General features: G+C 39.1%; 10 protein-coding genes across 12 annotated transcripts; 2 read left to right on the top strand and 8 right to left on the bottom strand.

Moving 5' to 3' along the window:
• Window positions 1-430: 430 nt before the first annotated feature.
• On the bottom strand, window positions 431-5,818 carry LOC122643105 (protein transport protein SEC23-like). Of its 3 annotated transcripts, none has more exons than XM_043836738.1 (4): window positions 5,766-5,818; window positions 4,956-5,723; window positions 679-2,362; window positions 431-471 (listed from the first exon to the last, which is right to left on the bottom strand). In XM_043836738.1, the coding sequence occupies exons 2-3, from the start codon at window positions 5,646-5,648 to the stop codon at window positions 704-706; spliced, it is 2,352 nt and encodes a 783-aa protein (XP_043692673.1). In that variant the 5' UTR covers window positions 5,649-5,723; window positions 5,766-5,818; the 3' UTR covers window positions 431-471; window positions 679-703. The 3 variants fall into 3 exon arrangements, with proteins under 3 accessions (XP_043692673.1, XP_043692672.1, XP_043692671.1); XM_043836737.1 differs by having other exon boundaries at window positions 446-486; XM_043836736.1 differs by lacking the exon at window positions 431-471 and having other exon boundaries at window positions 558-2,362.
• A 3,377-nt stretch (window positions 5,819-9,195) lies between these two features.
• Window positions 9,196-11,397, bottom strand: LOC122643109 (phospholipase A1-Igamma2, chloroplastic-like). Its single transcript, XM_043836751.1, has 2 exons — window positions 10,103-11,397; window positions 9,196-9,504 (listed from the first exon to the last, which is right to left on the bottom strand). The coding sequence occupies exons 1-2, from the start codon at window positions 11,395-11,397 to the stop codon at window positions 9,261-9,263; spliced, it is 1,539 nt and encodes a 512-aa protein (XP_043692686.1). The 3' UTR covers window positions 9,196-9,260.
• Window positions 11,398-18,267: 6,870 nt separating this feature from the next.
• Window positions 18,268-18,846, bottom strand: LOC122643742 (miraculin-like). The gene has a single exon (XM_043837331.1). The coding sequence runs from the start codon at window positions 18,844-18,846 to the stop codon at window positions 18,268-18,270; it is 579 nt and encodes a 192-aa protein (XP_043693266.1).
• Window positions 18,847-23,510: 4,664 nt separating this feature from the next.
• LOC122643744 (kunitz trypsin inhibitor 5-like) lies at window positions 23,511-24,252 on the bottom strand. The gene has a single exon (XM_043837332.1). The coding sequence runs from the start codon at window positions 24,249-24,251 to the stop codon at window positions 23,520-23,522; it is 732 nt and encodes a 243-aa protein (XP_043693267.1). The 5' UTR covers window position 24,252; the 3' UTR covers window positions 23,511-23,519.
• Window positions 24,253-25,823: 1,571 nt separating this feature from the next.
• On the top strand, window positions 25,824-31,892 carry LOC122643106 (F-box/LRR-repeat protein 17-like). The gene is made up of 11 exons (XM_043836739.1): window positions 25,824-26,423; window positions 26,817-26,918; window positions 27,672-27,816; window positions 27,938-28,122; window positions 28,352-28,456; window positions 30,384-30,481; window positions 30,585-30,829; window positions 30,918-30,984; window positions 31,080-31,165; window positions 31,423-31,521; window positions 31,601-31,892. Exons 1-11 carry the CDS (start codon window positions 25,843-25,845, stop codon window positions 31,658-31,660), a joined length of 1,773 nt encoding a protein of 590 aa, XP_043692674.1. The 5' UTR covers window positions 25,824-25,842; the 3' UTR covers window positions 31,661-31,892.
• Window positions 31,893-45,435: 13,543 nt separating this feature from the next.
• LOC122643745 (putative uridine kinase C227.14) lies at window positions 45,436-55,263 on the top strand. Its single transcript, XM_043837333.1, has 12 exons — window positions 45,436-45,490; window positions 45,853-45,986; window positions 46,077-46,123; window positions 46,942-47,019; window positions 47,856-48,042; window positions 48,343-48,373; window positions 48,459-48,517; window positions 48,697-48,770; window positions 54,217-54,303; window positions 54,682-54,743; window positions 54,876-54,904; window positions 55,056-55,263. Exons 1-12 carry the CDS (start codon window positions 45,436-45,438, stop codon window positions 55,146-55,148), a joined length of 936 nt encoding a protein of 311 aa, XP_043693268.1. The 3' UTR covers window positions 55,149-55,263.
• Window positions 55,264-58,887: 3,624 nt separating this feature from the next.
• LOC122642395 (disease resistance protein RPV1-like) lies at window positions 58,888-69,720 on the bottom strand. The gene is made up of 6 exons (XM_043835844.1): window positions 69,126-69,720; window positions 61,995-63,102; window positions 60,959-61,237; window positions 60,406-60,872; window positions 59,661-60,369; window positions 58,888-59,574 (listed from the first exon to the last, which is right to left on the bottom strand). Exons 1-6 carry the CDS (start codon window positions 69,641-69,643, stop codon window positions 58,921-58,923), a joined length of 3,735 nt encoding a protein of 1,244 aa, XP_043691779.1. The 5' UTR covers window positions 69,644-69,720; the 3' UTR covers window positions 58,888-58,920.
• A 1,821-nt stretch (window positions 69,721-71,541) lies between these two features.
• Window positions 71,542-80,151, bottom strand: LOC122642396 (disease resistance protein RPV1-like). Its single transcript, XM_043835845.1, has 5 exons — window positions 79,564-80,151; window positions 74,159-75,266; window positions 73,433-73,711; window positions 72,178-73,362; window positions 71,542-72,068 (listed from the first exon to the last, which is right to left on the bottom strand). The coding sequence occupies exons 1-5, from the start codon at window positions 80,076-80,078 to the stop codon at window positions 71,574-71,576; spliced, it is 3,582 nt and encodes a 1,193-aa protein (XP_043691780.1). The 5' UTR covers window positions 80,079-80,151; the 3' UTR covers window positions 71,542-71,573.
• Window positions 80,152-88,841: 8,690 nt separating this feature from the next.
• Window positions 88,842-89,442, bottom strand: LOC122643746 (pathogenesis-related protein PR-4-like). The gene is made up of 2 exons (XM_043837334.1): window positions 89,137-89,442; window positions 88,842-89,033 (listed from the first exon to the last, which is right to left on the bottom strand). Exons 1-2 carry the CDS (start codon window positions 89,401-89,403, stop codon window positions 88,842-88,844), a joined length of 459 nt encoding a protein of 152 aa, XP_043693269.1. The 5' UTR covers window positions 89,404-89,442.
• Window positions 89,443-96,803: 7,361 nt separating this feature from the next.
• LOC122643104 (auxin-responsive protein IAA16-like) lies at window positions 96,804-99,071 on the bottom strand. The gene is made up of 6 exons (XM_043836735.1): window positions 98,708-99,071; window positions 98,356-98,582; window positions 98,042-98,177; window positions 97,702-97,763; window positions 97,057-97,104; window positions 96,804-96,944 (listed from the first exon to the last, which is right to left on the bottom strand). The coding sequence occupies exons 1-5, from the start codon at window positions 99,019-99,021 to the stop codon at window positions 97,067-97,069; spliced, it is 777 nt and encodes a 258-aa protein (XP_043692670.1). The 5' UTR covers window positions 99,022-99,071; the 3' UTR covers window positions 96,804-96,944; window positions 97,057-97,066.
• Window positions 99,072-109,557: the final 10,486 nt, after the last annotated feature.

The raw sequence follows: 109,557 nt of genomic DNA on the forward strand, positions 1-109,557 counted from the left end.
TCCAAATTCTTCCTATGATCAATTCTGAGACAAACCGAACAATATGCGAGAACCTAGATGCTGCTAACCCTACTTGAATGACTTGAAATAGGATCGAGTTTTTCATCACTGACACTGAAGAGAATCTCTTCACTCATTGGCGCTTGGATGTGAATCATGAAATAATTGTAAGTGTAAATCAATAGGGGTGGGAGGGATGACAAGATCAAAGTGGTGGGTGAAGAAAAACTTTCCTCCAATGACGTGTAAGGCCTGCAAATAGGATAACTGAAGTTCATTCAGTGAGGTTCTTTCAAATTCTCATTCCTAAAAATTCACATCCAGAAAGGCTTCACTCCCAAAGCGCAGAGGCTCTACCTGTCCCAAATGCTAGAAGATAAGCCCACTTTGTTGCACTTATGCCCTACAAAATGGCTGACGTTATTAAGTCAGCTGCACATATAGTTAATCCAAATGGTCCACCACATCGGCCTGTCATAACACATCCTAGCAGTGCAGAATTTTGGAGCCCCAGCAATAAGAACTAGAACATTTCCACATTGGAAAAAAAAATTTGCAGTACTGACACACAGCAGTAAACAATAAGAACCAGAAAACTATCATACAAATGAACATCTACAATTTCACTCTCCAAAGCAGTATACAAGGATTTATAATTAAAAAATAAAAAGGGCAGACCTCCATGCAAAATAGACTGTCTTCTTCACCCTTGTACTGCCAAGGCTTGCAAATGATCTATAAATTCCTGCAAGCTTACATCATCTGTAAATATGAACTCCGAGCCAACTGTGTACATGGACTTTTGAGTAACAGAAGGGTTCAACCTGGCAAGCAAAAACCTTGCCTGGCTGCTGTGCTGGTCACACTTTATAAGTTTGGGTACGGGAATGCGCTCAGCTACCAGTTGAGCTGCATCGATCTCTGGAGCTTCTATCAGTTTTCTCAGGTTCACATGGTTTGGGTCCTTGTCATAACCAAGCTTCCTCCACTGTGCTATCTTAGATCCATAGTGAATAACCACAATGAAGTACGAATCAAAAAGCAAAATTACATCTGGAGAAATGGAGCTAACATCAAGGAGGACTGGAACTGGAGGCCCATCAAAGGAGTACTGAAAAAGGGTAGGCTGGATCATTATTAAAGACCCAGTCACCCCTTCCCGGTTAAGCATCAGCCGGAAGAATGCAGTTTCATCAGGACTGCTGTTAAAGACATCAATAAACTGTGACCTCCTTAAATAGTACATGAACTGCGGGTACAAGGAGAAGTTGGAAGCCAATCGGAACGAAGATGGGTCTTCCTGAATGTAGTCCCCAAACTTGGAGGCAAATTGAATCAGTGTCTTATCAAGCCATCTGATAACATCTCGAGCATAAAAACGCTCAGCTCGGTGGATGGCAAGTCTGGCCATGACTGAAGCAGCTGTTTCTTGATCAAACCCAGAGGCAATTTCTGGTGAGCGGGTCTGAACCCATCTTCTGGCTACAGTTGTCACTCGTGAACGAAGTCCCATGCTCCCATCCCGGTACCGAGTTATGAACTGGACGAAGAATGCTGACCCTGGTGGTATTTTCTGCTCATCACCCACTTCAAAGAAAAATGTGATGCATGTCTTGTTTGTAAGTGCGCCCAATTTCCACAAATTGGTATCCCCCTGGCCAATCTCATTCACACTCACTGCACTGTTTTTTCTTCGAAGAGAAACACAGGGACCAAGAGCACCACAGATCATTACCTCTTTTGTGGTTACTATCTCCACTGTTGCATCAAAGCACATCTTTAGATGGCCATCAGCATCACGACTAAAAATGTGTCTTAAGCAATTTCTGAACTGATCTGATTCAAATGACTCCCCCAGCATCATGAACCCACCCGAGTTCTCAACTGGGACTTTTAATTCTGCTGCTCCAACTTGATCGAGAGAACAAGCAAACAAATCGAGGACAATAGATGAGTCACATAACCTCAGAGCTATCTGCTTGTAGAAGTTGCAGGATTTCTCATACAACTTAGCATGACCATTAACAAGATCTCGGTGGGTCCGGATAGCATTGCTCAAATCAGACTCTACTACTACCCCAGGGCCAACAGTCACAGGGCCAGATGTGAAAACCATGACTCGACTGCCTGTCTTGGATAAACATGCTTCTAAGAGTCCAATGGAAGCCGAAATAGCCACTCCAGTGGATCTTAGAGGACGATGGCCAGACAATGCCTGCACTGAAGAATGGATATCTTCAATTATTGTGGTGAGGTTGAACTCACATTCAGAAAGTGGAAGCAGAAAACCCTGCTTTTGGATGGCTGACAACTTTCCATATTGTTCATGTTTCGGACAGGAAACGCCCAATAACTCCTGGATCTGAAAATTTAGAACAGGACAGATTGTGTCTCATGTTAGGTCTGAGAAAACAATTGCAATTGTATATGACAAGAAAATTAAAAGAGGTTCATGGTCCAATGTGGGAAGAGCTAGCCATTTGTGTTGGTAAGACACATAAAATTTTCTTCCTGACCTTCCTAAAGGTGAAAGCAGCATAATTATTTCTCACTAACATCAGGAAATTAACATGATTTTTTTTCTTAGCAACCAAAAATCAAATTAAAAGGTAGCATGGCAGCAACAATAGCAAAATAACACCTAATCCAACAGTGCATGAATGGTCCCAATAGGAACAAACAATTCAAAAACAAAAATTACTCTCGTGTAAGCCCCTATGTAGGTTGATGGTAGGTAAACAAAAGCGACACATGACCAAAGTGATGCAACCATGGGTTTGGAAACCTGAAAATTGGTTCGCTATGGGCCCACTCAAGATCCAATAAGTCAACTATAAGCGGTAATCACAAATTTGTAATTAAATTGAAGTTCAAAACCCAACTTTAAGGAGCGGTGGCAATTCTGTAAAATATTGTGAACAGTGGAAGGTACTATTGGAAGATAAAACAAACTCAGGACTAAATTGGAAGCAATTGTTTAAGTGGGGGTATTTCTGGTAACCAACATTAAGGAAGGATAATAACTAAACAAGGAGAGAACTAGGAGGTATTTATGGACAGTTGGAATAATGGGGGGGTTTTAGTTAATAATGTAAGGAGGTTGTCTTCAACCTCTCCATCCTGAACAGAGGCAGAAAACCAGCACAAGATCAACAACGATAACTTCTTCAATACAAATCCTCTCGAATAGAAATTTCAGGTAAGGGATCGCAACTTGTAACCCTCATGAATGCTTCTAAGATTCACTTAAAAACAGCAGGTGAAGAGGGAGAGTTTAGTGTCTTAAATTAGAACCTGCGTCGAGTTCTGAATAAGCCTAGTTTGCTGGTTCAGTTCTCTAGATGGAAGGGAGTTCCAGGACCATTCTTTGGGGGTTTGAACTGCACAAAGATGTATGACCTTCGCTCAAAATTTTAGGAAGAACAGATAAGGACTGTTAGAGTTCGATTCAGATATCGCAGGTTGCAGGTACCGCCCAGAACAGAATATCATCAGTAACAAACAAGGATAATAGAAAAATACAGGAGGAAAATAAAGAGCAATTAAGAATGGAAGAGAAGATTAAGGGAGAGATTAACCTGGAATAAGGGGAGAAACTGAAAAGAGGAAGTGCAGAACTTGCGCACATGCAGCTCTTGGCAGCAACACCAATGAAACCTTCATTCAATTCTTCAAATCTACTACTTTCTTTCAATGGTTACAATATAAATAAGCAAAGATTCCAATTCTCCTACTAACTGAATATAGAAACTAAAGTAAACAAGGAAACTACAGTAAAATTTCATCTGCATATCCAACTTCTCTAATATAAAAAGATTGCAAAATTAACTAAGTAATCCCAAGCCCCTACGATCGTGTAACTGCATCAGAAAGTGCTAAGAACTTTCCCATATAAGACATTAAAATATGTTCATGACTCAATCGGCTAATGAGCTTTCCATACGGCAAGAAACAGGGAACTCTCTACCTGAACTTCTCTTGATTTCAGGATGCATTCTGTAAAACACATTAAGTTAGGGAAATCCTATAGCCTCTATATTCAACTGAACCAATCACAACTATTCTCAGGCTGTAAAAATTTTAAAAATAGTCCCAATACGCCTCTCACCATTGCAGTTTTTAGGATTGACTAAATCATGCTAGACATAAAAAATTATCTGATGATGGATTCATATACCAAACAAAGATCCAATCAGACGTCAGGATGACGATGAATCAGAAACAAACATAGAGAGACCACCACCTCTAAGCAGCAAGGGTCGCCCATTTCAGTAATAAAAAGATGCTTCACCCACCCCCCCAACTAAGGTTCCAGATGCTTTTCCTTGAGAAAGGATCTGTTCAAAGCAGCCAAGCTGGGTAATGACTGTTATTTTTGACTGAGAAGCTCCTACTACTACCAGATTACTCCTTAGCTTAGGCCGAAGCATAGGGACAATCAAATGGTCTTGGAAGATATCACTTCTTCTCTCTTATATTACTTCACATCTAATGTGTTTTTTTTGCACATAAATCCAACAATCTGGGTAGTTTCAACAAGAGAAGAAACAATAATTATAAATCAGCAAAATGATAAATAAAACAATTCACCAGAACATCCTTGAACAAAATCAACTTTCTACAGAATCTCAAGCCAAGCAGCCGAGAAAGGGCATTAAAAGGTTCTACAACTTCTTGACTTACCACAGTTCACCAAACAAATTGAATTCGATCACTCATAAGAAATGCTCTATGGACAAAACTAGATGATTCTTTAGTATGTTTCGAGAGTCAAAAACTGGTAGAATATTTCTTTTTTGACTACTTTCACAACGGTTATGCTCCACCATATTTTCTGGACCAAAAAAACTACAATATCATTTGTCTAATCATTGTATTCTATGAGAAAGAAAAGATGATGGAAAAGAGAACACTTCAGTAGTTTAATGATGAATTAGAAGCCAAAAGGTACGCACCCGATTAGATGAGAGTTCGCGTTCGCCATGAAACACCACAGCCCTCATGCAGTCAGCAAAGCCAAGGTCATGAACACAAACCATGGAGTCAAAAGTGACCAGCCCAACCACCGCATTCTCTGGCAACTGGGCCACAACATGCGACAGTTCATTCTTGAGCGCCCGAAGTTCCTCTTCTGGAGTGCAAGTGTCGACGACAAACACAAACGCAGGTCCACTTACTCGTGAATCAACACCAGACAACGAAGACGAAGAAAAAGAAGAAACCAAAGAAGACGAGGACGAAAACCCATTCTGAACCCAATTCGCGCTTGAACTGGGAGTTGCTGTGGGACATGGGTTCTTACGAACATGAAGGTACTCGACCGTACTGTAAGTCGGAAAAAGCTCGGCAGGAATACTATTCTCCCCGATTCCAGTATAAGAACGAGGGAATGGAGTCTTTTGATAACAAAACGGGCAAACCCACAAGCGGGACTGGTAATTGACACGGGCGTAAGGGTTCAATACACCACCGCAACGATTGCAGATAAGAGGATCATAAGGGAGAAGAGGAAGCTCGTTGAATTGCATCAATGGAGTACACATGATGCTCAAAGGGATCACCAGAGCCGAAGCTTCGGATCTGGAAGCCGGCCAAGCACTCCATGACCAACGAAGGCCTTCGATCGCCTCTAATTCAACGAAATCCATCGATATTGATCAGTAGATCAAGGGACAAAAAATCTTCCCCCAAAATAAAAATTCATAAGGGGTTCATGGGATTCAGTAAGGGAAGAAGCGTTAACCCTAACAAGATCAAGATATGATCTAGTGGAACTTGTAGAGGAGAAGAATTATATCGAAGTAAAGAAAACAGAAAGAGAGAAAGGGAGAGGACATGAGAAGAAAATAACAATCGCAACAACAATAGATGTGAATCAGAGAAGGGAAGCCCGTGAAAGAGGGTTTCACTTTCTTCTGGAACTCCAATCATCTCTGTCTCTTTCTCTGTCTCTGTCTCGATCGGACTTTGAAGAAAGGAAACAAACGAAAATTATAAAGAACAATACAAGACGCTTTTCTGTTGTCCGAGGATGTCCTTTCCACTCGACGTGATGAGATTCGCCGCGCGTGGTCGGACCGGCATTTGGTTGGTTCGAGGAAGTGGTTAGTGTCCAAATCCTTCCCTCATTGAGTAGTAGTAATTTGTAAATGTTGGAAATGGATAGATCAATTGTAGTATTATATGAGATTTCAGATTCCCAATGGGCTTTATAGGGTGTACCCAAAAAAAAAAGGGGGGAGGGGGGAGTTAGGGACTGTTTAGGTTTAGGTCTCAGAATTTGTAGGAATCTCACTACTTCATATAAGTTACAAGGGAACGTGTTCTATGTCCGGGACAAGGTTCAAAATTCAGGTATCAAAATCGGCATCGATCATTGCTAAAACCTTTTTGGATGAGGATCAGATTGGTACAAATCGATCATGATCGGTCAAAAAACCCTCCAAATCGTTTTTTTATGGATCCGGTCATGTATCGGTCAAAGTTAGTGGATGTTTTGATCTCAGGATCAGATTGGCCGATATTATCCAGATTGGATCGGTCAATATCGGTTGGTATCGGTTAGTATCGGTCTATATAACATAAAAAATAAAAAAAGAAAACTTAAAAACTTTGAAAAAATAAAAAAATATTCAATCGGTCAAGGATCGGATTGAATCGGCCGATCCAAGGAACGATCCAGTCAAACCTTTCTGTATCGATCAAATCTTGTGATCGGCCTCTACCGATACTGCTCCGATCTGAGATTACGAACCATGGTCCGGGAGCATGGCTTTTGCACTAGCATGGAGTCAATAAGATGTGCACGAAAGAATTAACAGGGATGAGATTTCCACTTTCATGGGGGTGGGATGGTCATTTCATCTTATGTTGTGTTTGGATGCCAGAGCCACACTCCCGGACTCAGTTCTTTTTCCTAAGTTATAAAGAAGTAAAATATGGTGAGGGTTCCAAGTAATTCATTAGTCTCTGAAGTTGTAGGGAAAGAATAGTGTATTGTGACCATATTTTAACTCTATTTATCAAAAAGTAAAAATTAAAAATTAAAAAAAAAACATTTTTTACTTCTTTATAACTTATTTGGAGTAGTGAGATTCCTACAACTACTGAGCAAGGTACAATTAAAGAAGACCCACTCATAATCATAGTGTATGATAAAGAAATGGCTAACAAGAAAAATAAATAATTAAGTGAATTATTATTATCACAAATGTCAGTTATTTTTTCAAACGTCACAGCATCTATTTCATCATGTAGACAGATGATATGCCCCAATCTAGTCCATGGATAGAAAGGACATGGTCTAGATTAGCCATGTATCAAATTTCAAAGTTTAATTCGATCAAATACCCCATTTTATATTGGCAAACATCTCATGCATGTCTATGGTCTAGACAATAGTGTGCACTCTCCCAACTCTGAGTTGGATTAAACGGTTTAGATTAAAAAATGGGCAAGTCGCTGCCTTCTCATATAGCCCCTGCACCAACATGGGGGCCAATGAGAGCTCGTGCATGGGCATTAACATAAATGGGATTTTTTATTTCACGCACGGGAGTGAAGGATGGTAAATTCATGTGCTCCTATGTTTGGGCACAGCATCCACACAACAAGACATCATTCTTTTTCCTTCAAAATATATCACAATGAAGAGTGCAACTTGTTGTCAACGAAATAGTGAACTTAGAAGTTGTAACTTTTTTTTAATTGTCCCATCTTATTTCCAAAAGTTTTTTAATGCAGAAAAAATAAATGGTTTTTAAAAGATTGAAAGTTATTTAATACAATACTTATGTAAAATGGTAGGTTTTTGATTTTTATTTTTTTCGGGGAGGGGGGAGGAAATGATGGTTTAATCCTCCTTGAAAACAAATGTGTTATCTTAAAAGAGCAACAAAAAAAAATTACAACTTCTTATAGTTCACCATTTTGGTTACAATTAGATTTTCCAAAAATGAATGACTCAGATTTGTCTTATGATTTTCAGAAATATCACCTTCCATTGTTACATGAATTACTATTCATAAATAAATAACTAAATTCAATGAGTTTCAAAGGACTTAAGGGAAAAAAATCGAGCTAAAAGAAAGTTGAAAAGATTATTTGTGCAAGTCTTCCTGGCTTGACCAAGTATATTTGCTTAGCTTAAACCAAAATTGTGTACATAAATAGACCCTAAGGTCTCCTTTTCTTTGTCAAGTTTCATCCCAATAAGAATTGCCCAAATGGTAGTAAAGTAATACTTTAAAAATCCAAATCTTTGGGAGGAGTTCAAGAAGATGCATATTAATAATGAATAGACAACTAAAAATATATAGTTGCATTGACATACATGGGAGGTATTTGAATGAATTTGAACATCAAAATTGAAACATAACAGTTTTAGATGTCGTCATTTCTATCCAATGGTCAGAATCATCACATCATCCTACCATGTGGTAAAATTCCATGGGCAAACTAAATAAGTTTAATTTGTTAGGTCATAATATAACAATTTCCCGTAAAAAAAAATTTTGATAGAACAGTTTGCCAATGTATTTGAAATTCCTTCCATCTAATCTATAATTGTAGTCATGTGGCAGTTTAGTAATTGCGTTGTAGACTTGTAGGTGACCCTTGTTTAGAGTATTTGTGTCCAACACACACTAATCCCTTGACCACATGGAAAAGGGTCTCAAATGGGCTAAAAACTTTGAGATCGTAACAAAATAATGAAGATACAAATCAATGGATCTAAAATCTATTTCCACAAATTTCATATACCTAAAAACAATTGCTTGTTCAGTTGATTGGTGCCTTGTCGATAAAATACAGACTCCCAAGAGGTCACGGATTTGACTCTCTTATCTTCATCTTGTGTCTTAAGGCACTCACTTCCCCCTCTCTCTTCTAACTTTAGGGAATGAAAAAAATATATTCCATAGACCTCGGCGCTTGATACCGGCTAAGACGCATTTTTATAGGACAATAATTAACCAAGCCATGCATGCACAAAGAACTAACCAAGAGAAGATCAAGTTAACATGGCAAGGCATCTGCACTACCATTTCTATTCCTGATCATGAAAATGCTACAAAGGTTCTTGACAAAAAACTAATAAATTACATTATGATTTCATCTTTTGATACATACATTCTACAGTCGCTTAGCTTTTTATATCAACACTCTTTCTAGTTCAGAGGGGATACACAGACAGATAGACAGACGGCGAGAGAGGGGGAGTATGTTAGCCATGTCTAGCTGTGTTCAATACTCTTCTATCATGAGTCGGAAGTTAGACCCAATTGCTTGATATGATGGTGCATATCAGTTGGATGATCATCGAGTTTTGGTCTTTCAGGTTGAACCCACCGTCCTTCATGGTTCCTCACCATCCCCTTGTTCTCATCTTGCCTCCAAAAGGGAGGCACCAAATGGTGATCTTTCAAGAAATCAGCAGCTTTGTTCACTAGAGCAATGTCCCTTTTACTAGAAAGCATAAATCTCTTTCCTTTTCCATGGTACCTATTACAAAATTTCATAAACAAAACTATGAAACTTCAATTCTATTAAATCCAAGTTATAGAGTAAAGAAGACTTAATTGATCAAATTCAAAACTAAACATGAGATATAAGTAAGTCTACTTGATGCATCTAATCCTCCTAGGTTAAAAGGGCTAGATATTACTAATTTCTTTTAATATAGTTTATACTTCGAACCAATAGCTGTCAAATAATTAGATTGTTGACCAATCAATTTGGCTCTCCTCTAATCGTGGCCGGAGCTGGAGGGTCCAGCCCAGCAAAAACACCCAAAAACAAGGGGGACCCAAGTGGGTCTCCTCTATGAAATGACCATACCCCCCCTCTTGTTTTTGGGTGTTTTTGTTGGACTGGACCCTCCAGTTCCCACCACGGCTGAAGGAGAGCCAGATCCATAACCAATGAATATGATTCTTATGGCATCTTGACTTCGTAGTATTAGTCATGCTTTCCACACGTTTGTTGGTCTAAAGAAGCTCAGCAAGTCAAGGGTCAAACCAGTTCAAAATTTTGACTAATGTGAAAGTACCAAAATATCCCAAGAAACATGAGGGAAAAAGAATGGAAAAGACCGACTTACCCGTCAAGCAAATGCAAGTGAGCCTCCAAGTTATGGAAATTGGTAGGGCCACCAGTGTCTTTCAAGAAAGGAGAGTTCTTGTGATCAAGCTGCAGCTCAATTCCCACGTGCGAATAACACCACGGCAACCCTTCCGCCATCTTTTGGACCAATTTCGGTACTTGTTCATTAAAAAACACGCCAGGAACCTTCGGTACAGTATCGTGAACGTTCACCACCCTCAACACCTTCACACCTAATCCTTCCAACCGTTCTTTGAACCGTACATTTCCGACCCTGGGCCCAGAAAATGAGAATACACAAACCGGTACGGCTCGACCGTCTTGGGTCAAATGCTGACCCGTTTCAACAATGTCATACGCACTCAGTATCGCCAGTGCAGAACCCAAACTGTGCCCCGTAATCGTGATGCTCAGATCTTCGTTCGAGTACTGTTGTATCAATTTCCTGATCTCCGTCAAGATCTGTTCTCTGGCCGAGTATTTACAGAACCGGCAGTTCTCGTCCTTGTCGGTGTAGAGATTGAGGAAACCTGATTCAGCTTTAACCGTTGGATCAGGACAAGGTATGATCTTATCTGATGAGATTGGCCTGAGGAAATCCATCAGATCGACAATCCATTCCAGCCGTGTCACCGTTCCTCTCCAGGCGATGGTAATGTCACGACGACCTAACCGTGCCGAAGTTTCGTCGTCCGACACGGCAACGTAACCTATCCAATTAGCGTTACGAGACCAGACCTTAGGCCACCGTGATTTCTTGAAGAAATTTGGGAGATTAATATTTGAAGTTGCGTAGAGGTAACGAGTCACTTCGTAACCTAAATTCGGCAAGCCAAGGCTATCGAAGAACCTGCGACGAATGAATCTGCAAGTGCCGCAGTACTTGGAGAATGGATCGAAATCGAAAGCATCGTAACAGGCTTGAGCCATCTCGCCGTATCGTATCAGTTCGGAACGTAAGAGAGGATCGATTGGGTCAAGCATTCCAATCCAGTCGTCTTGACCTTGGATCTCACGCCAACAATCTGCTAGTCTTCTCTCATTACTCTCAGTTCCTGTTCTCCTCATCTTCTGTTCTTCGGCTTCTTGTTCTTCTCTGTCGAGGTCGGTGATGGTTGACGCCATGGACTCATTTGTCTTAGACAGAACACTGGTGATTTGTACTGTTTTCACCCCTTGGAATCGGTTTTTCCGGCGAAGGAGGGGAGTTGGAGATGGTTTTTTGGGTGGGAATTCACCACCGTAGCCGTGTCCCGTGAGGGAGAAAACTATCTTGGGAAGTGCAATTGCCATTGGGGCTCTCGGATTGGGGAAACTAATGGATGTGTAAGATAGATGAAGCTGATCAAGACTTGCTAGTTGGTAGCCTAGAATATATCGATGAACGCATGTGTGATTTTTAAAATGTAAATGATTAGTTGTATGGTGTGACCCGTATTCCCATTTTTCCATGGGTGTGGGGACCACATCCCAAGGAAAAAATGGATCCTCAGCACCTACATGTGAGAGGTAACCATTTGTAGGAGAACCATCTCGTTAACACTTCTTAGGTGCACAAATGGAATTAAACTTTGAAATGGATTCCATCTGTGCACCTAAGAAGCATACGAGATGGTTCTTGTATGTGAGCGTGAGTTATTCTCCTCTTCCTCAACTTGTAAATGGCGATGATGGGTCATGTGGTAGCCTCATGTGCATGCACATGCACATATAAGAAGTGAACTCAACCCAAGAATGATGTGAGATCAATTGAGGTGGTTACCTGCAAGGGAGAGGAACCTAATTCCTTACACTACTAGGGATTGAGGATAAAAAATTTCACCTTAAGAAAACTAAGGCAAAAGGTTTTGTGCATGATTGTGTATGTGTTTGATTGTGTTTTCAACTGTTGGATGAGAGATGGAATCATATACCATATAGAATTGTACTCGTCGAACGATCAAGATACAATCATGTACAATACACGACCATGCATATTAAAAAGATCATATAGAATCAATTTAGTGGGAATACAAATGTAATGGTCCTAGCCATCGGGATCGTATTGGACTAAGGTTTTTATAACATAGAAAATAATCCTCTCCAATTCTTAAAAGTGTGTATGTAGTGCGCGCAACAGTGCTAGATGGATATCGATACCTAGCAACTCAGACATCTAATGATGGATATCAATGAGCTTAGACCATTGGATGTCTGAGCTACCAAGTGTCGACATCTCCACCTAGCATTGTTGCACTATATAGAATCGTTATCACCTCCAATTCCTGTCCGCTCCAATTTCCTTCAATTCTTCACATAGGAGTGAAAATGGTCACCCTACACACTGTCCAAGGTGGGGTAGGTTGGTCCTTTATGCTCCTATATGAGGAATTGGAGGGAATAGAAACGGATAGTGAATTGGAGGTGATAAAAAGTCGCAGTACACACTTTTAGGAATTGGATAAAATTAAAATCTTTTATAACATGAACTGCAACCCCATGCCTAGTTTTTCTGGACCAAGGCTTTTATAACATGCACCGCAACTTTTATAATTAAATTAAGGTTTTGGAAAGATCACAGGCAGAGATAACAAATGAATCAGACGGATAATATCATCTAATCTACTCACGTGTGTAATTGACACCACGGGATCAATTATTAATGAGTTTTGATCTTGTAAAAACCTAACACGTGTACAGTTAGTGACACCCACGCATCTTTATACAGCCTCACTTGGTCACTACTAGAGAAATTGACTGACTTAGCTAGAAAATATAATAATATTTAATTATTAATCGCATGTGATTTGACATGCAGGCGCTTTTTTTTTATTACTTTTTAATTTTTAATATAAAAAGGAACCTTTAGAATTTACTTTACTTTTGTTTTTGGTGCCGTTGTCAAGGGTTAATTGGCCATCTAGGTCCATAAGGAAGCAAGAGAAGATTCACAAAAGATCAATATGATACCCACATGGGTTTCATTTTTTAGAAAACAAGTAAATGTGGACGACTTGATGTTGCGAAGAAGACTTGAATCACCGATCAAACTCCTAACGCAGTTCTCCCAAGGGAATAGCAAACCACCAAGGCAAACCCTGGATCGATAGAATAGACTTTATTTACTTGTTTTTGCATCTATCTTTATTGGGAGAAAGAACGTTAATCACGTTGTTTGGGCGCAGATACATGCCTAAGCACAACACCAGTTAGCATTCCATTTCGCCATCATTATTATGTAAGCAGCTTCTTGGAGTCTCCTCAACGACTGGAATTATGAGGGCTACAGGCTTCTGATGGGCCCAGTTGCATAAGAGACTTACATGTAACCCTTGGGACCACCCTTACAAGGTGTCAACTTTCAATTTCATGGTTCTCTTGTGCCTCGGATATTCTCAGTCAACATTGGTTGCGAGGTGTTCTATGGGCCCAACCGCTCAACTTCATTCTTCATTGTCGAAAACATAAAAAAAGTAAAAGGAAAGGGCCAGGCACGCCGCCCAACTACTCAACCATGTATCTGGCTCTCTTCTTCTATTTCCGATGAAATGATGCCTCTGCCCGGCCCATTGTGCACTCTCCATTGGTGCATGCCGTTAGTTTGAGAAAGCGAGCGAAATTTTCATCGCACTTTGACTCATTTTTATAGCCCCACATTTTTGTATTACCTCTTCTTACTGTTGTAACAATATGGTCTACGCTAGCACTCCCATGTGTCTATTTCTCTCTCCTCTTCAAAATAAAAGGGTAAATGTGTCTTTTCATATGGGAGGAGAGAGTTAAACTCATGAGAATGCTAGTGTAAGGCACTTCCAGGACAGTTCTTTTCCCTTGTGTTAATGCACTTCTTAATGATACATAAGCATGGTATTTACTGTTTTTGGTCTTTTATAGAGAAAACGGATCATATTGTATAAAGAAGGAATCATGTAAGGAAGGGGATTCTTATTTGTACAAATGGTACTTTAAACTTAGAACGACCATGAAGAAATTAACGATACTAACTCTATCTTTTGAGTTGTTCTGCTAGATTGGTCGCTCAAGATCCAGACCGACAATTACCTTATCTTTTTAAGGAAAGGGATTCTTATTTTTACAAATGGTACTTTTGGGATCTCTATTTTATGGACCAATCTATGATCGCTAGCAATCTCATGTGTTTATCTCTCTCCTCTTCAAACCAAGGGGCAGAGGTGTATTTTCATATAGGAAGAAGAGAGAGATAGACTCGTGGGAATATGGGATATTAGGGGAGGGTTCTCCAAAAGGTAGTTTGGCTTGCACAAGTGGGGGACAATGGCAGTGCATACTACGGCATCAACAAGACGGTGATCATTACCGTCCTTCATAAGGGATGGGATGATCATTTTGCCCTCTTTTTGTCTAGGCACAGCGATCACGCTGCCTTTTATTACCGTCCTTCACAAGCGTTCTTTTTTCTTTATTAATTTAGTGGTTTTAATACTCAAGGCGTCCTTCGCCAATTTTACTTCATGCGCTGGTTTCTGGTAAGCACCCCCCTTGATTCTATAAACATGACTGCCCACAGTTTTCCAAGTGCATTTCAAACCTTCCTAGTAGATTTGGTTGACTGGGACCGTTCTTCCCAGGGGGGAGAAAGAGTATTTTAGTTGGCGGCAAAAATAGCATAAAAGAACAATTGAAATATTTTATTTTCAAATAGAATTGGAAAAGTAAGTTTTTGATAAATCAAAAAAACACGGGTGTGAAATTCAATATATGTTTTATTTTTTATAAAGAAATTGATGTTGATGAGTTGATCATTGTTTCCAATATTGTGGCCATTTGTTGAAGTAAGAATTCTATGTTGGAAAAATTCCAATCAAATCCGATTTTCAGTTAAAACTTAAATTAATTCGTTATGTATGATTATTAATGGGCTGTGGTTGTGTTTATGTTTTCATTTAAAATTGTACTTAGACTAAGAATCGGATTAGACATCTTGTTTAAATGGTCATCACAAGATATGTTCTTCGAAATAGGAATTTCAAGACACAAGTGTGATGCACATACTGGGTGTGCATATTATAAGATCACACAAGAGTCTTACATGTGTTACTGTCAATTGATGAGGAACAAGATTCTTTTTAGTAGAATTCAATTGGTTCATTGATCTGAGAAGTTTTTATTGTTACAGTTACGCATCATAGATTTTTGACATACCAATGGTTGATGTTTTCCTGACTATATATTTGTGTATTGGATTCATAGTGTTTGATTGTGAATGAAAGAGTCGCTCAACACATAATCCACTACCTTATTGAAAATATCAAGGAGCAAGAATGTTTGCATATGATTACACATAAATCCCGATCCATAAATGGCTTTGTAAAGAGTTTATAAATTATTTTGAAAACTAATTATTTTATTAAATTGTTTGGTTAAATCACTGACACAGAATCTCTGTTGTAGAATCTTCAATGGACTGGGATTTGACAGTAATTAAATTAAATTCTCTATAGTCTATTATGTGATATTGTTTAGTGACAGGCCTAATTTGCTATTAATTGAATTTTTTACTAATGGAGGAGCTAATGTATTTACTTATTTAGTGTATATTATTATAATAATCATTGATTAGATTAATATATATATATATATATATATATATATATATATATATATATATATATTGGTAGAAAGATTAATAGATATTATACGATTTGGATTAGGTATGAAAGCCAATGAGATTCTACCTCTTCCCTCTTTTATTGATAAGAACATTTGTCATTGAATGGATTAACCAAATAAATCAATATTGGGATTAAAAATCCCATAGGGATTGTGAATCCCAGACACTCTCGATCGAATTCTCTCTCTCCTCTCCTTCTCTAGTTGGTGAATTTAGGATTTTTGAAAAGAACTACACTTGCGGTTCAAAGTAACTTAGCTATTTCCTGTCCATTATTTTTTGTACAATAAATCAAAATCACGCATTCAGTAGGACATCATTTCAATCCTCCATTGTGCCAGGTGTCACCCGATTCCCATCGAGCGTTGCCCATCAACATTCTAGAATTGCATTTGATGCCTTGTAGTTATCAAGACTATAATTGGATATACATGTTTGGTAACAACGAATAAAGTCTTTATGGGAAAACCTTAGACACAAGCAAGGGGAATCACATTATAAGGTGGAGAGTGGTGAGTATTTTTCTAGCTTAGTGACAAATTATATGGTTCTCTCATGTGGATGTAGGCATTCATGCCAACTACGTTAAATTCCTCGCATGGTATGCGATTGTTTACTTGGTTTCTTCCTTGTACTTGCACATTCATTACCAATAAGTGGTATTAGAGTAAAATTTGACAAATCATCACAAGTGGTGCATAGAGATCTAAGGAATTGAACGAGTGGTGCACAAGGAGAGGAGAAGAAGGTATAACAATTTGTTAATTTGCACTGAGAAAAAAGTGGGTGTATATCTCACCATTTAAAAAAGAAGAGGGAGAATAAAATAAAGAAGGGGTATGTGTAAGGTGGGAGGAACTAAATAATAGAAAAAAAGGGAAAAGAATGTTGTCCAGGAGTGTGGCCTACGCCAGCACTCCCATGAGTCTATCTCTCGACTCCTCCATGAAAAGACACCTCTACCCCCTTGTTTTGAGGAGAAGAGAGATAAACACATGGGAGTGTTGGTGTAGACCACACTCCCGGACAGAAAACTGCTTCCCTAGAAAAAAAATATGGGTATGTAACCCACACAGGTGTACAGTAAAGGGAGTTGAGAAAAATATGGGTTCTATCAAAGCCAAACTTTTATAAATAGTTCAAGTACTTTCAACCAATTTGTGAAGCTCATACTAATAGCACACATTTAGCATATTAAAACAGTGGATATATTATGCAATTAAGGCCCAACAGTTGAATCTTAACATATTAGAAAGTTGGTCCATCAAGGTATTAAGTTAGGTCCATCAAATTCCATGTGATTTCAAAACCCATCTCCATATGGTTTCGTTTTTCCTCCTCCATTACATTTCTCCTTTTTCTTCTTCTTCTTCTTTTTTTTTTTTTGAGATTTGTTCCTAAAAGAAAAACTCAATCTCTTGAGGATATTATCTCCACACTCTTAAGTTTTGGCTCATCAGTACACCTTGTTCCTTCTCCTTACCCTTCAAGTAACCCCAAAATGCTCATTAATGTAATTCTGTTTTCTTCCCTAAGCTCTTCTCTCTTATGGCTCTTTAAGCTTCAACAAATAAAACTCAAAAGTTAAAATGGGAGGCGTCTACAACGTAATACGCTCTACCCCTCTTTGAAAAAATCAAATCAAACAATTTTCGAAATAGAAATCACCCCATCTTTGGGCTGTGTATTCAAACAACCTTATTTCCCCATTCCAGTTTTCTAGATGCTACTATTCGGCTCAATAGATCTTGGGCATGGCAAAGTTTGCTTAAAAGGAGGTCACTCCTCATGGCTGGCCTTAGAAACAAAATTGGAAATTGGAAAACCATGGATATATACATATATAAAGGGAAAATGTTCTCTGGCTACGGCTAGACACATGGGACATGGGCGAAATGACCACACTGGCCTCCTTAATGGTGAAAATGCCGCCCCCACGTGTCTGGCGCAACCTGTGCTGCCAACGCTAAAAACTGGATCCAGATCTTCTACGGCATAACTGCCCCAACAGCCTGTGCTGCACAGACACAAGGCGGTGTGCTATGACTGCCTTACCCCCACTCGGGTATGGCGCTCAGGCAGGGGTAAGGCAGTCATTATGCACCGCCTTGTGTTTGCACAGCACAGGCCGTTGGGGGCAATCCCAAGTCCCAACCAAACCCAATGGCCGCATCCGACCTATTGCTTCTAGATCCCATCTTGTTTCTAATTTGATTCATCCTTACTCGCATCAGTGGAACTCTCCCCTGATCAGATCTTGCTTTTCTTCTACAGAAACAGAAACCAAAAAAAAAAAAAAAAATTCCCACACAGAAGAATAGACGTTCAGGAAAAAAAACTAAAAAACATACTCAAACGCATCAATCATAATGTATGACAGGAAGAACAATCTCATAAAAAACAAAGACGACTAAGATTCAAAATTGATTGATGCTTATTTGATTGAATGATCCAAATTCTACAATTATTCCCGCTTAAGAGTCGTTACTCTCTCGTTATAGATACTTCTCTTCTCTTGTCTCTGTTCATCCTTACTGGTGTGTCTGGGCTCTGACGAAGACGAAGGGGAACTCATTGTGCTCCGACACCGACAGCCATCGGTTGCCGTTTCTCTTTGTGATCCCAACACTCCCGCAAATCACTTGGCAAGACTCGCACACGTTGGGGCAGTAAACAATGCTATAAATTGGGGTACTCTCGCTCATCCTCTCAATCTTGAACCAGTTCCTCACCGTCGATTCCCCTGGGTGCCCTGGCTTTCCTCCCAATGTCACAAACCTCATCGAATCCCTCGAACTTGATGATTCCTCTTTCCCCTGCTGTTGCACCTGCCACACCCTATTATTCATCCCGGAGAATCTAATATTCATGTCCATCGATTCCTGAATCATCATTTCCCCCTCTTCTCTCTCTCCAAGGAAGGCCAATTCTGGGTGTTGCAAGCATGCTGGAGAGAACATAACTGGGGTACCCATGTTCAAGTCGTAGGCACTCTGTCTCACGGTTGGGGTGTGGGTCGTGTGGCCATGAGAAGTGGAGCTCTCTCTCCTGTCCATGGAGACACCACCACCGCCGCCTCCCCTGATGGCGGAGACGATGTAGTATGGCATCCCTGCTTGGAGTTCATTGCCGTCTGTGTCGAGTACAGCGGAATGGGATTGGGAGTGTGAGGAGTGGTGGTGGTGATGTGAGTGGCTGCGAATGGCGTTGGTGTGGACAAGGGAGGCTAAAATCAATAACCCAGAAAGGAAAACTCTGTTCCACATGATTGATTGTAGTATAGATCAGATGATTGTGGAGGGAGGAGAAATGCTGTTTAGCAAGCAAACTGTGTTGGATGGGCTTGTGTTATGAGATAGAAGGGAAGGTAATGCTTGGGGGGCATTTTATAGGGTCATGAGCAATTTGGTAAACGGGTTTGATTTGATTTGTCCAAGTTTAAAGGATCTGGGGGATAATTGTTGGAAGAAATTTGCCTGGTTAATGCGTGTTTGAGCGAAGTGAATGGGGTTTGGGAAGTGTTCAATTCAATGTCGGAACGAAAACCTCTCTGCTATTAACGAGTGGAAGATCGCTGAGAATTTTTAAGCCTTAAAGCTCGGAATTGTTTTATGCTTTTCTAGCATTTGGGGTGTGCCCCCCCCCCCCCCCCCACACAAGCAAGGCCGAATGTACCGCTTTACCCCTACTCGGTACATTCGGCCTTGCTTGTGTGTGAGGATGCACGGCAGTAGCAGGCAGGGCGAAATAGAGGAGTCGGATCCCATTTGGGACAGGTTGAGCCTCTGATGTTTCGAAGTGAAACCTTCCCGATGTGAATTTTTAGGAATGAAAATTTGAAAGAACCTCACTGAATGAACTTCAGTTATCTTATTTGCAGGCCTTACTAAGTCATTGGGGGAAAGTTTTTCTTCACCCACCGTTTTTTCTTATCATTCCTCCCACCCCTATTGAAATACACATTCCACTACTTCATGAGTCACTTCCAAGCGCCAAACCCATAAGTGAAGAGATTCTCTCTTCATTGTTGGTAATGAAAAACTCGATCCTATTTCAGTTTCTGTCAGATTCTTTTTCGTTTGCATCATGGTTGGGTGAAGAATCGACCACTCTCCCGGCTCACATGCTTAATTCCCATCACCAATGGGAGTTGGAAGCTCACCTAAGTTCCACTCTTCTGGCTGCTTTGAAATACTGTTATTTTTAGGAAGGAAAAGCCTAACCTGTTCAACTAATTTATAAGATCCATGAGTTTACTGTTCTTCCCAATCCTATAGCAAGCTTAGTTACTCAAGTTTCTGAGGTCCTCTTATCCTTCGAAGATTACCAAAGATTGTCTGAAGGGGTAGTGTGCTTGCTTATTTGTGATTGTAAATTTGAGTCAAGTTTGGGTATGGTTGGATACATGGTCGTCTATCTTACTTTGCGATTCTCAACTTGTCATGGCTGCAATGAATTATGGTTTTGTAGGATCGCCACAAGAATCGTAGCTTGTTCGTGGAATGCTTCAAGGGTTACAACGAGCTAAGGAGCATGGGTGGATAGTGTTAACAATATGGATGGACTGTGAGCAAGTAGGAGAACAGCAGCGGGCGGCCTTGGGAGTTGTTTAACAACCTTCTAGATACTTCTTATCTAATGAGATCCTTTCAGAATGTGAATATTGTAAAGAAAACAGGGATATTATATCTATTGCTCATTTATGTAAGTTTCTATTTTATCAAGAAAATGTTCTACTCTTCACGACTTCTTCTTTTTTGAGGAGGCACAGCGGGTAATTTATAACTTCTATATAACATTTAGGTGTGTCAAAAGTTGGCCCGCACCGATAGGTCGATCTGGACTGGATCTAGATTGTCTATGGTGCAGTTGCCCATCCTGCCTATGCTGCGTAGACATAGGGCCGCATGCAAAGACCGCCTTACTCCCACTCGGGCAAGGCGCTTGGGCAGGGGTAAGGCGATCTTTGCACGCGGCCCTGTGTTTGTGCAACACAGGCAGGACGGACAGTTGCGCCATAGACGATCCAAATTGATCTGGACTCTGCTAATGCATTACTCAGTCTGTAAATGGTCAATCATCAACGTAAGACTAACGAACACCTGACGACAACCGACCGGGGCCAGTATCCAAGGGAACCGTTTAAAACAAAATCGATTGCCATGACTATATATGGGATATGGGTCAGTAGTCGGGTCAATAAATCCGATAAATTGATGGGCCTAAATAAGGAGCTCATTAGAAACATTAAAGGACCGAAAACAACACAACCCGATTGGCCTAAAGATGAATAAAACCAATTACACTGTTTGTGGCCCGTTTAGTATGACCCTCATTATTGAACGGTAGCGGTAACCGACCAACTGATTATAAGTAGCCCGTCTGCATGATAACACTTTTATTTATCTATTTCTCTCTTCTTTTTTTTTTAAATAAAATTTGGGGAACAAAAAAATAAGAGAAATCCATTTGTTAATATCGGTTCATTTTTTTGTTCATAAGAATGAACCATGACAAAAAAGTTGCTGAGAAATAGAAAAAATAGAAGCTCCAATTTGAAGCTTCTCTGTCCCATAAATAAAATAAAGAAATAAGGGGGGTTTTGCTTTTTAAAGAGTACATGGTTAATTTGATAAGCAAAACAATAATTTTATGTTCAAAATAAAACACCACCTCCAATGCAACTTCTACCACCACCATCACTGTTGCCGCCGCCACTACCTCCACCACCACCACCTCAACCTCCACCACTACCACTGCCACCGCCACCTCCACATCAATCTCCACCAACCACGCCACCACCTCGATCCACCTCCACCACCACCACCACCACTGCCACCACCTCCACCTCTGCCACCACCAACCACCTCCAACACTACCACCACCGCTATATCTCCACCGCCACCACCTATACCTCCACCTCCACCTCCACCACTACCACTGCCACCGCTACCTCCACATCATCTCCACCAACCACGCCACCACCTCGATCCACCTCCACCACCACCACCACTGCCACCACCTCCACCTCCGCCACCGCTACCAAGACCACCATCGCCACCACCACCTCCACCTCTGCCACCACCAACCACCTCCAACACTGCCACCACCGCTATATCTCCACCTACACCTCTACCTCCACCACTACCACTACCACCGCCACCGCCACCTCCACATCAATCTCCACCAACCATTCCACCACCTCGATCCACCACCACCACCTCCACCTCCGCCACTACCACCAAGACCACCATCGCCACCGGCACCTCCATCGCCAGTACCACTTCCACCTCTGCCACCACCTCCAACACTGCTACCACTGTCACCACCTCCACCTCCACCTCCACCAATTTTTTGTTAATTCAATGGCAATGTTTGAAATTTTATAGAAGTTCTAGAAACAAAAACGATTGTGCACAACAAATGCGTTTATGTTTCTTTTCTAGTCTAGAAATAAAATAATTATGCATTACAAATACACTTTTTTGCTCAGAAATTTGGCCCAGTAACAGAAATACAAAAAATCATTTCTGGAATGGAAATGTGGCCCATAAACTGAAGTGTTATCATGTAGGCCCCAAATGCTACAGTCACGATGTAGGGTCTTAAATTGGTGGGGACACAACCTCTTTGCGAAAGCAGGGGTAAGGTTACATACATTATAACCCTCCCTACACCTCGTAGTGGCGGGAGCCTTGTGCATTGGGTACGTCTATTTTTTTTTCCTGTTCTTTATTAAGCCCAATTGGAACCGATCAAAACAGACTGGTTGACAACCCTAATAGCAGTGATGCACACGTAAGCACTACTTTCTGTTTACCAATAAAATTATAAGCCAAGTGAAGTTTCCCACAAATCACTTTCTTTGCGTTGAATCCATCAACATTTAACGCCCTCCCTAGACTTACAGGCCAATAAAATGGACTTAAGAGTCTCACATTTGTTATTTGTAGACGATTGCTTAATTTTTTCTAGGACAGATACTTCTAGTTGTAGGAGCATTATGGCAATCTTAAACCAATATTGCCAGGTATTAGGGCAAGAGATTAATTTTAGTAAATTGTGCGTTCTCTTTAGCCCTAACACCACCGAGAATTGCAAGGCCAAGATTGTAAATCTGTTTGGTTTTAGGGTCGTTAATGATCTTGGGAAATATCTCGTGTTTCCTACGACTTTTGGCCTATTAAAAAAAGATAGCTTTCCAAACCATTATTGAACGAGTACATACCAAATTATCAAGTTGGAAAGAAAATCTTCTTTAAAATCTGTCTTATACTCTATCATAGTGGACTCTATGTCGAGCACACGGATCATGTCTAGTCACATGGAATCCACTCCTCCTGTGGGTCTCGCAGTGGATTTCATGTGGCTGGCCTTTGAGGGCATTGGACGGTACTTGTACAAGGACACGATACGGCCCCTTCAATGTCTATGTTCCTACTCCCCACCATCATCTGTCACTGTCTTAATAATTTACTTGGACGATTTTGGTGGAAAAAAAATTCCGATGATATGTTTTGTAATAAGTGGAACAAACTATGTTTTAACAAAGAGCATTGGCAGAATGGGTTTTACAGATATCAAATAATGGCACCTCTCTTGAAACGAAGAACAATCTCATAAAAAATAAAAAAAAACAAAAACCAAAATTGATGGATGCTTATTAGATAGAATGATCCAAAAGCAACAACTAATCCAATTCCTTCTAAAATTATTCCCGCTTAGGACTCGTTACTCTCTCGTTATAGATACTTCTCTTCTCTTCTCTTCTCTCTGTTCATCCTTACTGTTGTGTCTGGGCTCTGACGAAGACGAAGGGGAACTCACTGTGCTCCGACACCGACAGCCATCGGTTGCCATTCCTCTTGGTGATCCCAACACTTCCGCAAATCACTTGGCAAGACTCGCACACGTTGGGGCAGTAAACAATCCTATAAATTGGGGTACTCTCGCTCATCCTCTCAATCTTGAACCAGTTCCTCACCGTCGATTCCCCTGGGTACCCTGGCTTTCCTCCCAATGTCACAAACCTCATCGAATCCCTCGAACTTGATGATTCCTCTTTCCCCTGCTGTTCCACCTGCCACACCCTATTATTCATCCCGGAGAATCTAATATTCATGTCCATCGATTCCTGAATCATCATTTCTCCCTCTTCTCTCTCTCCAAGTAAGGCCAATTCTGGATGTTGCGGGGATGCTGGAGAGAACATAACTGGGGTACCCATGTTCAAGTCGTAGGCACTCTGTCTCACGGTTGGGGTGTGGGTCGTGTGGCCGTGAGAGGTGGAGCTCTCTCTCCTGTCCATGGAGAGACCACCGCCGCCGCCTCCCCTGATGGCGGAGACGATGTAGTATGGCATCCCTGCTTGGAGTTCATTGCCGTTTGTGTCGAGCACAGCGGAATGGGATTGGGAGTGGGAGGAGTGGTGGTGATGTGAGTGGCTGGGAATGGCGTTGGTGTGGACAAGGGAGGCTAAAATCAATAACCCAGAAAGGAAGACTCTGTTCCACATGATTGATTGTAGTATAGATCAGATGATTGTGGAAGGAGGAGAAATACTGTTTAGCAAGCAAACTGTGTTTTGAGATGGAAGGGAAGGTAATGCTTGGGGGGCATTTTATAGGGTGATGAGGTAAACGGATTTGATTTGGTTTGTCCAAGTTTAAAGGATCTGGAGACATTTGTTGAAGAAATTGCCCGGTTAATGCGTGTTTGAGCGAAGTGATTGGGATTTGGGATGGGTTCATTATGTAATAACATTCATTTGGACCCATCATGTTTCAATAGGGTTAGCATGCATAAACAAACAACCCCGTTTTCATTAATTTGGATCCTCTATGGCGCGCTGCCCGTCATGCGCCGTGCTGCACAGACACAGGGCGGCTCACAATGACTGCCTTACCCTTGTCCAAGATGGGGTAAGGCGATCATTGCACGCAATCCTGTGTCTGTGCAGTACTGTGCAGGATGGTCAGCGCACCGAGGAGGATCTGAATCCTTGCTTTCATAATGAAATCTATATAAAATAAAATTTAAATGTGTTGGGTTCTATCAAAGAAGCCCAACTTATATAAACAGTCCAAGTACTTTCAATCAATCTGTGAAGCTCATACTAATAGCATATTTAGGCCCAACAGTTGAATCTCATATTAGAAAGTAGGTCCAACCAGTTACTGTGTTAGGTCCATTAAAGCCCATGTGATTTTATAACCCATCTCCATACGAGTGCACCTACGTGGCGCATCGGGTGGTGCACAATACTTGAGAGGGTAAAAATCCAGCACTCTCTTTGTATAGTGCACTGTCCAATGCGCCAGGTAGGTGCACTGGACAGTGCACTGCACTTGAGAGAGGATAAAAATTCCTCCAGCTCCTCACTTTGCTCATGTTTGACCTAAACCATGTAACCAATATGGATCTTTATCCCCTCCAGTTTCCTGCCCGGCCCAGTACCCCAGTTCCTCTAACATGTGGGTGCTGGATTGACCAACCTACCCCTGCCCAAACACTGCCCAGGCGGGGTCCACCACCCCCCTATTAGAGGAACTGGGGAACTGGGCCGGGCAGAGAACGGGAGGATGATAATTTTCCCAGCTTAATACCCTCCCTTGATCCATTAACCCAAGTGGGGTAACCCATGTCGATTAAATCCACAAGCCCATAACTTAAGCCTACTCAATTTAATAAAACCACTTTTGAGATGGGCAATGCCAAGCCCACGAAATTCAAATTGAACCCAATCAACCCATGGGCTATGTAGTTAGCCCAATTACCCAATACAGGTTCAGCCAAGAAATAATACGGGCCTTGACGGTAGATCTGATACCGATTCGAATCTACCGATCTGACCGATATGATACTGACTCCTCGAGCCATGAACCCAGATCAGGTTAGACCAAAACGACGAACCAGGTTGCAGAAACTATAGAGGGCGCGAAAACATTTCTAATCTCCCGCCAGTCCCGCGCCTTTTCGCAGCATTTCATGCTCTTTATGTTGAGAGTCTGCGCTCCTTCACACTCTCTTTGTTTCAGTTCCACAACACTCACAGTCTCCCACTTCCAGCCTCCACTTTGGCTCTCCGCTGCCGATCTGAAGCCAAAATGTATCGCCACGGCGCGCATTTCGCTACTAACTTTCCCGGCGGAACCATCACTACCTCTGACTTGTCCGATCTCAAGCTCGGCAAAAAGCGTGGGAGCTATAATTGTGGCCGCTGTGGTCTCCCCAAGAAAGGTCACTCCTGCCATGGAGACACCACAACATTGACCGCCGACTCTTCCTCCGTCATCGCCACCCCATCTCCTACCTTCCTCACCCCTAAACCACCACGCGAGTCCTCCTCTCACCTCCGCCGCGCTCTTTCATTCGACGATAACGAGGTCAACGTTTCACTGGTATCTGATGATGAGGGTTTCTCCGACGGATGTCCAGAGATGAACGTCGATACCGGTGATGTTCGGCTTCCTTGGAGTTGCCTTTGGGAGGTGCTGCGGAGATTGCCGCCGGAGTCGTTGTTGTCGGCGGCGAATGTTTGTAGGGGGTGGAGGGACTGCACGAGGAAGCTCTGGCGGGCGGCGGAGGAGTTAAGGCTTAGAATCCCTGCGAAAGCTCAACTTGGATTGGTTGGATCGGTGTTGCAGAAGTGTTCGGGGCTCGTCAGGCTCTCTCTTAGGATCGAAAGGTTAGATATTTTATGGTTCCGAGCTAATGGTTTTGCAGATCTGAGGTTTTTCTTGACGGAAGCTGATGAAATCAAACGGCATTGGGACTAGTTAGGAACTGTGGAAACAATTTTTTTTTAGTTCAATGACCAGTTACAAGTTTAAGCAAATGGTGAAGCTGGGAAATAGAAAAGAGGATTAAAGAGAGAAAATTAATAGTAGATATCAGCTTTGATCTGTGATTTCTTCTTCTCTTACGCCTCCCAGATCGATATTTTTCAGTTACTTATTATTTCTTTTAAATGCTTTGATTGGTCTTATTTCTTTTACTCTATTCAATTTTTTCTACTTCCTAGTCGAATCAGGAAAATATCTGGAGCATTTGTATTCATATATTCTCTTTATTGTTTCAGTGATGTGGATGCAACGATGTTGGCTTGCATAGCGTTCTCCTGTCCTAATTTGGAATCCTTGGCGATCCGTACATCCGACTCTGCTACCAATCGGATATCTGGGTATTTATTTTCTTTCTCCATGTTTACTGAGCCTTGGTGTCATGAAAGTTTTTCCTGTTGAAGTTGGGGTTTCTGGTTCATTTACAATTTGACAAGCTACTTTGGGTTATGAGAATGTGTTTCATGGGTGAGCGTGGCTTATTATTGGTACTGTTGTTTTGTATGTTTTCAAACCTTCCATGTTTGTTTGGATTGGTCCCAGTTTCTCTCATTATCATTTGATGGTATGTGGTTGGGTCATTTGCTAGTGTTTTAATGATTGGGTTCATCTGGTTTTATTGGTACGGCCTTCTCATTCTGCTTGCAGTTGCCCATAAACAATGCATCATTAGCTATTAAAGTTAATACTTGCCTTGGCACTTATTCTGCAACACTACTAGGGATTTAACTATCTTTGAGTTTGGCGGATTAACCAATTCAGCCTATTGAGTTAATATATTATGATCACAACCCTAATGATAAGATATGCTGTCTTCTGGTACATTTGATTGTGTGGGATTATTGTAGCTTTTTTACTTGCATAATGATAATGCTTGTGTGTCTCGTGCTAAAGGCTGTGATTATATCATTGTTTTTACTTGGTTGCCTTTTTTCTAGAAGTTCATTCGTTGCATTTTTTTCATAAAGTAGATCATATTCCATCTTTTTGTTAGCATAGCATATTTAGATGATTCTGTGGGTGCAGGAGGACATAGTTATGCGACTGCATGATTTGTGACGACCATTAATTATTCATGTGACTTTGCATTATAGGGATGAGTTGGGTCGTTTTGTTGCTGATAAACGATTTCTTTCAAGCCTCAAGATGGAAGGTTGCTCTAACCTTGGTGGTTTCAGTCTCTGTTCTTCAACTTTGTCTACTCTGTGGCTTTCAGATCTTTTCTCTCTATCTAAGATGGTGATTTCTTGATCTTTTTCTATTTTGTCTTCAGGTGGGATCTTTATCTCCATCTGATCTCTTTCACATGGACTTGTGCATTCAACTAATCTCTTTGGTCGTTCATGCTGGCTTTTGGCAGGTTTTTCACTGCCCAAATTTGAAGGAACTTTCCTTGGATTTTTCTCGCCTGGATAATGATTGTACTGATCTTGCTACCATGGCGGATAGTCTTGGAAGGACCTGCCCAAGGTTGAAAAACATTCACATTGCATCGCTAAGACTCTCTCACGCTGTTGTGCTTGCTCTTACTGCTGCAAACTTGAGGTTAATTGCCATGATTATTTGGATTATATTTTCTTTTATTGGTTTTGTAAAAATGCATATTACAGAACAACATTTGCCAGTATTTTACAGAGAACACTGGAGAAGAATACTTTGTTTGTTCAACTGTTTGACTCAAGTTCTATTATTAATGTCTTTCAATTTTTTGTGTTTTGGATTGAAAAGGAGATAACCATACTTATTAGTTCCATATGGTTGCTTTTCCATTCAGGAATCTACGCATGCTTTCTCTTGTACTTGGTTCAGAAATCACCGATGCCTCTGTAGCTGCCATTGCTTCAAGCTATGAAAATTTCGAATTGCTTGATTTGAGTGGGTACGTTTCACTAACTACTACAGTTATTTCTATTATTTGCTGAAGAAATACTTTTGATCTTCCAAGCTATGTAATAAGGTGACTGGTAGGTCTCGAAACTATGGATCCCTGGAATACAGTTAATTGATATACAAGCAGTAAAAAATCTTACTTCCTTTCATCAGCAAGGACAATATGTTTCCATATCCATGAACTGAAATACAAACTACTTGTCGACCAAATCCAGTCCTTTGATGTGCTCAACTGCAATTTTATAACTGAACATAAGATGGGAAATTGAAGTTGTATATGATAGCTAGATTCAAATTAGGGGCCCGCAACTCTTGAGGGTTCAATAATCGGTGTCTGAATGCTACTTGGGCAACACTGGGATCTCACACAAAAAAAAGACGACAAAACAAATAACTGTACATCTGCAATTTTACAAGAAAATAAGATAGGAAAATGAAGTTGCGTACGATAGCTAGATTTAAATTAGGGGCCTGCAGCTCTTTAGGGTTCAATAATCAGTGTCTGAATGCTACTTGGGCAACACTGGGATCTCACACAAAAAAAGACAACAAAACAAATGCACACAGTTATTGTCATATAGCATGCATAATACCAGGATGTATGAGGGCAGGCCTCAGCGCAACGGTAAGGTTGCTCCATTGTGACCTAGTGGTCACGGGTCGAGTAGGGAAACAGCCTCTCCGCAAAGCGGGCGTAAGGGTGTGTACATTCTGACCCTCCTCGGACCCCAGTGGCGGGAGACTTGTGCACTGGGTATGCCCTTTTATAATACTAGGATGTATGATTTGTTGGGGGAGGAAAAGAAAAGGAAAATGTTAATGACCACATATCACTATGATAGTTTAAATTACTGAAATATTGTTACAAAATAAGGACAAAAATATGCAACATGTGAAGTCCGTTTCATACACTAGGATGCTTCGTATTGAATAGTATGTTCTGTATTTTTTTGATCATTTGCTACTTATGTCCAAAGTTTCTAATGGTGCATTTTGGTCATTGAAACTATCATATTGAGTATTGAGGTCATTTTTAAAAAAAAAAAATTGATGTCCTCTGTCCTGAATCCTAAGATGTTGAAAGTATTTTTTTTTTTTTTGTATCTAAGCATACCAAACTTGTATATTTTGTCTATAATGTCTCTGCTTCTCTCTCTCTCTCTCCTGCCCCCTATTGATTAACTGCCAAAGCGCCCCCTGATTGGTGTGCTCACCTATGCCACTTGCTCAGAGAACCCTCTCCCTTAATATATGTCCTGAAGATATCCTGCAGTACTTTGCTTTCACCAATTTACTTTGAACGAGAATGACAATCTACATTAATATCACCTCAACACCAAAGGTTTATTATTGTCAATGAAATGCTGAAGTTTTACTTGTGCAGCTCTGGGACCTAATAGAAACTCATGGCCTCTGGGTGCATATAGTGCAGGAGACTAATATTACTATGGTAGAATCTGGCCTTCTCTGTGCTAAGGCTGCAGCCCTTTTTTGGATTCAAATGAACAAATTCCAATGAGACTTGGCCAAGTCTGATTATTTATGGGGAGCCTTTTGCTCAAATATTTTTTGTTGTAAAGAGGACTATTACCAACCAAACTTAGATTCATTTGGAGATCTGCGTATTTATTTCAGATCCAACTTGGCAATGTAAAAAACATGTGTTTTAAGATTGGTCAATTGGGTATGGTTTTTATGAAAATAAGTTCAACCATATATTAATTTTCCACTCTGGAGAAAAATAACCCACCTTTTTTTTTGGGGGGGGGGGGTTTGTTTCCTAGTTGATATATGTGGTTTAAAATCTGTTTCAATCATTCTATTACATAAAACGTTAGTCATTACCAAAAAACAAACTGCTTTTGAGTTTCAGTCTTTTGGATTGGGAGTTTGATCCTTATTGATTCTGATCTCAGGTCTAGCATCAGTGACGGTGGCATTGGGATTATCTGCAATGTGTTCCCCGAAACTCTATCTAGACTTCTCCTTGCGTCTTGTCCTAATATTACCTCAAGTAATCTTCTAGCCAAAATCTCAGTCTCCATAGATGCTATGGTTTTGCATTCTTTCAATATTTAGTTTTCTATTGCTCTGATCATCTTGTCCCTGTGTCCCAGGTGGAATCCAATTTGCTGCAGCACAATTGCCCCTTTTGGAACTCATGGACTGTGGGATGACTATATGTGATCCCAATTCCCAATCTCTGAACTCTACAGATGGGTCTGAATATGTTAGCAATGGTTGTGAACCCAATCATCTACAGAAAAAACCCAACAGCAAACTTCACCATATTTACCAGAAGCTGATAATCAAACACGGACGGTTGAAGAAACTCAGCCTTTGGGGTTGTTCTGGTTTAGATGTGAGAGCTTGGTCCAAAGAATTCAAATTTTTTTTTTCTTTTTGTACATTTGGGAGGTAGTTTTCAAATTGTTGGACTTGAATTGCAGGCCTTGTATCTCAACTGCCATGAGCTCATTGACCTGAATCTGAATTCCTGTACAAATCTGCATCCTGGTATGTCATGAGAGGTTCTCTGTAGCTTAAGCACTCTTTAAATGCTGTTTTGCTTCGAGTTTTCATAGGATCTGTTTGTTGTATGTTCTTTGCAGAGAGATTGTTACTTCAGTGCCCGAGTTTGCAAAGTTTACATGCTTTGGGATGCCAAAAGATGCTGATTGGAGCAATTCAGAACCAGGTAACGGTCTTCTCTTTCTATATTTAATATTTTTTTAGCCATTTATATTTAACCAGTCAACTAAGCCTTGGATCGGAAATCAAACCTAATTTGAGAACTCAATTATATATCCTTGTCTGGTTTTATGTAATTAGTCTTCTGATTGGATGTTAACCTGAAGGAACTTTCTCTTTTCTTTTAAACTGGCTATGAACTTAATGAAGTTAAACTCCTTCACAAGCTACATATTTCTTACAAGTTCTCATTATGTCTTGCAGGTGTATAAAGAGTCTGTTAATGCAGAAGACTATTTTCCATTCAAACGCTTGGCAGTTGGTTCGAAGAGGGTCCGAGTTCCACATTTCTTCACCGCACAGGTAGGACTGCATTTATTCGATAAATCATGTATCTTTTGAAAACTAAAACTGTACTAAAAGCATTCTTGTCTTGTTGCAGCTGTCCGATGAGAAGGCAAGGAAGGTTTTGAGACCACGGTGTGCTGTGCTCCTGGACTAACCAGCATAATGTTTCCCCCAATCTCTGCCTTATAATCCCTCTTACCTTCATATCTGCAAAATGTCTACTCTTTTGGGGCTCATGCCCCTGAAATATCTGAATAGCTTGTAACCAATTTACATGCTAATGTCAAAAGTGAAATCTATAAAGAATATTCGTGTTAAAGTTTGGCCTGGATCCATGCCAAAATTTCCTTTTTAGTGAATAAAAATGAAAAATATCTTTTTCATTCTGTTTAAGTTGTTTTTGAGTTTCTGCCTTCTGCTTGAACATTCTATGGTCATTGAATTTTAAACCGGAATGCTGTATTGCTGACTGCCTTAATAAGCTCAGGTTTTGTATGTTTCTTGAATGCAATTGGAATATGTGACCATTTCTTAGCTTCTTAGATTACATTACCAGGACCCTTGGGGCTGGGGTTGCATTACCCTTAAAATGGATATGGAGGCAATGACTCATCTGTGCAATTGCTCTTCATTTTCTGGGTGTCTGCTCCTAGTAGTTTGGATCCACGCCATGGACTTCCTGTCTAGTCATTAGTGAATAGAAAGGGGAAAAACCTTTTTCATTCTGTTTAAGCTGTTTTTGTCTTCTACATGGACAATTGACCTATGGTTACTGACCCTTAAAGCATATGCTTCCACTTTCAAAGCTGTTATGGCACCTGTAGTCTGAAGCCTGCTGCATAAAAATCAGTATCAGGGAAAAGAGTAACTTGTTGGCCAGAAATACTTGACACCGAAGGATCTCCTTCCTTGCTTTCTTGCTCGTCTTCCCCCTCCCTCTCTTGCCTTCTCTTTCTCCAATTCATTATTTCCTCCATCCTCATTTTTGAAACTCTACTGCTCATATACATTCCTTCCCCTCTCCACAAATTTCCTTTGATTTTCTGTCCCCCCTTTTTTCTGCCGGTCATCTCTCTCTTCCCCCTTGTTTATTCTCTGCAACTCCCCTTCTCTAAAGCGATCTACTCAACGGATCCATCTTCTTCATGAATCCCTTATCGCCTAGCTTGAGTTGGGAGCTCTAACTGGTTACCTGTGTTTTCAGGTACTCTCTAAGAGTCCAGCAACTATGATTCCAGCCATCTGTTCCCTCAGCTCAAGTTGTATTACAGTTTTTCAGTTCTTCTGTGAGTCATGCACTCATATCTCCCACCTGAGCTGAACCATACCCTAATTGCTTTAATTCCTAAAAGTGTGAAAACCCTATCCTACCTGAGCATTATCGTCCCCATATCTCTGTAATTCACCATACAAGATATTCTAAAAAAATTTGGCAAAAAGACAAACATCTACTAAATAAATGTGTTTCACCCTGGCAAGTTGCATTTGTGCATGGGAGATCAGTATCTCATAAAATAATTATTGCTGGTGAGATTATTAATTGTATGCAAAGGTGGTTAATCATGCATCTTATGCTTGCCGATGAACTTTTCCACTTTGCAGAAGCTTCAAAAACTGACTGAAGTGATCAGTGTAATCCCCTAATGGTTTTAGAAATTATCAGGTAAAGCTATTACCCTGAACAAGAGTGGCTAACATTTCAGCTCAAACCTATCTTCTTTTTCTTTTTCTTTTTTTTTGGGGGGGGGGGTGGTTTCAAAGTGTGAAGATTTATTATTAGATGAAAGCTTCCTGGGAGAATCTCCTGGAAGACACAAAGTGAGTATTTACAAGTAAAGTTGGTGGACTAACCCACCAAACATTTCTGCTCAAACCTATCTAAATCTATACATTCCATCATCTTGGATTTGTTAGTCATGAAAAAGATAAAACAAAATACCATCTACTTAGGTGCAAATCTTATAATAAAAACTTCAGCTTCTTAATTGATAGAATCCACAGAAGGCTGGATTCTTGGATAGCTAATTTTTTTATTCTATACAGGGGCATCAGTTTTAATCAAATCTGTTCTTAGTTCTTTGTCTTCTTACTGGGTGCCTTCTACATGTCTGTCAATAGGTATTCACACCCAACTTGATAGAATGGGGTTCAGAAAGAGTGAAGACCAGACCAAAGCATTTCTGTTGAGATTAGTTGGAGACTTGTAAATACACCTAACAGGGCAGGCTTTGGGTACAAATCTTCAAGGCTAATTATTTCCCAACCACATCATTCTCTAAACTGATACATGTTACTAGTCCTAAGCTATGCATGTATTTTCTCATTATTTCTCATCTACAACCAATTTAGGTCGACCCTTGCTTTTTTAGCTTCTCCGTACTGGAGGATTCAAAGGTCTTCATTGGACATGACTGTGCCACCTCAAACAAATTTTTGCAACTTATCATTAATTTAAGCTACTCTTCAATTAGCTCTAATTTGTTTATTCATTATTTTATCATTTCTAATTTTATCACTTATCAATCTCAACAATCTCATTTCAACTACACTAAGTTTATTTATATGTTATTTCTTTATTTCCCAACATTAAGTTTCATACATCATTGTTGGTCGTATAACTATCCTAAAAAATGGTGAATGGGATCTCATTCACGGAGAGGTGGGAGATGACGGGAATGGGTATCAAGAGGGTATTTTGGAATATACCAAAACCCTAGGAGGGGTTTGTGAACCCTAGGATGGTGGGTGAACCGTCCTCTATGAGTGTAGGAAAACTTTATCCATAAAGTAAAATCATATACTTTGTTTTTGTTCTACTTATATGGTTGATCTCCATAATTTCAACTTCACATGTAGCCCTGCTTTTGTTTTATTCACCAAGACAATACCATCAACAAAAAGCAACCACGAAAGGATCTGATCTTGATTGTCTCTAATCAGTTCATTCATGATTAGCACAAATAAATACAGGCTTAGAGCTGATTCTTGATGTAATCCAATTGTAATTGGAAAATCACTGTCTCCCCCTCCCCCCACAGTTCTTACATTACTCATTACATCATTATGTTTACGTGTTACTCAACACACTTTTCTTTACTAACAGTTGCCAATTTGTAGTGATTTTATCGTAAGATTTTTCTGAAGTTATTAAAGATCATATAGAGACCCTTCTTATATTCTTTAAATCTTTCCATTAATCTCCTAACCAAATTATTAACTGAAAGTTAATAATTTTTCTAAAGTTATTAAAGATCTTCGTTGAATATGGCCATGCTACCTTAAATGACATTCTCGAAGCTTATCATGTGTCGGAGCTACTCCCAACTCAGCTCTAATATGATCATTCCTTACTTTTTCCCTACTAGTTTTGTCACATCCATCTTAACATCCTTATCTATATGATGCTTTTTTAGCTTTCCAACATTCCGTACTATTCATCATAGCCGGTCGATTGATAGTTCTATAAAATTTTCTTTTAAACTTTAATGGGATACGTCAATCACATAATATTAGGTACGCCTCTCCACTTCATCCATCCTATAAAAGTTTCCTGCCCTTTTTATTCAACAGAAAATGAATCTATATGACATTTGTTGTTATCATTACCACAAAACAGAACCTATTAATAAGTGGAGTCTTTAGCATATATGCTGTTTGGGAAGAGGGAAACAAGGGTGAATTTAAATATGGAAAACCTGATCCAACCCAGATTTTACATTAATTGACTAAGTATTCCCAGACCAATATATTGACCCCTGGTTGAGATAAATACAATGCTACTAACTCTGAGGCAAGGGATTTATGTCTGACTCAACCATTATATGATGGTTTACCAGTTGCTTGATATTGTCAAGATTGTGAAACAGGCAGGTCGGTCAGCCATGGCTACATCTCTCCATCTCTGCAACTCTCTCTCTCTCTCTCTCTCTCTCTCTCTCTCTCCTTTCCATGGTTATAAATATCAGTATGGTATCTTTATTGATCTCGGCCGATATCGATACTGATAATATCATATTGGGCCATATCGTACGATTTGCCCTAATTTTCAATAAAAAAAAAATCATTTTTGGACATATTTGTCCCTAATAAGAATTGTTCCATGAATACCAGATTGGGTAGGTATCGGTATCAGGCATGACTGATATTGATATGGAAAGGTCGATGCACCAGATCCGATACCAATATTTATAACCATGCTCCTCCTTCCCCACCTGTTTCTCTCTCTCTCTCTCTCCCTACCAAGGTTTTAAAATAGGGATTACCCCGAAATTGGTATCAGTTGATTCCAAAGGGAAGGTCATTTTGCCCCCATCATGTGTCAGGACACAGAATCCATGCTCTCAGATAGAGTCCTTTTACGATGTAGTTGTAACCAAATTGATTACAACTCATTTTATAGCCCTTTTTCTACCCATACTTCTTTTAAACAATTTAAAAATAGAAACAAAATGAGTAATTATTTTTTTTTAGTTCAGTTAAGTTTACAATGTAAATTACATATGACTAAAATATATACACATCTCCCTAATCCATGGATCGAAATTGAATTACAAAATGCAAAGATAAGAACAGAATATCCTCCAAAGTAGATCTAATAATTATAGGTGAAGATAGACTTCCCACCTAGATCACATTTTTGTTATCTGATTCAACAACCATCACTTCCTCATAAAGCAATCAACTGGGCAACTTGAGCCACCTTCTTGGCTTTCTCATCAAGGGAATTCAACTTGAGCCAAAAGCCAAATGGATTTAGATCTTTATCCCCTACAGTTCCCTGCTCGGCCCAATTCCCTAAGTGCCTCTAATAAAGGGAGCGCAATGACCACCCTATCCCTACCCGGGTGGGGTCCACCCCCCTTATTATAGGCACTGGGGAATTGGGCCTGGCAAAGGACTGGAGGTGATAATTTTTTAATGGATTTCCGTGTAACACTTTCTAGGTTCATTTTGTCATACTGAATTGGACATCATATGTTGAGGAGAAGAGGAAAAGTTATCACCTCAAGTGCACCAAAAAGGTATATCTGACGGTGTACTTTAAAGTGCTTTTGTTTAAGGTGCACTTGGGGGTGTACTGTACTTGAGGGGATAAAGGTCTAGAGAAGAGACGAAGATATCCAAAAAGGAAGGAAAGGCAAGTAGAAGAAACAGAGATCTTTATCCCCTCAATTTACCTACCCCTCAATTTCCTCAATTCCATCTAATAGGGAAAACAAAAATGACCAACCTACCCCTGCCCGAACATACTGCCCGGATGAGGTCCACTTCCCTCTATTAGAGGGAGTTGAGGAAATTGACGGGCAGATAAATTGAGTTGATAATTTTTCCCCTCCCTGTTTCTTCCTCAACATTGGATGTGCAATCCAGTATGACAAAGTGAACCTGGAAAGTGAAACCTGGAAATCCATATGGCATATGTGCCTTTCGGCTCAAGTTGAGTCTTTTATGAGAAAGCGATTGTTGAATTGGATAACAAAAGTGTGATCTAGTTGAATAGTCTATCTTCACCTCTAAAGACACAAAGTCAGATGTGTATATTTTGATTATTTTCTCGCCATATGTAATTCATGTTGTAAATTTAGTTGAGGACAGGCTATAAAATCGGGAGCATAGTTCCTGTGCCAAGACACATGATGAGGCAAAATGACCTTTCTACCCCATGAAAGGTATAAAATCCCATGCGTCAACAAGTTTTTCGACAATTTAAACTATCGAAAAAACCCGTTAATGGTGAAATGAAACTCTATTCAAGGACGGTCAAAGTAGCCTGATAGATCAACACGGTACAATAGCGCGCTTTCCTAGCTTTTATGGACAAAATCTTAGTATTGTACGTATTCTTTCTTTGCATAGGAATAACTTTAAAAAGGGAGAAAGAACAATACTTGGTCGTGTGCGGGGTGGCCTTTGTGACCAGACACAAGGCCACGTGAAATGACCGTTGTGCCCCCATGGAAAGGTAGAAATCCTACGGTCTTTTTGCGCGACTTTGTGTCTGAGCGCAGGGATCACACAACACACGCAACGAGATAGCATTCTCTATCCAAATTTCTCGAGATCGTTTTGTATTCGAAATTTGAAAATTTTCACAATTGGCAAGCAAGTCTATCATTATAGCAAACAAATATATCAGCCAAAATCAACTGTGTTATTAAATTTGCTTATTTTGTCTCAACCATTGACAGTGAAAATTTGTTATGTGCCTATACAAGTGTGCATGGTTCATGCTTATGTGGCTGGAACGGTTAAGCATTGTATTATTTAAGTGTGATTTGTGTAATTCGTGGGTGGTCAATTATAAGTAGTTTATCAATAGTGGGAAGTGAGTAGTTTATTAGTAGTTGGTAATTGTCGTAATGCAGAAGTTATAAGAGTTATTTTAATGGAAGTGAGTCACCGTAACTATTTGTAATCTATTAAATATGGATAATCTCCTATCTCTGTCTTATTTTATCTCCTATCTTTTCTCTCCTCCCTCTCTTGTGAATGCATCATTTAATATCTGAGCCAGTGAATTACTTACGTTATATGGAGCAAAATTTCAACAAGATTCGTGAGCACAGATGAATAGACTAAAGAAAAAGGTACCAACCAATGCAATTGAATTGCTATCAATTGAAGTCACTGTAACGGTGCACCTGGAGCAGCCAACGAAGACGAAGAGGAAAAGGGAACCCAAGTACTACCAATCATGTATTACTACTTCCTTCAAGGTGATACCATTCCTCTCTCTCGCTTGTCTTTTTTTTTTTTTCAATCGACTCCCTTTGAATTGCGATTCTGGTTGCATTCAAGGTAATGATTTCATTTTGGGACTCCATCCAGACCATAACGCTTGCTCAGTTACTTCCTTGGTAATAGTTTAGGAAAATTACTATCATGTCTCTACACTTAGCCTATATTTATTGATACTCCCTTACTTTAAAAGTATTTTGGGGAAACTACACGTACCCCTCTAAAATGCATAGATGAATAGACCAAAGAACCTTAGGGGGGCAGGAGGAATATTGAGTGCATTTTAGGGGGTATGTGTATTTTACCCATTTTTTTTTTATACTCCCCAACATTTAGTCCTTTACATCTTACTGTTTCAAAATACCTAAATTACCCATCCTTTTCACCTATTAATCGATTCATCATCTCTCCTCCCCATTCTTATCAATTTTTTATTATTATTTTATCTCTCCTCCCCTCCTCGAAAGATCTGATTTAAAAGATCTCATGAGTGTCTAAATGATTGTAACAGTATTTATTCACTTTATTTTGTACTACCATGGATAGGGGGCCAACCTCATAAAATAGTGATACAGAATCCACTATAGGTTATCAAATTGAACAATAAATTTACAATGTATGATCTGATGGTGTAGCTTAGAGTTTTATATGTGAATAGATGTTACAATGAGGCTCTGCCTGATTGGATCCATGCTAGTGGTTAGAACTTCAAATCTTCTAATGAAAACAAATATATGATCCATTGGGAACTTTGAAATACATGTTCTCACTAGAAAATAAACAGAGGGGTAAATCCAAATCAGTTTCCCATACAAGACAAAAGGGGGTGGGAGCTAGGGCTGGGGGTTGTAGGGTTGGGTGGGGTCAAAGGAGGGTGGGGCGGGGTTGCAGGAAAGGGGTAAAGTGAGGGTAGGTCAGGGGTTGGAGAGGGAAGAAAGGGAGTGGTTAGGGGTTGCTTTCAGTCGTATTCGCGTAAAGAGGAGGAGGAGAGATGGACTTTTCACGCACCCATATGAGAGGGCGTAGGAATGGACCAAACAACATTCTTTTTCCCATAAAAATATCTCAAACCCACTTGAAAGGTTTCATTTTGGATCCACTCTGTAGAAAGGGTATCCTTACCACTAAGTTGGATGATAGCCAACTTGGTGGTAAGGACCAAACAATATTCTTTTTCCCCATCTATTTTTAAACTCGTTACAACTGATTTTGTAGACTCTTTAACTCGGCTAAGTTTACAACATAAATTATTCATGGCTAGAAGATGGATTAAAATCTTCAGCAGTGCAGGCATCTGACAGTACATTGCAGTATGAGCTTGAGAGCTCGACATGTGGAAGAAGCTTTATCCAATGATGCGAGATCAATGCAAGACATTTTTTTTTTTTTTTTTTTTTTTTTTTTTTTTTTTCTTCTCGAACTTGCCACTGTTGTCTCAGACCTGCACTGCAATGCATCGCCAGACATTCGTCCTGCAAAGGATTTTTTTCTCTATAGAGGATATACACACGTCTCTCTAATCTACGAATCCATATTGGACCACAAATTATGGCGGAAATAAGAACGGGACGTGCCAGGTAGATCACATTTTTGTCATCCGAGTCAGCCCGTCGTCACTGTCTCATAAAGCGTTAAACTTGATCCACTTTCTCATAGAAAAAAAGAGTAATCAACTAAGAGCCAAAAGGCGAGAGAAAGTGAAACAAAAAGCCAAGAGGGTCACATATGGATTTCCTTCCTTGTTTGTATTACTTTCTCTTTATTCTTTTCTATTCTAACTTTTCTTACTTGCTTTTCCTTCTCTGTCTCATCCATGACCGCCAACAGAGGAAGTGCAATCCAGTAGTATCACAGAGTGAATCTGGAAAGTGAAATAATACGGATATTCAAGTTGTATCTTTTAATATGATAAAGCGAAACAAGATTTCTTTTTTGGGGCTCAAATAGAATCTTTTAGGCCTTGTTTGTTTGAATAGAAAAAATATTGGATTGGAAAAAAAAAGTGGTCGAATTTTATGTTTTTTCATAAAATTCTAAAAGTTATTGTTTGGATACCAGGATTGAAGAATTGTAAGAACAGAAATGCTTAATCTAGGTGGAGTTGTCCACCTGAGTGACAGCTTATTTCTCCCACTCCATCCCTCCCTTCCCTGATAAAATCCATCATTTTATGAAATTTTGAAAAAAAAATACAGAAATTGATTATTTTAATATGTGGGGTTCAAAAGTTCCATCTTTCCCTTTCCTTTTTTTTCTTGTTCCCTCACCCCATTAAAGATGGGTCTTACTATAGTGGAAATCCCCCTTCCGAAGTGACTTAACATCTGATTCAACATGCCATATTGACTTGATTCCATCAATAAATAATTTTCAGTGGTGTAAGCAACTGAAATAAAATCCTATTCAGTGACAGTTCATAGTAGCGTGGTAGATCGACACAGTATAAAAATACTAGGAAAAAGTTCTCTGTCCGGGAGTGCGGTCTATGCCAGCACTCCCATGAGTCTATCTTTTTCCTTTCCATGTGAAAAAACATCTCTACCCCCTTATTTTGAGGAGGAGAGAAATAGACACATGAGAGTGCTGACGTAGGCCACACTCCCAGACAAAGAACTACTTCCCAAAAATACTATAGCGCTTCTTGGCCTTTGTAGACAATATCTATCTTCTCTTGTAGCAGTAGCTAGCATTCGAGTCCTTGGTACCGGAATAGGAGGATACAATTAGTACTTGGCCCTCGTGTTAGCATACGGGCCCATACTCTCAGACATAAAACTATTTCCTATTTACTTTTTTTTTTTAACATTTTTTCTCCTAAAAAAAATACTGAGATTTTTAAGACTAGGTCCACTTAAGCTTTCGGATGAACTATTTTCTCTCAAGTTTTGCAGATCATACTGTAGTTTTTCTTCGGTAAGTCATATTCATGTTCTTCTGTAGATCTCCCTATCTCTATCTCTCTACTTGTGTTGGAACAAAGATATTTGGGATTCTAATTTAATCTCTTGTCTATAATTTTAATCGTTTCTCGAGATCGTTTTGTATTCGAAATTTGAATAATTTCATAATTGGCAAGCAAGTCTATCATCAAAGCAAACAAATATATCAGTCAAAATCAACTGTGTTATTAAATTTGCTTATTTTCTCTCAACCATTGATAGTGAAAATTTGTTATATATGTGCCTATACAAGTGTGCATGGTTCATGCTTATGTGGTTGGAATGGTTAAACATTGTATTATACAAGTATGATTTGTGTAATTCATGGTTAGTCAATTATAAGTAGTTTATTAATAGTGGAAAGTGAGTAGTTTATTAGTAGTTGGTAATTGTTGTAATTGAGAAGTTATCAGAGTTATTTTAATAGTAGTGAGTCAGCATAACTATTTGTAATCAATTAAATATGAATAATCTCTTATCTACACCCTATTTTATCTCCTATCTTTTCTCCCCTCGCTCTCTTGTGCATGCATCATCTAATATTTGAGCCAGTGAATTACTCACACGCTATATGGAACAAAATTTCAACTAGATTTGTGACATTCAAACAAAGAATTTGGTTTTGTTTGATGAAATCACAAAAAATGATTCTAGTATTGTCCGAGACATTTGACTCTTTTGCACATATGAATAGACTACAGCCAACGAAGAAGAAGAAGAAGAGGAAAAGGGATTCCAAGCACTAAAGATCATGTACTACTACTTCCTTCAAGGTGATACTATTCTTTACAATGAGGTCGACATGTCGTGAGATGACTATTCTTACTTCGTTATTTGGAAATTTTTCAATTAAGAAAAGAGTTCCTGAAGGACCTTACTTCCTTTAATTTCATTGTCCTTGAGGACAGAGACAATTACAAGAGGAGGGGAATATTATGTGTGAATATAAAAGCGTGAATGGTTCATCCCTATGTGGCTAGAATTGCTAAGCATTGTATTATGCAAGTGTGATTTGTGTAATTTATGTAATTTGTGGGCCATATCGTATGGTTTTGCCCTCATTTTCAATAAAAGATTATTTTTAAACAGATTTACCCCTAGTAAGAACTGTTCCACCGGATACCAGATTGGGTAGGTATCGGTATCAGGAACAGTCGATATTGATATAGATTGACCAATGCACCAGATCTAATATTGATATTTATAATCATGCTCCTCTCTTTTCCAAGGTTTTAAAACAGGAATCAGTGATGGATACTTTCAATGCCAATTTTGTAGGGTTTTTTTTCCCGAAATTGGTGTTATTGAATTGCCAAAAATTGGGATCTATATCAACTGATTCCAATAGAAAAAATCATTTCGCCTTATCATGTGTCTGAATGCAAGAACCATGTTCTCAGATAAAGTCCTTTTCCCATCTATTTGTAACCAAATTGGTTATTTTGTAACTTTTTCTATTTTTTTAATAGAACTTTAGAAGATATAGACATCTACCTAATACATGGATCTAAATTGGAATGTTATATTGGCCCTTGAAAGATAAGAACGCTAGGTCACACTTTTGTCATCCCATTCAACCATCACTTTCTCATAATTAATAAAGAATTCAACTTAAGAGAGTTAGAGCATATGATATCGATTCCGTGTTTCACTTTCTCTATCGTCTTTTAAATATAGGTTTTTTTTTGTTGTTGTTCTTCTCTCTTCTAACTTTGACCACTGTCCTCTTTCTTCTACTTGTCTTTTACAGAATAAAATAATATTTTAAATCCATAATTTTAAAATTTAAAATTTAAACATTTTTCTGGATCTCCTTAATCATCGCCGTCTTTTCTTCCTCAATAGAGCATGTACAATCCAATACTATTATACTATCACATAAAACAAACCCGGAAAGTGAAATACATATATATATAATTTTTTTTTTTAGAGGTTGTTATTTATGGAACCTGGAAAGTGTAACTACGAATATTCAAGTTGAGTTCTTTATTATGATAAAGTGAAATTGACTTTTTGGCTCTAAGTTGAATTCTTCATGTGGGATCTCTTGTGCACGGGAATTTAGCTCGTCTTTAGGAGGAGTGTGCCTAGAATGTTGTCAGGGGACATTCAGCGGTTGAACTATGCTGCACATATTTTGATGCATACCTAGGGATGTGTGCAACATAGCCCAACGGCTGACGGTGACTTAGGCATTCCTTGCTCCCTAGAGACGATCCTAATCCACCATGTGCATGGCTGGGGAGCTTCAATCCACATGTCAGCACACATCTCGATGTACTGGCGTATGGATTAAGGCCTCCCTAGTTGCACCATGTGCACTGCATGCCGTGCAGTTAGATATTCAATCTTCACCTTTAAAGATCAAAGATCATTCTCATCTATGAATTAGGGAGATGTATATTTCTTATAGAATCACATGGTATATTTTGTGGAATTAAAAATAAATTACTATTTTTGTTCATAATTCTAAATTTTCTATAGGAGGGAAATATGGGACCAATTTGGTTAAAAAAAAATGGGAAAAGACTCATTAAACAATAGTGATCATCACACTTAAAACTTTGAAATTTCATTTTTTTACTAGAAAATAAACAGAGGGGTATACCCCAAATCTAGGGGTGCAAGTTTGGTCTTGTCGGCCCGAACCCGCCTTGAGTCCGAACAAGGCCTGGGCTGAGATATTTGGCCCTGAGAGTGGGTCAGGGCTGAAAATTTTTGGCCTTGAGTTACGGTCGGGTCAGGTTAGGATTGAGGCCGAGAGCTAAGCTTGGCCAGGCCCCGTCCGACCCTGATTTAAGTTATGCTATAAAATATATATTGATATAATTATACATTATAAACTTTAAATTTCACCCACATTTTTTTATATATGAAGACAATAAGTGTTATAAGATATTTTATTATATTGTTATCTTATGGAAAATTAATAATATTCTTCCTAGCCCAGCCCATGCATTTCTTTCCCCTTCCCCATGATCAAGGCCAATCAGAGTCAGCCCGGCTCGACCTTGAGGGCGGGTCAGGGTTGGATTTTTCTGGCCCTGAGTCAGGGTCGGGTCGAGCCTGGGCCAGATAAGGGGACTTAGGGTTGGGCTGGGGTTCTATAAAGCTCAGCCCAACCCGACCCTGTTGCAGCCCTACCAAAATCAATTTCCCATACAAGATCAAAGGGGGTTGGACAGTGGGAGGGTTGGATGAGCGCCGAGGAGGGTGGGATTGTGGGAGGATTGGATAGTTTTGCCACACATCCATCTCAACATCCTCATTTTTGTTACACTTAGTTTATCTATATAATGTTTCTTAACTGGCCAATATTCTACACTATACATCATACCCTACGAATGATAACCTTATAAAATTTTCTTTTTAAAGTTTTATTGAAATACATAGATCACATAGCACTCCAAATGCACCTCTCCGTATCATTCATCATATAAATATATCTTGCCCTTTTGGTCATCAACACAAGGACCATTTGGAGTGCACATAAAAGCATCAATTATGATAGAATTTTCACATTTAATAGGGATGGATGATCATTTCACCTCATCCTGTGCCCGAGCGTTGGAGCCACGCTCCCAAATAAAATCTTCTATTTTTTTTTTTTCAAAATAATTTTTTCATTTTTTAACATTGATAGTTATCCTAACCCCTCACGCACAATATTGACTCACGTTTTATTTGGGGTAATATTACTGACTAAGATACACGTCATACATACTTGTAATGTCACATCATGGTGCACGACCATGTTCGTCGGGTTTCGGATAGAAACAAATGGGTGTCGGAATGACCAAACAATCCATCACGCTTTGCCGTACACGGAAATTATCCCCTATTATTTTATTTCAAGTTATTCATATCCATCTGATGAAAAAAACTGATATTCCGTTTTTACCCCCAAGGCTTCACTATAAAAACGATGAAACAACATTATCCTCTCAAGTCTCAAGTCTCAACAACTGTTCTAGGTGCTTCTTCCATGCAAAACGGCTTTTGAATCGATAGCTATATTTAGAGGGTTCTGAAGAAGTCTCCTTCGTCATTGACATCGACTGCAATAGGGCAACCTCCTTTGTAAAGAGGGTATTTAAGATTAGGTCTTCTTGAGCTTTCGGATGAACTATAGAACTCTGAGTTTTGAATTTACCTTACATTCATCTGCACTGAGACGTTTGAACGATCGCCGACGGCAATTTAAGTTTTAGTCTCATTACGTTTGGTAATCCTTACTCTTCCTTGTAAAGAAATGGAGGTCTCAGCATTTTCTGCAACTACTGGACGGTATTCCTGTTCTTCTTCAGGTTCTGTTCTCCTCCCTGTCTCCATCTCTCTGTTTCCATTGCAATTATGTTATTTCGGTTTTTAATCTGATCTCCTTTCTGTAAATTTAATCGTTTTGTAATCGAAATTTAAATAATTTCACTATTGGTAAGCAAGAACAACTTTATCGGTCAAAATTCCACTCTGAGAATCTAATAACTGTGTAATGTCTATGTGGCGACTGGCCTGAGTCTACAATAGAATCTGAGTGGGAAATCCAGGATATCTTTTAGCCCTGTTTTTGCAGTCTCAGAGAATTATCCGACCAGCTATTATTTTTATGATTCCTTTGTCTTTTTAAATCTCAATACTGAAACTTCTAGATCTGCATTTTTCACTGTAGATTTGGGATTGTTAAAAAATGAGAAGCATACCATTTGGCGACATAACTGGGTGGCCATTCCTCGGAATAAAAGAATTGGACAACCTTTACAGGGTCAAATTGGATTTCTGACTCCAAAAAAGAAAAGCTTGAAGGTAAAATTTGTTTTTGTTAATTAAAAATTTACAATTGTTTGCTTTTTGCAAGTTCCTTCAATATTTGATACATTTGACTTCTCTTGTTAGGTTCTCTCAAGTCAACAACAGAAAGAAGTTCCTGTTGTAGAATCCAGGTATGCCATCTTTTGGATATCAGAATATTGGGTAATTTCATGTTACCCTTTGGATATCAAAATATTCAGTTTCTTGTTTTCATTTACCCCCCAAAAAAGAGTTTATTTTCCCAGATAACTTAATAATTATTGCTACTCCAGTACACCATATATTTTGAAGTTCTAGGTATGAAGTATTAATGGTCATGAAATATTCAGTTCCCTTGTGGATTCAGATTGTGGGCCTGAACAATAAGGTGTATTGATGCAGGACTATTAAGAAAAGCCCTATATCATCTCAAGTGATTGAACTTAAAATGACTGGAGATTATAAAGATGAAAAGAATGCTGTAAATGAAAGGAAGAAAATAAAATGGGATCTAATTTTGACTGGCTCTTCGTGTGAAGAAAAATTGAAACAGCCTGACCAAAGACTCTGCTAGGGAGTCTGTGGCAACAAGAAATAAATCTACATATGTGTGGAGATCTTAATGATTACAAATCTGGTTTTTGATTGAGAGAAAAAGTTGAGCTCTTCGACATAGGAATCTTCTGTTGGTTAAGTGTGGCCAGTGTTGTGAACGGTAAAAAGTAAAGAACTAAGATAAATTTGAAATTCGCACATGGAACGTTTTGATAGTGGTCTTCTGTCTGCTTAACTTTGGAACTTATTAGGGCAATGTATTGTTTAGATGGACATGCAGTTTTTGTTGGACAACTTATCCCATCCATTATGCTCGTTTATAGCATTGTTTGCTCCAAGTTTCTCTACCCTTTTCTTTTTAATTTACAATGTTATTCAATTCTCGAATAATGGAAATTTTTGTTCCCCTTTCAAGGCGTATTGATGAGATATATGATGCTTTAACTGAACGCCTTCTTCCTAAAGCAGCAATGGCATCAAACTCTAATCTAAAGTAAGTTGCAACATCTTATTCCCTCTTCCTCTCTTCCTTCCTTTTCTTTTTGGATGTTCTATTCTGGTATTTCATGAATTGGAGGTTAATTCTTCAGTAAAAAATATTTTAGATATTAAAAAAAGGTCATACCCAGTGCATGAGGCTCCTGCCATTGCAGGGTCTGGGGAGGGTCATAATGTAGGCAGCCTTACCCCTGCTTTCATAAAGAGGCTGTTTCCAGACTTGAATCTGTGACTAGTTGGTCACAATGGAGCAACCTTAACCCTTGCTCCAAGGCCCATCCTCTACTGATATCTATCAAATATTTTAGATAATGATACCTATAAAAAAGAAAAAGAAAAATGATAATGATTATATTTTCAGGTTCTATGTTACATTTTCACCACAACTATCAAACCTGGACTGGTCATCAACCTTGTTTGGGTGCCAAGTCCTAGCTTGACCACCTCAACCACTCAGTTTACTGGGCTGAGAAACTGAACTAGAAATAAATTGTTACAGATCTGAAGATCTGAGAATGATTAAGGTGGCAATTGGACAACTCTCGATGTAACGGTCACAAATACCTGGTTGTGTTAATGGGGTGGGCATCTCTTCTCCTTCAGATGTTGGGTTGACATCATCCACATCCATTTTAATGGCGATGTCTGGTTTGAAAATATGCCTTGAGGGCCATTTATCTAGACAGCATGAGTTCCATTTTCTTCTATTAGTTGAACTTAGCTCAATTTTTTGTGAAAACCGAATAGAGAAGTCATGGGCTGGTGATGAATTGGATCTCGGTAGAGAAGTTGATCGTTTAAATTAAATTATTTGCATTATATGGCTTGCAGGTATATCGTGGGTTTAGTTGGTCCACCTGGTGCTGGGAAGTCCACTCTTTCATCTGAAGTAATTCGCCAAGTAAATAAGCAGTGGTCCCAGAAGGCACCATCAATGGCTTCTGAGGTTCAGCCTATTGCTACTGTTCTTCCCATGGATGGTTTCCATCTTTACCGTCACCAACTTGATGCAATGGAGGTTGGTATTCCTTTAGTTTTTGTATGGTGGAAGGTGAATCTGCAGCTTCCTTCAAAAACTTCTGAGGGTTGGGGAAAAGGTGTAATACCCTGTGGGGACAAAGCCACCATACTTCTTACTAATCCCGAAGGTCCTCAGAGGGGGATGGTCTGAATCTACCTTCTGACTGGGGGTGTTGTGGAGCAGAAAACCCATTTCTGCAGTTTCCAAAGCCCACAGTGGAATCATACTTTCCTCCAACCCCAATGTGTGTGTTTGTGTATAAATTACTGCATTTTTGCTAACTCCATCCTTTTTCAGAATCCAGAGGAAGCTTATGCAAGAAGGGGAGGTGAGGGTTTCTTCATTTGGTCATTACAATTTATTATAGATCTTGTGAGCAACAATATATTGATCTCTTCCTTTGGCAAACTCAGCTCCATGGACTTTTGATCCTGCACGACTGCTGAAATGCCTCAAGGATCTTAGGAATCAGGTAATTTGTGCTGGATATGGAGTTGTCCTTCCATCTTCTCAGCCGTTAGACTCGAGTGTCTAGCATAGACTCGTTTATATTCTTCATCCTGGCTGATTTTTTGAGCTAGTCTAGCACATTCCTTTGAATGCAAACTCAATTTATTTGAAGATTGAACTGATATATATTAACCATGCCAGGGATCAGTTTATGCTCCATCATTCGACCATGGTGTTGGAGATCCAGTGGAAGACGATATTTTTGTGAACCCTCAGTGAGTAACCTATCCATTGTGGCTTTTCTTGACATTGGCTACTGACTTTGTGGCTCTCAATATGAATGATTTTTAAGGGTTTATGACTTCACTTCTATGAGTGAAATTTTGATTATGTCCTGATATTTTAACATCTTACTAGGTTTCAGTTTAGAGTTTTGGTACCAAAAGCAAGGGTATTTAAAAGAATGAAAACATTACTAAACAGAATCAAATCAGAGAACAGAAGTCCAGATTAGGGAGAAAACTTATATAGCAGAATCCAACCAGATGGACCTGGAAATCAAGTCGACTTCTCCTTTTAGAGAGGGGAATCTTTTATGAATGAAAGCCAATAATGTAGACAGAATAATTCTGAAGTCAGAATGAGATCAGAAATATAAAACTCCCCAAATCAAGCAATCCTAGAATGAGTAGGACTGCTTTGATTAGCCAACAGATTCAGGAACTGGAGACAGATTTTGATAGCAGGCAGTTTCGATTGATGATTGCAGAAAACAGAATTTGAATCAGGTAAGAAACTCACCTCCAGAGAGAGAAAGAGAGAGAGCAAGTCATTTGGCTTGCTGAAACACCAGCCAAGCCTTGATCACACACAAGGGATTCTCCATGCAAGGAAGTAAGAGCAGCAGTCTTTTTTGTCCCCCCCTTTTTTTTTTGAGTCAAATCATGGGCGCCATCTATTTATTAAAAAGCATCAAAAATTTAAGAGTTGGGCTGGAGAATCCACTAGCCGACTCTAATTACAAGTCACAATCCCTTTAAAAATATAACTGGCCTTTTAAAAGGATGTGTATCCAACGTAAAGACTAGAAACAATAAAAGAAATATCTAACTTAAATTGACCCAAAACAAACCACCAGTTCAACCGGATCTAACTTAAAACAAAACAAAAACAACTTAAACCAGAAATAACTGGCCACGCTAGGTTTTCTTGGGATTCCTCCTGTGATATGTCTTCAATACTGCATCAGGTATCAGAGGATAGATCATCCTGGACCAGTATTAATCTGGATTGATCTGGATCTTTTGTTTGATCGTCCATTCCAGTTTGTTCAGGATCATCTGGATTGTTCTGATCCTGTATCAATCCAGGTTGGGCAATTCAATTTGATCTTTAAAACCATGACCGGAAGGCAGGTTAGCTTGATATAGAAAAGACATGTTGTATTGTATTTTGTAAAATTAAATCAAAGAAAGCCTGCTTGATGCAGCCATCCAATATTTATCCTAGATTAGGAACCATGGATTTGATTGGCTGCAACAAAGGCCGAGGTTTATGTTGTTCTCATGACAAATCAGCGGCTGAGAAGCTTGCTGGTTTGTATGTTCCAGCAGCCTGTGATGGACAAAAGGGGCTGCTGCCTAGGGAAGAATGCACATTGATAGCAGGAAGAACAAAGGTATGATTTGTAGAGAAGAGGGAGAGTGAACAGTGCTGTGAACAGTAACATGGAAAAGAGAATGCCCCCTTTCGCCATGCGTAAACTGCACCTATGATCCCTCAAAATAGAGAAGGGCAGGCAGGGCTTCCGCAAGGTCCTCCCCGCTCTTCCCAGTCAAGATAGATGGGAAGGGGAGATTATTGAATCCCGCCTATCTGAAGCTATTGTAGAGGATTCACAGCTTGAGAGCTTGGATTCAATTAGGATAAGCACTAATTAAAGCTTCTATAAATACAGTTATACCCAATACATTGAAACTCATTGCTCATGGATAAAGAAAAGCCGCCTCAACATAAAAAAACCAACAATAACTAGAGCAAACATATAACAATGGATTCGGAATTTTTGCTATGCTACTAATACTTGTACTGGCTCTGCTATTCTGCCCAGCCCTGCTGAGGAAGAGTTATGGGTTGTGAAACACAAAAATATGCTGATTCGGCCCGGGCATACTATATTATAGAGAACGGATTTGGTATTTGGATATTATTCACATCAATGATTTGGTTAATCATGATTGATTTTGGTTATGAGAGATTTTGTTCCATCACCAAGAATTATTTGACCCAAAGAGTTTGCAGGAGAGAGGAGAAGAGAGGGGTAGGGGATAGAGCTCACAGCGTACACACACTTTCACAAATAAACTTCTATTCAATTGTGTAATCCATAGTTGTCATGGCGTCGCCATGGCGTCCTGGCGCTGGAGAAGGTTGCATGGCGACCTACACCATGGCGTCCCTCTTTGATTTCTTCTTCCTGTCTCTCTTTCCCTCTTCGATTTCTTCTTCCCTCTTTGATTTCTTCTTTCCCTCTTCGATTTCTGAATTTTCTTCTTAAAACTTGAGAAACAATAGAAAAAAAATAAAACATGGCTTGAGTATACATCTATTAAAACATTAAAAATAGAGAAAATAAAAAATAAAACATGGTCGACATGCTCGCCATGGCAACGCCATGGCAGGCGACATGTCGATATATCGACGTGACACCCCTCTGCCGACTTGGATCGCCGTGACGCCGTGACAACTATGGTGTAATCTGATAGGGGATTACATCCTCAAATAAAAACTTTTAAACACTCAAACAAATTCTAACAGAATAAATAACCAGTAAAGTAACCTAATGGTATTAGCAGATTAATGGGATGCCTGGGCTGATGCATTCTTCGTTTTGGGAAGTTGAGTTTGTGGCCCAGATCCTTGCCTATTATCCTTTATGAACTTCTGAGTTGTGACTTGTCTGACAATATTGTAATTTTTTGTTTGAGGGATTTCAGTTTTTTTTGTTTAGATTTTAGGGCAAATTTCATGGACACCCCCTATAACTATTCAAAATGACAAGGACATCCTAAATTTTGCAAAAATGTCAAAGATTACCCCTATTTTATGAATATATATCAACTTAGTCAACTCTGTTAAGCTTTTGCAGTTAAGTTGCTGTTAGTTTTTTGATAATGGCCAAATTGCCCTTAAGAAGTTACAAACTTACCATAATACACTTAAGGGGAAACCCCCAACTTAACCAAAAACAAATTGTACAGTCATCGTTTTCACCTCTTCAAGCTGTTGCTGGGCTGAACGGAGAAGACGCCGGAACAGCAGTAGCTGCTTTCCGAGGGCTCCTCATGAGTTCTTAGCGAAACAATTTGCAAGGACTCGGGTTGCTTCCTTCAGTGTTCATGAAGGGATTGGAAGAACACTCAAAGGTAGGGACTTGAGTAAGGTCAGAAACGCTATTTGGGAGAAAACTGGTTTCCAGGATTAACGAGAAACTAGCAACAGAAAACAGAGACAGAGCAAAGAGAAGATCTTTTCCTTTTTGTTTTCATTTGATTTTTCCCCTTATTGGTCCCCCTGCTTAGTGAGTTCTTAGTCAGAGTTGAGTTAGTTGAGTGACATCTGTGAATGATCCGCCCAAGCAAACATCAAAAACCCAAAAGTGGAGGAAGAGGTTAATCACTAAGTAGGGGAACCAATAAGGGGAAAAATCAAATGAAAACAAAAAGACTTTGATAGAGAAAATTGAATTGTTGGATTTTTATAATTTTTTTTTTCTGGTTTAATTTCCATGGCTATTGTTGCGGAGAATGCGATTAGTTCGGATGATCAGTTCATCCATCATCATCATCACCGTTCTACTGCTATTCTTACTGTTGGTGATGTTGCTCCAAACTCTGATTCCAAATCTGAGTTTCAGAACGATGTGCGCAAGCTCGTTGATTTGCTATGGCGGATGGAATGCTATTGATTGAGATTGTAACTAGAGAAGCAAACTGAATATTTTTTTTTCTGAAATTTTTTCTGGGTTTCTCTCTGACTGATTCCATTTCCGAGGGCAGCAGCAGTAGCAGCAGTAGCTGCTTTGTTTTTTCTCTAACTTTAACCCTAAGTAATTGAAACGAAAGAAGAAAACGAAAAAAAACTACAAGTCCAAAGCCCACCCTTTGGCCTCTGTAAAGAAATTCCGGTGATGTAAGCTGATTGTAATGCGGCGACATCAACCCAAATTGTGGTGGTTTAGTCCCAGGATATCTTCTCTAGAGGAGCGATTTTTTCCAGTAGGATTTCGATCGGATCAGCCAAATACACGTTCTCTTCGAGTTTCCCCCTTCATTCCTTCTTCAATCGCCTGACATGGAAGAAACAATCTTCTTTTTTAAGGATTCGATCGAAGTCTGTCTTGTCGGTGATTGGTAGCCTCCGTCGCTTATCCAATGATGACCTTGAAACCTTACGGCGGATTAGCGATACAGAGATATGATATAGAGAGATTCCGATCCTTTGACTAATCACTAATTGTAGTTTCTTGAAAGGAACCATCTGCTGATATACCCACCGGTGATGCTTTGGCCAATGCGTCGGGAGCCAGTGATGCTCCGGTAAAGTCTCCATGTACACCGGTTGCCGACTCACCGAATGCTGATTCGCCTTCTGAGTCATGGAGATGAGAGGAGTGGTGAGGGGCTGCCGGCAGTGAGAGAGGGAGGCGTGAGATTGAAAATGCCGATCAAGTTAGGGTTTGGGGGAGGGGGTAGAATGTGATGGGTTCCCCACTGACTTCGAAGAGACAGTGGTGGTGATGAGGAAGTTCGATTTGGGAAGATGATGGAATCTTAGTATTTTTTATTTAAATTACTGAGGGTAAAATTGACATTTTAATTTTTGGAGGTAACTTTGCTTAACGTCAGGGGGAAGATTGCCATTTTGACCAAATTTAGGGTGTACTTGCCTTTTCGAATAATTATAGGGGGTGTCCGTGAAATTTGCCCTAGATTTTAATAGATGTAAATATTTTCTTCCTTATCATTTCTACATTATTGTTATTCAAATGCATAAGGAATATTGGTATTAAAATGCAAGAAAGGAATGGTGCCAGAGTAAGAGTCATCCAAAAGACATCCATTAGATCAAGACTTGAGATGTGAAGGCTAGAGTAATTATACATAGGGACCTGGTATTGCAGCCATTGAATTGAAAGTGCTTAACTACAAAAAAAATATATGATAGTGGGGGGAAAATATTCAGATACCTAATTGGATAAAAGTACTAAACTTTAACCAAAACTGTACTTAGATGTCAAGTAAATTATAAAAGAACTTGGCGGTAATTTTTGAGAAGCATCATATATTTTGACATGGCTGGGAATAGAACTTGATCAAGGTGTTTAAAGTTATTATTGATGCCAAGCATGGTTCCAAAAATCCCATTCAAATGTGCCACAACTCATGATAAATGGAAAATTTGAGGCAGGCTTCACAAGAAAGTGAATGCTCTGTTGTTTAACTCTTCAGTTGAGTTCCTGATGCATACTTTATGAAATTGTATTACTGGGTTGTAGTTGCTGGTCACCCAGTTTAGTTGGGTCCTTTCATATATTCTCTTTTATAGTGGACATTTGTTTTGTTGTCCTTCTTGTTGTCCATATATTATACTTCATTTAGCATCATCGTCAATGGCCCTAATTTATTTATATTGTTTCTGAACCTTTCTTTTTCTTTTCAGGCACAAAGTAGTAATAGTGGAAGGAAATTACTTGTTCCATGAAGAAGGCATCTGGAAGGAGATTTCTTCTATATTTGATGAGAAATGGTAATCTTTAGCTCCTTCAATGAAATTTTTAGTTAACAATTGAGAATGAGAACTTCATGGTGAGAAATGATGGTAAGTTTACATGGTCTGTTAGCTAACCGATGGATCTGTAAACTTAGTAGATATTGTAGTTCTGATCTCTTATGTTTAAAGGGAAAAATATTGATTTTATGGTAGGAAAAACCGATGAAGCTGGCTTTCATCTTTAGGGTTTGTCCCAGGAGAGACCATTGATTGGTCGTCTGATGAGAACCAGTAGTATTATATTACTGAAGTATGGGAAATAGAATAAAAGCGAGTGTAAATTTGGGATTTTTTTTTTTTCCGGGTATTAATTTACATAAATTTGATATATAGATATTTCATTTTTCCCTGAAGGTTTGTTGAAATTGATATTGAAACATCGATGCGACGAGTCCTAAAGAGGCATATTTCAACTGGTAAATACTTGGTAGTAGATCATTAATCCATTTTTCTTCACACGCCAGGAAAGAATGTCAAAAAAAAAAAAAAAAAAAAAACAAGGGGAAAGTATGGTTTTTGAGTTTGAAACTGTCTTCTTTGATGTGCAGGAAAACCTCCTCATGTGGCTCAATGGAGGGTAAGTTTTCATGTTCAACAGCCAATGACTTCATTGTATACCTCTGAGGATTAATTTAGTATCTCTTTAATTTGTATATTTGCAACCTCACCAATTGTTTGAGACTGTGGAGTACTAAATCATCTTCTTGTTCTTTAACTTGACTGTTCAGATTGATTACAATGACCGGCCAAATGCAGAGCTCGTCAATAACTCGAAGAAACATGCAGACCTAGTAATCAAGTCAGTAGACTTCCAGAGCTGATTCCGGGTTCGTAATTGAAGGGGGGAAAAAGAGGAGGAAAGCATAGCCAGTAAAGTATAATCTGATTCATTGTGGGCTTGGGTACATATTCCTCCACCAAAAGGGGAAAATTAAGGGATTGTATTCCTCCTATGTTTACCCCTTTTTTTGTTTTTTATTTTTTTGGGTATGGTCTCTTCCTCCATTGAAAGTGCTATGGGCTCAAGGAATCACCTCTTTTTTTTTTTTTTATTTGTATTATTATTTTATGTAGGTATACAAATAATTCATCCCCTGTATTTTAATGGGGCAATTCTATTAATTCAGTATGTTCCTTGAAGAAGTTGCCCGACAAGATAAGAACCCCAATGCCAGAAGAAGTAGGTTTTTCTTTGGTCTTACCGTCGTTCCAGAGGGGCTGCAGAAGGCCAGTCCAGCCAGAGTAGCTGCGCCAAGAGAGGTGCTTGTTAGCATTCCAGCGCTGACAGCATTCAAGTTCTATCCATTCTGATGCCCATTGGGTGCAGAACTCGAAACAGAAGTGGCAGATTCAAATTAAAATCTGGCTTATTCCTGATTATTGCAACACTGCACTTGGATCTTCATTTTTTTTTGGGATCATTTTTCCATTCTTTTAATCAGTAAAATAGTAGAAAATCAATGAAACTTAGGTTTTATAGCACAATATACAAGTATATGAATAAAAATTCAAAAACATCAAATATCTGTGGAAATATTTATTTCTGCTTAATTCCAATTTCTAAGGGTTCTGATATTTTCCAAAAGTCCCGTGCCTTGCTGCTGTTCACCATAGAAATGGTAGTTGCTCTTTCTTCACCTGCTGTAGGAACGTAATGCTCAGAAAATGATACGTACCCGTCACTTTCAGTTGACCAAACACATGGGTGGTAATGACAAAGACTCAAACTATCATGGCCCTAAAAAGTCGAATTTAGCTTGTCTATAGGGAGCCTAGCACGTCCAGAGTGCTGTCAGCTGTTGGGTTGTATCGAACACATCCCTAGGTGTGCGTCGACATGTGTGTAGCACAGCTCAGCCGCTGGATGCTCCCTGGCAGCATGGGCTCCCTGGAGACAATCCTGGTCCAAGATGCCGAACGATATACAGTCATGAATAATTATCACCTCTAATTCGTTGTCCTCTCCAATTCCCTCCAATTCCTCACATAGGGGACAACAATTCGTACAATCATCTAGCCTGAAGATGGGTAGTGTTACCTGAGCTGAGTACAACCCAAAATGTACTGAGGGGTGGATAGAAAATGGATTGGCCTCGATCGATGTTTGAATGATGTACCGATCGATCGACAATCTCCCAAGTCCCAACAAGTTGGGATTAGCTACCCACTTGGGGACGATGGGGACACATCCCAACCCAGATTGAGCTCCTCTCCAGGGAGCCCAGCACGCCGAAGGAGCATCCGGCCATTGGGCTGTACCACACACATCCCTAGGCGTGCACCAAGATGTGTGTAGCACAGCCCAACCCTTGGATGCCCCCTGGGCATTCCTTGGGCGCCGAGCTCCTTGAAGAGGAGCCGGATCCTCCCAACCCTCCATGGGGTGTGGGTCGTTGGGATCTGTCCCCACAATCCCAAGTGGATAGCAGATCCGGACTCAGTCCCAACTATTAACGGTTATAAAACAATCATTTCTATAACGGCTAGATCCCAAGGGGTCAACTGAATTTTTCTTTTGGTAAAGGGGGTCAACTGAATTGAAGACTCTTTTTTACCAATCTTTTGGACATTACATGACCTTTCTTAAAGAGGTTTTGAGAGAGTTTCTACGAGCCTTTGTGAACTCAATTGGTAGATTATTCTGTCTTACAGCCTAAATTTTGATAATCACTTTTAATTTTTTTATTTTCATTTGTATGCTTACCAGCTTAGGGGTTTCATTTGTGCTGTATTTGTATACTTGACTTATGAGCCATTTGTTGTAATCTTCATTTGAAGATTGATTGTAAAGATTGTTAGTAGTGACCCTTAGAAACCACTAGGTTTGAGTGAGTATAAAAACTTGGGTTGATTGTGAGCCAAGTAAAACAAGTGCAATATTAGAAAGTCCAAGAGTGAGATCTTTTGGTAGTAGATAATAGAAGTCCAAGATTGACTCTGGGGATGATATTAGTATTTGGCTTGACAATTGGGTTCCTGCATCTCCATCCTTTCATATTCTGAATCCAAAGCCTATGGGATGCACCTTAGAAAAGGTTGTTGATTTAATTGAACCTCATAACATAATCTAGAAGGAGGATTTACTTGTCAGATTTTTTCATCTCTCGGATGCAGAGAACATCAGAAAAATCAAATTATCCTTGTTTCCTCGTGAAGACAGGCTGATTTGGGGAGCAGCCACGGACGGAAGGTTTTCAACCAAGTCTGCTTATCATCTCCTTTTGAGTGATCGCGACCTGCAATCAAATGGCCCTGTTTCCTCCACTAGAGCATGGAACGACATCCCTACTAGGGTCAGGAAGAGACTCTGGCAATGGAAGTCTATGCCGAATATCAAGAACTTCATGTGGCAAATTTGTGCTGAGGGAGTTGCTTCTGGTGAAGGTTTTCAGCGTAGAGGTGTTCCCATTGACCATAGTTGCTGTCGATGTGGGAGCGAGTTGGAAACTTGTAGTCATCTTCTGTTCGATTGCCCCTTCTCACGAGCAATGTGGTTTGGTAGCAATCTCAATTTTTTGATCCCGCATGACAACCCCGCTTTGCTGGCTTCTATTATTCAAGGTTGGGAGAGGTTTCATTTCCCATCAAAGGATAGATGAAAGGAAGTTCTGTGCCAAGTCTCCTTCATATGCTGGCACTTGTGGAAAGCCAAAAATGATTTCATTTTTAATGGTCTCCAACACTCTCTTGTTGCTGTTCTGCAGCAAGCTCAGAGAGCCTTTCAAGAATTTTGGGAAGTTGTCAACAGTCCTAAAAGGAATTTCCAGCCTTCTCAGTCTCGTTCTGAGTGGACGTCTTCTTGGAGTTGCCCTCCTCCTGAGTTCGCTGCTGTTCCGGTTGACTCTAAGAATGGTGGTATAGGTTCATTGCTCGAGACCAGTTTGGATCTCCCTCCTTCACGTGCTCAAAACCTGTCTTGATGTCCACTGTTTTGATGGGTGAGGCCCTTGCAGTTAGAGCCAGCCTTCAGTGCGCAATGGATGCTATTGTCCCAAAGGTCATTGTGGAGTCAAATAACTTCAATCTCATCAATATTCTCAACAATATTTCATCAACTTACCCCTTTGAGATTGCGGGTATTATCCAAGATATCCATTGCTTCTCTACGAATTTCCTTTGCTGTAATTTTGTGTATGTTCTAGGGAGATTAATAGCTTAGCCAACTCCTTAGCTGGGATGGCCTCGTCCATTACAAGCCGGACCAATTGGCCGTGTTCCTCTCCTTGGCTCTTGAATCTATGTAATCAGGAGCGCTTGGCTTCTACTTGTTCCCTTCAATAAATTTATTTCAACCAAAAAAAAAAAAAAAGAAAAAAGAAAAAGATAATAGATAAGGCTGCCAAACCACTCTATATTTATAGTATCATTCAATTGTCTCTTTCCCTCCTCACATTGTAATTCAAAGTCTCGCTTACAACCTTTTGAGTTTCATCGTTGGGTGGGGTAAAGTTATAGTCGGTCATTTTATTCTGCCATAGTGAATTCACCCTCTCTTGGTTTGCCAACGATCCAATAGATTTGATACTTGCTATCAAATCATGTAGCCTTTAATGTCCTTTGTCTTCCTCTTCAAGACTTGCTGTCTAGCAAGGCTCAAAACCTTAAACGTTTAGGGTCTTGGCCTTCACTTGACAAACTATTAATAGATAACACCTCAATGTCATTGCTGCTTCTCTTAGAACCTGCATTAATTACTACTGGTCCATCACCATCATCAACCATGCTATCACATGAAGAATCAATGTCTTCGATAATTTCTTCAACATTTGAATGAGAACCCTTCTGAGCTGGCTGATATACTAAATGGATCCCACACTTCTTCACCTGGATTGAATGCTCTAATCCGAAAGGATTCCCAGAAACAATATCTGGAAAATAACCCCAATATTGCTCTATTTCTACTGAAACCTCCACTTGATCACCACATTCCAAAGGGTTTTTGAACTCGGTATGTGGTATATGGCCAAACCAGATTTGATCTTGACGGGTTATTGGGGTTTCATGTTGATTTGGAGTGTAGGACCAACGGCGACCATTGGTTTTATTGCTAAAAGAAATTGAAGGAGCTGCAAGCACCTCATTACCTTCTACTTCAGCTGCAAAAATTGCACATACCGTCAAGCCTTGAATCTTAGAATCCAAAAGTTGAGGGACCTCAAAAGCTAATGAAGATCCGCTACTCTGATAGCTAAACCATTCTGGAACATCACTTCCAGTAAGGAAGATGTCAAACTGGCCAAATAGTCCCTGTTCCATGGAAATCATGAAGTTTAACAATAATTTCAATTTTGTGTTTAGCACGCTTTAGGAAGGAGAGAGAGAGAGAGAGCAACCTGGAGGAGGCTCTTCCTAACAATATCTGGCAATTTCTTGTATGGTGATTCTGAACTCTCTATTTCTGCAATCTCAACTTCCTTCTTGCTCTCAGTAAGCAACTTTGATGTGCAACCATCAGCAAACAGATTCCTTAAACTTGTTGGAAGGTCTGGAAGTGACTCAAGCTCTGTGCAGTTACGCATATAAAGAGTTCTAAGATGAGAAAGTTGACTTATGCTGGCTGGTAGACTACGGAAATTGTTGTTACTAAGATGTAATTCATGTAATGATGGTAGGTTCTCAAGATTAGGTAAGCATTCCAATGATTTGCAAGCTTCAATATTCAAGGTAGCTAAACTTGAGGGAAGATCATCTGGGAGAGATTGCAACCTTGTGCAGTCATTCAGCAAAACCATATAGAGCTTTGAAAGCAAACCCATGTTAACTGGCAATCTTTCCATTGATGTGCAACGTTTTGCTGTCAACATCACTAAACTTGATGGAAGCTCTGGGAGTAGTTCAAGCCTTGGGCAATTATTTAAAGTAAGGGATTCCAGATGAGATAGCTGTTTGATGCTGGCTGGTAGGCTACAGAAATTGTTTCCACTTAATTTCAAGGTTTGCAATGACAATAGGCTTCCAAAATCGTTTGGAATTGCAGCATCTGACAGATTGCAGTAGCCAAGATCTAGCTCTCTTAGGGAGTATAAACCAGAAAAAGAAGCCAACGGTGGTGGGATTATGAGATTAAGTGGTGGGGTTATGAGATTAGGACCCTTCTTTGGTGATCTCCATGATGAAAATAGTGAAGACCATGATCTTGAAAGAGGTCTTTTAGATCCACGTAAAGATAAGGTTTTGAGGTTTCTCAAACGTCTAATAGAAAGAGGTAATCCTGTTATAGCAGTTCCATCCACAAGAAGTTCCACTAAAGATTCCATATTCCCCAGATCTTCGGGCAAATTTGCAAGTTTTGAGCAGCCAGAGAGGACAAAATTTTCAAGGGATGTCAACTTACAAATGCTGCTTGGAAGATTTATAAGGTTGCTGCAGTCCTGAAGGTTCAGGAAACTCAGTTTATCAAGATACCCAATGGATTGGTGAACCTCATCCAATGTCTTGCAACTCTCAAGGATCAACCTCTCAAGATTTGGGAGCCCTAAGAAGTTGGGAGTTTTGATAAGACAATTACAATGACTGAGGTTAAGGACTTTCAAATTTTGGAGTAGCTGCAGCAGAGAAGAAGTATTAGTTTCCATTAAAATATAATTGAACAAAAGAAAGTAAAGAAAATAATTGCTAAATCATATAATACCTTGAATTCCTTCCAAACAATTTTAATGCGGCTATGTTGCATATCGAGATCAACGAGTTTATCAAAGCTAAAACTAGAAGGTATAGATGTCAAAGGGAATCCATGCCAACATAGCCATCTCAGCTCTTTAGGAAGAAGTTCATAACTTCCCATGAGTTGTACATAATTGATTTGGAGCAACCTTAGCTTCTGCATCTTTGTAAATACCTTAGTATTCAAAGGCACTTCAAATATTTGAGAAGAGTTATCTAGGATGAGGCCTTCAACTGCTTCTGTTCCCTGGTAACAAACAGTTTTTGATAATTAAATTGTAATGGCAAGACAATCAAGATTCATGTCATTAATAAATTGTCATCAGAGCTCCTATATTACCAAGGAAAGAGAGGAGGGGCCGTGGGGGACAGGAACCATCAAGCTCTATCCACATAAAATATAAATAAAAAACAAAAATTTGAGAAAATGGTTCCCACATACCCATTATTCTTTTGCCAAGGGACAGTTGATGTGACCATTCCAACCCTTGGATAGAAAGATCACGGTCCACATTAGCCACCCATCAAATTTCAGATCCTACTTCAATAAAAAATATACCTCCCTATATTGGCATGCATCCTCATGTATGTTCATGCATGCTCATGTATGTCCATGCATGCCTATGGTACTGCAAACACTACTGTTAACACTCACATAGCCTGGATTTTCAAATTTCTATTTTGACATGTGGAAAACTCCAATAGGGCTGAAACTTAACATGTCAGGGGTTTCCACAAAATTTGGACCCCAATACTATGTGCCATATGACAATTGTTGGCATTCAAAAAGGGCATGTGGGAAAGGGTTCCTACCACGGGCATGTAGGAATCGGGCTCCCTTATTTCTTTTTTCTTTTCCCAAACAAGGGCAAGGGGCAAGGGTATATTTCAAGGTTGATTATATGGCTAGATTCCAAAATAAAAATACACAAGATAGTGATTACAATTACATTTCAGTTATAAAAAAATCATTGCAATAAAATATTTATAAATTTCACTCTTACCTTATGTTTAGTCAATACATAATAGACATCCTCATGAAACCACAATCTGCTACGCTTTCCAGGCTCCTTTGGTGATTCTTCATGAATGATTTCTCTTCCCATATCTCGAAGTAGATGATGCATGCATAACTTCTTTTGATTATCAATTGCTATGAGAGACCTTTGGACAAGATCTTTAATTCCAATTTCTGGGAAGAAACCACAACCTTCAAGTATTCTACAGGCATCATCCTTATCCCTTCCAATAAAGAAGCATGCAATATCGAGGAATGTATCCTTTTGTGTATCATCTAGTCCATCAAAACTTATTCTCAATATCTTTTGAATCTGATTATGACGAATACTTTTTAATTTATTTAGGGTACTTTCCCATTCAGGTATGCTTCTTTTGCAAAACAAGGAAGAACCAATGACCTCAAGAGCTAATGGAAGGCCACCAACATATTTCACCACACTTTTTGAAAGCTCCATGTAATTTTCCAGTGGACTGTTTTTTCTAAAGGCATGACAGCTGAAAAGCTGAAGAGATTCAGAAAAACTCAATTCTGCAGCTTCAAATACTTCATCCACTTCTAATTGCTTTACCAGATCCTTATCTCTAGTGGTTACAATGATTTTACTTCCTGAGCCAAACCAATCAAATCTTCTACCTCCACAAAATGCATTAAACTGATACAGTTGATCTACATCATCAAGAATAATAAGAACCCTTTTACATCGAAGTCTTTCTTTGATAATGTTGACTCCTCTTGCAACATTGCTTATTTGCAGGTTTTTTTTCTGTAGGATATCAAAAAGAAGTTGTTCTTGCAAATGGACTAGACCATTAGGTTGTTCTGAAGATTCCCTAACATTTGCAAGAAAGCTGCTGCCTTCAAATTTGTCAAATATTACATTGTAAATGGCCTTAGCAATGGTTGTCTTACCCACTCCACCCATGCCCCAAATCCCAACAATGCTAACATCGTTTGACTCAAAATCTAGCAAATCATTTATCTTTGCCACACGAGAAGCAATCCCAACTGGATATTTGGCAACAAACAATGGTGTTTGATTTACTTTAGTTAAGATCTCTTCAACAATTTTCTGGATAAATTTTGACTCATGCCTGCGACCCAATTAACAAATAAAAACAGAGTGAGAAAAAATTGGCTTGAGATGATACATAAAAGAAAAAGAAAGAGGAGATTGCAATAAATTTGACGATGATGATATTTTTATTTGTTGCTAAAATAACATAAAAGGACATAAATCTATAATAATATGTTATTTTAAGTATGGGATTTTCTTATTGACACCTCTTAAGGTGTCAAATGATTGGTAATCTTACTTTTTTACTCTTTCAGCATAACACACCAATTTTTTCAATGAGGGTAAATACTGTCATTTCACATGTATACTTGAAAAATGTGCAAGACAATGACAGCTTTTGATAATAAAATATTGACGAATCACTTCCAAATTATTGCTGATAACCCATTTATATCCCTAACCTAAAGAACTTTTGGGAATAAGACAATGGGCAATGAAATGAAGATGTCAAGTTCTAAATACACCTATAGAGGTGTCAACTCCCTTTAAGGTACACATTATCATGATGAAAACCAACAAAAGAGTAAAAAAATTTAGCAAAAGAAAGATATAGCAATTTGTTTGGATTGGTTCTGTGACCATTTTACTGTTGAGATAATAAGATTTTGAGTTTAAATTTTTGAAATTAAGAAATAACAAGTTTACATTTTTAAAATTAAGAAATAACTTAGTGATAAACACTGTACGGTTATAGAAAAATTATATGTTATGAGGAAGATAATTAAGCAAGGGAAACTTTAAATTAACGAATTAAGGGAAAAGGAAAAGGTAAGTCACATAAGGGAAAAGCTAAAAATAAATAAAACAATACAAAATATGTAATATTTAAAAAAAAAAAAAAATTCATTTACATGATCCCCTGCAAGCTTGTCTACCCCTATTTGGTAGTGGATGATAGATAGCTCAAATTCAACCAATGAATAGGTAGGTCACATACTAGATTGGCTTTGTGATAAGTTTCAAGCCACACCTTAAGCACATGGACCAATATGAATAGAGCATTTTCCCTATGTTTTCTTTTTGCCCATTAAACCAAATTGCCCAAGATTAACCTCTCAACCAATTCTCAAAGTTTTACATTGGCATTGACAAAAAATTTCTGCTCTAAAACTTCCCTGTAAGCAGATAATCAATTGGACATCTAAACAAAATTGGGCAAGAACGGAATTGCCACAAGGCATATATTGAAGGCTATGTTGATAGGGAACATTTGTGACTTCTATATAAAATAAAATATAAATTTTGAAGTCCACCCAAATTCCAAACTTGCCATGTGGCAAACATGGACTGACATGGATGTGTCCATTTGAGGGCTTTAAACCCATCTCATTGTTAAGTTTCAGCCTAAATGAGCAAGGAAGTGGCTCAGAAGTCATTACGAAATTCCATGATTAAAGAACTGCCATCTTATTATAATGGAAACTGATGGCATTTTTGTCATTCTTTTGTAACTTTGCACTTGGTTTTGAGGCACTTTATTTACTTGCTTTGCGCTGATATCTGACCGGTGGAATGGATGTGACCTCTACCATATTGAACTTTAATAAAGGTGAGTACCAAAAAAAAAAAAGAACTTTAATAATGTTTACCCTCGGGTTGAATCCTAACTAGTCTACAACAACTAAGCCTTATCCCAACTAAATAGAGTCAACTACATGGATCCTTGCAAAGACAAAATAATAATAATAAAAATAGAAAAAAGAAATACGAAAGAGCACAACAGCATCAACAACTCATCAATAGCCCACCTAAATGGGGTCAGCTACATGGATCTTAGCCCTCCAAACAGCTCTATTAGAAGTCATACTTGGGCCAAGGCCTAAACTATACATATTTTTCCTTACTACTTCTCCTAGGGTCATTTTAGGCCTGCCCCTAGCTCTTTTAGCTCCTTCAATCAGAAATAAATCACTCTTCCGTACTAGTGCATCCCAAGGCCTTCAGTGAGCATGGCCATGCCACCTCAAACAACTTTCGCGGAGCTCATCCTGAATCAAGGCAACTCCCAAGTCAGCTCTAATCTGGTCATTCCTTACTTTATCCTTCCTAGTTCTGCCACACATCCATCTCAACATCCTCATCTTTGCTACATTAAGTTTATCTATAAGATGCTTCTTAACTGCCCAGCATTCCACCCCATACATCATAGCTGGCCATACGGGCATCCTATAGAATTTTCCTTTAAGCTTTAAAGGAATACGTTGTTCACACAATACTCCGAACACACTTCTTCACTTCAGCCATCCTATTTTAATTCTTTGAGCATCATCATCTTCTATATCGCCTTCTTTATTAACGATAGAGCCCATATATCTAAAATAGTCACTTTGAGGAATCTTCCCCTCTTCAATATTGACCACCTCCTTAACCGTCATTGTACAACTAAAGTTACACACCATCTATTCTATCTTTGTTCTACTTAACCTAAGACCTTTTGATTCCAAAGTTGATCTCCATAACTCTAACTTGGCGTTAATCCCCGCTTTAGTCTCATCTACCAACACATTATCGCCGATGAAAAGCATACACCAAGGAACCTCATCTTATATGTCTCTGGTTAAGTCATCCGTGATCAGTGCAAACATATAAAGGCTTCAGGCTGAGTCTTGATGTAGCCCAATAGGAATTGGGAATTCACTACCTTGGTCCCCCATAGTTCTTACACTAGTTACCACACCATCATAGATATCTTTAATTATGTCCACGTATTTACATGGCACTCTTCTCTTCTTCTATATATGCCAGATTAGCTTTCTAGGGACTGCCGTAGGCTTTTTCTAGGTCAATAAAGACCATATGAAGATCCTTCATTCTAACTAGTCTCTCGTAAATAAAAAGGTACATTAAGCAATAAATCCCTCTTTGTGTGTGTGTCTCTAGTATATGTTCTTAGAATCTATATGTTCATATAAAGCAAATGAAGATTCAGTGATCAAAATATACTGATTTGGAAGGTGTGAGCTAGTAAGGACGGGCACCCATCGTCGTCAGGTCTTGGGATTGAATCCTGCAGTCAACTGAGGGGAATGGGCTTGGGGTGTCAAGGGAAGGGAAAAGTAGTAAGCAGTAAAGCACCCCCCCCCCCCCCAAAAAAAAAAAAGGATTTTTTTTTCAGTCTGGAAAAACTAGATTTTCTGGATTGAGCTCCTCTCCAGGGAGCCCAGCACGCCCAGGGAGCATCCAGCCATTGGGTTGTGCCGCACACATCCCTAGGCATGCGCCGAGAGGATCCACATCCTCTACTTCCAAAATTTGTACTTCCATCCTACTTCCAGCAGTTGACAGTGTGCCACCGAGCCTCACCAACATCCAACGAATGATATTGAATGTATTCAAAATATTTTAAAAACATCATCAGATCCTATTTGAATCACATTGAACCCTAAATCAAACCCATCTAACTGGTTCGACTCATCAACCCAAACCCTTTTCACTCAAACTAAACCCAAACCTCTCATTTGCATCGTCTTCTTCCAACCTCTCGGCTGCTCTACTCCAAGGCTTCTCCACCGGATCTGCAACTGCGTTTTTCAAGTTGCGACGAAAGACGCGTCGTCAACCTCTTCTGCTCTTCTTCCTCCATCGTGACGAAAGCCCAAGGAAACATAGTATAACAATGATTTTAGGGTTTTAGGTGCTAGGTGATTTCCGGAAAAAAAAAAAGCAATGAATCATTCATCTACAAAAACAGAATAGTTGCTGCCGATTCATGAGAAATTTGTGTGTGTTCTTTTCTTAAATCTGAGAGAAAATGGTGGATTCTTTCCCGCTATTGATTTATTGAAAAGACTCAAAAACTAGAGCGACAAAATGAGTAGAAAGTTTAGATTAAAGATTTTACCTTTTCTGGAATTTTTCTCAGCCTTCAATTCGTGTTAAGCAAAAGACCCAATCAGTGAGAGAACAAACCTGTATTTTCTTATGGTTTTCTCTTTGAGTTTTAAGAAAACTTATGCTACTCATGGTTGATGTATTCCTAAATATGTTTCAAATAAGCCAATAGCAAGCACCCAACTTTGGAAGGATGAACACAGGGGCTCTGCCGTTCTCACTTGGCTCAAAACAGAGTTTTTGGATCGATGAATGTGAATGTGCCACTAACTTTGAAGATTGAAAGCATGAAGCTTTGTAATTGCAGAGAAACAATTTCTTCTTGCTTATTACGAGTTGTCATAGTTAAAATTTTTATTTGTACATGTAGACTGGATCGTTGCTCAACCAACACCCATATCATATCCCTTGTCAAGGAACTAGAGAGAGAGAGGGATTAGACTTTGCTTCTAATAAAGCAAAAGTACAAGAAAAAAAAATAGAGGGCCGGAACCTCTGTTATGACAAATGAAGGCGGAAGAAATGTTACATGATAACAGCAAGAGGGTTTTTTATCATATGCTTCATGTTCAAGATTCTCAGAGGTAGCAGAGCTCGTCTGAACACTGTGATCAAATTTGTGGAAGGCTAAGCCAAACCCGATCTGGTGGAAGCAGAGAAGAAGGGAGCGATGGAGAGGATTTGGGAATTTTCCGGATTTCTCCTAAACAATCTGAAACCTAGGCGCGGATGAGAGGTTTGGGTTTAGTTTGGGTGAACTTGGTTTGGGTTGATGAGCCGAACTGGTTAGATGGGTTTGGTTTGAGGTTCAATGTGGTTCAAACAAGAACTCATGATGTTTTCAAAATATTTTGAAAATATTCAATATCATCCGTTGGATGCTGGTGAGGCCAGGTGGATATTTTGAAAACATTCAATATCATCCGTTGGATGCTGGTGAGGCCAGGTGGCGCACTATAAGCTGCTGGAAGTAGGATGGAAGTACAAGTTTGGAAGTAGAGGATGTGGATCCGCGCCGAGATGTGTGCGGCACAGCCCAACCCTTGGATGCCCCCTAGGCACTCCCTGGGCGCTGAGCTCCTTGGAGAGGAGCCGGATCCAGATTTTCTCTAGTTTATCACCAAGTTTTGCCATTTGAAAGGGTGATGTGGCAATTTCGACCATATGGACATATAGGAGATGGTCTAGATTCAGTAGATTGTCCACTTGCTAAATTCAGACTGAACATCAATTGCATACCCTCCCATGTATACACATATTAGCTTGTATTTTTAGCCGTCCATTTCTTCTTAGAAAAGCTTCATCTTTTCACTTGACTTTTGGAGCTTAACTTCGTCACTTTTGGCCAGCTTCGTTTTGACCAAAACTTAACATGTGAGGGGGCTTACGGTCTATCTATCCACAAAATTTCAGCTCTATCCAATCTGCCACATGGAATATATTGGTGCTGGACTAGAGAGTCTCTCTATTCTTACCGGACTACACCCCCCCTCGGTGAAGTGTCTATGTATGTAACTAACTCTAGTATGTGTATCCCTATGCTATTTTTTTCCTGGTTGAAGTATCCATATGCTTACATCTAATCAATAAAATAGCTGGTTCATTACAAAAAACACAGAAGGTTCAAAAGCGGAACGACTAATATTGATTTGTTGTCATTGTCATGGCCTACCTCATTAAAAAAATGAATTGTTTCACTTTGACAGAGGACTCCAAACCTCAAAATTCAACTATGAACATGTCATATGAATCAATAGTTGTAAAAAATATTGAAACAAAAAAAAAAAGCCAATAACTTCTATAATCACATATTGGAGGTTACAGCACACTCATAATTTGGATTGTGTTTTGCCCATGAGACCTTCACTCAGGTAGGTGTGGAGTCCTCTGTTTCATCGACCACTCATGTCCATTGAAGTCTAACATGAAAAATATTCTCATGAATTGAGGGGAGTTCACTAAAACCCAGACAGTAATCTCTACCCATAAATACCACATAGATCACCCCAGTTAATTGAACGATCCTATCAGAAATCTGAACGATCTTGACTGGATCGGCCACTTTCCAAGGTTGACTCGCCAACTTTAAAAAACCAAAATGGCTCAACAGAGGTTCAAAACTAAAAAAAGTTCTCCCCAGTTTCTTGATTCAGCATTTCTGACGGACAAAATCAAATAAATCACAGAGAGTGATTTCAAAGTACGTACCCATTTGCAATGCTCCGCAACTCCCAGCCAGACAGATTCGCTGTATCAGTGAGAGCTTTCCTCCACCTTTGCACCTTCCCCGTATCCAACTTGAACCGAGTTTCATGCCTAGCAAATGCTTGCGCAAAGGTCCCACTCTGTTTCCGAACGTCCGACGGATCCACATCATAGAATACAGGCAGAACCGTTTGACCGATGGTTCTCTTGCATTCGAGGATCTTCAACAGCTCATCAAGACACCATATTGAAGAAGCATAGTTGCTGGAGAAAACTATTACTGCAATTCTTGATTCTTCAATTGCTTTCAGAACCTCCAAGGAGATATCTTCTCCCCTCCTGAGTTCATTCTCGTCTCTGAATGTGTGAATCCCGGCCCGGATCAAAGCGGCGTAGAGGTGGTCGGTGAAGCCCTTACGTGTGTCTTCACCGCTGAAGCTAACGAAGACGTCGTGGGTCCATGGACGGGGCATAAAGTCGGAAGAAGAGGGTTCTTCTTCCTGGGTATTCATTAGAGCCATGGATAAGCACAAAAGCTGGGTCGGATGGGGTAACTCTGTTTTGTCTCAGGGGAATGGGGAGAGCTTAGAAGGTGGGAATGAGATAGATTTTTGGAGGTTCAACACCAAGCAAGGCAGTCAGAAGAAATGGTTGGTGGATGGTGAAGTTCTCTTGGGTGATTTTCACTTTTTGAAACTCATAGAGTGCCAGACGAAGAAAAGAAGAGCACCACATCTTTTGACTTTATGGGACAAAACAACAGCTCGACAAGGAAGCTGATTTTCAACGCTTTTGCGTGTTTCTGAGCAAAGTTAGAATCGAGATTCTAAGCGACAATCTCTCTTCCCCCAATACTTGTACTATATTTACTCACTCCCCTGTTCTTTTTTTGTTTGGGTAGGATCAAACTTCCCATCCCCTGTTCAAACTTCAAAGTTTATTTTTTTATTCCCACCAAAGCAAGTTGGACATGCGATTTTTATGGATCCAGATCTTCTACGGCGCAGCTGCCCCTCCGGCTTGTGCTGCGTAGACAGAGGGTCACATGCAATAACCGCCTTATCCCTATTTGGGCAAGGCGCATGGGTAGGGGTAAGGCGATCATTATACACGGTCATGTGTTTGCGCAGCACAGGTGGGGCAGCACGCCGTAGAGGATCTATTTTCGATCTTTATCGCCTCCAGTTCCCTGCCCGGCCTAGTTCTCAAGTCTTCCTAACAAGGGGGCACAATGATCATCCTACCCCTACCCAAACACTCTACCTGGGTGGGATCCACACCCCCCTTATTAGAGGGACTGGGAAATTTTGCTGAGCAAGGAACTGGAGGAGATAATTTTCCAGCACTCTACTGCAACCCGCCGTCCATCTGAGCAAGCAGTTGTTCACAAACCCCGTCTTCAGTTGACCACTACTCATTGTCCATTGCATTCTTTTGATTATAGAAATGCTTAATTGTGTATTTTGCTTCCTAAGTTCATGAGAATGTATCACATTGCAACCTAGTGGTCGCAGGTTTAAGTCGGGAAACAACCTATCTATGAAGCAGGGGTAAGTTAGTGTACATTATGACCCTCCCCAAATCCTGCAATGAAGGGTAGGGTTTTAGTAATCGAGAATTGGATCGGGATTAGTCTTAGCATGTACCTATTTGAATTGCCTGAATCGGGCCAGATCTGATGGATTTGCCCTTGATTTTAGTAATCGAGAATTGAATCAGGATCGGTTCTTTGTAGTAGAGAATCTAGTTCGGCAAAAAAATCAAAGGCCAAGTGGAGTATAGGGAAAACTTTCTCCTTATTCAAAATATGAACCAACTTTAAAGTAAGAACCATTAATGGTAGTAATAGATCATTCAGTAAAGAAAATAGGAATCCGGGATAAGATGGAATTTATTTTCAATTTTCTTTATGAAGGAATGCTTCCTTGTTGAGGCATATATGAACACAACATCAAATTACAGGTTTGGTTTATGCATAAAAGACTCAGAATGGCAGCAGGGGAAAGGATCAAGGAGTGCTTATTCCGCAACTGGTAGTTGACGATGAGGTGCCCTGGTTGTAGCCATTGCCATCAGTGTCCTGCTTCTTGAAAGCACTCCAGTCCAGATCCAACCCTCCATTAGAACACTGGTCTACAATCCTCATCATTAGCTCAGCCGCAGTTCTAGTGTTGGTAAACTGCAACGAATTGTGAATTGCAACTTTAACTCATTAAATCTGTCATATATACAAGTGATATGAGTGATTTTTCCTGAAAACAGTTGGACCTGTTCAAGACTTGCAGTCTGGCAAGGTGCAAACCTTAAATGTTTAGGACCTTGGCCCTCACTTGAAAAGCCATCAATAGATCTCATCTCATTGTCATAGCGACTTTCTCTTAACCTGAATTGATTACTACTGGTCCATCACCATCATCAACACATGGAGAATCAATGTCTTGGACAATTTCTTCAACATTTGAATGAGAACCCTTCTGAGTTGGCTGGTGCCTGGTACACTAGATGGATCCCACACTTCTTCACCTGGATTGAATGCTCTAATCCGAAAGAATTCCCAGAAACAATATTTGGAAAATAGCCCCAATATTGCTCTATTTCTATTGAAATCTCCACTTGATCCCCACATTCCAAAGGATTCTTGAACTTGGTATGTGGGATATGGCCAAACCAGATTTGATCTTGACAGGTTATTGGGGTTTCATGTTGGTTCGCACTGTAGGACCAACGGCGACCATTGGTTTTATTGCTAAAAGAAATTGAAGGAGCTGCAAGCACCTCATTACCTTCTACTTCAGCTGCAAAAATAGCACATACCGTCAAGCCTTGTATCTTAGAATCCAAAACTTGAGGGACCTCAAAAGATAATGAAGATCCAATACTCTGATGGGTAACCCATTCTGGAACATCACTTCCGGTAAGGAAGAAGTCAAACTGGCCAAACAGTCCCTGTTCCATGGAAAATCATGAAGTTTAACAACAATTCCGATTTTGTGTTTAGCATGCTTTCTTGTGCATGTGTGTGCAGAAAAAGAGAGAGAGAGAGAGAGAGAGAGACCTGGAGGAGGCTCTTCCTAACAGTATCTGGCAATTTCTTGTATGGTGATTCTGAACTTTCCATTTCTGCAATCTCAACTTCCTTCTTGCTCTCAGTAAGCAACATTGATGTACAACCATCAGCAAACAGGTTCCTTAAACTTGTCGGAAGGTCTGGAAGTGACTCAACCTTTGTGCAATTACGCATAAAAAGAGTTTTAAGACTAGAAAGTTGACTTATGCTGGCTGGTAGACTACTGAAATTGTTGTTACTAAGATGTAATTCATTTAATGATGGTAGGTTCCCAAGATTAGGTAAACATTCCAATGATTTGCAAGCTTCTATATTCAAGGTACCTAAACTTGAAGGAAGATCATCAGGGAGAGACGGCAACCTCGTGCAGTCATTCAGCAAAACCATATAGAGCTTTGAAAGCAGACCCATGTTGACGGGCAATCTTTCCATTGATGTACAACATTTTGCTGTCAACATCACTAAACTTGATGGAAGCTCTGGAAGTAGTTCAAGTCTTGGACAATTATTTAAAGTAAGGAGCTCCAGATGAGATAGCTGATTGATGCTGGCTGGTAGGCTACAGAAATTGTTTCCACTTAATTTCAAGGTTTGCAATGACAATAGACTTCCAAAATCGTTTGGAATTGCACCATCTGACAGATTGCAGTAGCCAAGATTTAGCTCTCTTAGGGAGTATAAACCAGAAAAAGAAGCCAGTGGTCGGGTTATGAGATTAGAACCCTTCTTTGGTGATCTCCATGATGTAAATAGTGAATAACATGATCTTGAAATAGGTCCTTTAGATCCACGTAAAGATAAGGTTCTGAGGTTTCTCAAACATCTAATAGAAAGGGGTAATTCTGTTATAGCAGTACCATCCACAAGAAGTTCCATTAAAGATTCCATATTCCCCAGATCTTCGGGCAAATTTCCAAGTTTCGAGCAGCCAGAGAGGATAAAATTTTCAAGAGATGTCAACTTACAAATGCTGCTTGGAAGATTTATAAGGTTTTTGCAGTCCTGAAGATTCAGGAAAATCAGTTTCTCAAGATCCCCAATGGATTGGTGAACCTCAACCAATGTCTTGCAACTCTCAAGGATCAACCTCTCAAGATTTGGGAGCCCTAAGAAATTGGGAGTTTTGATGAGACAATTACAGTGACTGAGAAGGACTTTCAAATGTTGGAGCAGCTGCATCAGAGAAGAAGTATTAGTTTCCATTAAAATATAATTGATCAAAAGAAGGTAAAGAAAATAATACCTTGAATTCCTTCCAAACAATTTTAATGCAGCTATGTTGCATGTCGAGATCAATGAGTTTATTGAAGTTAAAACTAGAAGGTATAGATGTCAAAGGGAATCCATGCCAACATAGCCATCTCAGCTCTTTAGGAAGAAGTTCATAACTTCCCATGAGTTGTACATAATTGATTTGGAGCAACCTTAGCTTGTGCATCTTTGTAAATGCCTTAGTACTCAAAAGCACTTCAACTAGTTGAGAAGAATTATCTAGCATGAGGCCTTCAACAGCTTCTGTTCCCTGGTAACAAACAGATTTTGATAATTAAATTGTAATGGCAAGACAATCAAGATTCATGTCATTAATAACAGAAATTGGGTCATCAGACCTACATTACCGAGGAAAGAAGGGTGGGGGACAGGAGCCAACAAGCTCTATCCATATAAAACATAAATAAATAAACAAAAGTTTTGGAAAATGATTCCCACACGCCCACTATTCTTTCTCCATGTGACAGTTGAGGTGGCCACACATCAAATTTCAGATCCTAATTCTATCAAATACCTTCCCTGTGTTGTCATGCATCCTCATGTGTGTCCATGCATGCCTATGGTACTGCAATCACTACTGTTCAAGGTAGGTTATATGGCTAGATTCCAAAATAAAAATACACAAGATAGTGATAACAATTACTTTTCAGTTATAAAAAAATCATAGCAACAAAATATTTATAAATTTCACTCTTACCTTATGTTCAGTCAATACATAATAGACATCCTCATTAAACCATAATCTGCTACGCTTTCCTGGCTCCTTTGGTGATTCTTCATGAACGATTTCTCTTCCCATATCTCGAAGTAGATCATGCATGCACAGCTTCTTTTGATTATCAATTGTTATGAGAGCCCTTTGGACGAGATCTTTAATTCCAATTTCTGGGAAGAAACCACAACCATCAAGTATTCTACTGGCATCATCCTTATCCCTTCCAATAAAGAAGCATGCAATATCGAGGAATGTATCCTTTTGTGCATCATCTAGTGCATCAAAACTTATTCTCAATATCTTTTGAATCTGATTGTGATGAACACTTTTAAATTTATTTAAGGTACTTTCCCATTCAGGTATGCTTCTTTTGCAAAACAGGGAAGAACCAACGACCTCAAGAGCTAATGGAAGGCCGCCAACATATTTCAACACGCTTTTTGAAAGCTCCATGTAATTTTCTATTGGACTGTTTCTTCTGAAGGCATGACAGCTGAAAAGCTGAAGAGATTCAAAAAAACCTAATGCTTCAGCTTCAAATACTTCATCCACTTCAAATTGCTTTAACAGATCCTTATCTCTAGTGGTTACAATGATTTTACTTCCTGGGCCAAACCAATCAAATTTTCTAGCTCCACAAAATGCTTTAAGCTGATACAGTTGATCTACATCATCAAGAATAATGAGGACCCTTTTACATTGAAGTCTTTCTTTGATAATGTTGACTCCTCTTGCAACATTGCTTATTTGTAGGTTTTTTTCCTGTAGGATATCAAAAAGAAGTTGTTCTTGCAAATGAACTAGACCATTAGGTTGTTTTGAAGATTCCCTAACATTAGCAAGAAAACTGCTGCCTTCAAATTTGTGAAATATTACATTGTAAACGGCTTTAGCAATGGTTGTCTTACCCACTCCACCCATACCCCAAATCCCAACAATGCGAACATCATTTGACTCAAAATCTAGCAAATCATTTATCTTTGCCACACGAGAAGCTATACCAACTGGATATTTGGCAACAAACAATGGTGTTTGATTTACTTTAGTTAAGATCTCTTCAACAATTTTCTGGATGAATTTTAACTCATGCCTGCGACCCAATTAACAAATAGAAACAGAGTGAGACAAATTGGTTTGAGATGACACATAAAAGAAAAGGAAAGAGGAGAGTGCAGTAAATTTGATGATATTATTTTTGTTTATTGCCACAATAACATAAAAGGACATAAATCTGTAATAATTTGTTATTATAAGTATGGGATTTTCTTGACACCCCTTAAGGCAGCAAATGATTTGTAACCTTACTTTTTTACCCTTTTTAGTATAACACCATTTTTTCAATGAGGGTAAATACTGTCATTTCACATGTATACTTAAAAATGTGCAAGAAAATGACAGCTTTTGATAATGACATAATGATAAGAGGAAGGTATTCGTACACGGGAGATTCTCCCATCAACTCCATCAAATAAAGGGGACAAGGGTTTTTACGTCATTTTGGATTAGCATTTATGCCAATCTGACTGCATTTAATACAGGTCGTGCACATACATGGCCATGCATGAAAACTTTTGCCTAATGATAAATTACTTTCAAATTATTTCTGAATACCCTTTATACCCCTAACCTAAAGAACTATTGGGAATAAGACAAGGGGCAGTTAAATAAAGATGTCAAGTTCTAAATACACCTATAGAGGTGTCAACTCCTCTAAGTATACATAATGAAGATGAAAACCAACAACTACTCAGCCTAATCCCAACTAAATGGGGTCAACTACAGGGAACCTTGCAACGACAAGAGATTAATAAAAGAAGAAAGAAAAGAACATAACATCAATAACGACACAACTCAGCATTATTCTAACTAAATGTGATCAGCTACATGGATCTTTGCCCTTCAATCAGCCCTATTCGAGGTCATACTTGAAACAAGACCTAATCTATGCATGTCTTTCCTCACCAATTCTCCTAGGGTCATTTTAGACCTGCCCCTAGCTCTTTTAGTACCTTCAATCTAAACTAAGTCACTTTTCCGAACTGCAGCATCCGAAGACCTCCGTTGAACATGATCATGGCACCTCAGACGACTCTCTCAAAGCTAATCTTGAATCGGGGCAACTCCCAAATCAGCTCTAATATGATCATTCATTATTGTATCCTTCCTATTTTTGTAATACATCCATCACAACATCCTCATCTGTACAACACTTAGCTTGTCTGTATGGCGCTTCTTAACTGCCAACATGCTGCACCATACAACATAGTCGGTCACATCTCTCTAGACGCATCTCTCCACTTCATCCATCCTATTTTAATCCTTTGGGCAACATCATCCTCGATATCACCTTCTTTATGTACGATTGAGCCCAAATATCCAAAATTGTCACTTTGTGGGATCTCCTTCTCAGCAATATTCATCACCTTATTAACCATTCTAGTGTGGCTAAAGTTACACACACCATATTCTACATCTGTGTTCTACTTATCTTAAGACCTTTTGATTCTAAGGTAGATCTCCATAACTCCAACTCGGCATTAATCGCTGCCTTTGTTTCATCCTCTACAACAATATCATCAACAAAAAATATAAACCAAGGAACTTCATCTTGTATGTCTCTTGTTAAATCATCCATGATAATTGATAAGCGCAAACAAATAAGAGCTTAAGGCTGGCCCTTGGTCTAATTCAACTGTAATTGGGAATTCACTACCTTGACCCCCCACAGTTCTTACGCTAATCACTACACCATCATACATATCTTTAATAATATCCACATATCTACATGACACCCTTCTCTTCTCTAGTATTTGCTAGATTAACTCTATTAGGCTTTTCTTAGTCAATAAAGACCATATGAATTAGTCTCCGAGATAGTAGTTTCTTTCCTACCCACTATATATCTTTCCATGAGTCTCCTAAGAAGGAAAAAAGCTTCCATCGTGGATCTTCCTGGCACAAAACCAAATTGGTTCTCTAAGATAGTAGTTTCTTTTCTCAAGTGGGTTTCAATAATCCTCTCCCATAACTTCATTATATGACTCATTAGCTTTATGCCTCCATAATTATTGCAGCTTTGAATATCACCTTTATTTTTGTAAATCAGGACCACAATACTTCTCCATTCATTTGACATTTTCTTTGAGCTCATAATCTTGTTAAACAGTTTGGTTAGCCAAGATAAACCACAAATCCCTAGGGTCTTCTACACCTCTATTGGGACCTCGTTTGGGCCTGGAGCCTTGCCTATTTTCATCTTTCTTAAAGCTTATTTTACCATAGACACCCTAATTTTGCATATATATCTACGCAATGTGGTGTCAGGATGAGTACTACAGCCTTCTGGGGCCCTATTACCTGAAAAGTCTTCATTAAATAGGCTGTAGAAATAAGCCTTCCATCTCTCCTTAATGTCCTCATCTCTTACTAGTACTCTATCATCATCACTTTTAATACATCTAAAGTGGTCGAAATCCTACTCTTCCTTTCTCTCATTTTAGCTATCTTATTGATAGCTTTTTCTCCTTCCTTTGTGTTCAGATTATTATAAAAATCTTCATATTTCTTCGCCCTTGCTTTCAAACTAAGATGCCCAAGATTAATCTCTCAACCAATTCTCAAAGTTTTACAGTAGCATATTGGCAAAAAATTTCTACTCTAAGACTTACCATGTAAGCAGATAGTTAATTGGGAATCTAAACAAAATTGGTTAAGAACTAAAATTTTCACATGGCATATATTGAAGGCTATGTTGATGGGGAACATTTGTCCTAGAAAATATAACAGGATTTATATAGAAAATAAAATATAAATTTTAAAGTTCACTTGCATAGACAAACTTTTAAGGGTTCACCTAAGTTTCAAACTTTCCATGTAGTAAACATGGATTGACATGGATGTGTCCATTTGAGGGCTTCAAACCCATCTTATTGGTAAGTTTCAGCCCAACAAGGAAATAGCTCATAAGTTAATATGAAATTCCATTATTGAAAACTGCCATTTTATTATAATGGAACTGGTAGCATTTTTGTTATTCTTTTGTCACTTTGCACTTGGTTTTGAGGCACTTTATGTACTTGTTTTGTGCTGATATTTGACCGGTGGGATGGGTATGACCTCCTCCATCACATGAAGTTTAATAATATGCACCTTAGGGTTGAATCCTAACAAGGCTAGTAAATAAAAAGATATATTAGACAATAAAGCTTTCTCTATGTGTGTCTCTAGTATGTGTTCTTAGAATCTATATGTTCTTATAAAGCAAATGAAGATTCAGTTATCAAAATATACTGATTTGGAAGGTGTGAGGGGTTAAGGACTGGTACCCTTCGTCTCCAGGCCTTGGGATTTAATCCTACCGTCAACTCAGGGGGAGGGCTGGGGGTCTAAAGGGAGAGGGGGGAAAAAAAAGAGGAATTTTTTTTTTCTAGTCTGGAATGACAGTTTTCCTATAGTTTAGCACCAAGTTTTGCGACGTGAAAGGGTGATGTGGCAGTTTCGAATGTATGGATATAGGATTGTCCACTTCGTATACCCTCTCATGTATACACAAATTAGCTTGTACTTTTAGCCATCCATTTCTTTTCGGAAAATCTTCCTCTTTTCATTTGTTTTTTAGATCTTAATTTCATCACTTGGCTAACTCTGTTTTGACCGAAACTTGACATGTGAGGGGGCTTAGGGTGTATCCATCCATAAAATTTCAACTCTATCTAATCTGTCACATGGCAAATATAGGTGCTGAACAAGAGAAACTCTCTAGTCTTGCTGGACTAAAAAACCATTTAAAAAAAAATAGAAGTTCATGGTAGAACAACTACTGTTGATTTGTTGTCATTGTCATGGCCTGCCATATTAGAAAACATGGATTATTTCATTTGACAGAGGATTCCAAACCTCAATTTTCAACATTGAACATGCCATATGAATTAATAGCTGTAAAAAGTATTAAGGAAAAAAAAAGAGCCAATAATCACTATAATTACATATTGGAGGTTATAGCACACTCATAATTTGGATTATTTTGCCCATGAGAACTTCACTCAGGTAGGTGTGGCATCCTCTGTTTCATCGACCACTCATGTCCATTGAAGTCTAACATGAAAAATATCCTCATTAATTGAGGGCAGTTCACTAAAAACCCGAGACAGTAATCCCTACCCATAAATGCCACATAGAACACTCGAGCTAATTGAACGATCCAATCAGAAATCTGAAACGATCTTGACTGGATCGGTCACAAGTCTCAAGTTGACTCACCGAGTTTAAAAATCAAAACCTATCAACAGAGGTTTAAAACTCGAAAAGTTCTCCCATCAGTTTCTTGATTTAGCTTTGCTCATGATCAAAATAAAATAAATCACAGAGAGTGCTTTCAAAGTATGTACCCATTTGCAATGTTCTGCAACTCCCAGCCAGACAGATTCGCTGCTTCAGTGAGAACTTTCCTCCACCTTTGCACCTTCCCCATCTCCAACTTGAACCCATTTTCATGCTTAGCAAATGCTTGCGCAAAGGTCCCACTCTGTTTCCGAACTTCCAACGGAGACACATCATAGAAGATCGGCAGAACTGTTTGGCCGATTGTTCTCTTGCATTCAAGGATCTTCACCAGCTCATCAAGGCTGCATCTTGAAGAAGCATAGTTGCTCGAGAAAACTATAACTGCAATCCTTGATTCTTCAATGGCTTTCAGCATCTCCAAGGAGATATCTTCTCCCCTCCTGAGTTCAGTCTCGTCTCTGAATGTATGAATTCCGGCCCGGATCAAAGCGGCGTAGAGCCGGTCAGTGAAGCCTTTAGGTGAGTCTTCACCGCTGAAGTTTACGAAGACGTCGTGGGTCCATGCACGGAGGAGAAATTCGGAAGAAGAGGGTTCTTCTTGGGTATTCATTAGAGCCATGGATAAGCACAAAAGCTGGGTCTGATGGGGTAACTCTGTTTTGTCCCTGAGGAATTGGGAGAGCTTAGAAGGTGAGACTGAGATAGATTTGGAAGTTCAACACCAAGCAAGGCAACTCAGAAGAAATGGTTTGTTGATGGTGAAGTTCTCTTAGGTGATTTCACTTTTAAAACTCATAGAGTGCCATGAATGGAAGATCATGAAGAAAAGAAGAGCACCGGATATTTTGACTTTTTGGACTTGAACAATGACGAGGAAGCTGATTCTCAACGCTTTTGTTTAAGCTCCCCTGGTCAAAAATTTTTGTTTTTTCCTTTGGGAGCCGGAGGTGGTCGACCTTGGCCAACTAATTCCCCGAAGGCTCTAGCACGATCCTGCAATACACACGAACCGGGAGTTACTGAACCCCCCATGTTCACCAGAGAGTTTCCTCTCAGACGGTGACCCCAAGGGAGGAGGCACACTCAAAACCTTCCGCTTCCTTAGGCCTCGTCCCATTCCAATTATGCTGCCCCTTGGGGTTCAAAGTTTAATTTTTTATTCCTCCATCAAAGCAAACGTTCAGTTCTCTTCCCCCTAGTAATTATATATCCCTAAATTACCCTGCTCCTTTCCCCTCCCGCTGTTCCACAGGCGACAACCCCTTCTGATGGCACCCTACTTCTCAATGGTTCAAGCCGCTCCTTCTAATTTCAGGTGCATATTTCCTCCTCTTGATTTATCACTTGCTTAGTTTTTCTTCGATTTCCTCTACAATACCACCTTTGGGCAGGGTTTTAGTAATTGGTATTAGTATGGGTCCGTATTGGTCTAGATTGGACAAGTTTACCTTTGTTTTCTTTAAATTTATAATTTTTTTTTTTATATTTTTATCTTTGTTCGTATCTGTTGGTGAGATCGGATTGACAGCCCATAATTGTAGCCATTCTAATCCTTATCTCAATCCCATTATAGTAGGGAATAAGACAGGATCAAAGTGTGATTGTAGTTTCCATATTAAACATACAAATCACTCTCAGTGTAATCTATTTAAAGATAATAGAGTTCTCCCCAGAAAAATAAGTTGAGTGGGAGATTGATCGGTGGATGTAGGCTCTCAAGAGCTGAACCACGTTAATTCTCTGCCTCTTTCTTCTTTCTCTTCTTCTTCTCTATGCAGTTATTTTATGTGGAAAACGAGTATTGAAACATGGTATCGAGCGGGTTCGATGTTACGAGGCATCTTCGTTCCCGAGTTTCTTTTGTTTTTAAGCTTTGGTGGGTTCCTCATTTTGGAAGAAGAAGACCTGCAGAAGTTGAAATCTGATTGCTGCATTCTCGCTTTTTTATTCAAGTGGGAAGACCAATCTGGTTTCCACGTTTCGGATCCATTTTTATTCAAGAAGACCTCGCATTTTTTGGACCTCGTTCTTGGTGACAATTGTTCCTTGTGGTTCAGTCCAAGAGAAAGGAACCACGTGAAGGCTTGAGTCTCGCTTTTATAAAAAAAAAAAAGGAGGCGTGCTTTTCCTCATTCAATGGAGAAGGGTGCTATTGATTGGTGTTTTTTTTGAGACGTCTGTCGCTTCTTCTATTCACGATAAGTTTTCGCATCCTATATCTATATTAGTGTTTTTTTACAATGGCTGATTCAAGTAAATCGAGCACCACCGAGACCAATAATCGACTAACGTCGATCCTCCTTAATGGCGAAATTATCCGGTCGTGGTCTAGAGCTGTTCTTGTGGCCCTTGGAGGGCGATCTAGACTCGGTTACATTAACGGAACCGATGTGGCTCCCGCCACTATTGATGCCAAATTTGCCGATTGGCATGCTAATGATAACCAAGTTATGACTTGGATTTTTCAATCCATGGAACCATCTATATATGAAATATTTGCTTATTCCGAGAATGCTAAGGCTCTTTGGGATGCTTTGAAGACTATGTATGGTCTTGAAGACAATGCTTCACGTATTTTTGAATTACAACAAGAAATTGTTCATACCTCTCGGACCTCAGTCGACATTTCTTGAACACCTTGGCATTCAAAAGAAATGGGATGAATTGCAGATTCGACCCACCACTCAGGATGTTAAGGATTATATTCAACGGGAAGAACAGACCGAATCTTTCAGCTTATTGGCGTATTCGGCCGTAGTATGAAGATCTTAGACGACAAATTCTCATGAATCCTGTTCTCCCATCTTTTGCCATGGTCTCGTGCCACCATACAAAGGGAAGAGACTCGACGTCGAGTGATGAATCCCGATTCCAAATCGTGGGGAGATTTGATGAAATCTCACCCATGCCGCTACCAACTCTTCAAAATCCCATTCAGTTCGATAAAAACAAGGGTAAACCTCGCAATTCAAAATTTCATCTGCTGAAGCACCGTGAACAAAGATGGGCATACTAAGGATCATGCGTTGGAAGTTGTATCCGCATCTTCACTCAACAAAGATAAAGGGGGTGATGCGAAAGTTGCAACTCGTAATGCGACTCCCGATTTTCAAACCTCTCTGGGAAAGATTGCTTCCTAGCCTTCAACAAATTATTACAAGCAAACAGCTTCTCCGCCGCCCATTCCAAAGAATATGGCTCACTCGTAATTCTCTTGCCTTAGCCGCTTTAAATACTCATAATTATTTTATTATAGATTCGGAGCAACCGATCATATGTGCAAGATACATCTTATGGTTTATCTAATTTTCGTGCACTCTCTAATGATTCCCCAATTCTTGCCAATGGCATGCAAGTTCCAGACTTGGTTGTGGAACATTAAATTTATTTTCTACAAATTGTGATGTGTTATTTGTGCCGATCTGTCTTCCAACTTATTATCCGTCACTAAGCTCACTAAAGATTTGAATTGCAATATTGTGTTTTCCCATCAAAAGGTAGTGTTTCAGACAAACTCACGGGAAGACGATTGGTGAAGGGCGATTTGAATGGTCTTTATGTTCTAGACTTTCCAAGAGAAGCCTTGATTGCAAGAAAAATAAAGATGCTACTACTCGGCTTTGGCATTTGCGTATGGGGCACCCCTCGGATAATGTGCTCTCTCACATAAATTCCGAGTTTACTTTGGATTCCATTCTTGTGATACATGTCGTTTTTAGCAAAGACCGGTTACCTTTTTATTCTAGCACTCATAAAGCTATGAATTATTTGCTCTTGTTCATTCGGATGTGTGGGGCCCCTGCCCGATTGATTCTAGGGATGGATTTAAATTTTTGTCACTTTTATTGATGATATGTCTCGCTCCACTTGGCTTTATCTTCGACTTCTAAAAGTGAGGTTCTTCAAGTGTTTAAGGATTTCTCGCAATTTGGTTCACACTCAATATGGCACGAAACTTAAGGTTCTTCGAACTAATAATGGCACCGAGTATACAAATACTCCTTTTCAAACATTTCTTAAGAGCCTTGGGGTTGTGCACCAAACCTCCCGTGTTGGCACTCCTCAACAAACGGAGTGGCTGAACGGAAAATCGTCATCTTCTTGAAGTAACCCGTTCATTATTATTTTATGGGCATTTGTCTAAGCCCTACCGGTCGATGATCTTTTCTAACCAGCTTGTTACCTTATCAATCGGCTTCCTAGCAAAATTCTACAATACAAGTCACCCGTGGAAATTCTTTTGGGACGTCCCATTAGCTTGTCTCATCTACGTGTTTTGGGAGTGTGTGCTTTGTACATTCCCTCGTGGGAAACTTGATCCTAGGGCTCATAAATGTGTTTTCTTGGGATATTCTTCCGTCAAGAAAGGATATAAGTGTTTTGACCCCTCCACTCACAAAGTCTATTTCTCTCGTGATGTCATATTTGATGAGACTCGCATGTTTTTTTCTCACAGGATCACCTTCGGGGGAGACCGCATGTGGGGAAAGACCCGATTGTAGTGATTACAGTGACCTTGATGTTGAAGTGTCCCTATGCCAAAAATTGATAATAATGCATCCAATGAACTTCGTGATGGTGATGGTAATATTCATGGTCCAATCACCCGGACCGAGGCTCATGCTCATGACCAAACTGGTCATACGATACACCTCTTGTTGATACAATTGGTGATGCAGGTGATCAAAGTGAAGCAACTACGCTTGCACCACCGTATGTGTCTACTCGCATCTCTCACCATCGACTGTGCTTCGAGACTTCACCACATATTACTCCACTCGATTTCCTATACAGATTATGGGATATGACAATATTTCTCCCAAATTTAGGGCATTCTTATCTGCCATTGATACTCACAAAGAACCCGCAAATTTTCTTGAAGCCAAAAATTCCCTGTTTGGCAAAAAGCTATGAAGGAAGAGCTAGAAGCACTTAGTAGAAACAACACTTGGAGCATTACTACTTTACTCGAAGGAAAACATTCTGTGGGTTGCCCTTTGGGTGTATAAAATCAAATACGGGAATGATGGGTCTATTGAGCGCTACAAGGCCCGCTTGGTTGCGAAAGGGTACACTCAAACATATGGGGAAGATTACAAAGAGACCTTCGCACCTGTAAGTAAAATGAATACTTGTAAGAGTTTTGATGTCTATTGTCGTTAATAATGATTGGCCGCTCTTCCAAATGGACGTCAAGAATGCATTCTTGCAAGGAGATTTGGAGGAAGAAGTTTATATGGATGTCCCCCTTGGACATCACTTGGAGCAACAATCTGAGTCATGTCTGTAAGCTTAACAAAGCTATATATGGGCTTAAACAATTGCCACGTGCTTGGTATGAAAGATTAAGCACGCTCTTGAAGAAGTTGGTTTCACAAAGGGAAAGTCGATTCTCGTTGTTTATTAAACACAATAGCAAAGGGACCGTGGTTGTTCTCGCTATGTTGACGATATTATTGTCACAGTAACAATCTCCTGGAAATCGAGTCTCCAGGCGACATTTAAATAAGGAGTTTGACATCAAAGATTTGGGGCATTAAGATATTTCCTTGGTATTGAAATTGCTCGTTCAAGTAAGGGCTTGTTTATATCTCAAAGAAAGTATGTTCTTGATCTCTTAAAAGAGACCGGAAGTTGGGAGCGCGCGCCGAGTCACCTATGGATTACAGTAGTAAATTTGTTGACAACTTGACCCCAAAGTGATGGACATTGGTCGGTTTCGAGGTTGGTAGGAAAGTTAATCTACTTGACTATCACACGGCCGATATTGCCTACGCCGTTAGCTATGTCGATCAATTCATGCATGCCCCTACTGGAAGGGCATATGGCTCTTGTTGATGGATATTGCGATACCTAAAGTCCTATCCAGACGAGGAGTGCTTATGGAGAAACATGGGCATGCCGAAATCATAGGGTATGTCGATGTCCGATTGGGTCGGTAGCCCTTCGGATGTAAGATCCACTTCTCGGTTTTTGTACATTTGTTGGGGGTAATCTAGTTACCGGAAAAGTAAGAAACAGAGCGTGGTGGCGGATCAAGTGCCGAAGGCGAGTACGAGCCATGGCCTCTACCACTAGTGAGTTGGTCTAGCTTCAATTGTTGGTTCAAGAATTGGGTTTTGGTACTCCAAATGTACCGATGAAATTATTTTGTGACAATCAAGCGCCATTCATATTGCCTCAAACCCCGTCTTTCACGAAAGGACAAAACATATAGAAGTTGACCGCCATTTTGTGAGAGAAAAGGTGCAAGAGAAAATTGTTGAAACGCCCTATATTCAAGTAAAGACCAGTTGGTGATGTGTTTACCAAAGCTCTCTCCAAGTCTTTTTTGCTGTTGATATCCAAGTTGACTTCAGATGGAATCTTCACTCCAACTTGGAGGGGAGTGTTGGTGAGATCGGATTGACACCCATAATTGTAGCCATTCTAATCCTTATCTCAATCCCATTATAGTAGGGAATAAGACAGATCAAAGTGTGATTGTAGTTTCCATATTAAACATACAAATCACTCTCAGTGTAATCTATTTAAAGATAATAGAGTTCTCCCGAAAAATAAGTTGAGTGGGAGATTGATCGGTGGATGTAGGCTCTCAAGAGTTGAACCACGTTAATTCCCCGCCTCTTTCTTCTTTCTCTTCTTCTTCTCTATGCGTTATTTTATGTGGAAACGAGTATTGAAACAAGATCGATCCACCGATACTAGATCTCATCAAGAATCGTATCGATCGATCCAATGCCGATTTCTCAACCATGTCTATGCGAGTCGAATCATTATCCCCTCCAAGTTGTTGCCCCCTCCAATTTCTCACATAGGGGGCAGAAATGACCATCCTACCCCACCTTGGGCAGTGTGTTTGGACAGGGGGTAGGATGGTCATTTCCACCCCTATTAGAGGAATTGGAGCATGCAGCGAATTGGAGGTGATAATTATGCCTGGGAAATTGGATCAGTTCAACAACAATTGAATCTCTATAAAAAAACAAAAAATTTAACTGTCTCATTCTTATAGATTTTGGTTCTTCAAATGCTATTCCAAGTTGTAGAAGCCCCCCCCCCCCCTCGCGGTCTCTTTTTTTTTTAATATATCGATTTAACTGCCCAATATTATTTAACTACAACTACAAGAAATTTTTTAACCACTAAAAGGGGTTGCCTTATGGCACAAATGTGAAACAAGAGAGCCGATCCCTTGATCTTCTAAGGGCACTCTACTAGCAAGTCACCGACCAACTGAGCAAGTAACTGTTTACGAACCCCCTCTTCAGTTGACCATTTTCAGTGTCCATCACATTCTTTTGATTATGGAAATGGTTAACTATGTGGATTTTGTGTTTTTGCTTCCTAGGTTCATGAGAATGTATCGTGGGTTCGAGTAAGGAAACAACCTATCCACGAAGCAGGGATAAGTCAATGTACATTATGACCCTCCCTTGATCCTGCAATGGTGGATAGGGTTTTAATAATCAAGAGTCAGTTCATGGATCGATCTCACCTGATATTGATCCGAATCATACGAATTTGCCAATGTTTTTTATTAAAAAATATGAATTTATTACCTTTTTACCCTTGGGTCATACAAGTGGATCATAATAGGATCGGCCAAGAATTAGGATCACCCTTGGTCGATACCGATTCAATCCAGGCAATTCCATGGATTCGAGACTAATTTATTGAAGCATGGTGATGGGAGCCTCGTGCACTGGGTACACCTTAGAATGGCCTGACATTTACCAATAGGCCCTAGGACTATCAGGTTGTGAGAAAATTGAGAATTCCACTTGGCCTCTAATTTTTCTGGTGAATTGAATTCACTACTACAAAATGTCATCGACGGTGATAGTTTTTCCCCCACCATAGGTCCCAAAAATCGTGGCCCATCCACCGCAGAATCGACCATTGTATTTTAGAAAGGATCTTTATCCTCTCAGGTTCCTTGCCTGATACATTTCGTCTGATTCTTCTCATAGGGGGTGAAAATGACCACCTTACCCCCTGCCTGAACACACTGTCCCCCTGGGGTCCACCCCCTCTTATTAGAGGCACTAGGGAACTGTACCAGGTAGAAAACCTAAGAGGATAATTTTCCATTTCAAAAATGGTCTACAGTCGCAGTTATAAGATCCGACCGTATATTCCTTCTTTCGAAGTGTTTTTAAAAACCGTGGTGGTATAAATGTTGCAAGGTAGTGGCAATGGATTAAGTGTCATAATTTACATTTAATATAGGACCGAGTTTCCCTCCACCCACAATGAATGGGATCCCATTCACCGAGGGTGGGAGAGGGCGGAAATGGATATCGACAGGGTATTTTGGAATATACAAAAACCCTAGAAGGGGTTTGTAAACCCTAGGATGGTGGTGAACTGTCCTCTATGGGCGGAGGAAAACTTTGTCCTTTAATATATGCAAATTTTTCCTATGACATGAAAAAGATATAGTAGACCAAGACTGCCCAATTGGCCGAGCTTGCCTTGGGATATTCAAGCTAAGACAACGCTTGGTATGTATTCCAACTCAATTTCGCATTCTTGGGTGATAAAAATAGTTTTATCACTTGAAAATGAGAAATAGACCTAGAATGCATTCCAATAGAACATATCAAACACAGCCTTGACTTGAGCCCAGCCCGTTTGCCACTATTTTGAATCTTTTTGTGTGGCCCTAGATTTTTAAGTACGGGTTGATCATTTCATCTAACCATGGAAAATTCAAACGAGACTAGTAAAAAATATCTTAAACAATACATTATAAGTCCTTTTTTAGTAATTTTGTCATCTAACTCTATGTGAAGTGACGTGACAGATATCATAGGATTTCAACTCTATAAGCATAAATTTGTTCTATTGGATCAAGTTTTTGGTAATTCTATGATCTATATCAAAATCAATTCTAACTTTAGTTTCTTGGTATATTATTTGTGTGAAAAGGTTGGGCACACCGCCAGTGTATTATAAGTTACACCATTTGTGTTATCTCTCTTCCCGTTTGAAATGTCCTCCATATCTCTCGTGTATGATGCTTCATTCTACTCCAGTGGCCCCGATTAGCTTACCACATATGACGGTGTGCCCATCCCTCTCCCTTATTTATTGGATTGAGTTTTTCTTAATGAGAATCCATTCATCGCAAGACTTTAGATGCACACAAAAAGGTCTTATGAGGTTATTTTTGGAAATCAGAGGATGGTGTGGTGAAGGTGAAAGGAAAACTTTCTCCTTATTACAAAAGATGAACCAACTTTAAAGAAATAACCATTAATGGTACACTCAGTAAAAGAAAATAGGGATCCGGGATGAGATGGAATTTATTTTTCAATTTTATTTATGAAGGATTGGTTCCTTCCTTAATGAGGCGTACATGAACACAACATCAAAGTTAGAATGGCAGCAGGGGAAGAGTGTTTCCGCAGCTGACGAAGTTGTAGTTGACGATGAGGTGGCCCTGGTTATAGCCATAGCCATCAGTGTCCAGCTTCTGGAAAGCACTCCAGTCCAGATCCAATCCTCCATTAGAGCACTGGTCGACGATCCTCACCGTTAGCTGAGCTCCAGTTCTAGTGTTTGTCACCTGCAACGAATTGTGAATTTCAGGTTTAACTCATTAAATTCGTAATACTATGTGAGTGCGATCTGTTCGACGAAATTACTAGAAGAGTTATAATTTTTCTTACACTCAAGCATTGGCCGCAGGAGGCCTGGCCGGTTGGGCCGGAGGGACCGCAGAAGGCAGTCCATTCATATTGGCTGCGCCAAGAGAGGGGCATGTTAGCATCCCAAGTAGAACAATAAGCGCTCACAGCGTTTAAATTGTATCCGATCTGAGCTGCGTTGTAGTAATTGTACGTTGCTCTCACGTTTGTAGCGCTCTGTGCCATCGCACCTGCTGTTATACTCAGCAGGAATACAACGAACACAAGATGATAGTATGCACTCCTCATCTTCTCTTCTCTTCTTGCAGAAGCCCTTCTCTTTTTCTGTGGTTTTGGAGGTTTTTTGGGTGTGATTCTATGGGGGAAGATGGTGGAAGAAAGACATGAAATTTATAGACAGTGGGGGAAGACTCTACAGTGAGGGAATCTATCAAAGATGTAAAAGAATCAAATTCGGATCAGATGTGATCGGATCCTGATAGTTCATGATCGAATACGGATATTTCTAAATGAAAATGGATACGGATGTAAATCAAATTCAAAATTTTGACTATTTGATTATATCCGACTTGTGTGACTCAGATATTCCTCCCTCAACAATTTATTGTTAATCTATGTCTCTTAGTTTCATGATTCTCATTTCCTCATTCTTTAGAATTTGTTGACTCTTTAAAAACCTTCAAGATCACTAATTATTTAATTTTTTTTTTAATATTGATTGAATATATACTTGGATCGGATAAATTTTTTTTCAGATTATTTGAATTTTTTTTACACGGATGCATATGCAATCGAAGTTGAATTTTCAAATATCCATTTATATCCTTGGAATTTATCCGGTTGGTCTTCAAATAGTGTGAGGCGGCTTCAAGTAAAGAATAAAGAATTCAATCCAATGAACTCAACATAGAATTTCGATCCCTCTAACGTGCAAGGAAGTTGGGACTTGGGCCATTTTCATTGGATTGGGTTTTTCGTTTTTTTTTTTGGGTTGGAGTGGAGGGGAGGCGTCAAAGTCAGATTAGGCAACTCTACCAAATCTTTTTTTTTTTTTTTTTTGATTAGGCAACTCTACCAAATCAAGTCTTTTGACTTGTGCCACATAAATGCCGCCTAAGTGATCTGATGAAGAAAATTTATTCAGATAGGCATGAAGAACTTATGGACGGAGGACAATATTGTTCATGTATTTATGAATTGAAAATTGATCAAAATTTTAACAAAAAAATAAAAAATAAAAGAAGAAAATAGATCAAAATGTCCTACATATTACATACTAATGATAGGAGTCCAACTCACGTTTACGAGGATGTGAAGCTACACACCTGGAATCCCAAGGACCATCTTAGTACGAAGACGTGAGTCACACTTTAAACATAGGGCCTTGTAGTTAGAGAGCCAACTAAGTTGTTGGTGGCCCATAGAACATATCATAGAACATATCTAAAATTATTGTAAGTATTTCTCAATTATCGATATGATGATGAGCGGAGAGGTCTTGGATTTGTCATGCAAATAGGTAATTACATCTTTGTTGTTAGACTCAACAATTAATTGTAGAAAATCTTTAGCCATTGCTTTTAGCATTTTCGAGTGAATAGACTATGGTTCACCCATAATTGGTAAGGAGAAGGAGACTGATTCAGAAATTGCAGAGTGTAGTTTGCCGAAGGAGTCAAAAAATATACAAAATCCAGACCACCCTTATTTGAATTGGTAAACAAGCTGGCATCACAGTTTAGCTTCAAAAAATCTGATAGAGGAGTCATCCAATTTAATGTATTCCGATTAAATATTTGAATATTATAATTAATTACATGAGATCAACCAAGAAAATACCAACTTTTAAATTTTTATTTATTTTTTTTAGAAGAGAGGAGAAAATCAAAAGAGGGGGGGGGGAATTCTCATTTTCATTTTAGAGTTTAGGGTTGAATGCTATAATTAATAAAATGAGATCAACAAAAAAAAAAAAATACCAACTTTTAATTATTTTTTGTAAGAGGAGAAAATCAAATTCCCATTTTCAACACCTATCTTCCCTCTCCCATTTCCCATTTCCTAACCCTAACTTTGTTTCCCCACTCTACCAACAATTAAGGTTGCCAAACCTCTTGTTTCTTTTTCTTTCTTTTACTTTGTCATTGATCACTTTAATGCTTCGATTTGTTTCTTTGACTTTAGCTTATTTTATCCAAGAGCATATTCCTTAAGTTTGTCACCTTTTATTTTTTATTTTTTAATAATTTATATAGAACCGAAGTTTCCCTTCACCCATGGAACTGGTTTGTTAGATTATTAAAAGAGAGGGTAGTAATTCTCGACTTCGACAATAGGGATTCGGAGATACTATAAGAGGGGCAGAAATGGTATTATACATCATAGGTAAAAAATAAAAAAAATGAGATACATAATTGATTTTCAGTATTTGTAATTCTAAAAGTCCCTCTCTCAAAATATTATATAATTGTGGGGGTGAAGTGGGATTTAGGTCATGTGCCATGCTCTGTGGTCGGTTACCGGGTCACTTTGCCGCATAAGTATACGTAGTAGATCAGGACTATAGGTCATATATATAATGATATCCTCAAATACTACTGTTTGATTTGGGCCCACTGGGTAAGCTGAAATCTGACAGCCCAACCTTATACCGATCTGCTTAGTATGGGTTTGGATTGGGGTAAAGCCTTTCTTTCCCCCTCCTCTTAAGAGAGTTTGGGGAAGTAGAGGCCAAGTATATGGGACTATAGGAGAGCTTGTGTTTGATACACATTTTTGGAATTCATTTTAGGTCGATTTCGCATTCTTGAACGATAAAAACAATTATTCTTATCATCTGAGAATACAAAAATCGACTTGAAATGCATTCCAAGAATACATACCAAACGCAACCTTGTAACTATAGCAACGAAGTACGACCACTACACTTGGCCAGCATGATGATGTCGCATGGTGCTAGGGGTGCCCAAGTGGCTCAGTTGATTTTGGTCGGGTTTAATTGGTCTCCACTAATTTAAAGCCCCACACCGTTACCAATCAATTGTTTAGGTGATTGGTCATTGTAAGTTAAGGCATGGACACGCTTCTATAAGGTTGGTTGGCTATCAGTCTATAATCTGGCTGATGGCAATAGACTTATCGGGTTTTCAATTGGTTAATTGACTAATCGGGTTATAAATGGGCCATATAGGGGTTATAATTGGACTAAATGTGCTTAAATGAGTTAATCGGGTTATGAACAGTTGGCTAAGAGTGTCGATCAGGCATTTGTTGAGCCACAACCAAACACCATTACAGACCCTTTTCATAATCGGGTTAGGCCCGGCACTAGACCGTTTACTAACCGGTTATCCTAGTGTCGGTCTTTGACCGTCGGATCCAATTGGACCAATTGGAGTGAGCTAGCATTTCCGGTATTTTATTGGAATATATTCTAGTGACATTTTCATTATTTTGTTTAACAAAAAACTCAATTTTTAAGGCACTTCCGGTATTTGTTGAAAAGAAACATGTCGAATGATTTAAATTGGATGGGGAAAGCACTTCTTGGCGTGATGGTGGCTGCTAGTTGTGGCTGACTTAAGAATCATAGGGAGAGGTCGCTTGTTTGACTCTCCTCCCATTGATGCTTAACATACATTTTGTAATCCCCCCTTTACTGTTCACACCCCACCTGGGCCGCACTCTCCTTTTGGAGTTTGGATGCCACTCTTGGGCTGCCATCCTACTGGCCTATGGGCCCTCGACAGGAATGACAAAAAAAAAATAAAAAATTGGATGTCGGGCTCTCTATCACATGAACCCCACACCTAATTGAAGTCATGGTGGGTAGGTGTGTCATACTCTTAGCCTAAACCGATCAGACCAATCGAAACAGAACAGAGTGCTTTATCGGTTCATCTTCGGTTTGGGATTTTAAGATTTCGGTAGACCGAAACCAAAAACAGGACCAAACCCAATGAAAAAACCAGGAAAAAACCGGAAAAGCGATAAAAAAAAAAAATTGCATTAATTGACCCACTAATGACCCTACAAAATATCGATAAGAGCCCATTAAGCCAACTCGATAACTACCTGAAACCAAAGCTGAGTGAAACACAATGGTTAGGGTTGGTTGCCCATGTTGCACCCGACTGGCTGGGATTCCTTCAACTACGTAGAATAAGTTACGGAAAGGCGGGAAAGCTCATGGAGCTTCAACTTCTGGACTAGCAAAAGCTTGAACAAAGGGTTGGGGCCAGTGGGCCAGTAAGATTCTTGGGTTTGAAATCTTTACCTCCTCCATCTCATAAGCCCATAAGCCCATAAGCCCGCCACCCTCCAGCTTCTTGGGCTATGGTCCTGAAGGTACTAAAGATTCCAAACCTAACCAAGGAATATTACTAGAACCACCTTATCGTTCATGAGGGGCCCAATAGCTGAGGCCCATAAAGTGTACCCAAACATGCACCTAGTGAAACAGACTCAGCTGGATCAGAATCGAGCTGGGTTTGCTCTAAATAGTGCACATAAAGGCATTTGGATGTCGTCATATACACTAGTTGGGCCTCTCCACCTAAAAGTTTTTTTTTTTTTTTTTTTTTGAGTTAGCTACTTCAATATTGTATTAGAACTCCGTGCTTATTATGTTAATTAAAGGGTGATGTTCTTTGCCTAGAAGCGCATAGGGGTGCAGGCTGTGCCTAAACACATAGGACAGGATAGGCGCATCATTTCGATCATTCAGGGGAGCAGGCTGATCATATCACCTGCCCCCATATGTTCTGGCTGCATCCGCTGACCCCAATGAAGAGAACGTTTTTCCGTTAATTAATTTTCAATATTCAATCATTCTGTCTACACGTTGCCCATACGTCTTTCCACTTGTAGTAAAAAGAATGTACACCAGGAATGACACACGGGGAAAGAACCAAGGAACCATGGGAACTGATATTGGACTATAACTCTACCCCAACATCTTAACAATCTACACAAAGCCAATAGCCATATTGGTCTATCTAGCCAGACCACTGGTCTTAGCCTTCCCTTCTAGCTTAGAGTAGATTAGGACTGACTAAAAAAAAATAAATTGCTATGGTCTATCTCTGTCGAGTTGTGGGGGTCCGTCAGACATCCGATCCGGAGTGGGAGGGATGGGGTGGATTGAGAGTGGATCTCCTTGGTCTTATGCCTGATCCACTGACTGGCAGTCACCACTGCGCTACAAGCGCATCCCTTATTTTCTAATTATTTTGAAAAACTCATTTTTATCCCTACTTTAAATAACTTTAATAAAAAAAACACGGATAATCAAAAGAAGATTACAATTTCTCACTTCACCACCTTGATGAAAACAAAATTGATGAATTATATTATTATTATGTTCTTATCATAACTGAAGATGCAAGAGGAAAAAACTTATCAATTCTAACTGAAGGATCCTTAACTTCCTTGATGTATGTTTTACTTGGTTTCTAGAAGTACTTCATTATCAACTTTGATATAAAATAATATAAAGTATCTTCAAAAGAATCACAAAATTTCGGTGCCGGATTTTGGGTGTTAAAGAAATGATAATTTGAGAAAATTTTGGGAATATGTCCCTTGTTTCATGTTTAAGTGTTGGCCGACCAAATGGACCACTATTCCTGTATCTTAAAAACATTTGCTTCCAACCTCTGAGCAAATCCTTCAACCTTAAAAGGACCATATGGAGTAGTTGTTATTGGGTAGGTTTAGATTCTAATAGAAACAAGGTTATCTCTCTCTTTGATTTGGGTAGGTTTCGATTCTAATAGAAACAAGATTATCTCTTTGATTTGGTGATTAATCTCATGGATTTAGTGGTCCCTAATTTAAACATTGTTATTACTGATCTAATAGAACATTAGTATCTCATGGATTTGGTGGTCCTAATCAAACTTTGAGGCTAATTGAACCTAGAAACCCTGTGCTACAAATTCTGGTATAGTTTACCAGCTTAACAAGTTGACATCTATTATAAGAAATCTTAATAATGATTAATTGAGTAGTGCTCTTTATGGTGTAAAGATCACTAAACATTTTAGAATTTCATATACCATAGAAAGAAAGATAAGGTTTTCATAAGTAGTAACAATCTAAGTATATGGATAGAAAGTAGAATTATGCAAGTAATAAAGTGCATACAAGAAAGTATCTAAATTGTAGACTAGGGCTCATTAAATAAGGGTGTACCCAATGCACGAGGCTCCCGTCACTGCGGGGTGTCTGGGGAGATTCATAATGTAAGTAGCCTTACCCCCACTTTGCAGAGAGAGTGTTTCCAGAGACCTCGAATCTGTGACACTTGATCACAATGGAGCAACCTTACTGTTGCACTAAGGTCCACTATATTATTATTTTGGTGAAAAGAATGAAGCCATTATTTTCTTTTTTCAATGAATAAAGGTTTTTACTTATAAAATATGTTTCAACATTTTACACGATAACGAATCACATTATCTTCAATCACATATCAAATTTCAACCCTATCAAAGTTTTTTCATGTGACAAAACAGAGCTTTGAAGATCAAGGGTCATGTGAGAATGAACAATATTTGTTAGAGGTAGGGTACATGGACATACATGGGATGCATGCCAATAAATGAGAAGGTATTTATTGAATTAATTTACAAAATATGACATGTATGGTTAATCCAAGCCGTGACTTCTCTTCTACACACATATAAGATATGACCAAGTTTCCCTCCACCCAAGGTAAATGGGAATCTATTCACCGTGGGTGTGGGACGAACAAGAGACGGAATCTGTGGGTGTGGGATGAACAAGAGAGGGAATCACGAGGCTTTTTTGGAAAAATACTAAAACCTATTGGGATTTGTAAACCCTACCTAGGATGATGCGGTGAATATTCCAGTCTGGTGGAGGAAAACTTTATCCTATAAGATGTACTATTAAGAAACTTCTATACAATTTTTTTCCTTTTATCATCATCATCTTCATCCTCTTCTATTAGGGATATATAGTTAAATATATTTACTTCCATTAAAGGAAATGTTCTTCTTCCTATTAGGGGTAGTTAAATATATTTACTTCTATTAAGGGAGATGGATGTATACATAAGACCCCAACAATTAATGTCAGACCAGATAATCAGATATCCAAAATAACTTGTTTGATTTGATTGATTCTTGTAACTTGGTTGGTGAATTTAATATTCTCTACACAGAAGAGGTCAAATACCACCGGCCCTTATTGAATCATTGTGTAAGGGAACCCACACAGCCCATTTATCTTATTTTAATTTAATTTTTTTAAAAGTTCATTTCTTATCATCATAAATAACTCAAGCATGCAAGCTAAGTTCTGGCTTTGCTGCTCCCTCTTCCACCAATGCTTCATTATAGAATTTCAAGCCATTAAAGATCATATATATCAGACCCAGAGACAATAGTCACTATTTGTATTTATAGTAATAATTGATTCAAAACTAATAAACAAAGAGCATAAACTAATGGAGCTCCATTAATATCCAGCAACATTCACATGGCCATGCTCCCTTCTTCACTCTGCCCATTCAAACCAAATAATTTCCTCAATATCAAAAGAACCCAAAAAAAGATTTCACAATAATGAGAAGAAAACTATAACAGTAAAACTGAAGGAATTAAAGTAGAAAACTAGTAAAGAAACAAGAACAGTTACAACAGTAACAACAAAGATGACAAGAATAACAAACACACCATTAAAAATAAGCAAAGCTCAACTAGATCTCATAGCCACAGGGTCTTGGACACAAATGTTATTACTTCTTCTTATCCATAACAAATACATCATTTTATGTTCATGTATCAAAAGACACTAGTAGTACAGATACACCAAGCCACCCGGCCTGCTCGATCCATCTCTCTCGCAAATTCTTCGTTGCAGTTTAGCCTGTGGAGAAAGAAACTGGGAGATCAAAAGAGCAGGATGGGTCGCGATTTCTTCTTCAGCTTCTGTTCTTGCATTTCTCCACGGCTCTTGGTGCTGAAATTCACACAATATTGGATTAGTTAAGGAGAGAGTGCATAAGTACCTATAAGTGAGTTATTCACATCTGATGTAGGATTATTATTTATGCCTTCAATGCGTGAGTAATCAAGATCTTCTCTGATACCACTTGTTAAAGATTTAAATAGAACTCATCCTTAAAAGCTAGTCATTAAAAAAATGATACAAAAAGACTATCATTTTCGGTGTCTAAAGCAAATTACCATTTTGGGTGTCTACGGCCTCTCATTTCTTAAGCTATTTCCTAGGACTATTCTATTGGTCTTCTCATTAGAAAATTCCAATTGTAACAAAAGAGGCAGCTGCAAGTGGCAGAAGTGTATAGAAAACCCTTGAAACAGTGGCAACAAGTGGTAGTTTTTTTTAATGGAAAAGGCTATTCCAAAAGTAATTTCAAGGGCTAATCCCTAGAGACTAGAGAGTGACCTAACATATTATTAATCTATTATAAAGTTGATAACCTCATCATTTACTTAATCTCTGTATATCTTATCAGAAGTTGCATTGTTAATCTTCCTAATTACAAATTTACTATGCAAAGTAGATGTGAAAACTAATTATCAAGGTACCAACCTAGTCCAATTGCCTCTGATCCCTTCATTATACGCAATCGCTTGCATGAATCAACAAACATCCTGGTTTAAATTAAGAAGAAAAAAAGTTAGTAAGTCCATTACTTGAATTATATGAATGAAGCTATAAAACTAACCGGCAAAGAGAGGGTGCCAAAGTAATTATAAGTCTATACATCGGGTTACTCACGTCAGATGTGGAATTATTACTTCCACCATCCGCTTGAAACCCAACAGTCAACCCTTGCATGGCATGCCAGGTTTTGCAGAGACCAAAAACAGTTACTTGCCTATAATGTATATGAATAGCACAAGAACTCAAAAGGGTTAAGAGGACTTACTCCCAAGGGACATCACCAACAAGCATCCAGTCTCCATCCTTGTCTTCATATGTGGGTACATATTCAGAACCATTCAACAAATCCATCAACTTGCTCTCATTCATGAAATCCTTCATTCCTTGTGGCCCATAGTTACCTTCTTTCATCGATCAATAAGAAAAGATCAGATCAAAATACACTTGTTAGAGATTTGGATAGAACTCATTCTTAAAAGTTAGCCGTTATAAATCTTTACATCGGACTACTAACATCCGATATGGATTATTAATTACTTCCACCAAATACAAGCATAGATGAAGGAATATTTAAGGTACCTATGGTGAAGGAACTGAACATCTTTCCTAAAGCATCAGACAGCTCTTGATAGCTCTTGTACATCTTCAAGTCTACCTTACGAAGGTAAGGTGCCCCATCCATGCTAACCTTCACAAAAGCTGCGCTGCCGTTAGCTTTCTCAGAATCCTCACTAGTGTTGTTCTTCTGGACAGACAAGATATTTTTTCTGAACGATCGAACAGGTGGCCAACCTACCACTTGTGCCCTAAAAACCCAAAAAATTACCGAGTTTAACTAAGCAAATTAGTCTTATTATTCCATAGAAATTCTAATTGAAAATCAAGAAAATAAAGCTTAATTCACATGGAAATGAAAGAAGAAGAGGAATACTTGGCTGGTGGCTTGGAGGGATCAGTAGAGGAAGGAAGAAGATTCTTCATCTCTTTGTTAATTGAGCTTTTTTTCTCAGTTGAATCCAACAAAGATTCCTTCGACGGAAGGTTGAGTTGCAAATCCACAGTTTCCGAGAACCCTCTCTTTCCACCATTCTTGTTGGTGGTGGTTTCACCATCAGTGGTGGTTCCACTTCCACTTCCACCTGGTAGGCCAAGACGCAGCTCCGTCTCTTCGAAATTCAAGCTGTACTTGTTGCTCTCCGCCGCCGCTCCGCCGAGCATTTTAGTCATTTTCCGGCCGACTTCCATTAGGATTCCGGCAATCGAAGAAGAAGAAGAAGATGTATTGTCCACTCACCCTCTCAATCTATCCTTTCGTTCTCACAGTCTCCCTCTCTTTCTATCTCCTCTGAGTTGAGTTGCTCAGCTTTTGTTTGGTTGTGAGATGTTTGGGTCTCGTGTGGTTTGTGGTTTAGAGATGGAAAGAGGAGACGAAGAGGTAATAAACTTCGGAAGAAGGTATGTTTGGCGCTGCGTGTATTAATATATGAGTGAAGGACTGTGCATTGTACAGCCGTGTTTCCACCGACCAGATCTTGACACGTGTCGAGTCCGATGAGCTGGATTTTCTGAGGCTTTTTGCCGTGTGAACGTAATGACATGAATGATAACGTCAGCAAATGAATGATTGTGGTGGCAAAGGACTGGACTTATCTTGGAGTCTTGGGTATGAATCGCCGATTCATTTCCGATTTCTAATTTCGCCACACCATGTTCTATTAAGGATTGAGTTTTTCTTGGTGATAAGAGAATTTCTTCAGCCATGGGATCTGATCCTTTGATTTGATCGAGAATTTCTTAAATCAAGGGGTTGAAATTTAATTATGAGATTTACTGCTCCAAGAGCCCAATCCTTGTCAAATCATTATGGATGAGGAGATTCTCTCGACCCTTTTACGATGAACCCCGTCGTTAGGCTGAGTGAAGATCCACACTGAAGCACTTTTAGTGCAATGGTGGCTACCAACCAGTGAGTTTGGTGTAAGTCCAGGGAGTTTGAGTGATTGATTCCTAATCTTACTCTATTTCGACATCCTCTCCCCTCACCTCACTCCTCAGGCAATCTTGGTACCAAAGAATTAAAAAAAAGAAAAAAGAAAAAAGAACAATGTATAATGTAATTATGAAAGAGAAATCTTTTATTTTCTCAAGCAAAAAGAAAATATTATTCACACAATCACATTTTAATTAAATTTGAGTGAAGTTTCCGTACATGGTCGTGTTTCTTAAACTATCAACACTTAAGTAGTTCAATAAGAATACCTAATTTGTAGAAAACAAAACCTATAACGATGCAGAAAAAAATAGAAATCCTAAACAAAAAATCATATAGTGCATATAAGGTTTACGTGGTTCGGCAAGATTGCCTACGTCAACAGTGAGATGAGATCTATTTCACTATCAACGGAATAATAGGATTGCAGTCACTGGTCTTCACACTTCTTTTAGATTGCATTACAGAGAAAGAACCCTCGCTATAAATTTATAATAAAACCCTATACATTAATTTTACTAAAATAACCATATATAGTCCTAAAAAAACAGATAGTGTACTCCAACATGATTCTTGTGTGCTCGTCAAAGGGTTGAAGTATTGACATTTTTTTTGGTCTACCTATCTAACCGTCCTATGGGACTTTAACTGCAACTACAAGAGAGAGGGGGGAGGGGGAAAGGGAATATTAGGTACTTGATTGATATGCCAAAAGCTCCAAAATTGATGGAACGCGTTAAATTAAGCCTTTTAGCCTATCCCATACTAGGTTGGTCCAATCTAGCGCTCATACACTAGAGTGGGTCCTATTAGGCACATAACAGACCACCACGTTTCTGTAGCAGTTGTCTTCGACGGCTCTTACTCTAGGCAATTTCACTCTAGCGATAGATAGCCCTTTTCAAGTGGCTCCACTTTGCTCCAGGGTTTTTACCTGGCGGCAGGTAGTCCTTTCTTGGCTTTCACTCTACTTTAGGTAGCCCTCTCTTAGGTAGCCCTTTTCATGACTCGAACCCGTGATGTGGTGCCCAGCTCTGATACCAAATATTAGATAATTGATCGATACGTCAAAAGCTCCGAAGCTGATGGAACGTGTTAAATCAAGCCCTTTAGCCTATCTCGTACTAGGCTGGCCTAATCTAACGCTCATACACTAGAGTGGGCCCTATTAGACACATAACAGGAAATGCCTTACGACATAAGATGAAGATAGGAGAGATGAACATATAACCTCTTGGGAACCTCCATTCTACTGAAAAGGCACCAACCAACTAATAAACAAACATTTGTCTTCAAGAATTGACCATTCAATATACACAACCGGTTACAAAAATTAGCTAACTTCATAAAGATTTTACTATTTTTATCTCCTATTTCAAAGGGTTTTTATGTTCAGACAGGGTGGCCATGCTGCCTAACTCTTTGCAAAAAATTTCTAAAAAATTTCCTTGATATGCTTTCTTCCATCCCTTACATGGGTAAAGTGGAGGGGGACACAAACGTACGAAGGCTGCGTTAGTTACAACTAAAAATTACTTTAGAGAAAAACACTTTAAAAGCATTGATATGAAATATAGACCCCATGGTTGTCCTAAAACGCATTTGGGTAGAACTATTTAGAACCCCTTGGACAATCAAGTAATCAGAAATAAGGAATTAGAAAGCTAGCTTAACCAAAGAAACTTGTGAGATATCATTATATCTCATGTTCATAAATAAGCCAGTTTATAGTAACCCTTTAACAAAAGGAGCCAATCAATGAAAAAGCTGAAAAAGAATGTAGGGAATTGAAGCTAACACTTCAATCAAAACTCTAGTATTGGTTATATTTCATAGGTTTGTGAACCTTAGGAATAGTGTGGCAAGGTATTGGGAGGGTATTTTGGGAAACATACCAAATTCTGTAGGATTTGTGAATCCTAGCATTGTGTGGTGAACTTTCAATCGCATGGTGAAGGAAAATTTTCCCCTTTATTCTTAGTTTTCAGTGGGACACAAAAAAGTCAGTTTTACTGCGGGCTCCATCAACTGGGTTGTAAAACAAAATATTTTGAGTTAGTTAAACAATTATTATTGTCATTAGTGAGAGGTTTTCATTTAATTGTTGCTTTAACTTAGGCTGTGTTTGGTATTCATTATTGGAATAGATTATGGGTCTAGAATGTATTCTTGAACTATATCTTTTCTATTTTCTCAAATTAGAATGGATATCAAACATAGCCTAAATCCATGATTGCAAGGGTTAGCCCTAGGTATTACGTAGGGGACAAGCATTTTAGGGCATTCTAGTAAATGAGACTTGATAAAAAAAAAATGCATTAAATGTTTTTCCCTTAGTAGAGTTTCTTCCATATTATGCTCTCAATATTTTAAATTACTTATATTAAAATGGCAATGTGTCGGGGGCACAGGTTGCATCCAGACACATAGGGTGGGCAAAATGACCACCCTGCCCCTTTGAACAGCAAGCCCATGTGTTTGGGCGCAAGCTGTTCTGTGGCACAGAGAACATCAACCCTATTAAAAATTATATCATCATGGAAGAGGTTCCCTCCGATGCCCATTTGTAGTTTCGGGCATTGGAGAGAGGGCTGTTATGGGAAACCCTGATAATAGGGGGTATATGGGAATTTCAAAGGGGGGGGGGGGGGGGTGTTACAATAATATGGGTATATATTCATGAGGAAGTTGTGCTCTTAGTAATGGTTACATCAAGCCTGTAAGGACTTACCTGGCATATATAACATAATATAAAAAAGAATAACTCAGTGAGATAACGATTCGATTAATAGATCGGAAAAGAATCGGCAGCAGCATTCATTATCTCTCACTTTCTATCTTGATACGGAAACTGCAATGTGCTTTTGGGCTTGTGCTCTCTGTTTCTCTCTGCAGCTAAAAAACCTTAAAAAAAAAAAGCCTGAGAGAGAAGAGAGAGAAAGAGAAGGGAGTGGGACCCAAATGTTGAGGGTGTGGGACAAGTCAACTGATTGGAAGCATGTGCTGAGATTCATAGGGATGGGGCCCTCCCAACCATGTGACCTTGTTGGCATGTCTCCTCTCCTCAAACCCTCTCCCATGTGCGCCGCTTCAGGGCATCCCTTCCCTTCTCCGCCTCTCCCCTCTTCCTACCCTTTCCTTTTCCGTTCTTCTATAGTTCTATCCCCTCTACCCCCTAATTAGGACCTAATGTCCTAACCCTTTTTTATAAGTAACTTCTTCTCCTACTAATAATAATCCCTTAAAAATTAATAACAAGGGCCCTACCAAATACAAAGCACCAATTACTTCCCTGGTGAGAGTATCCTACCTGTCCTTTTTTTAAGGAATTTAAGGGCATTTCCAATAGCATTTCTAGGACTTCTTTTATAAGGTACCCCTCCCCTCTTCTTACATGATAAAAAATGCCTACAACCCCCCCCCCCTAACCTGCAACCAATGTGAATGAATGCATGAATTCCGCCCCCCTCACCCTCCATTAATAGCGTCGGTGTTTGTATGAAGGATTGGGGGAGGAGAGCAGGAGGCAATTACCCTAAAGTGAGGAATAAATTATTTAATCAGATAATATAAATGATTACTCCTCTTTAATTAATTAATTAAGAAGGGCATAATCTCCTTTGAAGGATGATTATAGGTACATTTCCAAGAACTTTCCAATATCTCCATGTGAAAAGAATAAAAATCTCTTCTTTTCTTGTTGATCCAACAACGTTTTAACCAATGGTCTTCTTAATGCTTTTCTCTCATGCATCCCTAGTAACTAGTTACTAATTCGTGACAGCTTAAACTGCGTATTACATAATAAACCAACAATTAAATGCTTATACCTGTCAACCATAAACCATGATTACTCCTAATTGAACCAGATGCCTATGTCCGGTCCGGTTTGAGTTGGTAGCTTTGCTAATTGAACCAGATGCCCGATTTTACACCGTTTAAGGCCTGATTACACTAACCCGATTATAGCCTAAAATCCGATCTAACCCGGTCCGAAGACTTAAACAGTCGATCAAGGTGCAGGCTTTAAGCACCGTGAGACCCAGCTAGACCCGACCGAACCCGATTGAACCCAACCAATTTTTCTACTATGTACACAACCACCTGTCCTAAGCTGAAGGAAGAGAATTCAATGGAAAGCTAAAGGAACCTACCACACTCTTATGAATTCAAAGGTTCTTCATCAGCCCATTTAAGCACTAACCACTAAACAGCTCTCATGAGAGTGATTTTTATTTTGAAAGTTATAAAAGATCCTCTAAATGCTTGTGATAACTACACCACATTCATTTGTCAATAATGGATAGACATGCCCAAACTTTGAAGTGGGTAGATGGTCTAGCTCAATTTTAAGTTGAAGTTGACCCCTAGTGTGAGTGGGGTCCGGTTCAATGGTTAGACCAGTGAACCAGAAAGCTAATCCATGGGTTCTAGCTAGGTTTCTAGGTTAGCATTTTGACAGAGTAGGAAGGTTTTGATCATAAATTGGTTTGCAAGGTTTGGTATTAAAGTCCTAGAGGTTTAATTGTCTGGTTCATTTGGGCTAACTAGGCAGACCGACCGGGTCAGTTTTGGGTCTTAGACAGTTTTGAGGTGACGATGGGCCCCATCACTACCTAATTGGTTTGTTTGGTAAATGATGGTTCATCTCTCTCACCTTTGATTTAAAATGTTGATTGGGAGATTGAAAGGTTGTAGCCATCCGAGAAATTCCATCTTTTCTAGTGATTGGCCGACAAATGGAAGGCTACTTTATGCTGCCATGTCCCGGTTGGCTAAAGCTTTGCCAAATTCAAACAAGATTGGGCTTGCACAACATTCTGGGCCCAACCAATTTATCTTTGGGGAAATGATTCCAGTTCAATCAATTTTCCTTCGTGAACCTCGGTGCCACGGTAAGGTTGTTTCATTGCGATCTAGTGGTCACAGGTTTAAATTGAAAAACAATTTCTTTGCAAAAGAGAACATACATTGGGTGTTTCCTGCCCGTGTAGCTTCCACTACCTTACAAGAAACACCTTCTCTTTATCTTTTTATGACTTTTTTTTATTCTTTTATTGAATATTCAATATTCAACTATTTTAGGGGTTTAACCCTTCACATGGAAAGAACCCACTCTGAACTATACTATCCTCCAACCTTGTTTACTTTTGAAGAGAAATTGTTGGATTATTTTGTAATCATAATCATATAATTTTCTTGAAACTCTTGTCATATTTAGAAATTATATTTTTCGATATAATCTTTAGGGAAAAAAAACGTTATCTAGTCGCGTGGCTCATGTGCTCAGACATAGGAGCATATGAAACTACCACTCTATACCCCATGAAATAAAAAAATCGTATCTATATTGATGCCCCTGCATGCACCCTCATTGGTCCCCGTACTGGTGCAAAGAGAGTGTATAGGTGCTACTCTCCCCTTTAAATGGAAATTGTATAGGTGTTGCTTCCTTTTTTAGACAGAGATTGTGATCTTGGAGAGATCCACGTGTGGGTGTTTTTCTTACCTTGTAAAGAAATTGTGACAGTAGAATTCCAATCCGATGAGGGAATTGGGAGTGGACGGAGGACGACATTGAGTTCATGTCGAACCACTATAAATCTTGTGTGTGTTGTCTCTTTGTATCTTTATATTCATTATTCATTTTATTATATTTTACTAACAGTTGTTTGGAGATATAAGATAACATATTTTTGAGGGTTGAAAGAAATTTTTAATTGAAAATTTATTCAATACTTCCCATTTTTTTTTCTTTGGTGAAACACACTGCCCTTTTTTAATGGGCCAATTATGTCACTATCCTACATTTAGCCTATTTTTATTAAAATTATCCTACCTTAAACCTATTTTCTGAAACTACTATGCTTTTAAACTTTTACATCTCCATCTACCCTCATTTTTTTAAATACCTAGATTACTCTTCCTTTTCACCTAGTAACCTACTAATCTATTTAACCTACCTATCTTCTTCTATTTTTGTCATTAAAATAGTAAAAAATGAAAGCACCCACCCACTTCTTCTCTCTCCCATTTTTTATTTTATTCGATTTTTTTCTTCAAATTTTCTATTAAATTAATTTTTTATTCAACATTTCATCCTTGTCCGTACCATGCTACTGATAGGGTATCGGCATGGTATCAGTATCGGTATCGGTGACTAACAAAATCAGTATGTATCACCCGATACGGGTGATACGATACTAATACTTAGAACCATGATCTGTTCGAAAAAGAATGATGAGCATGAAATGTTGAATAAAAATTAATTAAATAGAAACATTGAAGAAAAAACAAAAAAACGAATGGAATAAAATATGGGAGAGAGAAGAAGTGGGTGGGTGCTTTGATTTTTTATTATTTTAATGACAAAAATAGTAAAAAATAGAAGAAGAATCGTAGGTTAAATAGATTAGCAGGTTACTAGGTGAAAAGGAAGGATAATTTGGGTATTTAAAAATATGAGGGTAGAAGGAGATATAAAAGTTTAAAAGCAAGGTAGTTTCAAAAAAGAAGTTTAAGATAGGTAGTTTTAATAAATATAGGCTAAATATAGGGTAGTGATAGTAATTGCCCCTTTTTTAATTCCCTCTTCAGTTACCTATATGGTCATACAGTCCTATTTCCAGCTAATTTTATATAGACTTGCGAAACAGAAAATTTAAATTCTAGAAAGTATGATCTCCAACCGTCCAAATTCAAAATATTAAAAGTTATTGGGCAAAGGTTTCTATGATGGTGTTTCCTTGAAAATCCAAATACGAAATATCATTCATATATCATCTCTATTTGGTTCAAATTTTGTGTACATGTTTGTATATAATCATCTATTCATACAATGAATTTTGGGTAAATGATATTTGATAGGGGAGTATAATTTTCTTGGGCGAGCTGAAGGTACTTCAGACACTTTGGACAGTAAGAATAATCATGTCATTTACGTGATCGTACCACAACCGTCGGCGGTGCAAAGAACTTTTCTCCATAAATTTTATTGAACCAATTTTCCTATGTGAACATATAAAACTTTAGGCAGAGAGCTCCCCATGCTGCTAGTGTGGGTAGGAATCTAGATGCCATACCAATGGTTATCTTGAAAAAAATATCATTTTTATGGGCTCACATTTTTAGAAAAGTTGAGAGAAAATTAAAAAATATATATATGAGAGGAAACTACACACTACCGACGGCAAGACTTGAAGCTTAGCTGATTTGAGGAGATGGTTTCCCTCCGATGTTTTGAAAGTGCACCATTAAGATAAGGCTTCCTTAATTGGGGTATTGTTAAATAATATATGAGAAAAAGAACTCAGTCTGAAAGTGTGGTTCCTATGCTTAGATACAAAATAAGGTGAAATGACAATCATGCCCATATGAACGACAAAAATTACACCCCTATTGATGCTTCTGCACATGCTTCCATTGGCCCCCGCTGGCACATGGGCCACATTCCCGAACAAAAAACTCTTACCCCAAACATACATAAGGATATGGGAGAAAGAATGTTAATCGGTCGTGTACCTTGCGTGACTCCCACGTCTAGACACAGAAACCGCCCAGTTGCCTAGAAATGACTATCTTGCCCCCATGGGATTTCCGCCTTCTTATAGTTCAGACATGGAGTAATGCTGTGAGGAAGGGGACTTCCACAGCTTAATTATTGAAAGGGAGGGAAGGGAGTCAAGGGACATGGTGCAGTAATTAATGGGGCCAAGGCATTATTACGATTAACTAAGTTTAGTAGCGATAGATCCAATAGTAGAGAATCTTCTGTTCTTAACCACAACAACAATATTCGAGATGTTGGCTGCAGCACAGACAATATCCCATTCTCATGTTAAATACATTAATACTTTAAAAAAGAAAGTAACACTACATTTAAGGGAATTCACATTTTCCCTTAATTTAGCATGGGCAAGAGAAAGATTTGAAAAAGGGTTAATTTGGAGTCTTAATTTTTGTTTATCTGAAATGGTCAAATCACAATAAAATAATCTTAACTTTCATCTAAGATTCTCAAGGATTGGTTAGTTTTGAGTTTATAAATAAAAAAAAAGTTTTTATTGTTTAACGAAAGCAGACAATGGAAGGATCTTCTTATAGCTAAAAAATGTGATTAACAAAAGAGATTACGTGATCGTATTACAGAAAACGAAAGATCAGATAGAGCATGTAGGTTCACTGTTACTGGTTCGTTTGGCTGCACAGAGAGGATTCTGTAATTTGTTACATTGTCGTTTCTGGTCATCTCCTTTGTCGTCTATAATTAATCACAGTTATTCACTAACAAAACTTTTTAATGAACTTATTATTAACTTAATCAGTCCAAGCTTCCTACATTATTCCCATTTTAAAGAATAATGATTAATGAACCATTTGTTCGTAATTTTGGACCGGATTGGATCGGTCAAAATCATCCGGATCGGATCGATATCGGCCTAGACCGATCCTGCCAAATATTAGTGGATCATTCGCTAGATCGGTCTACTCGGTTGAATCGCCGAATCTTGGGATCAAATTGGATCGGTTGGTATTGATCATTATGATTCTAAAATAGTTCGTAATCTCGGAATTAGATCGATTCGGATCGGTCGATTCGCCTGGATCTGATCGGTATCACCGTGATTTTTCGACTCACTTTTATTTTTTCAGAATTTTTTAATATTTTCTAACCAATATTGGCCGATACGGGAACCGATTCAAAAAAAATTCAATTTTTTTTTGTAATTTTTTACCGATTCAAACTGGTTTTGACTGATTAGGATTTAGGACTGATATCGGATCGCCCTGGCTTGACCGATCCCAGTCTTATGAACCATGCTCTAAAAGCGGATAAGAATCCTCTCCAACTACTTGGGTGACCAATTTCTCTCCAACCACCCATCCAACAATTAGGGGATTTGGACATGCATCCTAACTCCAGCCAACATTGAGGATGCATGTCCAAGTCCTCCCTATTGTTAAATGGGTGGTTAAAGATGATTTTTTTCTCTTAAAAGTAAGCTATTAATGAGAGGGGATCCAAGTCCTTATAAGCTTTCACATTTGAGTATTTATATCCGATGTAGAATCATTACTTTTGAATCGAACCCTAATATCGGTGTCTAATAAAATGATTCATTTTTCACCGATGACCATCAAACTTTTGTCAAAAGAAAAAAAGGAAAAAGGAACCTATGCGGGAGTATAGCTCTTGCCTCTGACACAGGATGAGGTGAAATGACCATCCTAACCCTATGAAAGAAGAAAATTTCACCCATGCTTCCACATAGTGTCATTGATCCAACGCTAATATAGGGCCACGCTCCCGGACAGATAACTCTTCCCCAAAGAAAAAATAAAACACTAAAACTAGGCCCTTTGGGGGGGGGGGGGAGGTGAGAATTTCTATTATTGATGATAGTCATGATGATGGTACATTCATGCATGGATGGATATGGCAAACATATGGCTTGACCAACAAGCACCATGGGAGTTGGGATAAAATTATTCTCTTTAAAAGCTGACAATGGAGCAACATGGAGGATGGGGACATCAAGACATGGACATCCCTTCCATTCCAAACAAAGGACGAGGCAGCCAATCCCTCCTCCTGTGGATTGGGCCCCCAATTCTGGGCCCAGTCCAGCATCACTTGCCATCTACATATTTATTGCCCATGCATGGCACCACACGTGTACAGTGATAGGTTGCTCCCTGCCACCTTTATGGCTTTAATTATCCCTATGCCTGTGTGCGTGTCTGTTTGACAGTGAGTGAAAAAAAATTGGCAATTGTCTTACTAATTGGGC

The sequence above is a fragment of the Telopea speciosissima genome, chromosome 10 (assembly GCF_018873765.1).
Source record: "Telopea speciosissima isolate NSW1024214 ecotype Mountain lineage chromosome 10, Tspe_v1, whole genome shotgun sequence".
In the NCBI taxonomy this organism is placed as follows: domain Eukaryota; kingdom Viridiplantae; phylum Streptophyta; class Magnoliopsida; order Proteales; family Proteaceae; genus Telopea; species Telopea speciosissima.

Bases quoted from the DNA above. Each gene is read 5' to 3' on its own strand.
- LOC122643105 (XM_043836738.1), bottom strand. From the start codon at position 5,648: ATGGATTTCGTTGAATTAGAGGCGATCGAAGGCCTTCGTTGGTCATGG. The intron at 2,363-4,955 runs GTGCGTACCTTT...CTAAATTTTCAG, and splicing joins GCGAACTCTCATCTAATCGG to ATCCAGGAGTTATTGGGCGT.
- LOC122643109 (XM_043836751.1), bottom strand. From the start codon at position 11,397: ATGGCAATTGCACTTCCCAAGATAGTTTTCTCCCTCACGGGACACGGC. The intron at 9,505-10,102 runs GTAAGTCGGTCT...ATTTTGTAATAG, and splicing joins CACTTGCATTTGCTTGACGG to GTACCATGGAAAAGGAAAGA.
- LOC122643742 (XM_043837331.1), bottom strand. From the start codon at position 18,846: ATGCCATACTACATCGTCTCCGCCATCAGGGGAGGCGGCGGTGGTGGT.
- LOC122643744 (XM_043837332.1), bottom strand. From the start codon at position 24,251: ATGTGGAACAGAGTCTTCCTTTCTGGGTTATTGATTTTAGCCTCCCTT.
- LOC122643106 (XM_043836739.1), top strand. From the start codon at position 25,843: ATGTATCGCCACGGCGCGCATTTCGCTACTAACTTTCCCGGCGGAACC. The intron at 28,123-28,351 runs GTTAATTGCCAT...TTTTCCATTCAG, and splicing joins CTTACTGCTGCAAACTTGAG to GAATCTACGCATGCTTTCTC. The intron at 31,166-31,422 runs GTAACGGTCTTC...TATGTCTTGCAG, and splicing joins TTGGAGCAATTCAGAACCAG to GTGTATAAAGAGTCTGTTAA.
- LOC122643745 (XM_043837333.1), top strand. From the start codon at position 45,436: ATGGAGGTCTCAGCATTTTCTGCAACTACTGGACGGTATTCCTGTTCT. The intron at 45,491-45,852 runs GTTCTGTTCTCC...TTTTCACTGTAG, and splicing joins GTATTCCTGTTCTTCTTCAG to ATTTGGGATTGTTAAAAAAT. The intron at 48,518-48,696 runs GTAATTTGTGCT...TAACCATGCCAG, and splicing joins TCAAGGATCTTAGGAATCAG to GGATCAGTTTATGCTCCATC.
- LOC122642395 (XM_043835844.1), bottom strand. From the start codon at position 69,643: ATGGCTCTAATGAATACCCAGGAAGAAGAACCCTCTTCTTCCGACTTT. The intron at 63,103-69,125 runs GTACGTACTTTG...ATTGGGTCGCAG, and splicing joins TTGCGGAGCATTGCAAATGG to GCATGAGTCAAAATTTATCC. The intron at 60,370-60,405 runs AACCCCACCACT...CCCACCACCGTT, and splicing joins AAGAAGGGTCCTAATCTCAT to GGCTTCTTTTTCTGGTTTAT.
- LOC122642396 (XM_043835845.1), bottom strand. From the start codon at position 80,078: ATGGCTCTAATGAATACCCAAGAAGAACCCTCTTCTTCCGAATTTCTC. The intron at 73,363-73,432 runs GTATTATTTTCT...TCTCTGATGCAG, and splicing joins TTGTTTGGAAGGAATTCAAG to CTGCTCCAACATTTGAAAGT. The intron at 72,069-72,177 runs GTCTCTCTCTCT...TCCATGGAACAG, and splicing joins TTAGGAAGAGCCTCCTCCAG to GGACTGTTTGGCCAGTTTGA.
- LOC122643746 (XM_043837334.1), bottom strand. From the start codon at position 89,403: ATGAGGAGTGCATACTATCATCTTGTGTTCGTTGTATTCCTGCTGAGT. The intron at 89,034-89,136 runs GTAAGAAAAATT...AATTCGTTGCAG, and splicing joins CCTGCGGCCAATGCTTGAGT to GTGACAAACACTAGAACTGG.
- LOC122643104 (XM_043836735.1), bottom strand. From the start codon at position 99,021: ATGGAAGTCGGCCGGAAAATGACTAAAATGCTCGGCGGAGCGGCGGCG. The intron at 98,583-98,707 runs GTATTCCTCTTC...TTGGGTTTTTAG, and splicing joins CCCTCCAAGCCACCAGCCAA to GGCACAAGTGGTAGGTTGGC. The intron at 98,178-98,355 runs GTACCTTAAATA...CGATGAAAGAAG, and splicing joins GTTCAGTTCCTTCACCATAG to GTAACTATGGGCCACAAGGA.